Genomic DNA, 117,628 nt, shown 5'->3' on the forward strand with positions numbered 1-117,628 from the left:
AGGTTTAGGGATGCTGGGGTTGCATGAGGGAAATCTTTGTGGTGATGGAATATTGACGGATCTTGATTGCAGTGACAGTTGCAGGAATCTACATATGTGATAAAATGACATGGAATTACACACACACATCGTACCAATGTCAGTTTCTTCATTTAAATATTGGACTATCATTATATTAAAATGTAATCTTTGTGGGAAAATGACTGAAGATTACACAAGACTGCTTGGTACTGTTTTGCAACTTCCTCTTAATCTATACTTCAAAATAAAACTTAAAAATAAAAAAGTCTGAGTTCTCTGAGCTTTCAGTACTGCTCTCCTCCCCTGGGAGGATTCTTGGCTTCTTTTTTTTTTTTTTTTCCCCCCCCAACATGACCCCCGAACACCAGTCTTCACTTCCACCCCAAGCGAAGAAACCAAAGAAAGTGAGGCCGACTCCTGCCTCCAGGCCAGACGAGGCATGTGCTTCTTCAACTTTGCTGAAGGAAGAAAAAGAATAGCAAGAAGCAATTGAACATATTGATGAAGTGCAAAATAAGATAGACTTAATGAACAAACCAGTGAGGAGACTTTGAAAGTAGAATAGAAATATAACAAACTTCACCAACCATTTTTTCAAAAGAGGTCAGAATTGATGGCAAAAATCCCAAAATTTGGGGTAGGAATATTTGATAACCATCCACAAGTGCCTGCACAGCTTGGGGAGGAGGATGAAGAGGCACTACATTATTTGACAAGAGTCAAAGTGACAGAATTTGAAAACATTAAGTCAGGTTTCAGAATAGATTTTTACTTTGATGAACACCCTTACTTTGAAAACAAAATTCTCTCCAACGAATTTCATCTGAATGAGAGTGGTGACCCATCTTCAAATCCACTGAAATCAAATGGAAATCTGAAAAGGATTTGATGAAACAATCAGGTCAAACACAGAATAAAGCCAGCAGGAAGAGACAGCATCAGGAACCAGAAAGCTTCTTCATCTGCTTTACTGATCATTCTGATGCAGGTGCAGATGAGTTAGGAGAGGTCATCAAAGATGATATTTGACAAATCTATTACAGTACTACTTGGTTCCTGACATGGATGATGAGGAAAGGGAAGGAGAAGAAGACAACGATGATGAAGAGGATGAAGGATTGGAAGATACTGATGAAGAAGGGAATGAGAATGAAGGTGAAGAAGATGAGGGGGAGGAAGGAGAGGAAGATGAAGAAGATAGATGACTAATGAAAGGAACAATGATGGATTCCAACCTTTTTTTATTTTCTCCAGTCCCTGGGAGCAAGTAGCAGTCTTTTTTTTTTTTTTTTTTTTTTCCTCTCCTCTTGTCCTCAGTCGCCCTGCTTTTGCAGTCTCTTTTCCCTTTATACCATGGTTCAAAACTTATTTGGGGGGTGGGGGGGTGGGGAATACCTTGAGCAGAATTCAGTGATACTAGAAGAATACTAGATTCTTCAGTAAAGAATCTCTACCCATTTCTGTTCCAAATTCATTTTTATCCCTTCCTGTCTCAACAAAAATTTTACGGAATCAACACCACCATGCTCTGTGGGGAAAAAAGAAAAACCTTCTGCTCCCTTAGCTCTGCTGGAAACTGGAGGGTGCTAGGCCCCTGTGTAGTAGTGCATAAAATTCTAGCTTTTTTTCCTCTCTTCTCTGTATATTGGGCTCAGAGAGTACACTATGTCTCTATATGAATATGGACAGTTAACATTTACCAACATGTATCTGTCTACTTTCTCTTGTTTAAAAAAGGAAAAAATACTTTAAAAATGGGGTTTATAGAAGGTTAGCAAAGGGTGGGTTTCAGATGTTTGGATGGGTTAAGTGGGCATTTTGACAACATGGCTTCTCCTTTGGCATGTTTAATTGTGATGTTTAATGGAAATTCTTGCAGTCTAAGATGACATTTTAAAATAAAATTCTCTCCTAATGATGACTTGAGCCCTGCCGCTTGCTGGGAGAATCAGCAGAACCTGTAGGATCTTATTTGCAATCAAAATTCTCTATTGTAATTTTGCTCCTGTTTATTCTTAAACTTTTCTTTTTGTTTCACTGGAAAGGAAAGATAAAGCTCAGTTTTAAACGTTAAAAGTGTACAAGTTGCTTAGTTACAATAAAACTAAATGTGTACACAAAAATATTTTTAATCTGCTAATATATAGCAAATAAATAATTCTATTCACTCTGAACCAAGGTCCTCATACATGCAAAAAGACCAGTAAAATGAGTCTTCATGTTTGATATAGGAGATCTTCATATATCAAAACAATATAAAAACCACTTTTGAAGAGTCTTGCAGTATAAATACCAGTAATACTATGCAAATGCTTAGAAATTTCAGAGAAGTAATCATCAGGCAAAACAGGAGGAAGAAACATCCAGACCAGTGATTTCCTGTTAAGTAATGAAAAGCAGCATGCGTGTGCGCTAAGTCGCTTCAGTCATCTCCAACTCTTTGTGACCCTATGGGCCATAGCCTGCCAGGCTCCTCTGTCCACAGGATTCTCCAGGCAAGAATACTGGAGTGGATCACCATGCCCTCCTCCAGGGGATCTTCCCAACACAGCTATCAAACCCATGTCTCTTCAGTCTCCTGCTTTGGCAGGTAGATTCTTTACCACTAGCGCCACCTGGATGAGCCCCATGAAAAGCAGAAGTCACACTGGAAGCCAGAAGTCCCTCCCCCACACACAGAGAAAGATAAGACATCTTCTGTGGCTGGGCTTTCTGCTCTCTGCACCATGAGAAACAAGTATCTAAGTTTGCTTCCAGGTAAGTAGAATTATAACAGTGGAGTTAGACAACTAAAGCTGTCTGAGACTCCATCCAGTTTGAGAATTTCCTCTGTTCTTTACTTTTAAAAGCTTTTGTTTTATTTCTGGTTTTCCCACTATCTTTACAAAAGAAAGCAGGGAAGGAAATTTAAGAAGGGTATTAACTCAATTACGTTAAGTTCTCAAAGGAGAAGTTTGGTGAAACTTTTAATTAGTTGGTTAATTTATATTTTTGGTTGTGCTGGGTCTTGCTGTTGTATGTGGGCTTTCTCTGTTTGCCCTGCATGGGGGCTCCTCTTGGTTGCAGTGCAAGGGCTTCTCATTTTTTTGGCAACTCCCTCTTTTTTTTTTTAATATAAATTTATTTATATTAATTGGGGGCTAATTAGTTTACAATATTATAGTGGTTTTGCCATACATTGACATGAATCTGCCATGGGTGTACATGTGTTCCACATCCTGAACACGCCTCCCACCTCCCTCCCCATCCCATCCCTCTGGGTCATCCCAGTGCACCAGCCCCGAGCACCTTGTCTCATGCGTTGAACCTGGACTGGCGATCCATTTCACATATGATAATATACATGTTTCAAGGCCATTCTCGCAAATCATCCCACCCTCAACCTCTCCCACAGAGTCCAAAAGACTGCTCTATACATCTGTGTCTCTTCTTCTGTCTCGCATACCGGGTTATCGTTACCACCTTTCTAAATTCCATTTATATGCGTTAGTATATTGTATTGGTGTTTTTCTTTCTGACTTACTTCACTCTGTATAATAGGCTCCAGTTTCATCCACCTCATTAGAACTGATTCAAATGTATTCTTTTGAATGGCTGAGTAATACTCCATTGTGTATGTGTACCACAGTTTTCTTATCCATTCATCTGCTGATGAGCATCTAGTTTGCTTTCTTATCCTGGTTATTATAAACAGTGCTGTGATGAACATTGTGGTACATGTGTCTCTTTCAATTCTGGTTTCCTCGGTGTGTGTGCCCAGCAGTGGGATTGCTGGGTCATATGGCAGTTCTATTTCTAGTTTTTTAAGGAATCTCCACTGTTCTCCATACTAGCTGTATTAGTCTGGATTCCCACCAACAGTGTAAGAGGGTTCCCTTTTCTCTGCTCCCTCTCCAGCATTTATTGCTCATAGACTTTTGGATAGCAGCCATTCTGACTGGCATGAAATGGTACCTCATTGTGGTTTTGATTTGCATTTCTCTGATAATGAGTGATGTTGAGCATCTTCTCATGTGCTTGTTAGTCATCTGTATGTCTTCTTTGGAGAGATGTCTGTTTAGTTCTTTGGCCCATTTTTTGATTGGGTCATTTATTTTTCTGGAATTGAGCTGTAGGAGTTGCTTGCATATTTTTGAGATTAATTCTTTGTCCTGCAGAAGCTTTTAATTTTAATTAGGCCTCATTTGTTTATTTTTGCTTTTATTTCCAATATTCTGGGAGGTGGGTCATAGAGGATCCTGCTGTGATGTATGTCAGAGAGTGTTTTGCCTATGTTCTCTCTAGGAGTTGTATAGTTTCTGGTCTTACATTCATATCTTTAATCCATTTTGAGTTTATTTTTGTGTATGGTGTTAGATAGTGTTCTAGTTTCATTCTTTTACAAGTGGTTGACCAGTTTTCCCAGCACCACTTGTTAAAGAGATTGTCTTTTCTCCATTGTATATTCTTGCCTCCTTTGTCAAAGATAAGGTGTCCATATGTGTGGATTTATATCTGGGCTTTCTATTTTGTTCCATTGATCTATATTTCTGTCTTTGTGCCAATACCATTCTGTCCTGATGACTGTGGCTTTGAAGTCAGGCAAGTTGATTCCTCCAGTTCCATTCTTCTTTCTCAAGATTGCTTTGGCTATTCGAGGGTTTTTGTATTTCCATACAAATTGTGAAATTATTTGTTCTAGTTCTCTGAAAAATACTGTTGGTAGCTTGATAGGGATTGCATAGAATCTATAGATTGCTTTGAGTAATATACTCATTTTCACTATATTGATTCTTCTGATCCATTAACATGGTCTATTTCTCCATCTATTTATATCCTATTTGATTTCTTTCACCAGTGTTTTATAGTTTTCTATATATAGATCTTTTATTTGTTTAGATAGATATATGCCTAAGTATTTAGTTCTTTTTGTTGCAATAGTGAATGGAATTGTTTCCTTAATTTCTCTTTCTGTTTTCTCATTGTTAGTGTATAGGAATGCAAGGGATTTCTGTGTGTTAGTTTTATATCCTGAAAATTTACTATATTCATTGATTAGCTCTAGTAATTTTCTGGTGGCGTCTTTAGGGTTCTCTATGTAGAGGATCATGTCATCTGCAAACAGTGCGAGTTTTACTTCTTCTTTTCCAATTTGGATTCCTTCTATTTCTTTTTCTGCTCTGATTGCTGTGGCCAAAACTATCAAAACCATGTTGAATAGTAGTGGTGAGAGTGGGCACCCTTGTTGTTTTCCTGACTTTAGGGGAAATGCTTTCAATTTTTCACCATTGAGGATAATGTTTGGTGTGGGTTTGTCATATATAGCTTTTATTATGTTGAGGTATGTTCTTTCTATTCCTGTTTTCTGGAGAGTTTTTATCATAAATGGATGTTGAATTTTGTCAAAGGCTTTCTTTGCATCTATTGAGAAAATCATATGATTTTTATCTTACAATTAGTTAATGTGGTGTATTACATTCAATGATTTGCGGATATTGAAGAATCCTTGCATCCCTGGGATAAAGCCCACTTGGTCATGATGTATGATCTTTTTCATATGTTGTTGGATTCTGATTGCTAGAATTTTGTTAAGGATTTTTGCATCTATGTTCATCAGTGATATTGGCCTGTAGTTTTCTTTTTTGTGGCATCTTTGTCAAGTTTTTGTATTAGGGTGATGGTGGCCTCATAGAATGAGTTTGGAAGTGTACCTTCCCCTGCAATTTTCTGGAAGAGTTTGAGTAGGATAGGTGTTCAGTTCAGTTCAGTTCAGTCGCTCAGTCGTGTCCGACTGTGATCCCATGAATTGCAGCAAGCCAGGCCTCCCTGTCCATCACCAGCTCCTGGAGTTCACTCAAACTCACGTCCATCGAGTCGGTAATGCGATCCAGCTATCTCATCCTCTGTCGTCCCCTTCTCTTCTTGCCCCCAATCCCTCCCAACATCAGAGTCTTTTCCAATGAGTCAATTCTTTGCATGAAGTGGCCAAAGTATTTGAGTTTCAGCTTTAGCATCAGTCCTTCCAATGAACACCCAGGACTGATCTCCTTTAAAATGGACTGGTTGGATCTCCTTGCAGTCCAAGGGACTCTCAAGAGTCTTCTCCAAAACCATAGTTCAAAAGCATCAATTCTTCAGTGCTCAGCCTTCTTCACAGTCCAATTCTCACATCCATGCATGACCACTGGAAAAACCATAGCCTTGACTAGATGGACCTTTGTTGGCAAAGTAATGTCTCTGCATTTTAATATGCTATCTAGGTTGGTCATGAATTTCCTTCCAAGGAGTAAGCGTCTTTTAATTTCAAAGCTGCAATCACCATTAGCAGTGATTTTGGAGCCCAAAAACATAAAGTCTGACACTGTTTCCTCTGTTTCCCCATCTATTTGCCATGAAGTGATGGGACCAGATGCCATGATCTTCGTTTTCTGAATATTGAGCTTTAAGCCAACTCTTTCACTCCTCTTTCACTTTCATCAAGAGGCTTTTTAGTTCCTCTTCACTTTATCCCTTCTCTAAATTTTTGGTAGAATTCAGCTGTGAAGCCGTCTGGTCCTGGGCTTTTGTTTGCTGGAAGATTTCTGATTACAGTTTCAATTTCCGTGCTTGTGGTGCATCTGTTAAGATTTTTCTATTTCTTCATGTTTCAGTTTTAGAAAGTTGTGCTTTTCTAAGAATTTGTCCATTTCTTCCAAGTTTTCCATTCTATTGGCATATAGTTGCTGATAGTATTCTCTTATGATCCTTTGTATTTGTCTTGTCTGTTATGATCTCTCCATTTTCATTTCTAATTTTTTTTTTTTTAATTTTATTGTTTTCATTCTTCTCCCTTTGTTTCTTGATAAGTCTGTCTAATGGTTTGTCAATTGTATTTATCTTCTCAAAGAATCAGCTTGGCTTTGTGGATTTTTGCTGTGGTCTCCTTTGTTTCTCTTGCATTTCTTTCTGCCTTAGGTTTTAAGATCTCTTTCCTTCTACTAACCCTGGGGTTCTTCATTTCTTCCTTTTCTAGTTGCTTTAGGTGTAAAGTTAGGTTATTTGTTTGACTTTTTTCTTGTTTATTGAGGTAAGCATTATTGCTATTAACCTTCCCCTTAGCACTGCTTTTACAGTGTCCCATAGGTTTTGGGTTGTTGTGTTTTCATTTTCATTCATTTTTATCCATGTTTTGATTTCTCTTTTATTTCTTCTGTGATTTGTTGGTTGTTCAGCAGCATGTTGTTCAGCCTCCATATGTTGGAATTTTTAATAGCTTTTCCCCTGTAATTGAGATCTAATCTTACTGCATTGTGGTCAGAAAAGATGCTTGGAATTATTGAATTTTTTTAATTTACCAAGGCTAGATTTATGGCCCAGGATGTCATCTATCCTGGAGAAGGTTCCATGTGCACTTGAGAAAAAGGTGAAATTCATTGTCTTGGGGTGAAATGTCCTATAGATATCAGTTATGTCTAACTGGCTATTGTATAATTTAAAGTTTGTGTTTCCTTGTTAATTTTCAGTTTAGTTGATCTATCCATAGGTGTGAGTGGTGTATTAAAGTCTCCCACTATTATTGTGTTATTGTTAATTTCCCCCTTTTTGCATGTTAGCATTTCCCTTACATAATGTGATGCTCTTATGTTGGGTGCATATATATTTATAATTGTTATATCTTCTTCTTGGATTGATCCTTTGATCATTATGTAGTATCCTTCTCTGTCTCTTTTCACAGCCTTTATTTCAATGACTATTTTATCTGATACGAGTATTGCTGCTCCTGCTTTTTTTTTGGTCTCCAATTACATGAAATATCTTTTTTCAACCCTTCACTTTCAGTCTGTATGTTTCCCTTGTTTACAGGTGGGTATCTTGTAGACAGCATATATAGGGGTCTTATTTTTGTGTCCATTCAGCCAGTCTTTGTCTTTTGGTTGGGGCATTCAACCCATTTACATTTAAGGTAATTATTGATAAGTATGATCCCGTTGCCATTTACTTTGTTGTTTTGGGTTCGAGTTTATCCACTTTTTCTGTGTTTTCTGTCTAGAGAAGATCCTTTAACATTTGTTGGAGAGCTGGTTTGGTGGTGCTGAATTCTCTCAGCTTCTGCTTGTCTGTAAAGCTTTTGATTTCCCCTTCATATTTGAATGAGATCCTTGCTGGGTACAGTAATCTGGGTTGTAGGTTTTTCTCTTTCATCACTTTAAGTATGTCCTGCCATTCCCTTCTGGCCTGAAGAGATCCTATTGAAAGATCAGCTGTTATCCTTATGGGAATCCCCTTGTGTGTTATTTGTTGTTTTTCCCTTGCTGCTTTTAATATTTGTTCTTTGTGTTTGATCTTTGTTAATTTGATTAATATGTGTCTTGGGGTGTTTCACCTTGAGTTTATCCTGTTTGGGACTCTCTGGGGTTTTTGGACTTAGGTGATTATTTCCTTCCCCATTTTAGGGACGTTTTCAACCATTATCTCCTCAAGTATTTTCTCATGGTCTTTCTTTTCATCTTCTTCTTCTGGAACTCCTATGATTCGAATGTTGGGGCATTTAACATTGTCCCCGAGGTCTCTGAGATTGTCCTCATTTCTTTTAATTCTTTTTTCTTTTTTGCTCTCTGATTCATTTATTTCTACCACTCTATCTTCTACCTCACTTATCCTATCTTCTGCCTCTATTATTCTACTTTTGGTTCCCTCCAGAGTGTTTTTGGTCTCATTATTGCATTATTCATTATATATTGACTCTTTTTTATTTCTTCTAGGCCATTGTTAAACATTTCTTGCATCTTTTCAACCCTTGTCTCCAGGTTATTTATCTGTAACTCCATTTTGTTTTCAAGATTTTGAATCATTTTTACTATCATCATTCGGAATTCTTTATCAGGTAGATATCCTATCTCTTCCTCTTCTGTTTGGTTTGGTGGGCATTTATCCTGTTCCTTTACTTGCTGAGTATTTCTCTGCCTTTGCATCTTGTTTATATTGCTCTGTTTTGGGTGGCCTTTCCATATTCTGGCAGTTTGTGCTTCCTCTTTATTGTGGAGGTTTCTTGCTGTGGGTGGGGCTGGAAGTGTGGCTTGTCAAGGTTTCTAGGTTAGGAAATCTTGTGTCGGTGTTCTGGTGGATGGAGCTGGATTTCTTCTCTCTGGAGTGCACTGAAGTGCCCAGTAATGAGTTTTGAGATATCTATGGGTTTGGTGTGACTTTGGGCAGCCTGTATATTGAAGCTCAGGGCTATGTCCCTGTGTTGCTGGAGAGTTTGCATGGTATGTCTTGCTCTGGAACTGGTTGGCTCTTGGGTGGTGCTTGGTTTCAGTGTAGGTGGAGGCTTTTGATGAGCTCTTATCAATTAATGTTCCCTGGAGTCAGGAGTTCTCTGGTGTTCTCAGCTTTTGGACTTAAGCCTCCTGCCTCTGGTTTTCAGTCTTATTCTTACAGCAGCCTCAAGACTTCTCCATCTCTATAGCACCAATGATAAAACATCTTGGTTAATGATGAAAAGTTTCTCCACAGTGAGGGACACCCAGAGAGGTTCACAGTGTTACATGGAGAAGAGAAGAGGGAGGAGGGAGATAAAGGTGACCAGGAGAAGAAGATGGGGGATCAAAAGAGGAGAGAGCAATCTAGCTAGTAATAATTTCCCTATGTGCTCTCCACAGTCTGGACTGCTTAGAGACGTTCACGGAGTTACACAGAGAAGAGACAAGGGAGAAAGGAGACAGAGGTGGCCAGGAGGATAAAAGGAGGAATCAAAAGGAGAGAGACAGATCCAGACAATAATCAGTTCCCTAAGTGTTCTCCACAGCTTGGAACACACAAAGAGATTCACAGAGTTGGGTAGAGAAGAGAAGGGGGAGGGAAGAGATAGAGGCAACCTGGTGAAGAAAAAGGAGAGTCAAAAGGGGGAGAGATCAGTCAAGCTAGTAATCTTGCTCCCAAGTAAAACTGGGTACTAAAGATTGGGTTCTTAAAGGTACAAAATTGATAACAAATACCGAAAAGCAAAGATTAAAAATCTAGGGTAGAGGCTAGACTCTCAAAAATACAATATTAAAAAAACAGAACAAAGTCACAAAAATAATAAAATATATATGTGAAGTTTGCTTAAAAATAGGGTCTTTTTTTTTCAAGGTAATAGTAGGTTATAAAAATGAAAATTAAAGGAGTAATAGAGACTTAAAATTTTTTAACTTTTTTAATTTAAAAAATTATAATAGTAAAAATATATCTAGGAATTTCTCTGGATCTGTTGTGGACAGTGTGGGGTCAATTCATTTTCAGATAGCTCCTTGATCCAGCTTATACTTCTCAAGATCTATAGGCCCCTTCCTATGTAGTCGGTGCTAACTACAAGGTTTTAATCTTTTGCACCTGTCACTTCCAAAGTGGTTCCCTCTGTTTATTTTAGCTTCTTCTGTTTGCTGGTCTCTTCAGTGTCTAATTTCTGCCCTGACACAAGGGGGCGATGGTGGTCACTTTTTTAGGCTCACTTGTTCAGTCGTGCTATGGGGAGGGAGGAACACTGCAAACAAATATCACTGGCGTGTGTGGGGAGTGCTTGCAGTATCTCGGCCACACTGGGTTTGCCCCTGCTCACAGCGTGTGTGCTTTCACGGTCTACACTTCTCAGGCTCTAGGTTGCTCTGCCAGAACTGTCTGAGGCGGGCCCTGGATTGCGTGCACTTCCCAGGCCTAAGCCGCTCAGGTTCAGGTTCTCAGGTACTCCACAAAAGCACAGACTGGGTTGGGCCTGCATTCTGTGCCCTTCCCAGGTCCAAGCAGCTCAGGTGATCAGGTGCTTGGCAAGCAGTGTCACCCCCAGGTGGGGGGTGCGTCTCATCCCCACCGCCATCCCAGCCACTCAGTTTTCTGGGTGCACAATGGGCGCACCTTCTCAGGTGTGCCGTGTGTCTCTTCTGGGGAGCTGATCTCTGGCTATGACCCTCTCGGTGAATGTCAACCATCCAGAATCCCAAGAAGTCTTGGTTAGCAATGAAGCCTGCTTTCAGTTTGGTAGAGGATGCCTCTCTGGAACCACGATTGCCCCCTTCCAGCTCTGGCTGCTCCTGCCTGCCTGTGTCCCACAGGGGATGGGCCAGTCCACAGCTGGCTAGCTCTCCTCAGTCCTTTGTTCTGTGAACAGGCCTGGCAGTGTCTTAGGTTAGAGCTTTTCACAGGATAGTTCTCTCTCTCTCTCTCTCTCTCTCTCTCTCTCTCTCTCTCCCAGTCTGGGTTGATATCTCATGTTAGTTCCCTCAGATTGTCCTCAGGGCATTCAGGCCAGGTCCTTACCCTAAGCAATGCTGCCCTCGCCTCCCTGCCCAGCCCCCGCTTGCTAGCAGTGGATGCTAGCATCTGGGCTGCTTTTCTGCTGGAAGTTGCCATTAGGCAGGGAATCTGTGGGGTTTAAGTAGGTATTTATTTATTTTCCTTCCACTTATGTTGCCCTCTGAGATTCCAAGACTTGCCACAGACCCACAGGTGAGAGTGTTTCCTGGTGTTTGGAAACTTCTCTCTCTTTTAAGACTCCCTTCCTAGGACAGATCTCTGTCCCTACCTCTTTTGTCTCTCATATCTTTTATATTTTGTCCCATCTCTTTTCAGAGACAATGGGCTGCGTTTCTGGTGCCTAATGTTCTCTGCCAGCATTCAGAAGTTGTCTTCTGGAATTTGCTCAGTCTTCAAATGTTCTTTCCATGAATTTGTGGGGGAGAAAGTGGTCTCCCTGTCCTATTCCTCCACCATCTTAGGACCGCCCCGAACTCTCTCTTTTAAAAAACTTTGTATTACATAAGGGATAGGCTAGCTAATCCAATATTCTTGGGCTTCCATTGTGGTTCAGCTGGTAAAGAATGGCAAGCAATGTGGGAGACCTAGGTTTGATCCCTAGGTTGGGATGATTCCCAGGAGAAGGGAAAGGCTACCCACTCTACTATTCTGGCCTGAACAATTCCATGGACTGTGAGTCCATGGGGTTCAAAGAGCCGGACACAACTGAGCGACTTTCACTTTTACTTTTCATAGCTGATTGACAATGTTATGATATTTTCAGGTGGGCAGCAAAGGGACTCAGCCATACATCTATATGAACCCATTCTCCTCCAAACTCTGGTGGCTTCTCGTTCCAGAGCATGGGCTCTAGGTGTGTGGCTGTGGCTCATGGGGTTAAGTTGTTCTGCAGCATATGGGACCATCTGGACCAGGAATTGAATTTGTGTCCCCTGCATTGGCAGGCAGATTCCTGCCCATTGGACTACCAGGGAAGTCCCAAGTTGGTGAAATACATTCCTAGTGAAACTTAACTAAGATTTCTCATTTTACCACCTATATTAGCCCAGGTTCTCAAGAGGAACAGAACCAATAGGATGAATCTATAGAGATGAGAAAGGATTTTATTTAAGAAACTGATTCATGAAATTGTGGAGGTTGAAAAGCCCAAAAATCTCAAGAACCAGCAGCACACTGAAAACCCAGGATGACCTGATGTTGCATCTCACGTTCGAGGGCCTCCAGAAGCTTTTTTTTCTTTTTTCTTCAAAGAGGTCAATTTTCTTTTTCCTCTTAGGCCTTCAACTGATTGGATGAGGCTCACCTAAATTATGGAGGGTAATGTGCTTTATTCAGAGTCTACTGATGTAAATGTTAACTCAGAAACAGACTCACTGACTTAGAAAATAAGCTTATGATTACAGGGGGGAAGTGGGGGATGAGAGATAGATTGGGAGTTTGGGATTCACATGTACCCACTGCTATATTTAAAATAGATAATCAACAAGCACCTATTGCATAGCACAGGGAACTCTACTCAATATTCTGTAATAGCCTAAATTCAAAAATAATTTGTAAAAGAATAGATATATGTATATGTGTAATTTAATCACTTTGCTATACACCTGAAACTAACACAACATTGTTAATCAACTATGATCCACTATAAGATAAAGATGAAAGAAATTATTTTTCCTGCCAAACAATGCTAGTTCATGTAAAACCTTCACAGCAATATCTAGACTAGTGTGAGACCAAATATGTGGGTACAGCGGCCCAGCCACATTGCTACATAAAATTAACCATAATATCAACTAAACCTTATTAGTCTTCGGTCATCTACAACTGAAATAAAGCTCATGCTATTATGCTATTACTACCATTGCACTCATTTGATCAAACCAGTCAATTCTAAAGAAAATCAACTCTGAATATTCTTTGAAAGGGCTGATGCTGAAGCTGAAGCTCCAATAGTTAGGCTACCTGATGCAAAGAGCTGACACACTGGAAAAAAAAAACCCTGATGCTGGGAAAAATTGAGGGCATGAGGAGAAGGGGGCAATAGAAGAGGAGATGTTTGGATAGCATCATTGACTCAAAGGACATGAGTTTGAGCAAACTCTGGGAGGTAGTGGAGGACAGAGAAGCCTGATGTGCTGCAGTCTATGGGGCCACAAAGAGTTGGACACGACTTAACAACTGAAGAACAACTCATTTTGCATTGGGGAAAATGTGCTTCAAAGGACAGGTGACATTTCCAAAGACACGTGGCCACCAAGTGAAAGTTTATATGCAGACTTGGGTCTTCAAATCCATTCTCCACCAGGATCCTCTGTCACATAACAGTGTTGAAATGGCAGTACAGCCTGGAGGATGAATTCTTTTTTATCTTTGTCTAAGAAGAAAGATCCTGTAAGGCACACAGCTCTGAAAATATTTTCTTAGGGTTCAACTTCTCACTTGGATGGGATGACAGACTGGGTACTGATTGTAGGGAGACTTGATCCCTTTACACCCACAGTGGTTTCATATCACAAAGCCTACTGCTGTCAGTGATTCATTTCAGGCCTGGACTGAGATCAAGCAGAGGAGCTGTGACCTCAGTGCACTATAGAAAGGCCAGGAGCTCATCTGCAGGGAACCATAGCAGCCATGGATGCTGAACCTAGAGAGGCCACTTATCCAGGGCAGACTGGATCTACCTGCAGCTACCTTAGTTCTCATATCTACCTGTCCTCACCCTCTCCTGATTCCAGGCTTCCATGTCCTGATGACATCATCATGAGGTAGGGCTTGGACTGTATAACTCCGAACTTAGACTGCAATATCCATGCTCTTCCTATGTGTCCTGAAACATGTAACTTCAACAGGAGAAACCATCCTGGAGCGATCCAGAGAGATTTCGGCCATTGCCAGAGGACCAAGAATCTGAGTATGGGCAAAGGCACCAATCTGAGGACTTTCTTCCTCCTTCAAATACGCCCCCTCATTTGGGAGAGGTTGGGGTTTCTAAGATGTGTCCTTGTCATCAGCTCCCTGTGTATACTTTGTCCCTTTACATCTAGCACATGAAGTTCCATGAGGGCTGTGCCTGTCAGTAACTGATTCCTTGGGGAGTCCCAGGAGATGCAGGGGAAAGGCAGAGTCCTCAGTTCTGTGCAAAGCACAAGAACCTTGGGGAGGCTGCTGGAAAGTGGTAGGCAGTGGAGGCACCACCATGTCCCCAGGAGGCAGTGACCACATGGAAAGGGTTGAAATTGAAGCTCCATTTTCCTATCTTTGTCATCTCTGTCTTTCTGCCCCAGGACTCTTGGTGCTGCTGCTGTTTCCAATGGGACCTACAGCCCAGAACAGTAAAGGTGAGTCTGGGGAAAGGTGGAGAATGCATGCCAGGGTCTGGGTTCTCTGACCGACAAGGGAGAAAAGGAGACTTATTTTTCAAGTGAGGTTCAGAAATGGTTCTCTGGGAACAAGAGAAGTTGTTTCTTCTACCCAGATGCCCAGAGCGTTCTGAGCTCTTCCCCTTTGGACAGCATTGTCTCTTCCCCTTCCTCCCTCCCTTCCTCCCATTCATGCTTCCTTCCCTTCTGCCCATGGACCCCCAGATGATAGCTTTCTTTCATTCTCTGGAACTTCTGATGACGGTCTCCATCCCCACTTCTGCCCCTCACAGCCTGCGCTCTGCGATGCCCTCCAAACTCCTCATGTGTCAATGGTACTGCCTGCCGCTGTGCTTCAGGATTCATTTCTTCTTCTGGGGAGATCTTCACGGACCCCTTGGAAAGCTGTGATGGTACGAAGACTTGGGGTGGTGGCAGGACATGCAGAGAATGTGGGGTACAGCCCAGTACCCATAGGAGACATGGATATTCGATGGGTGCCTCAGGCTTTGTCCTCAGAACTGTCAAGCACAGAAAAAAGGAAAACAAAAAGATACAAAGGTGGAGAGATGAGACATGAATAATCCTGGCTTCCTGGAGAGGAGCTAGGTCTTCAGGAGTCTGGAGTCTGAGCCTCAGTTTGTCCTTTCAGGACTGAGGAGGGAGATTCAGAACTTCTACCCACTTCCCACTTCAGCACTGCCCACTGTGTTCCAATCTGGGGTGCCAGTCAGAGGGCTAGGAAGATCAGAGCTGACTGCACAAGCTTCAGGGATGGCTTGTTCCAGCTGCATCCTAGACTCAGCAGTATTGACCAAGAGTCTAAATCGTTCCAAAAAGACATGGATTACATATCAGGCCCAGTGCTGCAGAGTCAGGTAGGGGATGGGGATCTCTGTCTTGAGGGGACACACATCTTTGGGAGGTGACCCTTTGCCCTGTTGTGTTCCAGACATTAATGAGTGTGGACCACCATCACCAGTGTACTGTGGAAGTTCAGCAGACTGCCAGAACCTGGAAGGAGGCTACTACTGCACATGCAGCCCAGGATATGAGCCTGTTTCTGGGGCAATGACTTTCCGGAATGAGAGTGAGAACACATGTCGCGGTAAGAATGAGGCTGCATTTCCTGCCTCTCATTTTTGACATTTCAGGGCTGAAATGCTGAGTCATTCCTGAAGTATCCAGGGGACAGGACCTTGGTTACAGGTGTAGCACCCAGGTCTGAGTTGGGACAGTTTACAGGTGCCTGTCCCAACTGCACAGAGAGGCAGATGGTACGAGCCAGGGACCCAGGTCCCAGCTTTTTCACCTGAGAGCTGCATATGTGAAACTGGCCAGGATACTTAATCAGAAATCACTGTTAACATGGGAGATGTGATAATATTATTGTGATTTCTGTTTTCTTTTTTAAGTACCCCTATCTTGCACAAATAAAAACAAAAGCAGCTTTGCCAAGATCATTAAGTGACCTTGGACAAGTTAATTCACCTCTCTCTGTGCCCCAGCTTACCTAACTATAAAAAATGGGGGCGGGGGAATTATGGTGTTTACCTCATAGAATTGCTGGAAAGGTATATGAGGTCACAAAGCACAAAACACCGATGGCTTTTGGGCTTTTAAATTATGGTCATCATGATCTAACATACCCTCTCCATGATGGGCATCCCTGAGGGCTCTGCCCCAGGGTGGGTGCTCAGAAGCAGCTGTCCTGCCCACTCCCTCACCAGGACCAGGAGGAGCATGGCCTCCATAAATCACCAGGTTTGCCCCACTTCCAGGGGGAGCAAGCAGGTAGGGAAATGGGCAGGGGGGCAGCAGTGGGTCAGACAGGACTCCAGAGAAGGGTCCAAGAAGAGGGATAGACCTGAACACTGAGGATGGGAGGGGAGGAGAGGGAAGTTGGGAGGTGAGAAGGATGCTGAGCTCAGGGTACAGAGGACTCTAAAGAGGATTCTTTGACCCACCCTGCTACAGGGAGAAGAGCCAGTAACTGCGGGCCCAGTCCTTTCCTTCCTGCCCTGCAGACAGAGGGCAGCAGAGCTTCCTTGGTGGGAGGGAAAAGGGGACCTGCATCTGTGTGGAGTCCCTGCTAGCCCATAGCAGCCTCGGTGGGTGGCTGTTGTGCTTGAACTCATGACCTCGTCAGAAGACAGAGCCTTCAGTAAATTAGTAAAGGTCCCTCATCTCCAGGCCTACTGTGTGTTTGGGAATGGAGATTAAGTTGACTTTCCTCCCCCAATTTGCCTCATTGGCCAGACACTTTTGTGCAGTAAGCAACCTGCACAAATGCACATGGTGATCATTGATCCCACTCAGTGTGTCTGCACTAAGGGGGCTGCTCACCCATTGTTGTGAGACCCTCCAGAGACATAGATGTAGAAGACTGAAGTGGAAGGGGACCTCAACAGACCTGAAGGTGGATGACAGGGAGAGAGCCACCTGCTGGTTTGCATCAAAACCTTCTGCCTGAAGACCTAGATCTGTGACAGGCTCAGCTGGATTGTCTTACACTCCCCACCTCAGCATTCCAGCCCTCGCTGCACCCAAGTACATCTCCATCCATGTTCAGGCCATGAGGTCTGCTATGAGAAGAAGACCTGGGCTGGGTCCCTGGGCTCCTTGTTCAACTTTTCCAGGCATCAGACGGCTGTCCTGTGTGCCTATCTAGTCTCCCAACCCTCTCTGAACCCCAAGACTCAGAACCTCTGCAGAGGGTCTCTTCTGGATATTCAGAACATCCCACTGTCACATGGCCTCTTATCTTCTTAAAACAAAAGAGGAAGTGACATTCAAAATACTCAGTGTGGTCACAGCACCGTGTGTTCCTGAACACTATCTGTCCTCATTGCCATTGTTAGTGCTGCCTGGAAGAAGACCTGCCCCCACTGGGGCCTCTGAGACCCTGGGTCATGGTGGACTCTGGGGCCCCATCCAGAAATGTGAGAGGAGGAAGACTCAAGGAATGCTCCACTGTCCCCAGCCATCACTGACCCTGCCAGCAAACTGCCTGGAGAAGATGCCCCCTGGCACCCTGATACAACATCTCAACTGCTCACCTTCCATTTATTTCCCCAACCAAGGTTCCACCTGACCCTCTCCCGTAATTTCAGTTCATGGGCCTGAGGTAGCTCTGATGACTGGGGCCTGGGAGAATGTTGTGTCAGGGGTGTGGCAGGGTGACATCAACCCCCAACTCACTGGAAGAATCAGGTAAATGAAGAGGTTTTCCATCTGGTCTCAATGATAAGTTGTCACCAGGGACCATTGCCTCTGGTCTGACCCTCTACTAAGGAGATCAACCCAGACTGCACAATGACCCAGACCATGTGAGGACAGAAGGTGGAGGCTGAGCCCCACACAGCAGTGTGCACATGTCCACATATCCAGTGGGAGGCCAAGTGTCAAGATGGCAGAAACACCTGCCACCCTTCGCCTATGAGCACCTTCTCCCTGCTCCAGCCACCCAGCCCTTGCCCATCATGAGCCTTCCTCAGCTGTGGATTCTCATCACTTCCTGCCAGTCTGGGGTATGCCTTCATGGGAATCAGATAAAGGCACCTTCACAGCCCTAAAGCTGACTAGCCAGATATCAAACCCACTGTCCAGCACAGACTGCTGCCCACTGAGCTTCCCTGGTAGCTCAGAGGTTAAAGCATCTGCCTGCAATGCAGGAGACCTGGGTTCGATCCCTGGGTCAGGAAAATCCCCTGGAGAAGGAAATGGCAACCCACTCCAGTATTCTTGCCTGGAGAATCCCATGGACAGAGAAGTCTGGTGGGCTACAGTCCACGGGGTCGCAAAGAGTCAAACACGACTGAACGACTTCACTTTCACTTTCATTTTCTATGCAACTGCCCACAAGCCTCATCCTTGAGCTGCATGACTCAGGGGTGGGTCTTCGTCCATGTCCACAGAGCTGGAGTCTCAGAGTTAGCATGAATGTAAAAGCGCTGTCCTGCCATGGTCAGCAGGATCCAAGGAGAACTCAGTGGCAGCATTTGCCCTGGGGAAGTCAGGACAAAGTGCATCACTGGGAACAAAGATGGGCCCTGCTCAAGGAACAAAGCTGTACTCGGTTACCAAGAAGACCCACCCAGGCCTTTGTCCAAATCTTTAGCCTTCCACACAGGCAGCTGTGATGACCCCATCCCAGTTGGGTTCTTCCCAGGGAGGCTCACGGAGTCAGAGATAGCAGATTGGGCAACTGGGCCACTTATGGCCACTTCTAGACAACAGAACCTCCAGGTCACCATGCTCTTCCATAGCATAACTCAATATGAATGAGGAGAGGCCCCCACTCACCAAGGAAGAGAGAGCGGGCCCTTCTGGATGCTTCTGTGCTGAGAAACGTGGCTGACATCCAGACCGGAAGGCTGTCCACAGCAGCAGGTATCCATCACCCTCTCCTTCCCCTTGCAGACGTGGACGAATGTCAGCACAGACCCCGGGTCTGTAAAGGCCGCAGCGTCTGCATCAACAGCGAGGGCAACTACACCTGCCAGTGCCCACCCGGCTTGGAGTTCAGCCCAGAGGACCCGAGGCATTGCACAGGTAGACCCTCAGAAGACAGTGTGAGGCAGGCCTGGAGCTGAGGAAGGAGCTGAGGTGGTTCAGAGACCCCCAAGAATGAGGGAGACGAGACTCAGGTTCCTGTGACACCAAGGGCCTGCTGGGGCCCTGCCCAAGGATCACCTCCTCAAATGGTCCCACCACAGACCAGGGAGACAGCAGAGTCTTCTGGGCCTGGGGTTTATTTGTAGAGTTCCCTGCCCCCCAAGAACATCCCCAGACCTCACCCCTTCCACATCTGCTACATTCGAGCAGAGGGAGGTGTCACCTCTGGCTTTCAGAGGGGGAAGCTCGGTTCAGGGCTAAAGAGAATGTGAGTAAGAACATTGATGGAGGAGTCGAGCTTCCATGACTCAGTTTCTATCTTTGCCTCATTTTTCTTCTTAAAAATAGGGACAACGTCCCAGCTGGAATCATCTTAAGGGAAGCTGCCATAACAATCTTTGGCAATGAAGAGGCAGCAGCACTACGAGGAGAGCTGTGTCCTCAGCACAGTGACGAGCTGGGAGACCTGGGCTGCACAGGACTTGTCCTCTGGGTTCTGTTCTAATAAAGGCAGGGATGCAGCTCCAGATGGCAGTGGTGCCTCCCCCTCACCCACCACGTCACATGTGGGTCGTGATCAGTGCTACAACCTGCCTGGTTAGAAGCCCACAGAGCCTCCTGCACCCACAAAGTTGTGCCCTGTCCACCTTGCAAGGAGGATCTGAGCTTATGGAACTTTTACATAGAAAATGCTATCACACAGTTGTATCCCAACAGGCCAGGTAACGCAGAGAGAGGGTATCCTCAGAGAGCAGCGCTAAGAAATCTGAGAAGGGGCTTGAAGAATGGGTGCAGTGAGTGAAGGGGAGTAGCTCTGATCTTCTGGCTTTGTCCTCAGATGTGAATGAATGCACCTCTGGGAGAAACCCATGCCACAGCTCCACCCACTGCCTCAACTCCGTGGGCAGCTATGAGTGCCGCTGCCGCCCCGGCTGGAAGCCTATCCCTGGGTCCCCCAGTGACCCAAACAACACAGTCTGTGAAGGTTTGGAGCTCAGATGCTACACTCTTGGAGACCCACATTCAAAACATCTAACCACATACTCATTGGTACCCACACAAACCAAACAGAAAGATCACTGGGGGTCCCCTGCTGTGTAAGGTGTTATGCATTTTGAGGCTAAATGTGAAAAGATCTTGGAGGGGTGGGGGGTCCTAGAGAAGGACCTGGGATACCAAGCAGAAGGCTCCCAGGGACCCCAGGCAACAGCTAATTACCAACTGGAAAGAGGATATGTCAGTATTTTCACAAGCTGTACTTGCTTCATCTGCTGTCTGTCAGAACTTTACACACTCCCTATATATATTTTCACAGCATCCACTACTCAAGGATGTGCTGTCCTTGATTCTAGGAGGTGGCATCACCTCCTGGGGAACGAATATGGGAAAAAAGAGGGGCACCAGGAGGACAGGGGCCTCACAGGACTGAGGCAGAGTCTGACCCCCTCCTTCTTGCCCCCAGATGTGGATGAGTGCAGCTCCGGGTGGCATCAGTGCCACAACTCCACCGTCTGCATCAACACTGTGGGTTCATACAGGTGCCACTGCCGCCAAGGCTGGGAGCCTAAACCTGGATTCCAGGATAAGCAAAGGAACACCATCTGTAAAGGTACCTGTCCTGCCCTGATCTAAGACCCACCCACAGCAAACACAGACACTGCCACACCTAATGAGTTGCTCACCTGTCCCCTGCAGAGATCTCCTTTCCCACCTGGACTGCTCCCTCTGGAATCAAGAGCCAGGTGAGTGGCCCCAAAGGGACAGGCAGCAGGAAATCTCTCCGCAAAGCCCGTTCATTTCCCCCAAGCTTCCACACTCACATGAGGCTCTCTAACCACCTTGTCTTCTCCCCTAGGCACTCTCTCACTTCTTTAACAGAATCCAGGATCTGGGCAGAAACTTCAGTTCGGCCTCTGTCCTGAACACTGTTCGGGTAAGGGCCGGACCCAAGGGAGGCAGGCAGAAGCATCCCATAGAAGCCTTGGGAAACTTTGATCTGGAAAGGGACACCCCGACAACAATAGCGCGCTCTCCCACAGGGTGGGTGGGAAGAGTGGACATGTGTAGTGACTACTGAACACCATGGCACACCTACTAATGCCCTTTCCTTTCCCTATTTCTGGATATTGTGTTTACATCATCCTTGACACTAATGAAAAAGTTTGACCTCTGAGTGGCTGGATTGAAGGGGCAAAAATCACAGGGAATCCCATCCAGTACCACCTGTATCACCCAGACAGTCTCTTTAGTCTGTTCTCTGTGACTGGGTATAACTTCATACAGCCTCTCAGATGCATGGGCTACTGGCTTTGTGTCCCCATCCCCCCAGGACCTCGTACAGGAGATGGGTGATTTGCTGGAGACCCCCGGGGACCTGAAAACCCTGCCCTTCTCAGAGCAGCACTTTGTGGTCACTAACCTGCTCTTTGGCCTGGAAAATGTGCTGAGAGGGGTGAGCAAGGCACTGCCTAAAGGGTCATTTACCTTCAATTCATCTGCAGGCATAGGTAAGTCAGTACCTGAGTCTGACCACAGGTTCCTGCTTTGCTTGTTCCCTGCCTCCTTGCTCTTCCAATCCCACTAGAGCAAAGTGACCATGCTTATATCTCCCAGTTAATGTCATAAACAAATTAAAATAAAAGGTTAAGGGCAAAATCGTTGAGAGGGATTAATAGGTACAAACTTGTAGTTGTAAAATAAATAAAAGGATGTAAGGTACAGAATCTGGAGAAGGAAATGGCAACCTGCTCCACTATTCTTGCATGGGTAATTCCATGGACAGAAGACCCTGGAGGGCTACAGTCCAGGGGTTTGCAGAAGTCAGACACGACGTAGTGACTAAACCACCACCAACGATGTTCAGCATAGGAAATGTAGTCAATAATATATGGAAATGAGTGGTAACTAGAGTTAGTGTGGTGATCATTTTGTAATGTATGATAATATCAAATCATTGTATCATACACCTGAAACTATTATAATATTCTAGTTCAAGTGCACTTCAGTGAAAAACAGAGAGAAAAAGAGGTTAAAAAGAAATGAAAAACTAAACTTTCATTGTAAAATGAAGTATCAGCAAAGAAAATAATTATACTGAAGAATTTATGATAAAATATAAATGGCTTCAAAACAAGACTACCTGCTGTCTCAGATGGTAAAGAATCTGCCTGCAATGCAGGATACATGGGTTCGATCCCTGGGTCAGTAATATCCCCTAAAGAAGGAAGTGGCAATCCACTCCCAGTACTCCTGCCTGGAGAATTCCAAGGACAGAAGAGTCTGGTGGGCTACAGTCCATGGGATCGCGAAGAGTCAGACAAGAGTCACTAATACTTTCACTTTCTTTTCAAAAGAAAACAAGGTATTAAATTTGGAAGTGTATAAATTTACTATTACTTGCTATTTAAGTCTGATTTGTTTTATTAAGTTGAAATGCGCTTAATATAAATTCACCATTTTAACCAGAGTGTACAATTTGGAGACATGTAGTAGTGTATTCACAGAGGTGTATAACCTTCACCTCTATTTCTAAAATATTTTCATAATCGCAAAGGTATTCTCTGTCCACTAAACAGTCACAAATTTCTCCTTTCCTTCAGCCCTGGCAATCAGTTATTGGTTTTCTGTCCCTATGGATTTCCATCCTGGATAGTTCCTATAAATAGAAATAAATATATTATGTTTCCAAAAACATTTGGGTTGTTTCTACATTTTGACTGTTGTGAACAGTGTTACTGTGCATATTGATGTATAGGTATCGGCTTGAGTATCTATTTTAATTCATTTGAGTCACAAATGAATTAAAAGCTAGGAGTGGTATTGCTGAGTTATGCAGTAGTTCTATTTTCAACTTTTTGAGAAACTACCTATTTTCACAAAGCGGCTATTTTTCCATTTTCCAGTGTCAACAGCAATGTACAAGGGTTCCAGTCTCCTTATTGTCAGTGACACCTGTTGCTTCCATTTTTTTTCTGTCATTATAGCCATTCTAGTAGCTGTCAGGAGAGATTGCATCATGGTTTAATCTGCATTTCTCTATACCTAAGGATGTTTAATTTTTTTTATGTCATTGTTGAGCATTTTTGTACCTTTCTTGGAAATATATCTATCTACTCAAGTCCTTTTGCCTATTTTTTTTTCTTTTGGCCATGGCATGCAGCATGCAGGATCTTAATTCCCTGACCACAGATTGAACCCAGGTCACCACAGTGAAAGCCCAAGTTCTAACCACTAAATGGCCAGGAATTCTCCATCATAATAATTAAACAGATATACTATATAAACACATATAGTATATCTGTGTCTCATTGAAAAAGACCCTGATGCTGGGACAGATTGAAAGCAAAATGAGAAAGAGGCAGCAGAGCATGAGATGGTTAGATAGAAATCACTGACTCAATGGACATGAATTTGATCAAACTCCATGGGTTAGTGAAGCACTGGGAAGCCTGACATGAAAAGTCCGTGGGGTTGCAAAGAGTTGGACACGACTTAGCAACTGAACAGCATGGTGTTATAGTCATCAAAACAATCACAATTACTACTCTAACTCCCACAATTCATAGAACTGTCACTGGAGGTGCAGGCGCCAAGCTACAGGAATATCACCTTGATTCAGAAACAGACAAAGATGATGCTGACCTGGGATACAGTGCATGATTCTGGTGACTCAGGTAATGGCTGAGACAGCGGGTAAGTCTTCACTGTGTGTCAAGATGCCCAAGGATATGACAAATGGGATATTGAAGTTTAAAGGGAATCGTGGGGTATGGTGGGGCAAAAGGAAATAGTCCATCTGTAGAAGAAGAGGTCCTTTCGGGCACTGCAAGATGTCAACCTTAGCCTTGTCCTGCAGGTCTTGCTGTGGTGGGCCTCCTGTCCACTTCAGGGATGGACAGATTCCTGGCTGAGGCCCCTCTGGTCCTGGATGCTGAGGAACTGACAACTCTATATGAGACACACAGGGGTTTGCTGCAGGAAAACTCCCACATCCTGCTGTCGGATGTCATATCTGCCTTTATCACCAACAAGGACACTGAGAACCTCAGGTCCCCAGTCACTTTTGTCTTCCAACATGTGAGTCCAGATGGGATGGAGTGGTGGGTGTGGAACAGGCCTGAGTCCTGGGCCCAGCCTTGGGCTTCAGGGGGCTGTGCCATGGGTGCATAAACTGTTTAGGAAAGCCCTTCACAAGCTAGCTTTGGGTCAGCATTTCTGAGCAACAGCACCCTGAACTCACACCCACTTCTTCTTCCTGTTAACACAGTCAGTGACCCCTGGGCCAAGAGAGAAGGTGCACTGTGTGTATTGGGAGCATGGCCAGAATGGAAGTGGCCATTGGGACACCAGAGGCTGCTGGGTGACCAGCACCAGAGACAACAGCACCACCTGCCAGTGCAGCCACCTCAGCATCTTTGCTGTCCTCATGGCCCACTACAGTGTTCAGGTGAGAACCCTCAGACAGGCAGCATCCAAGGGCTACTGCTGTGTAACAAATTCACACACACACAGCAGCTTTAGAAACAAAGATTTATTACTATCTCATAGTTTCTTCAAGTTAGCAAATAGTCATGGTTCAGATGAGCTTTCTGTTCAGGTTCCTACAAGTCTTATAAACCTTTCATCAGAAAATTGGGGTCATCCCCTAACTCCCTGATTTATGGCAGATTTCAGTTCCTGGTGTTAGTAGGACTGAGGTAGTGTTTTCTTTATCTCTGGCAGCAGAGAACCAGGCTCAGTTCCCATGGCTGCCTGCATTCCTTCTCATCTGTTGCTGTTGTTCAGTTGCTAAGTCATGTCCCACATCTTGCAATCCCATATACTATAGCAGAACAGGTTCCCCTGTCCTTCAGTATCTCCCAGATTTTACTCAGAGTCATATCCACTGAGGCATTGATGCCACCCAACCATCTCATCCTCTGCTGTCCCGTTCTCCTTTTGCCTTCATTCTTTCCCAGCATCAGGGTCTTCTCCAATGAGTGGACTCTGTGCGCATCAGGGGCCAAAGTATTGGAGCTTCAGCTCAGTCCTTCCAATGAATATTCAGGGTTGATTTCCTTTAGGACTGACTGCTTTGATCTCTTTGCTGTCCAAGGGACTCTCAGCGGTCTTCTACAGCACCACAATTCAAAAGCATCAATTCTTCAGTGCTCAGCCTTCTTTCTGGTCCTAATTCTCCTCTGGGACCTCTTACAGTGCACCAGTGAATCTGTCTGGAGATCAGCAGCAGAAACTCCCTCATGTCAGAACTCTCTCAAACTCTGAATCATTTTCTCCAAGAGGAGCCTACCTCTTCTGAAGGCTCTTCTGGTTACAACAGGTCCAACCAGGATAAACTCTCTAAGTCAGTTGATGGAGGGCTTGGATTTCACCTGCAACACTCTCTTCACAGCAGCACCTGGGTTGGCTCTCGACTGAACATATAGCAGAAGATGGAGATGAGGGTGTGGTTGCCAAATTAAAATTCTGTTTACCCCAGGGGTCTTCACAACAGGGTGCTCAGGGGCTGCAGAAAATATGAATTTTATGCTACCACCATTGTCAAAATATAGTAGACTTCCTCCATCAAGGGTTCAGTTCTAATCTATAATCATTAGTTCCCTTCTAAGAATGGATATTTCAGGGATGGGTGAGTGGTGTGCAACCCAGGTGGTTAATACCTGGACAGAGAGTCTCAGGTACAGACTCTATCACACACCATCACATGGTGGGGATGGAGGGTGGTGCTCAGCATGAAGTTTCATGCCTCTGTGTACCTACTGTGGTAACTGGGAGGCTGAGTCATGCACAAAAGTCTACAGGAAAATAAACCCTTGTGAGTTCCAGAGTTTGTTCTTGACTAAAGATTCTCCTGTCCCTCTGTCCTTCCAGGGACAGAATTAATCATTCAAATCCCATAAAATTCTAACATTCAGAAGCTGGAGAAAGCTATCCACAAATATACCAACTCTATCTAGGTCTTCTATTCTGATTTTTCTATGTCTAAAAATAAAAATGCTGGAAGGGTCATTACCCAGAGCAGGAAAGCATAACTGTGGTCCCCTCTCTGCTGGGTCCCAGGAGGAGGATCCCACACTGACTGTGATCACCTATGTGGGGCTGAGCCTTTCTCTACTCTGCCTCCTTCTGACGGCCCTCACCTTCCTGCTGTGCAAAGCCATCCAGAACACCAGCACCTCGCTCCACCTGCAGCTCTCGCTCTGCCTCTTCCTGGCCCACCTGCTCTTCCTCACAGCCATTGACAGAACTGAGAGCAAGGTGTGTATACTTTTCCAAAATACTCCTCCCCCAGGGGTTCTGAGTACATGGAGCCACACTGCTTTGGACACTTTAGTAAAATTACTTGGGTTTCAGGTAAGGTTAAATTGGTAAATAACCAGTCTCACATTGACTGCCACGACTAGAAGACAAACACTCTGTTGACAACTCCTTCATATACATCAAAGATCTCCCTAGTGGAAAGTTACAGAAGTACCGGGGCCGTGCTCCACCCTGACAGTCCCTCCTGGTGACACCTTCCTCCTCCCGCAGGTGCTGTGCGCCATCATCGCAGGTGCCTTACACTATCTCTACCTGGCCTCCTTCACCTGGATGCTGCTGGTGGGCCTGCACCTCTTCCTCTCTGCACGCAACCTGACGGTGGTCAACTACTCCGGTATCAACAGGTTCATGAAGAAGGCCATGTTCCCTGTTGGCTACGGAGTCCCTGCTGTGATTGTGGCCATTTCTGCAGCATCCAGGCCTCATCTTTATGGGACACCCACCAGGTAAATTAACTTCCAACTGTTCTTATCTCTCCAGCACAATCATGTGTTGTAGAACAAATGTAGTATTTGACTATGACAGATCACAATATACAGACACTAAGTAATAATCCCTAGGTCATCTTTGGTAGAGGATGATAATAATTAATGAGAATGCCTTCAACCTCTGTTCATGAAATAACAAAGAGGAAATGAAAGGAAGTGCTTAGGGCATCACTTAGAAAAATATAGCCTGCTTTTTTATCCTAATTCTAGAGGATGTTTCAATTTTTCATTTGTAATAGTAGACACTGTAATTTACCCCACTTTGCAGATAAGTAAACTGAAGCACAAATAGTTTAAGTAAATGCAGAGACATGCACAGTTTAATTCAGTTTAGTAGGTAGCCAAGCTTAATTCAAATTCAGAGTCAAGATTCTTAGCTTACACTTTTATTTTCAGCTTTTAATACTAGAATTAATGCTTTTGCATTTTTGTTGACATATGCTACATATATTGTAGGGCTTCCCTTGTGGCTCAGCTGGTAAAGAACCTGCCTGAGATGTGGGAGACCTGGGTTCGATCCCTGGGTTGGGAAGAAATGCTGGAGAAGGGAAAGGCTACCACTCCAGTATTCTGGCCAGGAGAATTCCATGGATTGAATAGTCCAGGGGGTCACAAAGATTTAGACATGACTGAGCAACTATCACGCGCTCACTGAAAAATTCACCCTTTAAAAGTGTACAAATCAGTGGTTTTTAGAATAGTCACAGAGTACTGCAGCTATCATCGCAGTCTAATTTTACAACATTTTCAACGCCCCAAAGAAACCTCATACACAATAAAATTCACTTCTCATTCCTTCTACCCACTCCTCTGCCCCAACCCCTGACAAATGCTTATCTACTTTCTGTCTCTATTGGATATTTCACATAAATGCAATTATGCATGTGGTCTTTCGTGGATGTTTTTACTTAGCCTTAAGTTTTCAAGGTTCATTCATATCGTAGTATGTATCATGACCTCACTTTTTGTTGTTGTTTTTTTTGTTGCTATCATTTTGCAAATAATATTCCATTATATGGATATGTCACATTTTGTTTATCCATCCATAAGCTGATAGACAGATTATTTACCTTTTTGTAAAGCTATTATGTGAGATCACTACAAACATAAATGTACAAGTTTCATTTTTCCTGGTTATATATCTACTCTACAAGTAGAATCCTGGGATCAAATGGAAGATCTGGTTAGCCTTCTGACAAACCACCACTTGTTTTCCAAAGCTTCTGGACCATTTTACAAGCCAACTAGCAATATACGAGGGTTTCAGTTTCTCCATGTCATTATCAGTTGTAGTAGTAGTAGTAATGAGAATGGAGTCAAATTTCATTGTGGTTTCAATTTGTGATTTCTCCAATGACTATTGACCTTGAGCATCTTTTCACCTGCTTATTGACCATTTGCATATTTTCTTTGAAGAAACACATATTCAAATATTTTACCTTTTTTTGAAACTTTTGACTTTATTAATATTGGCATTGAAAATACCAGGTAATGCCTTTTCAGAAAAAAAAAATGGCATTGAATTATCATAAAATCATGACATAAATCAAACTCTCAAGGAAGAAATGTCTATAAGGTCAAGATGATACTACAAAGCAGAACAAAGCAGGATGTTATTGCAGTCAACAGGCAAAAAGTAACTTCTAGAATCCACTCCTTGGGATCCTTAGAACTATGTACATATTTCTACACATATTTGAAGAAGATAGGCACATATCCATCATCAACAGTGATACAGTCTTTGTTTTTACCTTATGGGATGCAGTCATCCATCTTAAGTGAAAATGATTTTCACTCTTCTCAGAATAAAAAGTCACATCCTTCCAAAGGGTATTATATTAATTACTGGCCTATATCAAGTATTTCATAATTTCTTTGGTTTATTTTTAAACTGAAATATAGTTGATTTACAAAGTCATGTTAATTTCTTCTGTACAACAGACTGATTCAGTTATATATGAACATATGCATATATATTCTTTTCAATATTCTTTCCAATTATGCATTTTTTTAAATTGGAGGATAATTGCTTTACAATGTTGTGTTGGTTTATGCCATACAACAGTGTGAATCAGCCATAATTACATACATATATACTGAGCCCCTTTGAGTCTCCCTCCCTTCCCCCTATCCCACCCCTCCAGGTCATCACAGAGCACCAGGCTGGGCTCCCTGTATTACACAACAACTTCTTATCAGCTATTTGTTGTACACATGGTGGTGTATATATGTCAGTGTTATTTTCTCAGTTCATCCTACCTTGTTCTTCCCTCACTGTATCCACAATTCTATTCTCCATGTCTGCATCTCCATTCCTTCCCTGCAAATAGCTCCATCAGTACTATTTTTCTAGATACTATATAACCACATTACTATATGATATTGGTTTTCTCTTTTTGACTTACTTCACTCTTGGTAAGAGTCTCTAGGTTCATCCACCGCACTACAACTAATTCAAATTCGTTCTTTTTTACAACTGAGTAAGATTCCATTATATATTTATACCACAACTTCTTTATCTATTCATCTGTCAGTGGATATCTAGGTTGCTTCCATGTCCTGGCTATTGTAAATAGCACTGCAGTGAACACTGGGGTACATGTATCCTTTTAAATTATGGTTTTCTCAGGGTAATTGCAAAGTAGTGAGATTGCTGGGTCATATGTTTGCTTTAATCCTAGATTTTTAAGGAATCTCCATACCGTTCTTCATAGTGTCTGTATCAATTTACATTCCCACCAACAGTGCAAGAAGGTTCCCTTTTCCCCACACCCTCTCCAGCATTTTTGTTTGTAGATTTTTGACGATGGCTATGAATTTAAGTAAGAAATAGATTTAAGGGCCTAGATCTGATAGATAGAGTAGCTGATGAACTATGGAATGAGGTTCGTGACATTGTACAGGAGACAGGGATCAAGACCATTCCCATGGAAAAGAAATGCAAAAAAGCAAAATGGTTGTCTGGGGAGGCCTTACGAATAGCTGTGAAAAGAAGAGAAGCGAAAAGCAAAGGAGAAAAGGAAAGATATAAACATCTGAATGCAGAGTTCCAAAGAATAGCAAGAAGAGAAAAGAAAGCCTTCTTCAGGGATCAATGCAAAGAAATAGAAGAAAACAACAGAATGCGAAAGACTAGAGATCGCTTCAAGAAAATTAGAGATACCAAAGGAACATTTCATGCAAAGATGAGCTCGATAAAGGACAGAGAAGGTATGGACCTAACAGAAGCAGGAGATATTAAGAAGAAATGGCAAGAATACACAGAAGAACTGTACAAAAAAGATCTTCACCACCCAGGTAATCACAATGGTGTGATCACTGACCTAGAGCCAGACATCCTGGAATGTGAAGTCAAGTGGGCCTTAGAAAGCATCACTATGAACAAAGCTAGTGGAGGTGATGGAATTCCAGTTGAGCTATTCCAAATCCTGAAAGATGATGCTGTGAAAGTGCTGCACTCAATATGCTAGCAAATTTGGGAAACTCAGCAGTGGCCACAGAACTGGAAAAGGTCAGTTTTCATTCCAATCCCAAAGAAAGGCAATGCCAAAGAATGCTCACACTACCGCACAATTGCACTCATCTCACACACTAGTAAAGTAATGCTCAAAATTCTCCAAGCCAGGCTTCAGCAATACATCAACCATGAGCTTCCTGATGTTCAAGCTGGTTTAAGAAAAGGCAGAGGAACCAGAGATCAAATTGCCAACATCCAATGGATCATGGAAAAAGCAAGAGAGTTCCAGAAAAACATCTATTTCTGCTTTATTGACTATGCCAAAGCCTTTGACTGTGTGGATCACAATAAACAGTGGAAAATTCTGAAAGAGATGGGAATACCAGACCACCTGAGCTGCCTCTTGAGAAATCTGTATGCAGGTCAGGAAGCAACTGGTCAGTTAGAACTGGACACGGAACAACAGACTGGTTCCAAATAGGAAAAGGAGTACGTCAAGGCTGTATACTGTCACCCTGTTTATTTAACTTATATGCAGAGTACATCATGAGAAATGCTGGACTGGATGAAGCACAAGCCGGAATCAAGATTGCTGGGAGAAATATCAATAACCTCAGATATGCAGATGTCACCACCCTTATGGCAGAAATTGAAGAGGAACTAAAAAGCCTCTTGATGAAAGGGAAAGAGGAGAGTGAAAAGGTTGGCTTAAAGCTCAACATTCAGAAAACGAAGATCATGGCATCTGGTCCCACTACTTCATGGGAAATGGATGGGGAAACAGTGGAAACAGTGTCAGACTTTATTTTTCTGGGCTCCAAAATCACTGCAGATGGTGACTGCAGCTATGAAATTAAAAGACGCTTACTCCTTGGAAGGAAAGTTATGACCAACCTAGATAGTATAGTCAAAAGCAGAGACATTACTTTGCCAACAAAGGTTTGTCTAGTCAAGGCTATGGTTTTTCCCGTGATCATGTATCATGTGATCATGTAAGAGTTGGACTGTGAAGAAGGCTGAACGCCGAAGAATTGATGCTTTTGAACAGTGGTGTTGGAGAAGACCCTTTAGAGTCCCTTGGACTGCAAAGAGATCCAACCAGTCCATTCTGAAGGAGATCAGCCCTGGGATTCCTTTGGAAGGAATGATGCTGAAGCTGAAACTCCAGTACTTTGGCCACCTCATGCGAAGAGTTGACTCATTGGAAAAGACTCTGATGCTGGGAGGGATTGGGGGCAAGAGGAGAAGGGGACGACAGAGGATGAGATGGCTGGATGGCATCAGTGACTCAAAGGACGTGAGTCTGAGTGAACTCCGGGAGTTGATGATGGACCGGGAGGCCTGGCATGCTGCGTTTCATAGGGTCGCAAAGAGTCGGACATGACTGAGCGACTGATCTGATCTGATCTGATGAATTTAACTCAGATGACCATTATATCTACTACTATGGGCAGGAATCCCTTGGAAGAAATTGAGTAGCCATCATGGTCAACAAAAGAGTTGGAAATGCAGTACTTGGATGCAATCTCAAAAACGGTAGAATGATCTCTGTTCATTTCCAAGGCAAACCATTCAATATCACAGTAATCCAAGCCTATTTCCCAACAAGTAACGCTGAAGAAGCTGAAGTTGAACACTTCTGTGAAGATCTATAAGATCTTTTAGAACTAACACCCAAAAAAGATGTCCTTTTCATTATAGGGGACTGGAATGCAAAAGTAGGAACTCAAGAAACACCTGGGGTAACGGGCAAATTTGGCCTTTGAATATGGAATGAAACAGGGAAAAGGCTAATAGAGTTTTGCCAAGAGAAAGCACTGGTCATAGCAAACACCCTCTTCCAACAACAAGAGAAGACTCTACATATGGACATTACCAGATGGTCAACACCAAAATCACATTGATTATATTCTTTGCAGCCAAAGATGGAGAAGCTCTATACAATCAGCAAAAACCAGACTGGGAGCTAACTGTGGCTCAGATCATGAACTCCTTATTGCCAAATTCAGACTTAAATTGAATAAAGTGGGGAAAACCACTAGGCCATTCAGGTATGACCTAAATCTAATCCCTTATGATTATACAGTTGAAGTGAGAAATAGATTTAAGGGCCTAGATCTGATAGATAGAGTGCCTGATGAACTAGGGACAGAGGGTCATGACACTGTACAGGAGATAGGAATCAAGACCATCCCCATGTAAAAGAAATGCAAAAAGGCAAAATGGCTGTCTGGGGAGGCCTTACAAATAGCTGTGAAAAGAAGAGAAGCGAAAAGCAAAGGAGAAAAGGAAAGGTATAAGCATCGAAATGCAGAGTTCCAAAGAATAGCAAGGAGAGACAAGACAGCCTTCCTCAGCGATCAATGCAATGAAAGAGAGTAAAAAAATAGAATGGGAAAGACTAGAGATCTCTTCAAGAAAATTAGAGATACCAAGGGAACATTTCATGTAAAGATGGTTTCAAAGATGGGCTCAAAGGACAGAAATGGTATGGACCTAACACAAGCAGAAGATATTAGGAAGAGGTGGCAAGAATACACAGAAGAACTGTACAAGAAGATCTTCATGACACAGATAATAACGATGGTGTGATCACTGACGTAGAGCCAGACATCCTGGAATGTGAAGTCAGGTGGGCCTTAGAAAGCATCACTACGAACAAAGCTAGTGGAGGTGATGGAATTCCAGTTGAGCTATTCCAAATCCTGAAAGATGATGCTGTGAAAGTGCTGCACTCAATATGCCAGCAAATTTGGGAAACTCAGCAGTGGACACAGGACTGGAAAAGGTCAGTTTTTATTCCAGTCCCAAAGAAAGGCAATACCAATACCAAAGAACGCTCAAACTACCACACAATTGCACTCATCTCACACGCTAGTAAAGTAATGCTCAAAATTCTCCAAGCCAGGCTTCAGCAATACATGACCATGAACTTCCTGATGTTCAAGCTCATTTTAGAAAAGGCAGAGGAACCAGAGGTCAAATTGCCAACATCTGCTGGATCGTCGAAAAAGCAATAGAGTTCCAGAAAAACATCTATTTCTGCTTTATTGACTATGCCAAAGCCTTTGACTGTGTGGATCACAATAAACTGTGGAAAATTCTGAAAGAGATGGGAATACCAGACCACCTGAGCTGCCTCTTGAGAAATCTGTATGCAGGTCAGGAAGCATTAGTTAAAATTAGACATGGAACAACAGACTGGTTCCAAATAGGAAACGAAGTATGTCAAGGCTGTTTATTTAACTTATATGCAGAGTACATCATGAGAAACACTGAGCTGGAGGAGCACAAGTTGGAATCAAGATTGCCGGAAGAAATATCAATAACCTCAGATATGCAGATGACACCACCCTTATGGCAGAAAGTGAAGAGGAACTAAAAAGCCTCTTGATGAAAGTGAAAGTGGAGAGTGAAAAAGTTGGCTTGAAGCTCAACATTCAGAAAACTAAGATCATGGCATCTGGTCCCATCACTTCATGGGAAATAGATGGGGAAACAGTGGCTGACTTTATTTGGGGGGCTCCAAAGTCACTGCAGATGGTGATTGCAGTCATGAAATTAAAAGACACTTACTCCTTGGAAGTAAAGTTATGACCAACCTAGAGAGCATATTCAAAAGCAGAGACATTACTTTGCCAACAAAAGTCTGTCTAGTCAAGGCTGTTTTTCCAGTGGTCGTGTATGGATGTGAGAGTTGGACTGTGAAGAAAGCTGAGCACCGAAGAATTGATGCTTTTGAACTGTGGTGTTGGAGAAGACCCTTCAGAGTCCCTTGGACTGCAAGGAGATCCAACCAGTCCATTCTAAAGGAAATCTGTCCTGGGTGTTCATTGGAAGGACTGCTGCTAAAGCTGAAACTCCAATACTTTGGCCACCTCATGCAAAGAGTTGACTCATTGGAAAAGACTCTGATGCTGGGAGGGATTGGGGGCAGGAGGAGAAAGGGACAACAGAGGATGAGATGGCTAGATGGCATCACTGACTTGATGGACATGAGTTTGAACTCCAGGAGTTGGTGATGGACAGGGAGGCCTGGCATACTGTGATTCATGGGGTTGCAAAGAGTTGGACACGACTGAGCGACTGAACTGAACTGAACTGAACTAAATTCTGACCAGTGTGAGTTGATACCTCACTGTAGTTTTGATTTTCATTTCTCTAATGAGTGATGTTGAGCATCTTTTCATGTGTTTATCAGCCATCTGCTTTATTCGATAGAATATTGAACAGAATTCTGTGTGCTACACAACAGGGCCTTGTTTATCTATTCCACATGTAATCACAACCCCCTCCCCCTTGGTAACCACAAGTCTGGCCACTACATCCACAAGTCTGTATCCGTTTCATAGATAGGTTCGTTTGTGTCATATCTTAGATTTCATAGATAAGTGATGTCATATGGTATTTATCTTTCTCTGTCTGACTGACTTCTCTAGTGTCATAATTGCTAGTTGCAGCCATGTTGCTGCTAATGGCACAGTTTCATTGTATTTGTGTCAGGATAGTATTACATTGTGTATATGTACCACATCCTCTTTATCTGTGCCTCTCAGAGACACTTCTCCTTTTTTTCCTCTGTATGTAGCATATTTTCGTGTTTCTTTGTATGTTGCTTAGAAGTAAGTCTCAGTCATGTCCATCTCTTTGCAACCCCATGGACTATAGAATCCATGGAATTCCCCAGGCCAGAATACTGGGATGAGTAGTGGTTCACTTCAGGGGATCTCCCCAACCCAGGTATCGAACCCAGGTCTCCCACATTGCAGGCAGATTCTTTACCAGCTGAGCCACCAGGGATATTATAATTATTGTTTAACACTAGATGTTTTAGATAATACATTGTAACACTCCAGTTATCAGATCCCTCTGCCTTCCAAGGTTTCCTGCTTTTAGTTTGCTGCTCTTTGTTTAATAGCTTAATTACATTCCTAGACTAGTTCTGTGTATTGATACTTGCCTGCAGTGTGTGGCCTTTGAGTTCTAGTTTAGGTTCTTGTTTTTATTTTTTAGTTCTAGGTGCCTAGGATCTCATATCTGGTTCAGTATAATCTAGTGGCCAACCAGTGTTTGGCCATATGATTTCTTTTTTTTTTTTTTATTTTAATTAGGGGTTTCCTTAAATGCCTTGCCTGTATGTTTTGCACACTTCCACAAAGGCATCTGTGTGAGAAGCCACATCTTCAGACTTCAGGAAGATTATGTAACAGTGTGGGCTTTCACGCCCTGACTGCACAAGCCTCAAGATCAGCCAGAGATGAGAGACTGTTGTCTTCTTTCTCAGGTCTTCACTGAGCATGGGCATATCCTTGTGCATCCATGGATTTCTAGGAATATTTCAGAGCTTTTCAAAGTTCCCCATGTCCCTGATTTTCTCCAGTACTCCTTTTTAAATTCACAATCTAGTTGACTCCACCTGAGATCATATCTTTGGGAAACTGGAGATGTGACAGTAATTTGTATTATTTTGGTAATGTCCTAAAGGTGGGCTTTTGTAATGTCCCTCACTAAGATGAGCTGTCACCCAAATCAAAAAACCACCAAATTTGGAGACTAAAGAGTTCTCAGGGAGCCAAAATTGAAAAAAATAAATGTACCCCAATGTTCATTGCAGCACTATTTACAATAGCTAGAACATGGAAGCAATCTAGATGTCCATCGACAGATGAATGGACAAAGAAGCTGTGGTACATGTACACGGTGGAATATTACTCAGTCATGATAAGGAATGTATTTGAGTCCGTGCTAGTGAGGTGGATGAACCTAGAACCCAGTATACAGACTGAAGTAAGTCAGAGGAAACAAAAATCATATATTAACACATATACATGGAATCTAGAAAGCTGGTACCGCTGAACCTATTTTCAGGGCACCAATGGCTTCCCATAATCTGCCTACCAATAAAGGGGACACAGGTTCAATCCCTGAGTCAGGAAGATCCCCCAGAGAAGGTAACTGCAACCCTTTCCAGTATTCTTGCCCTCTGAATTGCATGGACAGAGGAGCCTGGCGGGCTACAGTCCAGAGCATCACAAACAGTCAGACATGACTGAGTGACTAAACAGCAGTCAGGACACAGATACAGAGAACAGACTTATGGGTGGTGTTGGGGGGAAGGAGGTGAGGATGGAATGTATGTAGAGTGCAACATGGAAACATATACATTACCATATGTAAAATAAATACTCAGTGGGAATTGGCTGTGTGGCTCAGGGATCTCAAATTGGGACTCTGTAACAACCTAGAGGGGTGGGATGGGGTGGGAGAGAGGTTCAAGAGGGAAGGGTCATAGGTATACCTATGGCTGTGTCAACTACAAATCGGAACTTACCAAGAGCATTGCTAATGACTGAACAACAAAGGCATTTGCCATCTGCCTCTATGGAGATGGAACCCCATGCTGCTATAGTGTTGACCTTCAACAATCCCTGAGGGAGTTTAAGGTGGAGTGAGGCACTCTGTGCTCCAGGGAATCTGGTGGGACAGGTCTTTAGATAGTTGGATGTTTTTAGGAACAGATTTTATTATCTCAATCCTTGCATCTCCTCATTTAGGGCTTCTCATCTAGAGAAGCACTAAATCCCTTCATGATGACATCCTCATGACTAACAAAAGCCTTTTGTAAAATGAGTGCTTCATGGCATTGAACTCCCCCTTCACCAAAACCTTATATATTGACTTTCCCCCACTTCTGCTTTGGAGCAGTCTCTCAGAGCTGTCTGAGATGCTGCCCCTCCCCGGGCTGCAGTCCTCATTTTGCCCCAAATAAAACTAAATTCACAACTCTCAAGTTAAACACCCTTTTTTTTTAGTCGACAGCTGATTCATGTTGATATATGACAAAAACTGCTGGTGCACTGGGACGACCGAGAGGGAGGGTATGGGGAGGGAAGAGGGAGGAGGGTTCAGGATGGGGAACACAGGTATACCGGTGGTGGATTCATTTCGATATTTGGCAAAACTAATACAATATTGTAAAGTTTTAAAATAAAATAAAATTTTAAAAAATAAAAAATAAATAAATAAAAATAAATTTAGTTATTTTAAAAAAGAGTTCCCAGGGAGTTAAAGGGTCAGAAAAAAGATATTGACTGTGCTCTGGGTATAATATGATGCTTTTAATGAAGATCCAAAAACAGTCACACATCTTTACTGACTGCAATGCTATTAGCTTTTGGCTGCTACACCACTTAGCTGGGGAGAGATGGAATGGAAATAGTTCAAAGGGAAATATTGCAGACTTTTTTCGCCCATCTTATTGAGGTTCCACAGTTTCTCTTGGATCAACGACTTTTGGTTTGTTCTGTCGCCTTGGATAACTGCCAGTTTTGAAATGGTTGGTTTTAGTTGTTTTGCTTGTATTTTGGTTGTTTTAGGAGGAGTTCAAGTTTACCAAGGTCTTCAGTCTCCTGTTCAGGAAGTCAATCTCCCAGAACATGCACACTTAACCATACCATGCTGCTAAAGTTGATGTTTATCTGTGTCAACTGAGCTCTCTCCAGGAATACTTGAACACTTCCGTTTTCTCAAGCTTAATGCAGTGAAGTGTACTTCATTCTTCTCAGTGGCTGCTATATTTTCCTGAAATTTCCCACCATGCTCTCTGTTGTTCTAGAATGTCTCACTCTCTAGTTTACAGTAATGTAAGACTTAAAAGACGCTTACTCCTTGGAAGGAAAGTTATGACCAACCTAGATAGCATATTCAAAAGCAGAGACATTACTTTGCCAACAAAGGTTCGTCTAGTCAAGGCTATGGTTTTTCCTGTGGTCATGTATGGATATGAGAGTTGGACTGTGAAGAAGGCTGAGTGCCGAAGAATTGATGCTTTTGAACTGTGGTGTTGGAGAAGACTCCTGAGAGTCCCTTGGACTGCAAGGAGATCTAACCGGTCCATTCTGAAGGAGATAAGCCCTGGGTTTTCTTTGAAAGGAATGAAGCTAAACCTGAAACTCCAGTACTTTGGCCACCTCATGCAAAGAGTTGACTCATTGGAAAAGACTCTGATGCTGGGAGGGATTGGGGGCAGAAGGAGAAGGGGACGACAGAGGATGAGATGGCTGGATGGCATCACTGATTCGATGGACATGAGTCTGAGTGAACTCCGGGAGTTGGTGATGGACAGGGAGGCCTGGAGTGCTGCGATTCATGGGGTGGCAAAGAGTCAGACACGACTGAGCGACTGAACTGAACTGAACTGAACTGAAGACCAACAGTGATTTCTATCTGTAAAACCTTGAGCAATAGACTTCAGTTCTCTATGCTTCAGTTTCTAATCAGTTACTCGATAAGAGAACTTCTGCTTTTCACTGTTGTTAAAATTAAATTGAAAAACAAGAAAAGACAAATGACTTAATTTAACAATGGACACAGCCTTTGGGAGTTGGAAGAGGAGAAAGTCCTAAGACCTCATAAGACCCTCCCCTGCCAAGTCATGACTGTCCACCCACGTTCACCACACAAACTATCCCAGGATGGGTTCACTCTCCAGGCTCATAGTGGGAACAGCCTCTCGCTCCAGACTTGACAGTGCTGGATCCTGAGACAAATTAACCCATTAGTCTCTGTGGACATGATCATTTTTTTTTATTTATTTATTTTAAATGAAACAAATATTAATATTTTAATGATAAAAGGTACAATTCACAAAGACAATAGACATCATAAACCATTAAACACTTTATCAACAAAGAACAAAGACACATAAAGCAAGAATCAAAAGAAATATGAAGAAAAAGAAAAAATATATATAGTGAGGCATATTAATATTTCTCAGAATATTTTATCAATTGCTTAAAAAATAATAGAGGAGCATCTTGAATGATGTCTTAATAATTTAAATAATTTCATAATTTGTATGAAAACACAAAAAACCTTGAATAGCCAAAGCTATCTTGAGAAAGAAGAATGGAACTAGAGGAATACAACCTGCCTGACTTCAGGCTCTACTACAAAGCCACAGTCATCAAGACAGTATGGTACTGGCACAAAGACAGAAATACAGATCAATGGAACAAAATAGAAAGCCCAGAGATAAACCCACGCACATACGGACACCTTATCTTTGACAAAGGAGGCAAGAATAGACAATGGATTAAAGACAATCTCTTTAACAAGTGATGCTGGGAAATCTGGTCAACCACTTGTAAAAGAATGAAACTAGAGCACTTTCTAACACCATACACAAAAATAAACTCAAACTGGATTAAATATCTAAACGTAAGACCAGAAACTATACAACTCCTAGAGGAGAACATAGGCAAAAACTCTCCGACATATAATGCAGCAGGATCCTCTATGACCCACCTCCCAGAATATTGGAAATAAAAGCAAAAATAAACAAATGGGACCTAATTAAACTTAAAAGCTTCTGCACAACAAAGGAAACTATAAGCAAGGTGAAAAGACAGCCTTCAGAATGGGAGAAAATAATAGCAAATGAAGCAACTGACAAACAACTAATCTCAAAAATATACAAGCAACTCCTACAGCTCAACTCCAGAAAAATAAATGACCCAATCAAAAAATGGGCCAAAGAACTAAATAGACATTTCTCCAAAGAAGACATACAGATGGCTAACAAACACATGAAAAGATGCTCAACATCACTCATTATCAGAGAAATGCAAATCAAAACCACTATGAGGTACCGTTTCACGCCAGTCAGAATGGCTGCGATCCAAAAGTCTACAAACAATAAATGCTGGGGAGGATGTGGAGAAAAGGGAATCCTCTTACACTGTTGGTGGGAATGCAAACTAGTACAGCCACTATGGAGAACAGTCTGGAGATTCCTTAAAAAACTGGAAATAGAACTGCCTTATGACTCAGCAATCCCACTGCTGTGCATACACACCAAGGAAACCAGAATTGAAAGACATGTGTACCCCAATGTTCATCGCAGCACTGTTTATAATAGCCAGGACATGGAAGCAACCTAGATGTCCATCAGCAGATGCATGGATAAGAAAGCAGTGGTACATATACACAATGGAGTATTACTCAGCCGTTAAAAAGAATACATTTGAATCAGTTCTAATGAGGTGGATGAAACTGGAGCCCATTATACAGAGTGAAGTAAGCCAGAAAGAAAAACACCAATACAGTATACTAACACATATATATGGAATTTAGAAAGATGGTAACAATAACCCTGTATACGAGACAGCAAAAGAGACACTGATGTATAGAACAGTCTTTTGGACTCTGTGGGAGAGGGCGAGGGTGGGATGATTTGGGAGAATGGCATTGAAACATGTATAATACCATGTATGAAACGAGTCGCCAGTCCAGGTTCAATGCACGATACTGGATGCTTGGGGCTGGTGCACTGGGATGACTCAGAGGGATGGTATGGGGAGGGAGGAGGGAGGTGGGTTCAGGATGGGGAACACATGTATACCTGTGGCAGATTAATTTTGATATATTGCAAAACCAATACATTTAAATAGTTCAGTTCAGTTCAGTCGCTCAGTCGTGTCTGAGTCTTTGAGACCCCATGAACCACAGCACGCTAGGCCTCCCTGTCCATCACCAGCTCCCAGAGTCCACCCAAACCCATGGCCATCAAGTCGATGATGCCATCCAACCATCTCATCCTCTGTCGTCCCCTTCTCCTCCTGCCCTCAATCTTCCCCAGCATCAGGGTCTTTTCCAATGAGTCAGCTCTTCGCATCACGTGGCCAAAGTATTGGAGTTTGAGCTTCAACATCAGTCCTTCCAATGAATACCCAGGACTCATCTCCTTTAGAATGGACTGGTTGGATCTCCTTACAGTCCAGGTGACTCTCAAGAGTCTTCTCCAACACCACAGTTCAAAAGCATCAATTCTTCGGTGCTCCAAAGTTTTCTTTATAGTCCAACTCTCATATCCATACATGACCACTGGAAAAACCATAGCCTTGACTAGATGGACCTTTGTTGGCAAAGTATGTCTCTGCTTTTGAATATGCTATCTAGGTTGGTCATAACTTTCCTTCCAAGGAGTAAGCGTCTTTTAATTTCATTGCTGCAATCACCATCTGCAGTGATTTTGAAGCCCCAAAAAATAAAGTCTGACATTGTTTCCACTGTTTCCCCATCTATCTACCATGAAGTGATGGGACCAGAGGCCATGATCTTCGTTTTCTGAATGTTGAGCTTTAAGCCAACTTTTTCACTCTCCTCTTTCACTTTCATCAAGAGGCTCTTTAGTTCCTCTTCACTTTCTGCCATAAGGGTGGTATCATCTGCATATCATAGGTTATTGATATTTCTCCCAACAATCTTGATTCCAGCTTGTGCTCCCTCCAGCCCAGCGTTTCTCATGATGTACGCTGCATATAAGTTAAATAAGCAGTATAACAATATACAGCCTTGATGTACTCCTTTTCATATTTGGAACCAGTCTCTTGTTCCATGTCGAGTTCTAACTGTTGCTTACTAACCTATACAGGTTTCTCAAGAGGCAGGTCAGGTAGTCTGGTATTCCCATCTCTTTCAGAATTTTCCACAGTTTCCTATGGTCCACACAGTCGAAGACATTGGTGTAGTCAATAAAGCAGAAATAGATGTTTTTCTGCAACTCTCTTGCTTTTTCCATAATCCAGCAGATGTTGGCAATTTGGTCTCTGGTTCCTCTGCCTTTTCTTAAACCAGCTTGAACATCTTGAAGTTCACAGTTCACATATTGCTGAAGCCTGGCTTGGAGAATTTTGAGCATTACTTTACTAGTGTGTGAGATGAGTGCAATTGTGTGGTAGTGTGAGCATTCTTTGGCACTGCCTTTCTTTGGGATTGGAATGAAAACGGACCTTTTCCAGTCCTGTGACCACTGCTGAGTTTTCCAAATTTGCTGGCATATTGAGTGCAGCACTTTCATAGCATCATCTTTCAGGATTTGAAATAGCTCAACTGGAATTCCATCACCTCCACTGGCTTTGTTCGTAGTGATGCTTTCTAAGGCCCACTTGACTTCACAATCCAGAATATCTAGCTCTAGGTGAGTGATCACACCATCGTGACTATCTTGGTCATGAAGATCTTTTTTGTCCAGTTCCTCTGTGTATTCTTGCCACCTCTTCTTAATATCTTCTGCTTCTGTTAGGTCCATACCATTTCTGTCCTTTATTGAGCCCATCTTTGCATGAAATATTCCCTTGGTATCTCTAATTTTCTTGAAGAAATATCTAGTCTTTCCCATTCTATTGTTTTCCTCTATTTCTTTTCATTGATCACTGAGGAAGGCTTTCTTATCTCTCCTTGCTATTCTTTGGAAATCTGGATTCAGATTCTTATACCTTTCCTTTTCTCCTTTGCTTTTCACTTCCCGTCTTTTCACAGCTATTTATAAGGCCTCTTCAGGCAGCCATTTTGCTTTTTTGCATTTCTTTTTCTTGGGTATGGTCTTGATTCCCGTCTCCTGTACAATGTCACGAACCTACGTCCATGTTCATCAGGCACTCTATCTATCAGATCTAGTCCCTTAAATCTATTTCTCACTTCCACTGTATAGTCATAAGGGATTTGATTTAGGTCATACCTGAATGGTCTAGTGGTTTTCTTCACTTTCTTCAATTTCAGTCTGAATTTGGCAATAAGGAGTTCATGATCCCAGCCATAGGCAGCTCCCAGTCTTGTTTTTGCTGACTGTATAGAGCTTCCCCATCTTTGGCTGCAACGAATATAATCAATCTGATTTCAGTGTCGACCTTCATATTTAATTCATTTATATTAATCATATGCTACACAAATATATTTATAAGTTTGAATCTTATATGCTGTTCTTAGATGTCCATAGGACATTTAGAAAAACTGGCAAAAGGATAAACATTACTAAATTTCAAAAGTAGAATTCATTTTTGTGTGTGTGATTCAGTTATACATGTACACATATAATATTTTTTAATTATTTTCTGTTATAAGTCATTATACAAAATATTGACTACAGTTCCCTGTGCTATACAGTAAACCTTTGTTTCTCGTTGCATATCCATTTTTTAATTAGAAATGTAGCATTCTATTCATACTAAGTCAAGCAAGTGGAATCAAAATGTCATAAAATTTTTAGTTAGGCAAAAATTAATATTTTTGAAAATATATATTACACATATTATTTATATGTATGTATACTAAACCTTTTGAACTACACTTGATAAAGGCTTGAGAAAGAATGTCAAAAAAATAAGAGATGAAGAAATTGGAAAACATAAACTAAATGAAATGGGAGCCATGAATATGAAATAGAAAAAGTGAAACAAACTAGATAAAAGTAAAAGGTCCAGGTGTTTTTAAATGTGGCTGCTCATTAGAAACATATTTGGAGCCCTGGAAAAAAAAAAAAGAAATGCAATACCTGGGCATTTGTATTTTCCAAATACTCCAAGATGATTCTGATATATATATGGACTTTAAAATGTGTATGTCCATATGTATATCAGAATCATCTTGGAATATTTGGAAAATACAAGGATGGGGAACACATGTATACCCATGGCAGATTCATGCTGATGTATGGCAAAACCAATACAATATTGTAAATTTAAAAAATAAAATAAAATAAGTTAACATTTTTTTAAAAAGTGATTACAGATTTTCTAATAAATGCTAGTTTGGGTGATATCGAATTCTATAATTTTTTTGTTGACCAATCATGATACAATAATACTAAGTAAGTAATAGTTCAGTTCAGTTCATTCGCTCAGTCATGACTGACTCTGCACAACTTCAGGCTTCCTGTCCATCATCAACTCCTGGAGCTTGCTCAAATTCATGTCCATTGAGTCAGTGATGCCATTCAACTGTCTCATCCTCTGTCTTCCCCTTCTCTTCTTGCCTTCAATCTTTCCAAGCATCAGGGTCTTGGAAAGACACCAATGAGTCAGTTTTTCACATCAGGTGGCCAAAGTATTGGAGTTTCAGCTTGAGCATCAGTCCTTCCAATGACTATTCAGCACTGATTTCCTTTAGGATGGACTCGTTGGATCTCCTTGCTGTCCAAGGGACTCTCAAGAGTCTTCTCCAACATCACAGTACAAAAGCATCAGTTCTTTAGGGCTCAGCTTTCTTTATGGTCCAACACTCACATCTATACATGACTACTGGAAAAAGAATAGCTTTGACTAGAGGGACCTTTGTTGGCAAAATAATGTCTCTGTTTTTTAATATGCTCTCTAGGTTGGTCATAGCTTTTCTTCCAAGGAGCAAGTGTCTTTTAATTTCATGGGTGCAGTCACATTCGGCAGTGATTTTTGAACCCTAGAAAATAAAGTCTGTCACTGTATCCACTGTTTTCCCACCTATTTGCAGTGAAGTGCTGGAACCAGATGCCATGATCTTAGTTTTTGAATGTTGTGTTTTAAGTCAGCTTTTCTCTCTCCTTTTTCACTTTCATCAAGAGGCTCTTTAGCTCCCCTTTGCCTTCTGCCTAAGAGTGGTGTCACCTGCATATCTGAGGTTAATGATAATTTTCCCTGCAGTCTTGAATCCATCTTGTGTTTCATCCTGCCTGGCATTTCACTAGATGTATTCTGCATACAAGTTAAATAAGCAAGGTGACAATGTTCAGCCTTAAAATACTCCTTTCCCAACTTGGAACCAGTCAGTTGTACCATGTCTGGTTCTAACTGCTGCTTCTTGACCTGCATACAGATTTTTCAGGAAGCAGGTAAGGTGGTCTGATAATCCCCTCCCTCTCTTTAAGAATTTTCCACAGTTTGTGTTGATCCACACAGTCAAAGCTTTAGTGTAGTTAATGAAACAGAAGTAGATGTTTCTCTGGAATTCTCTTGCTTTTTGTATGATCCAACAGGTGTTGGCAATTTAATAGTTACAGAATCACAGAATGGATGCTCATCAGTTTTCACAATTGATAGCCAGACAAAAAATAAAAGATGATTATAATTGCAAACCATAATGGGAACATGATTAATCTAACAATATAAAATAATTACATACAATTTGGGGAGTCAAGCAGAGTGATGTGGTAAGTGGAAGTATATACCTTGGCATGTTTTCATCTGCTCAGCCAGTCTATATCTTTTGGTTGGTGCATTTAATTCATTTACATTTAAGATAATTATTGATATATATGATCCTATTACCATTTTCGTAATTGTTTTGGGTGCATTTTCTCTAGGTAGGGCTTTTCCTTTTCTGTTAACTGCCTTTACCATTTGTTGTATAGCTGGTTTAGTGGTACTAAATTCTTTTAACTTTAGTTGTCTGGAAAGCATTTGACTTCATCAAATCTGAAGGAGAGTCTTGCTGGATAGAGTATTCTTGGTTATAGATTTCTCTCTTTCATCACTCTGAATACATCATACCATTTGCTTCTGGCTTGTAGAGTTTCTGTTGAGAAATCAGCTGATAGCCTGATGGGAGTTCCCTTGTATGTCATTTGCCATTTTTCCCTTGTTGCTTTTAATATTTTATCTCTGTCTTTAATTTTTGCCAATTTGATTACCACATGTCTCAGCTCAGTGTGTTCCTCCTCGGGTTTATCCTGCCTGGGACTCAATGTGCTTCTTGGACTTGGTACTTTCTCAGGTTGCTTATCTCTCTCTTCTCCTTCTGGGACCCCTATAATGTGAATGTTCGTGCGTTTAATGTCCCAGAGGTCTCTTAGGCTGCCTGCATTTCTTTTCATTCTTTCTTCTATATTCTGTTCTATGGCAGTGATTTCTACCATTCTGTCCTCCAGGTCATTTATCCGTGCTTCTGCCTCAGTTATTCTGTTATGGATTCCTTCTAGGGTATTATTCATCTCTGCTTCTTTGTTCTTTAGTTCTTGTAGGTCTTTGGTAAACATTTCTTGTATCTTCTCAATCTTTGCCTCTATACTTTTCCCAAAATCCTGAATCATATTCATTATCATTATTCTGAACCCTTTTGGTGGAATGTTGCCTTCATCCACATCATTTAGCTGTTTTTCTGGGGGTTTACAGTTTCCCTTCATCTGAGATGTAACTTTCTGCTTTTTCATGCTGATTAACTTTCTGTGGTGTGGTTTTGTTATGGTTGCTGTAGGATTGTGGTTCTTCTTGCGTCTTCTCTTTGTGTAAGCTTCCTAATGGCAGGGACTGGTGGTGGGAAAACCTGTGTCGTGCTTTGGTGGGCAGGGCCTTACTCAATAAAGCTTTAATCCAATTATCTGCTGATGGATGGGGTTGCACTTCCTCTCTGGTAGTTTTTTGGCCTAGATGACCCAACCCTCAGGTCTATGGGCTCTGTGGTCAGGTTAATTTCCCCAAGAGGGTTTACACCAAAGGAGACATTCCCAGATAGCTGCTGCCAGTCCCCTCTGTCCCTGTGATGAGCCCCTGCTGACCCACACCTCCTCAGGATACCCTCCAACATTGCAGGTAGTTTTGGTTCAGTTTCCTGTGGAGTCACTGCCCGTTTCATTTCAGTCTTGGTGCATGCAAGGTTTTGTTTGTGCCCTCCAAGAGTAGAGTCTCTGTTTCCCCCAGTTCTGTGGAAGTCTTGTAATCAAATCCCACTAGCCTTCCCAGTCAGATTCCCTGAGGATTCCCAGCTCCTTTGTTGGGCCCCCAGGCTAGAAGCCTGACGTGCGGTTCCAAACCTTCACAATGGTGGGTGATCTTTTGTATTATTGTTCTCCAGGTTGTGGGTTACCCACCCGGTGGGTATAGGATTTGATTTTATCGTGATTGTGCCCCTCCTACCATCTCCTGCCATTTCTTCTTTATCTTTGGGCGTGGAGTATCTTTCTTTGGTAGATTCCAGCGTCCTCCTGTCTGTGGTTGTTCAACAGCTAGTTGTGATTTTGGTGCTTTTGCAGGACGAGATGAGCAGAATCCTTCTACTCCTCCATCTTGAACCAGAAGCCCTGGACATGCTCCCTTTCAGTTGTAGGTCTCTTCTTGGTTGTGACTCAGAAAGGCCAAGTCCTCTTTCCGTTTGACTCCAGGTCTGTCTCTTCAATTTTTATGCCTGTTTGATAGTTATGACCCTCTCCTCAATCTGGTTAAGTATTCCTGTCAAGTATTGTTCTTCTGAAAACAGAATTTCTGTCTCTAATACCAAGTTCAACAGTGATTCCTTGCCTGCTTGCTTAGTCACTAAGATGTATCCAACTCTTTGCAACCCCATGGACTGTAGCCTTCCAGGCTCCTCTGTCCATAGATTTCCCAGGCAAGAATACTGGAATGGGTTGGCATACCCAGGGAATCTGCCTGACCCTGGGTCAAACCTGAGTCGCTTGCATCTCCTGCATTGGAAAGCAGATTCTTTACCACTCGCCACCATTCCCCAAAAAAGGACACTAATTTTGAATAAAGATTTCTCCAAAGATAAGTAAATGACAGTAAGTGCATGAAAAGATGTTCAACATCATTAGTCATTAGGAAAATACAAATCAAAACCCACAAAAGGACACATCACTTCATACTCATTCACTTAAATGATTAAAGGAAATAAAGACTGACAATTACAAAAATGAAAAGTTATGGACCAATTAGAACCCTCATACATTGCTTGCTGAAATGAAATTAGTGCAACCACTTGTAGAAAACAATTTCTCAAAAGTTTTGATATGTAGGTACCAAATGACCCAGCAATTCCACTCTTGGGTATATATCCTAAACATATGAAAACCCACACAAAAAATTACATCAGTGTTCATTGCAGCATATTCAGAATACCCAAAGCCTGAGAATGACATAAATGTCCATCAGCTGATGAAGGCATACCAAAATGTAGCATAGCCACATAATAGAATATTATTCAGCTATGAAGAAAAACTAAAAATGAGTTTTCAGCCATAAAACCATGTTGCAACATGAATGAACCTTGAAAACATTAAGCGAAAGAATCTAGTCACAGAAGACCACATATTGTATGATTCCATTTATGTGAGTATCATGAACAGGCAGATCCATAATGACAGAAAGTTGATTAATTGTACTCGGGGGCTAGGATCAGGGTTGGGATGCATGGAAATGGGAAGGAGGATTTCCTCATGCTATTGTGAATGCAGTTTCTTTTTGAGGAGTTGAAAGTATTCTGAAGTTAGACTGTGGTGGTGGTTGCACAACTCTGTGACCATCCAGAGATCACTCAACTGTACAGTTTTAATGGGTAAATTTCATTGGATGTTAAATCATATCTCAATAAAACCATAATTTTAAAAAAAAAAGTAGTGGATGAGTTTTACAGCAGATAAAAAATTAAATTGAATAATGCAAGAAAGGCTCTTAAAACTATGTTAGGTTCAGAGGACTCTCAAAAACTAACACATTTACAGACTTCCCTGCTTCAACCCTGATTATCTCAGGAACATCTACTCATCGGTCTTGTTTCTACTGAAACATGATTTCTTTGGGAATCTTCCTTAACCATTCTATTTCCTTAGACCCAAAACTGAGCATTACATTCAAAGATACATTGTCATAACCTCCCTTTTTTTATCATTAAATTGTGTATCTCCTGCCAATATGGGATTTACATGTATAGTCTCTTCACCACTTTATTGTCAGAGACAATCACAGAATCTGTCAAAAAAGAGACACAATACTTCTTGAATAATGAGTGAATTATATAATTATTATAGATCCCTAAGGATAAATGCATTTTTTTAATTTTTTAAGGGAGTCACTTTTTAAATATCTGTTTTTTACTTTCTTTATTATTTTTTATATATTTTATTTTATTTTATAACTTTACAATATTGTATTGGTTTTGCCATATATCAACATGAATCCGCCACAGGTATACACATGTTCCCCATCCTGAACCCTCCTCCCTCCTCCCTCTCCATACCATCCCTCTGGGTCGTCCCAGAGCACCAGCCCCAAACATCCAGTGTCATGCATCAAACCTGGACTGGCGACTGGCTCCATATATGATATTATACATGTTTCAATGCCATTCTCCCAATTCATCCCACATTCTCCCTCTCCCACAGAGTCCAAAAGACGGTTCTATACATCTGTGTCTCTTTTGCTGTCTCGTATACAGGGCTATTGTTACCATCTTTCTAAATTCCATATATATGTGTTAGTATACTGTATTGGTGTTTTTCTTTCTGGCTTACTTCACTCTGTATAATAGGCTCCAGTTTCATCCACCTAGTTAGAACTGATTCAAATGTATTCTTTTTAATGGCTGAGTAATACTCCATTGTGTATATGTACCACTGCTTTCTTATCCATGCATCTGCTGATGGACATCTAGGTTGCTTCCATGTCCTGGCTATTATAAACAGTGCTGCGATGAACATTGGGGTACACGTGTCTTTCAATTCTGGTTTCCTTGGTGTCTATGCCCAGCAGTGGGATTGCTGGGTTATAAGGCAGTTCTGTTTGCAGTTTTTTAAGGAATCTCCAGACTGTTCTCCATAGTGGCTGTACTAGTTTGCATTCCCACCAACAGTGTAAGAGGGTTCCCTTTTCTCCACACCCTCCCCAGCATTTATTGCTTGTAGACTTTTGGATCGCAGCCATTCTGACTGGCATGAAATGGTACCTGATTGTGGTTTTGATTTGCATTTCTCTGATTATGAGTGATGTTGAGCATCTTTTCATGTGTTTGTTAGCCATCTGTATGTCTTCTTTGGAGAAATGTCTATTTAGTTCTTTGGCCCATTTTTTGATTGGGTCATTTATTTTTCTGGAATTGAGCTGTAGGAGTTGCTTGTATATTTTTGAGATTAGTTGTTTGTCAGTTGCTTCATTTGCTATTATTTTCTCCCATTCTGAAGGCTGTCTTTTCACCTTGCTTATAGTTTCCTTTGTTGTGCAGACGCTTTTAAGTTTAATTATGTCCCATTTGTTTATTTTTGCTTTTATTTCCAATATTCTGGGAGGTGGGTCATAGAGGATCCTGCTGCATTATATGTCGGAGAGTGTTTTGCCTATGTTCTCCTCTAGGAGTTGTATAGTTTCTGGGCTTACGTTTAGATCTTTAATCCATTTTGAGTTTATTTTTGTGTATGGTGTTAGAAAGTGTTCTAGTTTCATTTTTTTACAAGTTAAAGATCATACACCATGGCCAAGTGGGCTTTATTCCAGGGATGCAGGATTCTTCAATATCCACAAATCAATCAATGTAATACACCACATTAACAAATTGAAATATAAAAACCATATGATTATCTCAATAGATGCAAAGAAAGGCTTTGACAAAATTCAACATCCATTTATGATACAAACTCTCCAGAAAGCAGGAATAGAAGGAACATACCTCAACATAATAAAAGCTATATATAACAAAGCCACACCAAACATTATTCTCAATGGTGAAAAATTGAAAGCATTTCCTCTAAAGTCAGAAACAAGACAAGGGTGCCCACTCTCACCATTACTATTCAACATAAGTTTTGGAAGTTTGGGCCACAGCAATCAGAGCAGAAAAAGAAATAAAAGAAATCCAAATTGGAAAAGAAGAAGTAAAACTCTCACTGTTTGCAGATGACATAACCCTCTACATAGAAAACCCTAAAGACTCCACCAGAAAATTACTAGAACTAATCAATGAATATAGTAAAATTTCAGGATATAAAATCAACAGACAGAAATCTCTTGCATTGCTATACACTAATAATGAGAAAATAGAAAGAGAAATTAAGGAAACAATTCCATTCACCATTGCAACGAAAAGAATAAAATACTTAGGAATATATCTATCTAAAGAAACTAAAGGCCTATATATATAAAACTATAAAACACTCGGAGAAGGCAATGGCACCCCACTCCAGTACTCTGGCCTGGAATATCCCATGGATGGAGGAGCCTGGTGGGCCGCAGTCCATGGGGTCGCTAAGAGTCGGACAAGACTCAGCGACTTCACTTTCACTTTTCACTTTCATGCACTGGAGAAGGAAATGGCAACCTACTCCAGTGTTCTTGCCTGGAGAATCCCAGGGATAGGGGAGCCTCGTGGGCTGCCGTCTATGGGGTCGCACAGAGTCGGACATGACTGAAGGGACTTAGCAGTAGCAGCAGCATAAAACACTGGTGAAAGAAATCAAAGAGGACACTAATAGATGGAGAAATATACCATGTTCATGGATTGGAAGAATCAATATTGTGAAAATGAGTATACTACCCAAAGCAATTTATAGATTCAATGCAATCCCTATCAAGTGACCAATGGTATTCTTCACAGAGCTAGAATAAATAATTTCACAATTTGTATGGAAATACAAAAAACCTCAAATAGCCAAAGCAATCTTGAGAAAGAAGAATGGAACTGGAAGAATCAACCCGCCTGACTTCAGGCTCTACTACAAAGCCACAGTCTTCAAGACAGTATGGTACTGGCACAAAGACAGAAATATAGATCAATGGAACAAAATAGAAAGCCCAGAGATAAATCCACGCACCTAGGGACACCTTATCTTTGACAAAGGAGGCAAGAATATACAATGGATTAAAGACAATCTCTTTAACAAGTGGTGCTGGGAAAACTGGTCAACCACTTGTTAAAAAAAATGAAACTAAATATCTGTTTTTAATTGGAGGATAATTGCCTTGCAGTGTCTTATTTGTTTCTGCCGTACAACAATGTGAATCACCCGTAAATATGCATATATTTCCCCTTCTTGATACTCCCTCCCACCTACCCCCATCCCATGCCTCTTGGTTGTCACAGGGCATTGGGTTGAGTTCCCTGTGTTATACAACAACTTCCCACTAACTGTTTTACACATGGTAATGTATACGTTTCAATGCTGCTCTCTCAATTCACCCCACATTCTCCCCTCATTGTGTCCGCAAGTCTGTTCTCTATGTCTGTGTCTCTATTCCTGATCTACAAATAAATTCACCAGTACCATTTTCCTAGATCCCATATATATGCACTAATATGCAATATAAATTCATTTTTAAATTAATTTTCATTGGAATATAGTTGATTTACAGTGTTGTGTTAGTTTTTGCTATACAGCAAAGTGAGTCAATTATCCATATACATATATTCAGCCCCTTTTCAGATTCTTTTTGCATATAGGTCATTACAAAGTATTGAGTACAGTACCCTGAGCTCTATAGTAGGTCCTTATTAGTTATCTGTTTTAAATATAGTAGCGTGTATATGTCAATCCCAGTCACCCAATTTATTCCCCCCTTTCCCCCTTGGTAAGTATAAGCTTGTTTTCTACATCTGCGACTTTATTTCTGTTTTGTAAATAGGCTCATTTATATACTTTTTTTAAGATACTACATATAAGCAATATCATATATTTGTCTTTCTCTATCTGACTTACTTCACTCAGTATGACAATCTCTAGGTCCATTCATGTAACTGCAGATGGCATTATTTAGTTCTTTCTGACTGAGTAATATTCCATTGTAAATATGTACCACATCTTCTTGATCACAAATGCATTTTTTATTCTCTCCCTTCTCAGCTGCTGGCTCCATTCAGAAAAGGGATTTAAATGGGGTTTCCTTGGACCAGTCTGTGCCATCTTCTCTGTGAGTGATGACATCAAAGCATCTTTAATACTCAGCTAAGCATCATTTAAAGAGAACTAAAAGTGGGGGGCATGGGTTGGTGACAGAGGTGACAAGAACAGGAGTGTTCCTGGGTTATCATGGGTTTGGTTGCATTTTCTAAGACCATTCTTAAAACTTAACACACTAATATGGTTAAAAATAGAAACTACCTACGTGTGGAAATGATGTTGGACAGGCTGGACAAGGGACTGAAATTGTACTCAAAAAATCTTTTCTGGTTTCCTGAAGGTCAATTTAGCCTTCTTTCTGATGACCCTTTGGATTTTGAAAAGCAAACTCTGTTCCCTCAATAGTGAGGTGTCCACCCTCCAGAACACGAGGTAAGATGGAGAAGAGACTGACAGCCCTAGAGATGTGTGGTTGCAAAAGTGAAGGCATGTGCCTGAACAGTTCCTTGTGTCCATTCTCAGGTTTTCTAAAGAAAGCCAGAGTAAAATGAACGGAGGTGTCCTAAGGCAGCAAGTTCAGACCAGTGGTGTTCTCTATCCATCTCTAATTCCAGTTTGTGACCTTGTGACTCCCTCAGCAACATTCTCTGGACTTTGTCAGCAGTCCTATGACAAATGTGCAGAGAACAATTATGTTCCCATGAAGCACTTAGACGAATATGTGACCACTTCCACAGTCTAGTACACTTTCACACCCCACATTTCAAGCTCGTTCTCACCTCTCTCCCACTCCTCTTCCTGGTAAAAATCCCAGTGAACATTAAATCTTCTAAGAGGTTTAGGCAGACCTTTGTTCCAGGAACTCTTGTGCATATCTGAGGCTCTTTCTTTTGCACTTCTACCATTATCTTTTCTAAATTATGCATCTTACTGTTTTGTTGTATTAGTCATTTGAGTAGATCATGAGCTTTATGAAAATAGATATCTCGCCTTTGTGATGTTTAATGCCCAGGACCCAACACAGAGTGTGATGCATGGTACTTCCTCAGGAACATTGGTTGAATGAAATTGGGTATCTCCACAGACGATCATAAAGATTTTGCAACTTATGAAGTGTCACTTCCCTTTCCATCCAAATCAAAATGTCATTCTAGACCTCAGTGGCATTTCTATTGTGGAGCATCATTGACAGCAAAGAATAAAACCAATCACAACCCAGTCTGAGAAGTCATTACCAACAGAGAAAGGAAGGAGCATCCATGAGTGAAGATGAGAATGGCTCTGCTTGTATCAGGAACTTACTTTCTCCTCCTACTCAGGATGCTGACATTTAAAGCCACAGCTCAGCTCTTCATCTTGGGATGCACGTGGTTTCTGGGAATCCTGCAGGTGGGACCGGCTGCCCGCGTCATGGCCTACCTCTTCACCATCATCAACAGCCTGCAGGGCGTCTTCATCTTCCTGGTGTACTGCCTTCTCAGCCAGCAGGTACCACTGTCTTGACTCCCTCTCAGGACTCATCCCATCCTCACTCCACTCAGGTGAGCTGACTCAGAGCATGCTTTGCAGGTCCGTGAGCAATACAGGAAGTGGTTGAAAAGAATCAGGAAAACCAAAGCCGAGTCTGAGAACTACACACTCTCCAGCAGGACCATGTCTGATGGTTGCAAACACAGTGAGGTAAGATCATGCACTGCCCCCAGAGCACTTCACTAACCAATTAATTGATCCGCACATGCCTAGCACACTGGACAACTGCATATGAGCTGTTGCTGTCTTAGGATGGCTTACCCTTTGTTTACTGTTTGACTCATTCTCAAGTGGCATTGGTGGTAAAGAATCTGCCTGTCAATGCAGGAGATGCCAGATACCTGGGTTTGAACCCTGAGTCAGGAAGATCCCCTAGGTAGAAAATGGCAATGAACTCCAGTATTCTTGCCTGGAAAATTCCATGCACAAAGAGCCTGGCAGGTACAGTCCATTGGGTTGCACACAATCGGACACTACTGAGCATGCACACGTGTGCACACACACACACACACACACACACACACACACACTAACCATTAGCAGTGGTCTCAGTTTGTTTACAAAATGTATTTCACTTGTATTCCTTTGGGGAACTGTGTCCATCTTGACTCATATCAGTATTCTTATTGAAAACTTACTATGTGCCGTGCATGGTCAACTAAATAAGCAACTATCAATGATCTGAAATGGTGATGTACATTCTATTCAGAGTCACATTATCTTACCATTTTGCTGTACACCTGTCTCTGTGTAACACTCAGCAGCACCCCTCAAAAATGCAGAAAATGGGGGGAGATTATGTACTTATCTGTGCACTAAAGAGAAAGGTGTTAGCTGGAATTTTAGACTTTCTTAACAAGACTGCCTGATATTGGGGCACTCTCTGTGCTATGCTGTGCTATGCTGTGCTGTGCTGTGCTGTGCTGTGCCCCATCGCTTCAGTCGTGTCTGATTCCGTGCTTTCCTATGGACTGTAGCACGCCAGGGTCCTCTGTCCATGGGATTCTCCAGCAAGAATACTGGGGTGGGTTGCCATGCACTCCTCCAGGGGATCTTCCCAATCCAGGGATCAAATGCAGGTCTCCTGCACTGCAGACAGATTCTTTACCCCTGAGACACTGGGAAAGCCCCTTGGTTCCCTCTACCCACCACAAAACCGAAAAAGATAAGCAGTAGTGACACAATAATTCATGACAGTGATGATCAAGAAACAACACTTACTGGTTTAGGCTTACAAACTTATTTTCCTTATATTTTCTGACCTCTTCCATCTTCTATTTAATGCCTTCAATCTTCCATCTCACTGAAAGGAAACTACTATTTGCCTGGAAGCCCTTCTGCATTTCTTACATTATGAGTCCCCCCAACTTCCATAAGCACTGATTCCACCATTGAATCTTCTACCACTTTGCCCTTTCTCAACAAATGTTCTCAGCACTTATTTCACAAAGAAAATCAACCTTGTCATGATGATACTTTGTGAACTCTATGCCATAAAAAATATCAGTGTGCATCCTCTTGTATCATTGAGACAATGAACCTTCTCGTCTCTGAAGACAATTATTCCACCTATGCTTTGAATACCATTATTAATGCTTATCAATTTCCCTTATATTCTTTTTCACACATATTCTCTCATTCTCTCTTCCCCTTACCCTTCTTCCCTCACTCTTTCCTCTCATTTTCAACAGTATTTTCCCCATAGCCGTGGATACATGTTTGGTTCTCTTCTGTCTTACCAATATGTACTACTTGGCCATCTTCTAGCTACCAGCCAAGAGTTGACATTTCTGTCTTTATTTCCCTGCCTTAAACTCATGCCTTCAGCCTACCGGGGTCCAGCCCTGGTTGGATCCAAGGATTCCCTCGGGAGGACAGCATTGGCGAAAGAATAGCAAAAGGGGAGAGACAAAGGCTTGATCTAACTGGTTTACCCAGAAAGCCAATAAAACCTGTGACATCAGGTTTGCACTGACCACGGAGGCCACAGGCGCCCTCTCAAATCGTGGAAAGTGCCCACCTTAGGCACCTTCTCGAGTGAGTCTTAGAAGCCCGGGCAAATAAATGGTCTCAGAGGGGCCCCATGCTCCAAATTAGTCATCCTGAAGGAAGAACAGAGAAGAAAACAAGAAAAGAGGAAACAAGAAAGAACGACACAGGGAGACCAAGCCTGATGAGCAAGGCCCACAACTTTATTTTCCAAAGTAGCTTTTATACCTTAAGTTGTGCATAGAGGATAATAGGGGGTAGAGAGTCATACAAGGTCAGCAGTCCTTTACCCTTATCGAAGCCAGGCTTTCTTTCTGCAAACTTATCATATGGCTTTAGGTGATTTACATCATCTTCTGGCCAGGAGGCCTGTTAACATTTTATGACCCTTTCTTCTGAATAACGGTTAGTCAATCAGAAAACTTATTTTCTCTAAAGGTGATTATTCTAAAGTCAGGCGCCACCCTCCGAAAGCATTAAAGTTGCATTCCTATAAGGCAAAAGTGTGGTGGGCTATAACAATAAAAGAATTAACTCAAGGGTCCAAGGTTATTAACACCAAGGTTACTACTTATTTTCCCTATATACCAACTATATCAATTAATATACTCCCAAGGACACAATACAGGGGATGTGGAAACTTGGCAGCAAGTATTGGCTCAACAATAAAACACTCCACCAGTGCTATTCTAATAATTTCTTAACTCTCCGAGAAGCTTGGCATTGTTAGAATATCTTAAGCTTCCCGTGCCTCTCGTGGTTGGGAGGCTGTGAACAATCACTTGTGTAGCTGCAGGAATCTGAACAAACCTGTCAGGCAAGCTAAAAAGTCATCAGAGGGGTTTGAATTGGAACACACCTATTATACCTTGGAGACTTATTAGCTAGAGCTCTAAGTTGATTTTCTTCAGAGAAAGGTGGTTGGGGATAGCCCCCACGTTAATGTCAGAAAAGTTGGTGAAAGTCGTGAAATAGTAAAATAGACAGATTTTGGTTTTGGGGTAGATGCTCGGGCAGGTCCAGGCGGCCTCTCGAGTCCTGATTAGCCTTTGCATGTCAGGTCCTCTCTGCATGACCTTTGTCATGGGTTGGGAACTCCCGTGCTGGCTCCCATGTAAATTATAGTTTCTTTCACCTATATTTCACCAAAACAAATATCTCTTAGATTTACAATGATCTCCATCTCCCAGAAAGTCTTTCACAATTTCTGATGATTCTCTGCTGTTTTCTCATAAAACATTCCATCCTTATCCTCACTAGATTCTACCTATACATTCCCCTTTGTCTTTCTTCCATTCTCTCTTGCTAATCTCTGTCTCCTTTGTAGTTCCATACAAGTGATTGGTTCCAGAAAAACTTTAATTCCTGTTTTATTCTTTTCTCCTAGACAACATTTATTCCTTAGATTCAGTCACAATAGCTGCAAATGGTGACCATTAGTTTCTTTATCTCTTACTTCTCCTCTGAAATCTAAAGGAGTATGGAGTATTTGACATTTTTGGTATCTCAAAGTCTTCATCAACTCAGCTTTCCAATTTAAGCTTGCAATCTTTACCCTAATCCAGTTCTTTCTCATGGTGTCCTTCTCAATCTTCATGATACCACATTCATCCTTTGGCACAAGTTTGGATCCTGAAAGTTACTCTCAACAGCTATCTTATTATCATCACAACATACTACCTTTGATCTTTTTGTTCTTATCTTTTCAATATGTCCACAATCTCTCCTGCTATCTCAACTTCCATCACCTCCTCCTTAGCCAGGCTGCCAGCTTGCCTAAACACCTGCTATGCTCACCTCACTGATTATTCTTTCCATCCTTGTCACCTCCCAATACATCCTTTACCCAGAAATCAGAAAGATCTTTTCAAAACACAAATAAAATCATTGCACTCTTTGGTAAAAACATTACATATAGGGTCAAAACCAAGAGCCATACATCAGTGAGAATTTGTTTGATTCATCTCCTGCTTTCCTCTCCAGCTTCATATACCATGTACTCACCATTATTCCGGCCACATCAAATTTCTTTCAATTTTGAAAATTCAATGTGCCTCTTTGGGACAGAGGCTTTGCACATATTCCTTCTCTTTAAAACACTCTTTTTTATTCCTTGACTCAAAACTATGTACTCCTTCAGACATATCTCTATATGTCGATTCCTCCATGAAGCCTGTACCTGCTCAGGTTAGATCAGATTCTTCCATGTTTCTCTCCAATAGCCCCTAGAGAGTTTTGTCAGCGTCACTTTGCTCTTGATTTTCTGTATTTGATTAATATCTGTCTTCTTCTAGATTTACCATCTGCAGGCACCATTTGCTTTTCCTGTCTGTTATATCTTCACTATTTCACACAGTGCCAGACATGTAGAACTACTCAATGCATAACCGCTACATGATTGGTTAAATTAATGAGTGAATAATCTGCACCTGAAAGAAGGGACAGAAACTGTCTTATTCATCAATCTCTCTCTCCAGTGTTTAACATTTTCCAAATGATCAGAAATTACTTACTAAACAAAAATGAATGAATGAATAACTGATCATTAAGGGGGTAAAATATCAGACAAAATTATTGATTATTTTATGGTGCCTCTTTCCTTTAGAAATATCAAAGTAATTCTCTCTCCTACTACATTTTTTTTTATTATTAACCATACTGTCTACCAATTAAACCCAAGTATTTCCTTATGATCCCAGAGCATTGTGTAGATCCTAGTTCCCAGGCTGAAACAAATCTGGAATGAAATATTAGCTCAACCAAGTGTTTGCTCTGTGAGCTAGGTCAAATTGCTTTTCAAATTGTTTCAAAATTGTGAAACATTTTCAACTCTCAGTTGCCTCATTTGTCTCCTCCCTCCAAATTAAGACCATTTTCTTAGATTAACTCAATCAGGACTAACCACATGCTTCCCTTTGCAGACTCTAAGTGGGTCAAGTCTTGGTGGGAGGGGCTGAACATCCTCCTCACACTAAATTCTGATTCAGCCAAGGTTGCAGAGTATAACCTAGCGGAAGTTAATGTGGCTTCCCTCATACAATTGATGCTGTCCACATGGGGAGGACCCCAAGATCTAAGAGAGTCAATGACTTGCTCTACCGCAGCCCTGTCATACTCATGGATTACACTCATTCAGAGAGAATAGAACAAATAACTCCTGAGTCTCTGCTTAAGGGAATGCTAATGGTGTGTGACTCTCCATGTTCTTGAGTCAACTCAGCCTCAGCAAGGGCATAACCCTGTCCCTGGGAGACACAGAACAGAATCTGAGCTTCCCTCACTTTAGAATCCAAGAAAACTTGCACTTCCATAGTGTAGTTTCCTACCGTTGCTGTAACAGGTTACCACACACTTGCTGCTAAAAACAAACAAATTTATCCTACAGATCTAGAGGTAAAAAGTTCAAAATGGATCTTATGGAACTAAAATCAAAATGTCTGTATCCCTTCTGGAGACTTTAGGGAAATACACATTTCTTCACCTTTTTTTAACTTCTTGGTGCTGCCTGCATTCCATGGTTAGTGGCCTCGTAATTCACTCAATCTTCAAAGTCTGTTTAGTGTAGCTTTTCAGGTCAATCGGCTCACCTCTATCTTCCTCCTCCTTCTTCCCCTTCTTCTTCTCCTCCTCTTTCATCTCTCTCTCTCTCTCTCTCCTCCTCACCTCCATCATTATATCTTTTCCTGCATCTTACTCTCTTACTTCCCACTCTCCTTTATGAAGACCCAGATCATTACATTGGCTCATCAAGGTAATCCAGGATAAATTTTCCACCTCAAGATCATAAAAATTCATTTTCCCATGTAAGCTCATATATTTGCAGCTTCCAGAGTTAAGATGTTGACATCTTTGTGGGATCATTATTCTGCTAGCACATCTGTTGTATGTGGGTTTGATTTATAGTTCAGTTCAGTTGCTCAGTCATGTTCAGCTCTTTGCAGTCCCATGGACTGCAGCACGCCAGACCTCCCTGTCCATCACCAACTCCTGGAGTTTACTCAAACTCATCTCCATTGAGTCAGTGATGCCATCCAACCATCTCATCCTCTGTCGTCCCCTTCTCCTCCTGCCTTCAATCTTTCCCAGCATCAGGGTCTTTTCCAATGAGTCAGCTCCTCGCATCAGGTGGCCAAAGTACTGGAGTTTTGACTTCAACATCAGTCCCTCCGATAAACACTCAGGACTGATCTCCATTAGGATGGACTAGTTGGATCTCCTTGCTGTCCAACGGACTCTCAAGAGTCTTCTCCAACACCACACTTCAAAAGCATCAATTCTTTGGCGCTCAGCTTTGTTTATAGTCCAACTCTCGCATGCATACATGACTACTGCAAAAACCATAGCTTTGACTAGATGGACCTTTGTTGGCAAAGTAATGTCTCTGCTTTTTAATATGCTGTCTAGGTAAGTTGTAACTTTCCTTCCAAGGAGTAAGCATCTTTTAATTTCATGATTTATAGTAGAAACACTGAAATCTTCTTCATATTTTATATATATATATGAATAAATATTTGCCACTGTCCCCTACTTCCTGCAGAGATGATATACATGGTGAAGAAACGAAATATACTTTCTCTATAGAGAAACACAGTAAGGGCATCAGATAGCCATTGAAGGATTCTAAACTTCAAGTAATCTGGTCAGCTATTTCTACTATCTATGGGCAAAGGACTAAACAAATCCATGGCTTAATGTAATTACATCTTCTACTGTCTCCTAAAATTTGGTGTCTCTTGTGCTTAAAAGTTAGGGATATCTTTCATCCTGGAATTTCTTCTATGGCTTCCTGTCATCTTGTGCAACAAAAACAAAATAATTTATCTGTGTTCCATTGTGCATAATTTCCTGGAGCACAATATTTGAAACCTTCTTGAGTGAAGTTGCCCATCCCAAACACCAGAATTTTCCCTGAGCTTTCTATAGACCTAGGAATAAATAACTCATACTGGGGATGGTAAGGATTGTCCAAAAGGACTTCAGTGATTTTTCCTTTACATCTCAGGCAATTAACAACAGATAACATTTCTAGACTTTTATCAATTTTCAAACTGCCATTTTATAACTCCATGAAGAAAACATTTCCCAAACTCTGATTAGAGGAATCAAGACATACATTTAGAAACAGATAGTTTTTGGGGGTTTTTTTGTTTTTTGTTTTTTTTTTTTGGAAGGACATTTAACTGTTATTATATTCTATAACTTCAGGGTTAGGAAACATAGGGAGATAGGACTTCTGAGAAAGGCCAGGCTCAACCAAATTTCATCCAGTCTGATAGGCATTTTGATCTTATCCTGACAAGTCCATCTGACAAGGAGATTTTTTTAACTGAAGGCTTCTTAAATTTCTTTCCTTTTTTTCAAAGAAAATATTTATCTTTCCACGGTCTTATGTATCATTTCTAAAATATTACCTTTCCAAGTTACTTTAAAAGATCTTTGATTTTTCACAGAGCTAGGACAAATAATTTCACAATTTGTATGGAAACATAACAAACTTTAAGTAGCAAAAATAATCTTGAGAAAGAAGAATGGAACTGGAGGAATCAACCTTCCTGACTTCAGACTATGCTACAAAGCTACAGTCATCAACACAGTATGGTACTGGCACAAAGACAGAAATATAGATCAATAGAATAAAATAGAAAGCCCAGAGATAAATCCATTCACCTATGGGTACCTTATCTTTGACTAAGGAGGCAAAAATATATAATGGAGAAAAGACAATCTCTTTAACAAGTGGTGTTGGGAAAACTGGCTGACCACCCATACAACAATGAAACTAGAGCACTTTCTAACACCGTGCACAAAAATAAACTCAAAATGGTTTAAAGATCTAAACATAAGACCAGAAACTATAAAACTCTTAGAAGAAAACAATGGTAGAACAGTCTCTGACATAAATCACAGCAGGATCCTCTATGACCCACCTCCCAGAGTAAAGGAAATAAAAACAAAATAAACAAATCAGGCCTAATTAAACTTAAAAGCTTTCACACAATGAAGGACACTATAAACAAGGTGAAAAGGCAGCCTTCAGAATGCAAGAAAATAATAGCAAATGAAGCAACTGACAGCAAAGAATTCAACTCCAAAATATACAAACAGCTCATGCAGCTCAATACCAGAAAAACAAATGACCCAATCAAAAACTGGGCCAAAGAACTAAACAGACGTTTCTCCAAAGAAGACCTATAGATGGTTAACAAACACAGGAAAAGATACTCAACATTGCTCATTATCAGAAAATGCTAATCAAAACCTCAATGAGACACCATCTCACACCTTTCAGCATGGCTGCCATCAAAAAGTCTACAAACAATAAGTGCTGGAGAGGGTGTGGAGAAAAGGGAACCCTCTTATACTGTTGGTGGAAATGCAAACTAGTATGGCCACTGTTCTCTATGGAGAACAGTGTGGAGATTCCTTAAAAAGCTGGAAATAGAACTGCCATATGACCCAGCAATCCCACTGCTGGGCATACACACCAAAAAACCAGAATTGAAAGAAACACGTGTACCCCAGTATTCATTGCTGCCCTGTTTACAATAGCTAGGACATGGATGGACATAGATGTCCATCAGCAGATGAATGGATAAGGAAGTTGTGGTACATATACTGAATGGAATATTACTCAGCTATTAAAAAGAATGCATTTGTGTCAGTTCTAATGAGGGGGATGAAGCTGGAGCCTATTATATAGAGTGAAATAAGTCAGAAAGAGAAACACCAATACAGGATATTAATGCATATATATAGAATGTAGAAAGATGGTAATGATGACCCTATTTGCAAGACAGCTAAAGAGAGGCAGAGATAAAGAACAGACTTTTGGACTATGTGGGAGGTGAAAGTGGGATGATTTGAGAGACTAGCATTGAAACATGTATATTACACACGTAAAACAGATAACCAGTACAAGTCTGATGCATGAAACAGGGCACTCAGAACCAGTGCTCTGGGACAACCCAGAGGGATGCGGAAGGGAGAGAGATGGGAGTGGGGTTCAGGATGGGGGGGGGGGACCTATGTACACCCATGGCTGATTCATGTTAACGTATGGCAAAAGCCACCCCAATACTGCAAAGTAATTAGCCTCCAATTAAAATGAATTAATTAATTTTAAAAAGATCTTTGGAGGGATTCCCTGGCAGTCCGGTGGTTAAGACTTGGCACTTTCACTGCTTTGCGCCCAGCTTCAGTCCCTGCTCAGGAAATTAAGATCCCTCAAGCTGTGCAGAGTGGCAGAAAAAAATCATTTGAACTGTATCTTCTTATTGCATGGAAAACCTGAAGTGTTATTCTTTGAGCCATTAAGTGAGAACAAAAGATACTTAGTTGTGTGTGTTTCAAGAAATTCATCATGTCATCAGTGTGAAAGAAGTCATGGTGGTGGACTTATTGGTTACTCAATTCCTGCAAATCTGGAATTATACTGTGTCCCAAGGACTGATGTTGAAGCTGAAACTCCAATACTTTGAGCACCTGATGCGAAGAGCTGACTCATTTGAAAAGACCCTGATTCTGGGAAAGATTGAGAGCAGGAGAAAAAGGGGACGACAGAGGATAAGATGGTTGGATGGCATCACCGACTCAATGGACATGGGTTTAGGTGGACTCTGGGAGTTGGTGATGGACAAGGAGGCCTGGCGTACTGCAGTTCATGGGGTCGCAAAGAGTCGGACATGACTGAGCAACTGAACTGAACTGAACAGTGCATTCAAAAAAACTGTAAACACTTAAGATAAATCATAATGGAAAATAATATTAAAAGAATGTATATATGTGCATAACTGAGTCACCTTGCTGTATCTAATTATTAGAGAAACCTTGCCCCACTAAGAGCAGCCTCTTGCGGCCACTAACCAAGAAACAAAAATAAAGTTTAAAAGGAATTGCGGGTTATGATGGGGCTACAAAGAAAGTCCATCTAAAAGAGGGGTCATCTTGGGCACTCCCAGATGTCAATCTTCTCCTTGTCCTGCAGGTCCTATAGTGGTAGGGCTTATCTCCACACCTGGGATGGGAAAGTTGCTGGATAAAGTCCCCCTGGTCCTGGATACAGAGGAACAGGCAATTGCACATGAGACACACGGGGATTTGCTGTGGGAAGTCTCCCTCATACTGATCTCAGATGGCGTATCCACCTTTATCAGCAACAATAACACCCAGAACCTCAGCTCCCCTGTCACCTTGGTCTTCCAACATGTGAGTCCTGCTGGGATGGAGCTGTGGATGTGGAAGAGTCCTGAGTCCTGGGCAGAGCCTTGGGTTTCAGGAGGCTCCCCCACAAGTGCATCATATCCCCAGGAAAGCCCAACATAAGCTAGCTTTGGGTCAGCATTTCTGAGCAATAGACCCTCCAGCTCACACCTACTTCCTGTCCCTATAGTCAGTGATCCTTGGGCCAAAGAAGAAGGCATACTGCATCTTCTGGGAGTGTGGCCAGAATGTAAGTGGTCACCAGACCACCAGAGGCTGCAAGATGGTGGGAACCACCTGCCAGTGCACCCAACTCAGCAACTTTGCTGTCCTCATGGCCCACTATGATGTGCAGAGGAGAACCCTCAGAGTGGCTACATTCAATGTGTGCTGCTGGGTAACAAATTCCCACCCATGTAAAACAAGAAAAAAATTAAATCTTGCATAGTACAACTGGGATGGCTGCTCAGATTTTTACAATGCTGAAATCATTCTGTCCACCTGGACTGCATTCTTATTGAGGCTCAGAGTCCTCATCCAACCCTCTGACTTCTGGCAAGGTTCAGTTCCTTATGGTTGTTGGACTGAGGTCTCATTGTCTTCCTATCTGTCAGCAAGGGAGCTGATATAGCTCTCAGGGCCTATATGTGTTCCTTCTCAGGTGGCCTCTCCTGGAACCTCTCACAGTGTCTCTATCTGGAGGCCACCAGGAGAAGCTCCCTTACATGAAAACTCTCTAAACTTTGAATGTTTTCTCCAAAAAAAAAGAAAGCTCAGTTTGTGTTTTTGCTTTTTTTTTGTAGAGGAAGTTCTTTTTTTGTTTTTGTTTTTGTTTTTCTCAAACTGGAGGATAATTGCTTTACAATGTTGTTTTGGTTTCAGTGATAAAACGATGTGAATTAGCCATGGTGGTTTAGTCTCTAAGTCATCTCCAACTCTTACAACCCAATAGGCTGTAGCCCCCCAGACTGCTTTTCCATGGACTTTCCCAGGAAAGAATACTGCAGTGGGTAGCCATTCTCTTCTCCATGGGATCTTCCCAACCCAGGGATGAAACCTGTGTCTCATGTCTCCTGTGTTCTTTACTGCATTCTTTATCACCACCTTGGAAGCCCACCCAGATTCGCATTTGACTTCAAACCTGGAAGTGGTTATGTATACCACAGGGGACAGTGATATGGTTGTCAGTAGAATTCTCAATACCATGAGAGTCTTCTGGAATCGAGTGCACAGGGGCTGTAGAAAAAAAGATTTGATGATGGCAGAGGTCAGAGGGGACCAGAGGAACCAGTGAGTACAGGTGAGTCAGGAGAAATCTTTGCCTCTTCACCTGACCAAATGAGCTGCTTACTTTCTCTGGTTCATCAAAACCAACACTCTCTGGCAACCTGAAAGAATGGGGAATTTACTGAAATAAAAGTGGCACTGAAATTAAAGTAAGCATGAAACGACTGTAGCACAAAATGCTTAAGAGTCACAGGAGCCCGCAGAAGTTTGAACAACAATCCAAGGCCATGTTTCCTACAGCCATGTGACTAGCTGTCAAAATATCCATACTTAATACACCATTTTACATTTACTGAAGAGTTAAAATATTGGGGCTTTGAATGCCAAAACAATAAGAAAGGAACCATCTCCATCTCACATCGAACCCCAGACACTGAGTTCCTCTTGGTCCAAAAACCAAATTTGGCTTCTCCTGCACGTGTCAATAGATGTTTTACACAGTAAATACAATCTGTGTATTTCTTATTTGTTCCTTCTTTTTTCACACATCTGATAGATTATTCTCTTGAGTCTACAAAGAGATTCTCCATTATTTTTTGACCATGTGGTGTTCTGTTGGATAAATTACATATCAAGGCTCTTATAGTGAGTGTTTTTGTTAGATCATTTGCTAGTACAAATAACGTTGCAACTGTTTACACTTACTTCATTTATCTCTTTTTTGATTATGCAGTTAGGTTGGATACTGCATCAAATTCACAACTGCATGTTTGTAGATACTTCCATATTTCAACATCTTGAGGTCACTCCGTCGACCCTGACAACAGTAGTATGTGTGTGTGTGCTCACTTTTGGTGAACTCTGTTGTGATTCCATGTACTGTAGCCTGCAAGCTCCTCTATCCATGGGATTTTCTGGGCAAGAATACTAGAGTGCATTGCCATGTCCACTTCCAGGATCTTGCCAACCTAGGGGTCAAACTCACATCTCTTGCATTTCTTGCATTGGCAGGCAGATTTTTTTATCCTGAGCCACATGTTTCCCTACAGGTTCTTATCCAATTTTGTACTTTTACCCATCTGAGAGGAAAATAGCATATCTAGGGAAAGATGTGTATCTTTGTATCCTTTTTATTATTAGTGAAAGGGAACATCTTTCTTTATGAGTCAGTAATATTTCAATGTCTGGAAACAATTTGTTCATATCCTTGGTATATTTTTCTATTAGCTTGTAGTACTTTTCTTATGGGTTGGGGGACACTCTTTAGATATGCTGTTGGTGAAACTAAGGACTCTCAAGTCTTACAATACATCAAAAATCATCTGGAGGGCTTGTTATTTATTTGATATTTTACTGATAAATGTCATACCTAACCTAGGACCCAGCATACCAATTCATGCCCATATCTTTATTCATGAACTTCCCACTACCCTCATCCACACTACTATACCTGGTGAAATCAGGTTCACTGATTTCCACTTATCACATCTTTTAAGAAGCCAGGGAGGTCCGTTGTTTTCTTTTCATTAGCACATAGAAAATCATCTGGACGGAGAATGCTCTAGGTCATTTCACGGAGAGGAAAAAGATAGGGACATCATTGGAGGGACCAGGCCAGAGGGACCTCCCATTTCACAAATATAATTGACCATTTGTATTTGTCTTCCCACTAGATGGTAAGGTTTGTGAAATCAGAAATCTTGCCTGTGTTATTTTTAATGCACAGGGTCAGCACAAAGCCATGTGCACAAAACATCCACAGTAATATCAGTTGATTGAAACTGGGGATATTTATTCAACATCATAAGGTTACTGAGATGTTGATAAGGATTGCATTGAATCTATAGGTCAATTTGCTGCAATGCTACCATTTTAACAGTATTGTCTTCTGATCCATAAATGTGGCATGTTGATCCATTTCTTTGGGTCTTCTTTGACTTCTTTTGACAATCTTCTTTAGTTTTCAGTATAAAAGTTTTGCAGTTTCTAACGAAGTGTCATTTTTACATATTCCTTCTCAGGAGACTTAAATTAACGGCTAAATCAGGTGATCTTGTATCCTGTTCGGCAAGGAAAATTCTGAACTGTCATCTTTGGGCAAAACTTTTAAAATATGTTTTCATGTTTGTTACAGAAACTCTTCACAGAACCATTGTGTAAGGAAGTATGATGGGAATTCTTGATATTTAGATTGCTGGGAGAATTTTGCTTTTCTACTCCATATGGTATGCTCTCAGCATAGTCAAAGGGCTCTGATGTAATTCCCCAGTTGCCTTAGATTAAATCACCTGCTTCAACCTTTTTCTACAAAGTTCCTCAAGTTTATAGGTATATGAAGATATTTGAAGGTATATGACAAGGAAAATGAGCTTCAGAAAACTGACTTAAAATACCATAAGACAGGAAAGTAAGGTTCAAATACATACATGGAGGGTAAACAATTGCTATGGTGTCCCAAATTTTTCCTGGATTATGTCCTAAAAACACTTGAGTTACAAGCAAGCAGGACAGTTGGTTTCAATACATACATGCTTCAACTTCTTCACCCTCAAACTTATGCATGAGAAAAATATATTTTACTACTCACCATATGTGTGGGTGTTTGTAAGTCATTCAGTAGTGTCTGACTCTTTGTGACCCCATAGTCCATAGCCCACCAGGCTCTTCTGTCCATGGAATTCTCCAGGCAAGAATACTGGAGTGGATAGCTATTCCTTTCTTCAGGGGATCTTCCTGACCCACGGATTGAAGTCAGGCCTCCTGCATTGCAGGCAGATTCTTTACCATCTGAGCCACCATGAAAGCTCGGTACACACCATGTACTGCACTAAATTAAGAGATCTAGTTTCTAATTTCACAGAGCTTACATGTTAAAGAAAAGGCTTTGTTAAGAGTAAAATCAGAATCCTGTAAATAAATAAAATCTCTACATCCTTACAATTGTAAGATGTGCTGGGTTAGAAAGAGTATATTGCTACTGAACATTTTTTAAGTTTTACTTACATGTATAACAAACTATTTCATTCTCAGAATGTGATCTTGGCAAGATCCAAGTCCAGTGGGACATAGAAATGTCCCATGGACATCCACTGACCAGATTTGTATCAATTTAAACCAAATGGAAAATGACTTTAAACGATCATAACATGTTAAATTTAAAATATCCATAAGTACATAGTGATACTTAACATATTTGAAAATAAGTGTAGAAGATATGACAGAAGTAGATAATGACAATTTTTCAGTATCCAGTAAATCACCATTAAAAGCACTGGGGGAAATCTTGTTGAAAAACTGGCCAATCTCACAATGCTAAAGAATTCTCTTAAGTGATTATTGATTTATTACAAGGACCAAAGTGTATTTTTGTAATGTTAGATCAGATAGGCACCAAATGAACTTAATGATCAATCTTAACATCAATAATATCAGTCTGATGTTATATATTTCCTGATAAGACATGAACTGAAACCATTTGTGCTAAAGGTTTGTGTCCATATCACAAGTGTGTGTGTGTGTGTGCTGTCGCTTCAGTCGTGTCCAGCCCTCCAGGCTCCTCTGTCCATGGCATTCTCCAGGCAAGAATACAAGAGTGGGTTGCCTCTAGTATTGATCTCTTCCAGGGCATCTTTCTAATTGAGGGATCGAACCCTCATCTGCCTGTGTCTTCCTGCATTGCACGCAGATTCTTTACCCACTAAGCCATCGGAGACGCTCAGTCAATTTAACCTATATCTAATCTAACCTTTAGACCAAGGCTTAGCAAATCCAGGAAGCTGCCTGTCTTGAGTGCTTGTGAAACAGTCTGCATTGCAGGCAGATTCTTTACCCACTAAGCCATCGGAGAAGCCCAATTTAACCTATATCTAATCTAACCTTTAGACTGAGGCTTAGCAAATCCAGGAAACTGCCTGTCTTGAGTGCTTGTGAAACAGTCTGCACTGCAGGCAGATTCTTTACCCACTAAGCCATCGGCTGCTGCTGCTGCTAAGTCGCTTCAGTCGTGTCCGACTCTGTGCGACCCCAGAGACAGCAGCCCACCAGGCTTCCCCGTCCCTGGGATTCTCCAGGCAAGAACACTGGAGTGGGTTGCCATTTTCTTCTCCAATGCATGAAAGTGAAAAGTGAAAGTGAAGTCACTCAGTCGTTCCCGACACTTAGCGACCCCATGGACTGCAGCCTATCAGGCTCCTCTGTCCATGGATTTTCCAGGCAAGAGTACTGGAGTGGGGTGCCATTGCCTTCTCCAAAGCCATCGGAGAAGCCCAATCAATTTAACCTATATCTAATCTTACCTTTAGACCGAGGCTTAGCAAATCCAGGAAGCTGCCTGTCTTTGCAAATAAACTCTTACTGGTTCAGAACCACACTATTCACTGGTTTATTGTCCATAGTTGCTTTCAGGCTACAGTGTGAAGTTGAGTGCTTGTGAAACAGTCTGCAAGACCACAAAGCCAAAATTTTTTACCATCTGGCCCTTTCTAGAAAAACCTTCTGGTACCTGTTCTAAACACAAGGGAAAGGCACACAAGTTAAATAACCATGATGAAGCAGTCAGGCAAATACAAAACAGGAAATTTTTCTAATGTCAGTATCATTGTAAAAGGTGCATAAGGCTATCTACATAAAAGTGATGAAAGTGACATGGCAATCAAATTCACTGTCAACTTTAGTAGTGAGAGGGTAACAGGCAAGAAGGCCAGGGGTCTCCAAACAGAGGAAATAGACTGCAAGTGTCAGACATTTTTTATCTCTTTCTTAAGTGACAGGAGGAAACAAACAAGTGCTAGATTTTTTCCCCTTCTCTATATAAATTTTAAGAGTTTTTTCTTAAAATTCTGTGTTGCCATGACACCTGGCTCCACCTGAACTTAACTTTTCTCAAACTTTGAGCTAACCAATCAACGCGTTTTTCTTATGGAAATGTTTGTCTTAAGCTATGTTAATGAACTATGTATTTACCCTAGACTCTTTCTTCAAGTCGGTTTGCTTAAGACTCAGAACCAATGAGGGCTCAACAAACCTGTATGTTTTACTCATACATTGTTCTCCTAATCTATGTTAAAGAAACTATATATTTACTTGAAAACCTGCCTTTCTTCACGATTCATGTCAATCGTTTTATGGCCTGGGATGACTCACCTGGTGCTAAATGTTATCTCAAAATGCATGTTGTGGGTGATGGGCCTGGTGCCACTCTGAGTTTTGAGACACCTCCTTTCTCTAATTAACAGCTTGCTGATAAGTATATAGCATGCAGCCAAAGGCTAGCAGATTTCCCTGGTGGTTCAGACGGTAAACCATCTGTCTACAATGCGGGAGACCCGGATTTGATCCCTGGATTGGGAAGATCCCCTGGAGAAGGAAATGGCAATCCACTCCAGCACTCTTGCCTGGAAAATCCCAGGGACGGAGGAGCCTGATAGGCTACAGTCCATGGGGTCGCAAAGAGTCGGACACTTTCACTTTCACTTTCAAAGGCTAGCAGGGGGCACTCTTTCTGCCCCCTTCGGTGTCTATGTCAGAAGCTTTCTCTATCTCTTTTATACTTTAATAAAACTTTATTGCACAATAGCTCTGAGAGATCAAGCCTCGTCACTGGCCCCAGGTTGAACTTCTCTCCTCCAGAGGCCAAGAATCCTGGCGTCTTTCACGGCTCAGCAACAGGCTTTCAGTAGGACTCTGATTTGGATATATGCTATAAAAATATTTTGGAAATGATTGAGATAAATTGAATATGTATGAGATATTTAAAGTTATTATGAAATTATTTTCTTGGATATAATAGCATTATAATCATGTAGAGCATATCCTATAAATTCTTCAATATTTGATGAAGATATATTAAAGAAAAAAGTGTTACAGTATGTTCGCTGAAAATCATGTATTAGCAGGAAAATATATGTATGTGTAAATACATTGTGAAAGATTTTTAATATGGCATTATGTGAATAACTGTGGTCTCAAGGTAGAGTATATATAATTTTGTGTGTCATTACACAAAATTCTCTCTGTTTAAACTTATAAATAAAATCTATCATAAAAATAAATGCTTAATTATTAATTCCTAAAATATATATACTAATGAATTTCTAGGTGTACGAAGCTAGCTTTGTAAATAGATATCTTATAAATATATGATTTTTATTGCTATATGGCAATGATACAAAATCTAAAAATTAAAAAAAACATTACTATAATACAGAAGGAATAGAGGGTATTTCTACTTCTGCTTAGGAAATAGAAAATGGCAACCAGTAACAGCAAACTCATAAGAACTATCCAGATAAACTACAAAGTCATTCATTTTCTTGGACTCAGAGAGAGCTGATATACAGCAAAGTAACCTGAACTCTAAGAAAAGACCGTATCATCCATGGAGAGACCATCAGGAAGGAACACTGATACACATATGCAAAGCCCAAAAAACAATGATCTAGCTGTCACAGATGATTAGGAGGAATTCATTTCAATTTTTAATCAGAGAAAATGCTTTCAGCTTGTCATTGTTCAGTATGATGTTAATTGTGGGTTTTTCTTATATGGCCTTTTCCACAAAACTAGAACAAAAAAATTTTAATGTGTATGGAATTGCAAAAGCAACCTTGAGAAAGAAAAACAGAACTAAAGGAATCAAGCTCTCTAATTTCAGACTACACTACAAACTATAATTATCAAAACTGCATGGTATTGACACACACAAACAGAGAAACAGAAATACAGAACAATGGAATAGGATAGAAATTCCAGAGATAAATTCATGCACCTATGGTCACCTGATCTATGACAAAAGAAGGAAAAATATACAATGGAGAAAAGGCAGTGTCTTCAATAAGTGGTGCTATGAGAACTGGACAACTACATATAAAAGATTGACATTAGAACACTTTTAAACACCATACAAAAAAAAAGAGAAAATCAAAATGGATTAAAGACCTAAATGTAAGACTAGATACGGTAAAACTCTTGGAGGAAAACAAAGGCACAACACCCTTTGACAGAAATCACAGCAGTATCTTTTGGGGTTCATCTCCTAGAGTAATGGAAATAAAAATAAAAACAAACAAATGAGACCTCATTAAAATCAAAAGTTTTTGCACAGCAAAGGAAACTATAAATGAAATAAAAAGACAACATACAGAGTGGGAGAAGATACTTGCAAATGATGCAACAAACAAGGAGTTAATTTGCAAAATAACAAACAGCTCATAGAACTCCATATAAAAAAAGAAAAAACCCAACTGTGTGGACACAGTTGGAGAAGGACAGGGTGGGACAAATTGGGAAGGTAGCATTGAAACATAAACTTTGCATGTGTGCATACTAAGTCGCTTCAGTTATGTTTGACTCTGTGTGACCGTATGGACTGTAGACCCCCTGCTCCAGGCTCCTCTGTCCATGGGGATTCTCCAGGCAAGAATACTGGAGTGGGTTATGATACCCTCCTCCAGGGGACCTTCCCAGCCCAGGAATCGAAACCACATCTCTTTTGTCTCCTGTGTTGGTGGGCAGGTTCTTTACCACTAGTGCCACCTGGGAAGCCCCAAAACAAATACTTTACCATATGTAAAATGGATAGCCAGTGGGAACTTGCTGTATAATACAAATCCAGTGCTCTGTGACAATCTAGAGATGTTGCATGGGGTGCGAGGTGGGAGAAAGGTTCAAGATGGAGGAGCTGTGTGTATACCTATGGCTGATTCATGTTGATGTATGGCAGAAACTAACACAATATTGTAAAGCAATTATCCTCTAATTAAAAAATAAAATTAAAAAGAGACTAGTTGAAGCAACTAGACACCAATAAAATGGACTACCTAGAAGAAATTAATAAATTCTTAGAAAGGCATAACCTTCTAAGACTGAGCCAGGAAGAAATAGAAAACATGAATAGACTCATCACAAGTATTGAACTTTAAACTGTGATTAAAAATCTTCCAACAAACAAAAGTCCAGGACCAGATGGCTTCACAGGAAAATTCTATCAAGTGTTTGGAGAAGAGTTAACACCTATCCTTCTCAAACTATTCCAAAATTTCAGAGGGAGGAACACTCATAAGCTCATCCTATGAGGATACCATTATCCTGATAACAAATCCAGACCAAGGTATCATCAGGCCAATATCCTTAAAGGCTCAAATATCCTCAAAAAATACTAGCAAACAAAAATCCAACAGCACATTTAAAGGATCATATACCATGATCAAGTGTGATCTATCCCAGGGATACAAGGATTCTTCAGGAAACACAAATCAATCAATGTGATACACCATATTAACAAATTGAAGAATAAAAACCATATGATCATCTTAATGGATGCAAAAAAAGCTTTTGACAAAATTCAACATCCGTTTATGATAAAAATTCTCCAGAAAGTGGGCACAAAGGGAATCTATCTCAATACGATAAAGGCCATATAAGACAAACCCACAGCAAATATTATTCTCAATGGTGAAAAACTGAAAGTATTTCCTCTGGGATCAGGAACAAGACAAGGATGTCCAATCTCACCACTATTATTCAACGTAGTTTTCAAAGTCCTAGACATGTCAGTCAGAGAAGAAAAAGAAATAAAATGATTGAAATTGAAAAAGAAGCTAAACTGTCACTGATTACAGATGACATGATACTGTGTATAGAAAATCCTAAATATGCTATGAGAAAACTGTTAATACTAGATCTAAACAATGAATTTGGTAAAAGTGCAGGATATGAAATTAATAGGCAGAAATCTCTTGCTTTTCTATATACAAAAATCAAAATATTAGAAAGAGAAATTAAAGAAATAATTTCATGTTCCAACAACAACCCAATCAAAAAATGCATTGAAGATCTATATAGACATTACTCCAAAGAGGATATACAAATGGCCAAAAAGTACACAAAAAGATGCTCAGCATCACTAAATATTAGGGACATACAAATCAAAATTCTCATGAGGTATCACCGCACACTGGTCACAGTGGCCATCATCAAATAATCTACAAACAACAAATGCTGGAGAGGGTGTGGAGAAAAGGGAACCTTTCTACACTGTTGATGGGAAAGTAAACTGGTGCAGCCACTATGGAGAACAATATGCAAACTGTGGGGTGTCTGTAGGATCAGGGAGCAGAAGCACTTCCATAAAGGGACAGAGGCCAAGGGAAGAGTGAAGGGAATAGGGCACTGGTGTTGTCATGTCCAAGAGATGGAAAATAAGAGCTCAACCTTTAGAACTAGAGGACACCAGTGATCACTGTCTTTCCACATAGAGAAGAAAGGGTGCAGTGAGATAAGGATGCAGTGAGATGAGGGCCAGGTACAAGTCGAGAGAGCACTTTCACCAGAAACCCACCCTGCCTACACTTGATCTTGGACATCCAGGCCCCTAAACTATGACAAAATAAATTTCTGCTGTTTGAGACACTCAGTCTATATTCTGTTGTGGCAGCTCTAGCAGAACTGATGATCATGGTCACATAGAAAACAGTAAAGGTGCAAAATGCAAACAAGGAAAATTTTCATAATTCCATCACACAGACTACTAGAAAATTTGAGGGATATGTTTTTCTCATCTTTAAAAACATATCAGGAATATTTTCTTTTGTCATCAAATATGAATCTCAGACTATGTTGAGCTTTGTTGAAGAATAAAATCCTTAGTTTTAGGCCTGCCAAGGTTTAGGGATGCTGGGGTGGCATGAGGGAAATCTTTGTGGTGATGGAATATTGACGGATCTTGATTGCAGTGGCAGTTGCAGGAATCTACATATGTGATAAGACGACACGGAATTAAACACACACATAGTAGCAATGTCAGTTTCTTCATTTAAATATTGGACTATCATTATATAAAAATGTAATCTTTGTGGGGAAATGACTGAAGATTACACAGGACTGCTTGGTTCTGTTTTGCAACTTACTCTTAATTTATATTCCAAAATAAAACTAAATATTTCAAAATCAAAATAAAAAAGTCTGAGTTCTATGAGCTTCCAGTACCTCTCTCCTCCCCTGGGAGGATTCTTGGCTTTTCTTTTCCCAGCATGGCCCCCAAACACCAGTCTTCACTTCCAACCCAAGAGAAGAAAACAAGAAAGCGAGGCCAACTCCTGCCTCCAGGCCAGAGGAGGCATCTGCTTCTTCAAACTTGCTGAAGGAAGAAAAAGAATAGCAAGAAGCAATTGAACATATTGATAAAGTGCAAAATGAAAGAAACAGATTTAATGAACACACCAATGAGGTGATTTTGCAAAGTAGAACAGAAATATAACAAACTCCACCAACCATCATCCCCATGGAAAAGAAATGCAAAAAAGCAAAATGGCTGTCTGGGGAGGCCTTACAAATAGCTGTGAAAAGAAGAGAAGCAAAAACCAAAGGAGAAAAGAAAAGGTATACCCATTTGAATGCAGATTTCCAAAAATAGAAAGGAGAGATAAGAAAGCCTTCTTCAGTGATCAATGCAAAGAAATAGAGAACAACAGAATGGGAAAGACTAGAGATCTCTTGAAGAAAATTAGAGATACCAAGGGAACATTTCATGTAAAGATGGGCTCGATAAAGGACAGAAATGGTATGGAACTAACAGAAGCAGCAGAAGATATTAAGAAGAGATGACAAGAATAACCAGAAGAACTGTACGAAAAAGATCTTCACGACCAAGAGAATCACGATGGTGTGATCACTGGCCTAGAACCAGACATCCTGGAATGTGAAGTCAAGTGGGCCTTAGAAAGCATAACTAAGAACAAAGCTAGTGGAGGTGATGGAATTCCAGTTGAGCTATTTCAAATCCTGAAAGATGATGCTGTGAAAGTGCTGCACTCAATATGCCAGCAAATTTGGAAAACTCAGCAGTGGCCACAGGACTGGAAAAGGTCAGTTTTCATTCCAATCCCAAAGAAAGGCAATGCCAAAGAATGCTCACACTACCGCACAATTGCGCTCATCCCACACGCTAGTAAAGTAATGCTTAAAATTCTTCAAGTCAGGCTCCAATTCAGCAGTACATGAACCGTGAACTTCCAGATGTTCAACCTGGTTTTAGAAAAGGCAGAGGAACCAGAGGTCAAATTGCCAACATCCGCTGGATCATCGAAAAAGCAAGAGAGTTCCAGAAAAATATCCATCTCTGCTTTACTGAATATGCCAAAGCCTTTGACTGTGTGGATCACAATGAACTGTGGAAAATTCTGAAAGAGATGGGAATACCAGACCACCTGACCTGCCTCTTGAGAAACCTATATGCAGGTCAGGAAGCAACAGTTAGAACTGGACATGGAACAACAGACTGGTTCCAAATAGGAAAAGGAGTACGTCAAGGCTGTATATTGTCACCCTGCTTATTTAACTTCTATGCAGAGTACATCATGAGAAACGCTGGGCTGGAAGAAGCACAAGCTGGAATCAAGATTGCCAGGATAAATATCAATAACCTCAGATATGCAGATGACACTACCCTTATGGCAGAAAGTGAAGAGGAACGAAAAAGCCTTTTGATGAAAGTGAAAGAGGAGAGTGAAAAAGTGGGCTTAAAGCTCAACATTCAGAAAACTAAGATCATGGCATCTGGTCCTATCACTTCCTGGCAAATAGATGGGGAAACAGTGGAAACAGTGTCAGAGTTTGTTTTTTGGGGCTCCAAAATCACTGCAGATGGTAACTGCAGCCATGAAATTAAAAGACCCTTACTCCTTGGAAGGAAAGTTATGACCAACCTAGATAGCATATTGAAAAGCAGAGATATTACTTTCCCAACAAAGGTCTGTCTAGTCAAGGCTATGGTTTTTCCTGTGGTCATGAATGGATGTGAGAGTTGGGCTGTGAAGAGAGCTGAGCACCAAAGAATTAATGCTTTTGAACTGTGGTTTTGGAGAAGACTCTTGAGAGTCCCTTGGAGTGCAAGGAAAGCCATTCTAAAGGAGATCAGTCCTGGGTGTTCTTTGGAAGGTATGATGCTAAAGCTGAAATTCCAGTACTTTGGCCACCTCATGTGAAGAGTTGATTCATTGGAAAAGACTCTGATGCTGTGAGGGATTGGGGGTAGGAGGAGAAGGGGATGACAGAGGATGAGATGGCTGGATCGCATCACCGACTTGATGGACATGAGTTTGAGTGAACTCCGGGAGATGGTGACGGACAGGGAGGCCTGGCATACTGCAATTCATGGGGTCGCAAAGAGTCGGACACAACTGAGCGACAGAACTGAACTGCCAACCATTTTTATGGAAGAGGTCAGAACTGATGGCAAAAATCCCAAAATTTTGGGTAACAGCATTTGATAACCATCCACAAGTGTCTGCACTGCTTGGGGAGGAGGGTGAAGAGTCGCTGCATTATTTGACAAGAGTTGAATTGACAGAATTTGAAGATATTAAATCAGGTTACAGAATAGATTTTTATTTTGATGAAAACCCTTATTTTGAAAACAAAATTCTCTCCAAAGAATTTCACCTGAATGAGAGTGGTGATCCATCTTCAAAGTCCACTGAAATCAAATGGAAAACTGGACAGGATTAGATGAAACAATCAAGTCAAACACAGAATAAAGCCAGCAGGAAAAGACAGCATCAGGAACCAGAAAGCTTCTTCACCTAGTTTACTGATCATTCTGATGCAGGTACAGATGAGTTAGGAGAGGTCATCAAAGATGATATTTGACAAATCCATTACAGTACTACTTGGTTCCTGACATGGATGATGAGGAAGGGGAAGGAGAAGACAACGATGATGAAGAGGATGAAGGATTGGAAGATACTGATGAAGAAGGGAATGAGAATGAAGGTGAAGAAGATGAGGGGGAGGAAGGAGAGGAAGATGAAGAAGATGACTAATGGAAGGAACACATTGATTCCAACTTTTTTGATTTCCTCCAGTCCCTGGGAACAAGTTGCAGTCTTTTTTTTTTTTTTTTTTTTTTTTTTTTTTTTCTCCTCTTGTGTTCATTCGCCCTGTTTTTGAGGTCTCATTTCTGCTTTATACCATGGTTCACAACTTATTTGGTGGGGGTGGGGGGGATACCTTGAGCAGAATTCAGTGGGAAACAATCTCTACCCACTTCTGTTCCAAATTCATTTTTATCTCTTTCTATCTCAACAAAAATTTTATGGAATCAACACCACCATGCTCTGTGAGAAAAAAAGAAAAACTTTCTGCTCCCTTAGCTCTGCTGGAAACTGGAGGGTGCTAGGCCCTGTTAGTAGTGCATACAATTCTAGCTTTTTTCCTCCCTTCTTTGTATATTGGGCTCAGAGATCACACAGTGTCTCTATATGAATATGGACAGTTAGCATTTACCAACATGTATCTGTCTACTTTCTCTTGTTTAAAAAAAGAAAAAAAAACTTTAAAAACAGGGTTATAAAAGGTCAGCAAAGGTGGATTTGAGATGTTTGGGTGGGTTAAGTGGGCGTTTTGACAACATGGCTTCTCCTTTGGCATGTTTAATTATGAGGTTTAATGGAAATCCTTGCAGTTTAAGATGACACTTTTAAAATAAAATTCTCTCCTAATGATGACTTGAGCCCTGCCACTTGATGAGAGAATTAGCAGAACCTGTAAGATCTTATTTGCAATTGAAATTCTCTATTGTAATTTTGCTCCTGTTTATTTTTAAATTTTTCTTTTTGTTTCTCTGGAAAGGAAAGATGATGTTCAGTTTTAAACGTTAAAAGTGTACAAGTTGCTTGGTTACAATAAAACTAAATGTGTACACACAAAAAAAATTTTTTAATCTGTTAATATATAGCAAATAAACAATTCTATTCACTCTGAACCAAGATCCTCATACATGCAAAAAGACCAATAAAATGAGTCTTCATGTTTGATATAGGAGATCTTCATATATCAAAAAGACATGAAAACCACTTTTGAAGAGTCTTGCAGTACAAATACCAGTAATGCTACGCAAATACTTAGAAATTTCAGAGAAGTAATCATCAGGCAAAACAGGAGGAAGAAACATCCAGACCAGTGGTTTCCTGTTAGGTAATGAAAAGCAGCATGCATGTGTGCTAAGTCGCTTCAGTCATGTCTGACTCTTTGTGACCCTATGGGCCATAGCCCGCCAGGCTCCTCTGTCCACAGAACTCTCCCGGTAAGAATATTGGAGTGGGTTGCCATGCCCTCCTTCAGGGAATCGTCCCAACACAGCTATTGAACCCATGTCTCTTCAGTCTCCTGTATTGGCAGGTAGGTGCTTTACCACTAGCACCACCTAGATGAGCCCCATGAAAAGCAGAAGTCATACTGAAAACCAGAAGTCCCTCCCCCACACACAGAGAAAGATAAGACATCTTCTGTGGCTGGGCTTGCTGGTCTCTGCACCATGAGAAACAGGTATCTAAGTTTGCTTCCAGGTAAGTAAAATTACCAGGAGGAGCCTGGTAGGCTGCAGTCCATGGGGTCGCGAAGAGTCGGACACGACTGAGCGACTTCACTTTCACTTTTAACTTACATGCATTGGAGAAGGAAATGTTTTGTTTGTTTCCTTTCCAGTGAAACAAAAAGAAAAATTTAAAAATAAACAGGAGCAAAATTACAATAGAGAATTTCAGTTGCAAATAAGATCTTACAGGCAACCCACCCCAGTGTTCTTGCCTGGAGAATCCCAGGGACGGGGGAGCCTGGTGGGCTGCCGTCTATGGAGTTGCACAGAGTCGGACACGACTGAAGCGACTTAGCAGCAGTAGCAGCAGAAGCAGAATTATAACGATGGAGTTAGACAATTAAAGCTGTCTGAGACTCTTTATCCAGTTTGAGAATTTTCTGTTCTTTACTTTTAAAAGCTTTTGCTTTATTTCTGGTTTTCCCACTATGTCTACAAAGGAAAACAGGAAAAGAAATTTCAGTTCAGTTCAGTTCCTCAGTAGTGTCCAACTCTTTGCGACCCCATGAACTGCCACACGCCAGGCCTCCCTGTCCATCACCAGCTCCCAAAGTTCACCCAAACCCATGGCCATTGAGTCGGTGATGCCATCCAACCATCTCATCCTCTGTCATCCTCTTCTCCTCCTTCCCTCAATCTTTCCCAGCATCAGGGTCTTTCCAGTGAGTCAGCTCTTCGCATCAGGTGGCCAAAGTATTGGAGTTTCAGCTTCAACATCAATCCTTCCAATGAATATTCAGGACTGACTTCCTTTAGGATGGACTGGTTGGATCTCCTTGCAGCCCAAGGGACTCTCAAGAGTCTTCTCCAACACCACAGTTCAAAAGCATCAATTCTTCAGTGCTCAGCTTTCTTTATAGTCCAACTCTCATATCCATACATGACCACTGGAAAAACCATAGCCTTGACTAGACAGACCTTTGTTGACAAAGTAATGTCTCTGGTTTTCGATATGCTGTCTAGGATGGTCATAACTTTTCTGCCAAGGAGTAAGCGTCTTTTAATTTCATGGCTGCAATCACCATCTGCAGTGATTTTGGAGCCCAGAAAAATAAAGCCTGGCACTGTTTCCACTGTTTCCCCATCTATTTGCCATGAAGTGATGGGACCAGATGCCATGATCTTAGTTTTCTGAATGTTGAGCTTTAAGTCAACATTTTCACTCTCCACTTTCACTTTCATCAAGAGGCTCTTTAGTTCTTCTTCACTTTCTGCCATAAGGGTAGTGTCATCTGCATATCTGAGGTTATTGATATTTCTCCCGGCAAACTTGATTCCAGCCTGTGCTTCTTCCAGCCTAGTGTTTCTCATGATCTACTCTGCATATAAGTTAAATAAGCAGGGTGACAATATGCTGCCTTGACATACTTTCAGAGAAGGAATCATCAGGCAAAGCAGGAGGAAGAAACATCCAGACCAGTGGTTTCCTGTTAGGTAATGTTCCTGTTAGGCACATGCAGCTGGCATGTGCGCTAAGTCACTTCAGTCATGTCTGACTCTTTGTGACCCTATGGGCCATAGCCTGCCAGGGTCCTCTGTCCACAGGACAGAACCAGTCTGTTGTTCCATGTCCAGTTCTAACTGTTGCTTCCTGACCTGCATATAGGTTTCTCAAGAGGCAGGTCAGGCGGTCTGGTATCCCATCTCTTTCAGAATTTTCCACAGTTTATTGTGATCCACACAGTCAGAGGCTTTGGCATAGTCAATAAAGCAGGAATAGATGTTTTTCTAGAGCTCTCTTGCTTTTTTGATGATCCATCAGATGTTGGCAATTTGATCTCTGGTTCCTCTGCCTGTTCTAAAACCAGCTTGAACATCTGGAAGTTCATGGCTCACATATTGCTGATGCCTGGCTTGGAGAATTTTAAGGATTATTTTACTAGCGTGTGAGATGAGTGCAATTGTGCAGTAGTTTGAGCATTTTTTGCTACTGCCTTTCTTTGGGATTGGAATGAAAACTGAAATTAAGAAGCGTATTTTTGTGTATGGTGTAAGAAAGTGTTCTAGTTTCATTCTTTTACAAGTGGTTGACCAGTTTTCCCAGCACCACTTGTTAAAGAGATTGTCTTTAAAGTTAAAAAATAAAAAAAATTTAAAATTTAAAAAAAAATTTAAAAAGAAGGGTATTAACTCAATTATGTTAAGTTCTCAAAAGAGAAATTGGTGATATTTTTAACTAGTTAATTAATTTATATTTTTGGTTGTGCTGGGTCTTTGCTGTTGAATGTGTGCTTTCTCTGTTTGCCATGCATGGGGGCTCTCCTTAGTCGCAGTCCATGGGCTTCTCATTTTTGTGACAACTCTCTCTTTTAAAAATTTTTTTATTTTATATTGGCATATAGCCGATTAACAATGTTATGATAGTTTCAGGTGGACAGCAAAGGAACTCAGCCATACATCTATATGTACCTCCAAACTCTGGTGGCTCCTGTTGTTGCAGAGGTTGGGCTCTAGGTGTGTGGGCTTCAGTAGCTGTGGCCCATGGGGTTAAGTTGTTCTGCACCATGTGGGACCTTCCTGGGCCAGGAATCAAACCTGTGTCCCTTGCATTGGCAAGCAGATTCTTGCCCACTGGACTACCAGGGAAGTCCCAAGTTGTGAAATGCATTCCTAAGGAAACTTAACAAAGATTTTCCATTTTACTACCTGTATTAGCCCATGTTCTCAATAGCAACAGAATCAATAGGATGAATCTATAGAGGTGAGAAAGGATTTTATTTAAGAAACTGATTCATGAGATTGTGGAGGTTGAAAAGTCCAAAAATCCTGAGGACCAGGGGCAAGCTGGAAACCCAGGATGACCAGATGTTGCATCTCAAGTTCGAGGGCCTTCAGATGCAAAGTTTTTTTTTGTTTTTCAAGAAGATCAATTTTTTTTCCCCTCTTAGGCCTTCAGTTGATTGGATGAGGTTCACCCAGATTGTGGAGGGTAATGTGTTTTATTCAGTGTCTACTGATTTAAATGTTAACTCAGAAACACACTCACTGACTTAGAAAATGAGTTTATGATTACTGGGCTTTTCGTTTGGGGAGATTTTGATTTCTCACTCAGTCTTCTTACTAGTTACAGGTTTGTTCAGATTTTCTGCTTCTTCTTCAGTTACTTTTGTAGTTTATGTGTCCATAGGAATGTTTGTTTCATCCAAGTTGTTTTTTGTGCTGGTCTCAGCCTATTCATAATCACTGTTATAGTTGGACTGGTTCTTGGGTTCTGTTATCTAACCAAATTTGGATCCCCTCCTCCTCTTGGAGTAAAGCCAATCTACTGAAACCGGATTGTGGTGAAGGAAAATGCAGTGTTTATGCGGTGGCCGGGAGGAGTAACCCACGCCCGAGGCCAGGGGCAGCGATGAGAGGAGTTACCCCGCTTCGGAGGTCAGGGGCGGTGGCCGGGAGGAGATAGCCCACGCCCCAAGCCCGAGGCCAGGGGCGACGGGCGGGAGGAGCTACCCCACGTCCAAGGAGCCGTGGCTGCGTGGGCGCAGGAGGGCCTAGAGGAGCTATCCCACATTGAAGGTCAAGAAGGGCGGCGGTGAGGAGATACCCCTCGTCCAAGGTAAGGAGCAATGGCTGCGCTTTGCTGGAGCAGCCGTGAAGAGATACCCCATGCCCAAGGTAAGAGAAACCCAAGTAAGACGGTAGGTGTTGCAAGAGGGTATCAGAGGGCAAACACACTGAAACCATACTCACAGAAAACTAGTCAATCTAATCACATTAGGACCACAGCCTTATCTAACTCCATGAAACTAAGCCATGCCCGTGGGGCAACCCAAGATGGGCGGGTCATGGTGGAGAGATTTGACAGAATGTGGTCCACTGGAGAAGGGAATGGCAAACCACTTCAGTATTCTTGCCTTGAGAACCCCATGAACAGTATGAAAAGGCAAAATGATAGGATACTGAAAGAGAAACTCCCCAGGTCAGTAGGTGCCCAATATGCTACTGCAGATCAGTGGAGAAATAACTCCAGAAAGAATGAAGGGATGGAGCCAAAGCAAAAACAAGACCCAGCTGTGGATGTGACTGGTGATAGAAGCAAGGTCCGATGCTGTAAAGAGCAATATTGCATAGGAACCTGGAATGTCAGGTCCATGAATCAAGGCAAATTGGAAGTGGTCAAACAAGAGATGGCAAGAGTGAATGTCGATATTTTAGGAATCAGGGAACTGAAATGGACTGGAATGGCTGAATTTAACTCAGATGACCATTATATCTACTACTGTGGGCAGGAATCCCTCAGAAGAAATGGAGTAGCCTTCATGGTGAACTAAAGAGTCCAAAATGCAGTACTTGGATGCAATCTCAAAAACAACAGAATGATCTCTGTTTGTTTCCAAAGCAAACCATTCAATATCACAGTAATCCAAGTCTATGCCCCAACCAGTAAAGCTGAAGAAGCTGAAGTTGAACGGTTCTATGAAGACCTACAAGACCTTTTAGAACTAACACCCAAAAAAGATGTCCTTTTCATTATAGGGGACTGGAATGCAAAAGTAGGAAGTCAAGAAACACCTGGAGTAACAGGCAAATTTGGCCTTGTAGTATGGAATGAAGCAGGGCAAAGACTAATAGAGTTTTGCCAAGAAAATGCACTGGTCATAACAAACACCCTCTTCCAACAACACAAGAGAAGACTCTACACATGGACATCACCAGATGGTCAACACCAAAATCAGATTGATTATATTCTTTGCAGCCAAAGATGGAGAAGCTCTATACAGTCAGCAAAAACAAGACCAGGAGCTGACTGTGGCTCAGACCATGAACTCCTTATTGCCAAATTCAGACTTAAATTGAAGAAAGTAGGGAAAACCACTAGACCATTCAGGTATGACCTAAATCAAATCCCTTATGATTATACAGTGGAAGTGAGAAATACATTTAAGGGCCTAGATCTGGTAGATAGAGTACCTGATGAACTATGGAATGAGGTTCGTGACACTGTACAGGAGACAGGGATCAAGACCATTTCCATGGAAAAGAAATGAAAAAAAGCAAAATGGCTGACTGGAGAGGCCTTACAAATAGCTGTGAAAAGAAGAGAAGCGAAAAGCAAAGGAGAAAAGGAGTGATATAAACATCTGAATGCAGAGTTCCAAAGAATAGCAAGAAGAGATAAGAAAGCCTTCTTCAGTGATCAATGCAAAGAAATAGAGGAAAACAACAGAATGGGAAAGACTAGGGATCTCTTCAAGAAAATCAGAGATACCAAAGGAACATTTCATGCAAAGATGGGCTCGATAAAGGACAGAAATGGTATGGACCTAACAGAAGCAGAAGATATTAAGAAGAGATGGCAAGAATACACAAAAGAACTGTACAAAAAAGATCTTCAAGACCAAGATAATCACGATGGTGTGATCACTGGCCTAGAGCCAGACATCCTGGAATGTGAAGTCAAGTGGGCCTTAGAAAGCATCACTACGAACAAAGCTAGTGGAGGTGATGGAATTCCAGTTCAGCTATTTCAAATCCTGAAAGATGATGCTGTGAAAGTGCTGCACTCAATATGCCAGCAAATTTGGAAAACTCAGCAGTGGCCACAGGACTGGAAAAGGTCAGTTTTCATTCCAATCCCAAAGAAAGGCAATGCCAAAGAATGCTCAAACTACTGCACAATTGCACTCATCTCACCCTCCAGTAAAGTAATGCTCAAAATTCACCAAGCCAGGCTTCAGCAATATGTGAACCGTGAACTTCCTGATGTTCAAGCTGGTTTTAGAAAAGGCAGAGGAACCAGAGATCAAATTGCCAACATCCAATGGATCATCAAAAAAAGCAAGAGAGTTCCAGAAAAACATCTATTTCTCATTTATTGGCTATGCCAAAGCCTTTGACTGTGTGGATCACAATAAACTGTGGAAAATTCTGAAAGAGATGGGAATACCAGACCACTTGACCTGCCTCTTGAGAAATTTGTATGCAGGTCAGGAAGCAACAGTTAGAACTGGACTTGGAACAACAGACTGGTTCCAAATAGGAAAAGGAGTTCGTCAAGGCTGTATATTGTCACCCTGTTTATTTAACTTATATGCAGAGTACATCATGAGAAATGCTGGACTGGGAGAAACACAAGCTGGAATCAAGATTGCCGGGAGAAATATCAATAACCTCAGATGTGCAGATGACACTACCCTTATGGCAGAAAGTGAAGAGGAACTAAACAGCCTTTTGAGGAAAGTGAAAGAGGAGAGTGAAAAAGTTGGCTTAAAGCTCAACATTCAGAAAATGAAGATCATGGCATCTGGTCCCACCACTTCATGGGAAATAGATGGGGAAACAGTGGAAACAGTGTCAGACTTTATTTTTCTGGGCTCCAAAATCAATACAGATGGTGACTGCAGCCATGAAATTAAAAGACACTTGCTCCTTGGAAGGAAAGTTATGACCAACCTAGATAGCATATTCAAAAGCAGAGTCATTACTTTGCCAACAAAGATTTGTCTAGTCAAGGCTATGGTTTTTCCTGTGGTCATGTATGGATGTGAGAGTTGGACTGTGAAGAAGGCTGAGCACAGAAGAATTAATGCTTTTGAACTGTGGTGTTGGATAAGACTCTTGAGAGTCCCTTGGACTGCAAGGAGATCCAACCAGTCCATTCTGAAGGAGATCAGCCCTGGGATTTCTTTGGAAGGAATGATGCTAAAGCTGAAATTCTGGTACTTTGGCCACCTCATGCGAAGAGTTGACTCATTGGAAAAGACTCTGATGCTGGGAGGGATTGGAGGCAGGAGGAGAAGGGGATGACAGAGGATGAGATGGCTGGATGGCATCACTGACTCGATGGACATGAGTCTGGGTGAACTCCGGGAGTTGGTGATGGACAGGGAGGCCTGGCGTGCTGCAATTCATGGGGTCGCAAAGTCGGACACGACTGAGCGACTGATCTGATCTGATCTGATATGATTGTTAAGTACCATACAAGGAGTCCAGGGCATTTAATGCTCAAAGCACTTAAACTCCCCAGTGGGCTTCAGGGACCATTTTTAAAGCCAAAGTGAGGGAAGAGATTCTCAAGTTATGTGACCAACTCATACACAATTCTCTGATTGGTTGATGGTGAAATTACAGGGCAATTGTTGTATCACTCCTCAAACTCCTGCAGGCCTGGAGGCTATGTGCTCATGGTCACCAAGAGGTTAGCTTCTTCCATTTGGAAAAACTAATACAATTATGTAAAGTTTAAAAATAAAATAAAATTTTAAAAAAAAAAACTGAAACAGAAAACCAAGATCTTGTTCGCAGAGCCGAAAATTTAATTTTACAAACTCAGTCACACAGGCAAAGTTTATGTTGAAGTGTTGGGGGAGTTTGTAGTTTCCTCAGTTCTGTCTCACCACAGCAAAAATTTGAAATGGTGGACCAGTGTTACAGCTTGATTACAGCTTTGAGTTTTATTCTCAAGCAAAGGCAATTACACCCTCAAGGCATGAGGGCAGGCCGACCCCAAAGGAAAGGCCTCAATCTGTCTTGGCTTCCTCGTTTTATACATTTGTTCCCTCCTCCCTGAGCCTGCCCTATACAAATTGGGCTGGCCAAGAAGGGGGCATGTTTGTTTCACCTGAAATTTTCACTTCAATCCACACATTTGTTTCATTTTCGCAGGCTTTTCTCTATCTTTGTCTTTTAGCTACCACCATTTTGGACACCTTTTTCCTATTCTAACTACCTAATATTCACCCCTCAAGAGATAGGAGGCCCAATTCTTTGGGAATAGTGGCATCAAGGTCTTGCTGGTTAGTTCCTGCTGAGCTGGGATGACGAGGGGCATTGAGCCTCCCCGTCTTGCTAGTCTCAAGTCTCAGAGTCCTTATAGTGGTGTCCACCCAAGGGTGAGTGACATTTTCCGTGGTCAGGTGTAGTTTTATACATCCTTGTTGAATTAGCACTGCGTGTTGTAGCTTGTTGACCTGGGCAGAGACAAAATGGGTTAGACAATTGATAATACATGGAGCAATCATAAGTAGCATCAATATGGTGATAACAGGATTAGTTGGGGCACTAGCCAACTCCAAATCCCCTCTCACCAAGAGAATTATCCCCCAAAGAGAGATTGTAGCTACCCCAAGAACTCTCCAGCTCATTCTTTGAGATCCCATAGGATCTGAATGTTTTTCTTGAGGCCTGTGAGATTTTCTTCAACTTAGCTGGAGGTATTTACCCAGAAAAAAACACATCTCATTCAAGATGGCTCAAGTCCCTCCTTGTTCAGAGATCAGGAGGTCTATCTCCTATCTATTTTGGAATACAACCTCTGCCAAGCTGTGTTGGCTCTTTAGAGCTATCCTGAGAAATCTTATCCTCAGAAACTTAATTTTGGGGGTGTTCATTAGAATGGCACTCATTTGTAGTCCTGAACAGGTATCTGCTGTCTCCCAGGGGCTCACAGGTGTATTGAGTGTCCTCTTCTGTTTTCTTCCATGGCTTGATTCATGAGTAGTGAATCCAGGAGTCATGTCCTGGTACCTTGACTGTTGTGAAGGTAGAAAGTATTACAGGATAGGGACCCTTCCATGTGGGCTGGAGTTGAGCCTTTGGGGACCCATCTTTCCACACTTAAGTTAGGACTTGAGTCCCTGGATCATATAATGGTGGCTCTTTAGAATCTTTTGGGTCCTGGTTGACACCCCACAAGCGTATATCTTGTTGGAATTACCCAATGGCCATTGTATAAGATTGGAGGGTCTGAGCCTCTGGATCTAGGAAGAGGTCATTGACATAAACAAAAGGTCTCCCATATAGCATCTCATAAGGACTAAGACCAACCTGTTCCTTAGGGGCAATACCAGTGTGGAGGAGAGCTATTGGTAAGGCTTCCTTCCATCCCATGGATGTCTCCTGGGTTATATTTTTTTTTATCACTTTAAGAATCTCTTTCTACTTTTCCTGAAGACTGAGGCCTCCAGGCACAATGGAGATAATAAGTAATGCCTAATGCTTTACTTAGGCATTTACTTAAGGACCCCTCGGGTGACCTTAGAAGTAAAAGATGTCCCATTGTCACTTTGTAATGACCCAGGCAGACCAAATCTCAGAACAATTTCATGGAGCAGTTTTTTTTACCACCTCCTCAGCCTTCTCAGTCCAGGTGGGAAAGCCTTCAATCCATCCTGTGAATGTATCTATCATGACTAGTAGGTATTTTTACCCTTGAGAAACTGGCATCTGGGTCAATTTCATCTGCCAGTCCTCTCCTGGGTAGGCCCCACGTGGTTGGATGGGCTGGGCCAGCTGGGGTCTTCGAGCTCCTTGGGGGTTGTTTAATTGGCAAGTGGGACAAGAGGAGACCACTTGCCTTATAGTCCTTTGGAGGCCTGTTCCTCTGAAAGACCTTTCTAGTAATCTTTGGAGGGCCTTTTCCCCTAAATGAGTGGTAGGTAGCATGTAAGGAGTTAACCAACTTCCATTGGAGGTTCCTAGGCAGAAAAAGGAGTCCCCCCTTTTGGAACCACCCCATATGATCTTCTTGAAAGCCCTTACTTTTAGCTTTAAGAGTCTCACCTTCAGTATATGAAGGAGTTTCTGGCAAATTATTCTGTGGAACTAAGGTGGCAACCCCTATTAGGTCATTGTTCTGTAATGCTGCTCTCTTAGCTGCCTGATCAGCTGCTTGGTTCCCTCATGCCACTTACGTGCTCCCTTTTTGGTGTCCTTTACAATGGGAGACTGAAACCTCAGTGGGTATATGGACTGCCTCCAAGAGTCTAAGAATCTGATCACCATATTTGATTGGGGACCCTCGGGTGGTCAAGTGGCCGCTTTCTTTCCAAATAGCATTATGTGCAGGTAGCACCAGAAAGGCATACTTGGAGTCAGTGTAAATGGCTCCTCTTTTTCCTTTTCCCAGCTCTAAAGCTCAAATCAGGGTTATGAGTTCAGCCAATTGGGCTGAAGTACGTGGTGGCAAAGGTTTAGCTTCTATGGTCTCAAAATTGGAGACTACTGCATATCTGCCTCCTTTTTTCCACCTAAGACAAAGCTGCTTCCATCAGCATACCAGATTTCCTCAGAATTGGTCAGAGGATCTTCCGACAACCCCTCTCGGGGTTTTGCCCAGTGGTCCAAGGTTTCTAGGCAAGAGTGAAAGGGGAGAGAGCCATTGTCGGTAGGCAGGAGGGTGGCTGGGTTAAGAACCTCACAAGGGGATATAGTGAGGCCTGTATTTTCTATCAGCACTACTTGATATCTGAGGATTCTTTGATCTGACATCCATAAATGGGCTCTCCCATTCAGGAGTTGTTTCACTTGGTGGCTGGTAAAAATAGTTTGCCCCCAAGAGAGAATTTTAAAGCATCTTCTATCAGGACTGCAGTAGCTGCAAGATTTAGAAGGCAGGGAGAGATCTCTTTCCAATAAGGGAGCATGACACTCAGGTACCACCAGAAACTGGTGGGAAAATATTTGCCATCCCAAATTGTTGCATCTTCATTTGCAACAAAGAAATGCTCAGGTGAATTTTTGTAATTATTTTTCCTGTATCACCCAAAATGGTACAGGTTTGGGAGGAGAAGGCTCCGGAGTAGGAGGTCAGGACAGAGTAGGTAGCCCCTGTGTCAACCAAGAAATTCTTGGACCTACCTGCCACATCCAGTTGCACCCTTGGCTCCAGCCCCGTGATGATTATCTGTGACAGGTGGGCTGGCTGAAGCGGGCACTTCAGTCCTGTTGAACCATTGTGAGGGAAGCCTTGGCGCTTGACCTTGATGTTCTTGGGTCCCCAGGGCAAAGTGCTGCCCAATGTCCCAATTGATGGCATTTGTAGCAAGCCACTTTAGGAGACTTCCCATGGTTTGGACACTCTGGCCCAATGTCCCACCTGTCTACAGATTAGGCATTTGTCTCATGCCTTGTCCTTCAAGGACTCGAGGTTTGCCATAAGGCTTCCCTGGAGGGTGGCCAGCATCTGGGCATGCCTTGTCTCTTTCCTTTTCTTCCTTTCTTGGGCTTTGGCCTCCCTCTCCTGTTCTGTTATAAAAGGTATTGGTGACTGGACCATCTCATCTAAAGAGCCATCAGGGTCCTGCTGCTGTACCTGTTGTAACTTTATCCTGATGTATAATGCACACTGGGTCCAGAATTTGTCCTTTAAAATCACCTGTCCCTTGTAAGAGTCTAAGTCCAGATTGGTAAACTTTTAGAGGGCCTCTTTTAGACTTTCTCAATGGACTCTTGAGTTATGGCTGAGACAGGGTACAGTCCCACAACTAATAAGTTTTTTTTTATTTCCCTGGGTGGACTTCCTTAGGGATGAGTCTTTCTGAAGTTTATTCTGTCCAGTACTGTTGCAACCTGAGAATCGGGCATCCTCGGGTCAGGGTGCAGATCCCCAGGCAAGTTGAGGCATGACAACCTCCTGAAGATCAAATTCCCAGGCAGGTCGAGGCCCAGTATGATGTGCTGGTGAGAACCCTCAGAGGGATGACATTCAAAGGCGACTGCTGTGTAGCAAGTTCCCAAAGTAGTCAGCTTTAAAAACATAAATTTATTATTATCTCACAGTTTCTTCATGTTAACAAATAGTCGTGCTGCAGATGAGCTTTCTGTTCAGGGTCCTACAATGGTCCTTTTATCAGAGGATTGGGGTCCTTCCCTAACTCCCTGATTTCTGGAAGATTTCAATTCCTCATAGTAGCAGGACTGAGATCTTGTTTTCTTCTCTCTGACAGCTGAGAACCAGGCTCAGTTCCAGAGCTGCCTGTATTCCTTCTCATCTAGTGTTGCTGTTGTTCAGTTGCTAAGTCGGGTCAGACTCCTTGTGACCCCATGTACTACAGCATGACAGGCTCCCCTGTCCTTCACTGTCTCCCAAAGTTTGCTCAGATTCATGTCCATTGAAGTGGTGATGCCACCCAACCATTTCATCCTCTGCTGTCCCCTTCTCCTTTTGCCTTCATTCTTTCCCAGCATCGGGGTCTTCTCCAATGAGTGGATTCTGCACATCAGGGGCCAAAGTATTGGAGCTTCAGCTTCAGTCCTTCCAATGAATATTCAGGGTTGATTTCCTTTTGAATAAACTAGTTGGAACTCCTTGCTGTCCACGGCACTCTCAGGAGTCTTCTCCAGCACCACAGTTCAAAAGCATCAATTCTTTGGCAATCCGCCGTCTTTCTGGTCTCCTCTGTGCCCTCTCACAGTGCACCACTAAATCTATCCAGAGATCAGCACAAGAAACTCCCTCCTGTCAAAACTCTCTCAAACTCTGAAATTTTTTTCTCCAAGTACAGTCCAACTCTTCTGAGGGTTAGAGCAGGTCCGACCAGGGTAAACTCTCTAAGTCAATTGATGGAGGACTTGAATTCTACCCGCAAGAATCTCTTCACAGAAACACCTGGATTGGCTTTTTATTGAACACCTGGAAGAATATAGGGATAAGGGTGAGGCTGCCAGGGTGCTCAGGGGCTGCTGCTGATATGCTCAGTCGTGGCCAACTCTGCAACCCTGTGAACTGTAGCCCGCCAGGTTCTGCTGTCTGTGGAATTTTCCAGGCAAGAATACTGAAGTCAATTGCTATTTCCTTCTCCAAGCTGAGGGGCTGCAGAAAATATGGATTTTATGCTACCACCATTGTCAAAATATAGTAGTTTTCCACCATCAAGTATCCGTTCTAATTTGTAAAAATTAGTTCCCATCTAAGAATGGACATTGCAGAGATGGGTGAGTGGCATCCAAGGCAGGTGGTTAATACCTGGGCAGAGAGTCTCAGATACAGATTCTGTCACACACCATCACATGGTGGGGATGGAGGGTGGTGCTCAGCATGAAGTTTCATGCCTCTGTGTACCTACTGTGGTAACTGGGAGGCTGAATCATGCACAGAAGTTTACAAGAAAATAAACCCTTGGAGTTCCAGAGTTTGTTCTTGACTAAAGATTCTCCTGTCCCTCTGTCCTTCCAGGGACAGAATTAATCATTCAGATCCCAAAAAATTCTAACATTCAGAACCTGGAGAAAACTATCCACAAATAAACCAACTCTATCTGTGTCCTCTATTCAGATTTTTCTATGTCTAAAAATAAAAATGGTGGAAGGGTCATTACCCAGAGCAGGAAAGCGTGACTGTGGTCCCCTCTCTGCTGGGTCCCAGGAGGAGGATCCCGCACTGACTGTGATCACCTACGTGGGGCTGAGCCTCTCTCTGCTCTGCCTCCTCCTGGCGGCCCTCACCTTCCTGCTGTGCAAAGCCATCCAGAACACCAGTACCTCGCTCCACCTGCAGCTCTCGCTCTGCCTCTTCCTGGCCCACCTGCTCTTCCTCACAGCCATCGACAGAACTGAGAGCAAGTTACGTCTACTGTCCCAGAATATCCCTGTCACAGGGGATGCTGAGTTCATGGAGCCATGCTGCTTTGGACACTTTAATAAAATGACTTGGGTTCCAGGCAAGGTTAGATTGGTAAATAATCAATTTCACATTGACTGCCGCAATGGCACCCCACTCCAGTACTCTTGCCTGGAAATCCCATGGATGGGGGAGCCTGGTGGGCTGCAGTCCATGGGGTCGCTAAGAGTCGGACACGACTGAGCGACTTCACTTTCACTTTTCACTTTCATCCATTGGAGAAGGAAATGGTAACCCACTCCAGTGTTCTTGCCTGGAGAATCCCAGGGATGGGGGAGCCTGGTGGGCTGCCGTCTATGGGGTCACACAGAGTTGGACACGACTGAAGCGACTTAGCAGTAGCAGCAGCAGCAGCCACAACTAGAAGACAAACACTCTGTTGACAACTTCTTCATATACATTAAAGTTCTCCCTAGTGGCAGGTTATAGAAGTACCGGGGTATGCTCCACTCTGACCAACCCTCCTGGTGACATTTGACAAGCCAACTTCCTCCTCCCGCAGGTGCTGTGCGCCATCATCGCAGGTGCCTTACACTATCTCTACCTGGCCTCCTTCACTGGATGTTGCTGGTGGGCCTGCACCTTTTCCTCTCTGCACGCAACCTGACAGTTGTCAGCTGTTCCAGTGTCAACAAGTTCATGAAGAAGGCCATGTTCCCTGTGGGCTACAGAGTCCCAGCTGTGATTGTGGCCATTTCTGCAGCATCCAGGCATCATCTTTCTGGGACTTCCACCAGGTGAGATAAATTCTCATTTTTTATCTCTCCAGTGCAACCATGTGTGGAGATTTGTTCACAATCATAGAACAAATGTAGCAATTATGGCAGATCATAATATATACACACTATAGGTGTGATCACTCACCTAGAGCCAGACATCCTGGAATGTGAAGTCAAGTGGGCCTTAGAAAGCATCACTATGAACAAAACTACTGAAGATGATGGAATTCCAGTTGAGCTATTTCAAATCCTGAAAGATGATGCTGTGAAAGTGCTGCACTCAATATGCCAGCAAGTTTGGAAAACTCAGCAGTGGCCACAGGACTGGAAAAGGTCAGTTTTCATTCCAATCCCAAAGAAAGGCAATGCCAAAGAATGCTCACACTACCACACAACTGTACTCATCTCACACGTTAGTAAAGTAATGCTCAAAATTCTCCAAGCCAGGCTTCAGCAATATGTGAACCGTGAACTTCCAGATGTTCAACCTGGTTTTAGAATAGGCAGAGGCCACCAGAGATTAAATTGCCAACATCCAGTGGGTCATCAAAAAAGCAAGGGAGTCCCAGAAAAACATCTATTTCTGCTTTATTGACTATGCCAAAGCCTTTGCCTGTGTGGATCACAATAAACTGTGGAAAATTCTGAAAGAGATGGGAATACCAGACCACCTGACCTGCCTCTTGAGAAACCTATATGCAGGTCAGGAAGCAACAGTTAGAACTGGACATGGAACAACAGACTGGTTCCAAATAGGAAAAGGAGTACATCAAGGCTGTATATTGTCACCCTGCTTATTCAACTTCTATGCAGAGTACATCATGAGAAATGCTAGGCTGGAAGAAGCACAAGCTGGAATCAAGACTGCTGGGAGAAATATCAATAACCTCAGATATGCACATGACACTACCCTGATGGCAGAAAGTGAAGAGGAACTAAACAGCCTCTTGAGGAAAGTGAAAATGGAGAGTGAAAAAGTTGGCTTAAAGCTCAACATTCAGAAAACGAAGATCATGGCATCTGGTCCCATCACTTCATGGGAAATAGATGGGGAAACAGTGGAAACAGTGTCAGACTTTACTTTTCTGGGCTCCAAAATCACTGCAGATGGTGATTGCAGCCATGAAATTAAAAGACACTTACTCCTTGAAAGGAGGGTTATGACCAACCTAGATAGCATATTAAAAAGCAGAGACATTATTTTGCCAACAAAGATCCGTCTAGTCAAGGCTATGGTTTTTCCAGTAGTCATGTATGGATGTGAGAGTTGGACTGTGAAGAAAGCTGAGCGCTGAAGAATTGATTTTTGAACTGTGGTGTTGGAGAAGACTCTTGAGAGTCCCTTGGACTGCAAGGAGATCCAACCAGTCCATTTTAAAGGAGATCAGTCCTGGGATTTCTTTGGAAGGAATGATGCTAAAGCTGAAACTCCAGTACTTTGGCCACCTCATGTGAAGAGTTGACTCATTGGAAAAGACCCTGATGCTGGACGGGATTGGGGGCAGGAGGAGAAGGGGACAACAGAGGATGAGATGGCTGGATGGCATCACCGACTCGATGGGCATGAGTTTGAGTGAACTCCGGGAGTTGGTGATGGACAGGGAGGCCCGGTGTGCTGCAATTCATGGAGTTGCAAAGAGTCGGACATGACTGATCGACTGAACTGAACTGAACTGAATAATCCCTAGGTCATCTTTCTAGTGAAGGATGATAATAATTAAGCAGGATGCCCTCAACCTCTCTTCATGAAATAACAAAGAGGAAATCAAAGGAAGTGCTTAGGGCATCATTTAGAAAAATATAGCCTGCTTTTTTATCCTAATTCTATTGGATGTATCAATTTTTCATTTGTAATAGTAGAACTGATATAAACAATCAAAACAATAAACTGTATCATAATTAAGCACTTACAAGGTGCTTACTTTGTGCCAAGGCATTTTTCTAACCATGTTAATGTACATTAATTCAATTAATCCTGATATCAATACTATGAAGTAGATACTGTCATTCACCCCACTTTACAGATAAGAAAACTGAGGCACAAATAGCTTAAGTAACCAAAGGTGCACAGTTTAATTCAGTTTACTAGGTAGCCAAGCTTAATTCAAATTCAGAGAGTCAGCCTCCTTAGATTGCACTCTTAATTCAGCTTTTAATACTAGGTTTAATGTTTTTACATTTTTACTGAAGTATACTACATATACAACAAAAATCACCCTTTAAAAGTATACAGGATAGTATGGGGAGGGAGGTGGGAGGGGAGTTCAGAATTGGGAACACGTGTACACCTGTGGCAGATTCATGTTGATGTATGGCAAAACCAATACAATATTGTAAAGTAATTAACCTCTAATTAAAATAAATAAATTTAAATTTTAAAAAAAGTATACAGATCAGTGGCTTTTAGAATAGTCACATAGTGCTGCTATCACCACAGTCTAATTTTAGAACATTTTCAACTCCCCCAGAGAAACTTCATACACAGTAACATTCACTTCTCATTTCTGTTACCCACTTCTCTGTCCCAACCCTTGACAACTGCTTACCTACCTTCTGTCTCTATTGGATATTTCATATGAATGCAATCATGCATGTGGTCTTTTGTGATGGGGTGTTTTTACTTAGCCCAATGTTTTCAAGGTTCATTCATGTTGTAGCATGTATCATGACCTCACTCTTTGTTGTTGTTTTTGTTGCCAATGTTTTGCAAATAATCTTCTACTACATGTTTCTCCATTGACACAGAGTCCTCCTAGTTGACCTAGAGGGAGAGAATGGGGACAGAAAAGGGAGGGAGGTTCAAGAGGGAAGGGACATATGTATACCTATGGCTGATTCATGTTGATGTTTGACAGAAAACAACAAAATTCTGTAAACCAAAATCCTTCAATTAAAAAATAAACAAATTTAAAAATATAAATTTCATTATATGGATGTGCCACATTTTGTTTTTCCATCGATCAGTTGATAGACATTTAGGTTATTCACCTTTTTGTAAAGCTATTACAAATAATGCCACTATGAATACATATGTACATGTTCATTTTTCCTGGTTATATATCTACTTTACAAGGAGAATTTCTGGGGTCAAATGGAAAATCTGTTTAGCATTCTGAAAACCACCACCTGTTTTCCAAAGCTTCTGAACCATTTTATATCCCCATTAGCAATATACAAGGGTTTCAATTTCTCCACATCATTATCAATATTTATGTTCTACATTTTAAAATTTGGCTATCCTAATGAGGGGGAAGTGAAATTTCATTGTGGTTTTAATTTGTGATTTCACCAGTGACTAATAATGTTGAGCATCTTTCCACAGGCTTATTGACCATTTGCATATTTTCTTTGGAGAAACACATATTCAAATCTTTTGCCTGGTTTTTTTTAAACTTTTGATGTTATGAGTATTGGCATTGAAAATACTATCTAATATCTTTTCATAAAAAATATGCAGTTGGATTAAAATAAGCAAAGCCTAACATAAAGCCGTTTGTCAAAGAAGACATGCCTATAAGGTCAAGATGAAGTACTACAAAGCAGAACAAAGAAGGGTGTTACTGCACATAAGAGGCAAAAAGTTAATAACTGGTACAATCCACTTCTTTCACTTCTAGAAGAACTATGGACAGAGGTTCATGATGCTGTACAGGAGGCAGTGATCAAGACCATCCCCAAGAAAAAGAAATGCAGGAAGGCAAAATGGCTGTGTGAGGAGGCCTTACAAATAGCTGAGAAAAGAAGAGAAGCTAAAGGCAAAGGAGAAAAGGAAAGCTATACCCATCTGAATGCAGAGTTCCAAAGAATAGCAAGGAGAGATAAGAAAGACTTCCTCAGCGATCAATGCAAAGAAATAGAGGGAAACAGTAGAATGGGAAAGACTAGAAATCTCTTCAAGAAAATTAGAGATACCAAGGGAACATTTCATGCAAAGATGGGCTCGATAAAGGACAGAAATGGTATGAACCTAACACAAGCAGAAGATATTAAGAAGAGGTGGCAAGAATGCACAGAAGGACTATACAAAAAAGATCTTCATGACCCAGATAACCACGACAGTGTGATCACTCACCTAGAGCCAGACATCCTGGAATGTGAAGTCAAGTGGGCCTTAGGAAGCATCACCATGAACAAAGCTAGTGGAAGGGATGGAATTCCAGTTGAGTTATTTCAAATCCTAAAAGATGATGCTGTGAGAGTGTTGCACTCAATATGAGAGCAAACTTGAAAAACTCAGGAGTGGCCACAGGACTGGAAAAGGTAAGTTTTCATTCCAATCCCAAAGAAAGGCAATGCCAAAAAGTGCTCAAACTACCACACAGTTGCACATATCTCACATGCTAGCAAAGTGATGCTCAAAATTTTCCAAGCCAGGCTTCAACAGTACATGAACAAAGAACTTCCCGATGTTCAAGCTGGATTTAGGAGGAAAAAAAAAAAAAAACAGAGAAACCAGAGATCAAATTCCCAACATCTGTTGGAAAATCAAAAAAAAAAAAGAGAGAGAGAGTTCCAGAAAAACATCTGCTGCTGCTGCTAAGTCGCTTCAGTCGTGTCCGACTCTGTGCAACCCCATAGACGAAAGCCCACCAGGCTCCCCCATCCCTGGGATTCTCCAGGCAAGAACACTGGAGTGGGTTGCCATTTCCTTCTCCAATGCATAAAAGTGAAAAATGAAAGGGAAGTCGCTCAGTCATGTCTGACTCTTAGCGACCCCATGGACTGCAGCCCACCAGGCTCCTCCGCCCTGCTTTATTGACTACATCAAAGTCTTTGACTGTGTGGATCACAGGAAACTGTGGAAAATTCTTCAAGAGATGGGAATACCACCACCTTACCTGCCTCCTGAGAAATCTGTATGCAGGTCAAGAAACAACAGTCAGAACCAGATATGAAACAATGGATTGGTTCTAAATTGGGAAAGAAGTGTGTCAAGGCTGTATACTATCACCCTGCTTATTTAACTTATATGCAGAGTACATCATGCAAAATGCCAGACTGGATGAAGCACAAGCTGGAATCGAGATTTCTGGGAGAAATATCAATAACCTCAGATATGCAGATGGCACCACCCTTATGGCAGAAAGTGAAGAAGAACTAAAGAGCCTCTTGATGAACGCGAAAGAGGAGAATGAAAGAGCTAACTTAAAACTAAACATTCAAAAAACTAAGATCATGGCCTCTTTCCCATCACTTCATGGCAAATGGATGGGGAAACAATGGAAACAGTGACAGACTTTATTTTCTTGGGCTCCAAAATCACTGCAGATGGTGACAGCAGCCTCGAAATTAAAAGACACTTGCTCCTTGGAAGAAAAGTTATGACCAACCTAGACATCATATTCAAAAATAGAGACATTACTTTGCCTACAAAGGTCCCTCTAGTCAAAGTTATGATTTTTCCAGAAGTCATGTATGGATGTGAGAGTTGGACTGTGAAGAAAGCTGAGCACCAAAAAATTGATGCTTTTAAACTGTGGTGTTGGAGAAGACTCTTGAGAGTCCCTTGGACTGCAGGGAGATCAAACCAGTCCATCCTAAAGGAAAGCGGTCCTGAATATTCACTGGAAGGACTCATGATGAAGCTGAAACTCCAATACTTTGGCCACCTGATGCGAAGAACTGACTCATTGGAAAAGGCCCTGATGCTGGGAAAGATTGAAGGCAGGAGAAGGGGACCACAGAGGATGAGACGTTTGGATGGCATCACTGAATCAATAGACATGAGTATGAGCAAACTGGAGGAGTTGATGATGGACAGGGAAGCCTGGCGTGCTAGTCCATGGGTCACAGTTTTGGACATGACTGAGTGACTGCACCGAACTAAACAATCAACCCCTTTGACTTTTTAGAACCAGGTACATATTTCTACACATATTTGAACATATCAATATATCCATCAGGATATATATTCCCTTATAGCTCAGTTGGTAAAGAATCTGCCTGCAATACAAGGGACCCTGGTTCGATTCCTGGCTCAGGAAGATCCCCTGGAGAAGGGAAAGGCTACCCACTCCAGTATTCTGCCCGGAAGAATTCTATGGACTGTATACTCCATGGGGTCACAAGGAGTCGGACACAGCTGAGCAACTTTCGCTTTCATATATCCATCATCAACAATACACTCTACGTTTCTACCTTATAGATACAGTCATCCATCTGTAAGTGAAGATGATTTTACCTTCCCAGAGAAAAAAAGCCACATCCTGCCAATATCAATTATTTCATAATTTCTTTATTTTTAAATTTAAGTATAATTGATTTACAAGGTTGTATTAATTTCTTCTGTACAGCAGAATGATTCAGTTATATATGTACATATACATATATAGTCTTTTTTAAATATCCATTCTATTTCACGTTTTTTTAAATTTGAAGGATAATTGCTTTACAATATTGTATTACTTTATGCCACACAACAGCATGAATCAGTCATAATTACATACATATATCCTGCCCCCATTGAGCCTTCCTCCCTTTCCCCCATCCCACCCCTCCAGGTCATCACAGAGCACCAGGCTGGGCTCCCTGCATTATAAAACAACTTCTCATCAGCTATCATTCAACTAACAACTTCTCACCATTACACATGGTGGTGTATATACGTCAGCGCTGCTTTCTCAATTCATCCTACCCTGTTCTTCCCTCCCTGTGTCCACAAGTCCTTTCTCCATGTCAACATCTCCATTCCTTCCCTGCAAATAGCCCCATCAGTACTATTTTTCTAGATTCAATATAACCGCATTACTATATTTGTTTCCTCTTTCTGACTTACTTCACTCTGTGTAGCAGTTTCTAGGTTCACCCACCTCACAACTAATACAAATTCATTCTTTTTTACAGCTGAGTAAGATTCCATTGTATATATGTACCATAACTTCTTTATCTATTCATCTGTCAGTGGATATCTAGGGTGCTTCCATGTCCTGGCTATTGTAAATAGCACTGCAGTGAACACTGGGGTGCATATGTCTTTTTGAACTATGGTTTTTTCAGGATGTATGCATAGTAGTGACTCATATGTTTCTTTTAATCCTAGATTTTTTTTAATTTTATTTTATTTTTAAACTTTACATAATTGTATTAGTTTTGCCAAATATCAAAATGAATCCACCACAGGTATACATGTGTTCCCCATCCTGAACCCTCCTCCCTCCTCCCTCCCCATTCCATCCCTCTGGATCATCCCAGTGCACCAGCCCCAAGCATCCAGTATCGTGCATCGAACCTGGACTGGCAAAGGAATCTCCATACCATTCTCCATAGTGTCTGTATCAATTTACATTCCCACCAACAGTGCAAGAAGGTTCCCTTTTCCCCACACCCTCTCCAAGCATTTATTGTTTGTAGAATTTTTGATGACGGCCATTCTGACCAATGTGAGGTGATATCTCATTATAGTTTTGATTTGCATTTCTTTAATAATGAGCAAAGTTGAGTATCTTTTCCTGTGTTTATTGGCCACCTGCTTTATCACAGGATGTTGAATAGATTTCTCTGTGCTATGCAACAGGGCCTTGCTGTTTATCCATTCCGCGTGTAATCACTTACATCTGCTAACCTGGACCTCCCACTGCATCCCTCCCCCAACCCACTCTCCCTTGGCAACCACAAGTCTGATCACTATCTCTATGAGTCTATTTCGGTTTCATACATAGGTTCATTTGTGTCATATTTTAGATTCCACATATAAGTCATATCATATGGTGTTTATCTTTCTCTGTCTGACTGACTTCTCTTAGTGTGATAATCACTGCTGCTGCTGCTGCTGCTAAGTTGCTTCAGTCGTGTCCGACTCTGTGTGACCCCATAGACAGCAGCCCACCAGGCTCCCCCATCCCTGGGATTCTCCAGGCAAGAACACTGGAGTGGGTTGCCATTTCCTTCTCCAATGGATGAAAGTGAAAAGTGAAAGTGAAGTCGCTCAGTCCTGTCTGACTCTTAGCGACCCCATGGACTGCAGCCCTCCAGGCTCCTCCGTCCATGGGATTTGCCAGGCAAGAGTACTGGAGTGGGGTGCCATTGCCTTCTCCCGTGATAATCACTAGTTGCAGCAAATGGTACAGTTTCATTATTTTTATGGCAGAGTAGTACTCCATTTTATTTATGTGCCACATCTTCTTTATCTGTGCCTATCAGAGACACTTGCTTTTGATTGTTTATTTTTTATTCCTCTGTATGTTGCATACTTTCTTGTTTCTTTGTATGAGACATAGAAGTAGTGAAAGGCTCTCAGTCATTTCCAACTCTTTGCAACCCCATGGACTATAGAGTCCATGGACTTCTCCAGGCCAGAATACTGGAGTGGGTAGCTGTTCCCTTCTCCAGGGGATCTCCCCAACACAGGGATCGAACCCCAGTCTCCCACATTGCAGGTGGAATCTTTACCAGCTGAGCCACAAAGGATATCATAATTATTGTTTAAAACTAGATGTCTTAGATAGTACATTATAACACTCCAGTTATCACATTCCTCTGCCCTCCCAGGTTTGTTGTTTTCAGTTTGTTGCTGTTTGTCTAATAGTTTAGTGATGTTCCTAAATTAATTCTGTGTATTGATAATTTCCTGCAGTGGGTGGCCTTTGAGTTCTAGTTTCCTCTACCCTCCAAGGTTTGTTGTTTCTAGTTTGGTGCTGATTGTTTATTAGTTTAATTTTGTGTGTTGATAATTCCCTGCAGTGTGTGGCCTTTGAGTTCTAGTTTAGGTTCTTGTTTTTATTTTTATTTCTAGGTGCCTAGGGGCTCATATCTGGTTCAGTATGATCTAATGGCCACCCAGTGTTTGGTCATAAGATTTCCTTAAATGCCTTTTCCAATGAATTGGCTCTTTGCATCGAGAAGATGATCCTCTTGTCAACTAAATGCTTGTGCTGAGTTCTTCTGTATCAACTTGATTAACAAGCTTTTAAGAATCACCTTTCCTCTTGTCGTAAGAGAAGCTAGTATGCAATTTAACAGGCAGAAGTGAAGTAACAATAATTGCTTTCTGAAGGTCTTTGACATTCGATGAGTTGACAGATTCAGGTGTGCCAGTGAATTTTAGTTTGAGAGAGAGAATTCTGCTCTGCTCGGCTCTTCTTCCCAACTAATGTTCCTGACGATCAAAAGTGACTTCAAGCCTATCAACAGACATTTGGCTGCAGAGCCAAAGACATGACAGATTTGCAAATACTTTATCACAAAATCAAACTTGGCAATCTCTCTTCAGCAGGTGGACATTCTCTTACCAACTGCTTGGTGGTTATTTTGAAAATCAAAACTCCTTCTTTCAGATTTTCCACTCCAAGCTGTTTCCTCAAATGGGTAAGCTCTAATTCCTATAATAAATCCATTATCCCTAATTTCGTAGTAGACTTGGTTCCATGATTGAATTCTAACTTTTACAATTATTGGTTCTAGAAGTGTGGAACTCTAGAGCTGGGCATCTGAAATTGGTTCTGTGTTCTGTTTAGATTTAACCAGATTAATTATTCTATATTGTGTGTGTGTATTTAAAAAGACAACAATATTTCACAGCATGCTGTGGCAAAAATGTAATTAAATTAACCTTATACAATTCTTTGTAGATAACTATAGATAAATGCCTGTAGAAAGGAAAGCACTGAGTACCCAAGTATTTGCTGTCTTACAGCTTTTTAGTGAAAGAAGTGCAATGGGTTGGTGGATTGCTTCTAAAGGCACAGGAGAACATGGAGAAGGAAATACTGAACTCAGGACTTGAAATGCTTTAATTTCCAGTTCAAGTTTTAGGCAAGGAAAAGCAACAGAGTGTTACCAGAAGTATTTCAGAAATTCGTTCTACTCTCAAGTGCTTATAAGGTGCAGAGGGATTGATTCTCTTCTGTACTGTGCTAATTCAATAGACAGATAAGGCAGAGAGTGATGTCAGCAACATGGTGGAGTGCAAAGCTGCCTTTGTCTTTCCCCATCAATCTACAACCAGTAAAACAAACACACTTCAGCAAATGTGCTCCAGTATACCAAGATGCTGGATTATTACATGCATCTGTACATCTAAAGGTGGATAGACTGAAATATATAGAGGAGGTGAAACTGAGGGAATGATGGAGGCACTGCCTGCAACCCAAGCACCTGTATGTGATAGCTGAACCTGCAGCCCCAGAGAACCTGGTAGGATTTAGGGGACATGGAACACAAGACTCTGTCCTCCCAGCCACAAGGACACTTGTGGCCATTGATAACTGAGTGGCAGTGGGCCCTGGGATCCTGTTCTTCAAACCAGTGAGGTGCCCATGACCGTGGACCTCCATCCCCACCTTGCAACAGTGGAGCTCATGAACCTTAAAACACTAGGCATAGCAAGGGCACCTGCATGACCCCAGCTCCCCTGGGGTAGTAGTACCTGCAAATCATGCCATCCTGGATATGAGGGACGAACTCAACATCAGAGTGAACCAGGCAGCAATAAATGGTAGCAGCAAGGCACCAGCAACCTCAGAGACACAACAAATGATAATGAAGGCACAGAGCCACACCTTGCAGGCAGCATATAGTTGGGTCTTATTTTTAATCCATCTAACTCCTTGACAGAAGTAGTGCAGGATGGAAAGTGCCATTTCTCAAATATAACCACAGGCAGCTCAGGTAAAAGAAATAAACAAAATGCTATATTGCCACCTACTGAAAACAAAAGAGAGGTCTTAAATGTCTGATGCACTGAATCATTAGAAACAAGCAGAAAGGTGTTTCATACTTCAAATGTGCAGAAGTACAACTCATCACCACCCTTATGGCAGAAAGTGAATAAGAACTAAAGAGCCTCTTGATGAAAGAGGAGAGTTAAAAAGTTGGCTTAAAGCTCAACATACAGAATATTGTAAAGTTAAAAATAATAATAATAATAAAATTAAAAAATTAAAAAAATAAAATTCTGCAACTTAAAAAAAAAAGAAAGAAAACTAAGATCATGGCATCCGGTCCCATCACTTCATGGCAAATAGATGGGGAAACAGTGGCTGACTTTATTTTTCGGGCTCCAAAATCTCTGCAGATGGTGATTGCAGCCATGAAATTAAAAGATGCTTACTCCTTGGAAGGAAAGTTATGACCAACCTAGATAGCATATTAAAAAGCAGAGACATTACTTTGCCAACAAAGGTCCATCTAGTCAAGGCTATGGTTTTTCCAGTGGTCATGTATGGATGTGACAGTTGGACTATAAAGAAAGCTGAGCACCGAAGAATTGATGCTTTTGAACTGTGGTGTTGGAGAAGACTCTTGAGAGTCCCTTGAATTGCAAGGAGATTCAACCAGTCCAACCTAAAGGAGATCAGTCCTGAGTATTCATTGGTAGGACTGATTTTGAAGCTGAAAATCCAATATTTTGGCCACCTGATGTGAAGAGCTGACTCATTTGAAAAGACCCTGATGCTGGGCAAGATTGAGGGCAGGAGGAAAAGGGGATGACAGAGAATGAGATGGTTGGATGGCATCACCGACTCAATGGACGTGGGTTTGGGTGGACTCTGGGAGTTGATGATGGACAGGGAGGCCTGGCGTGAGGCAGTTCATGGGGTTGCAAAGAGTCGGACATGACCAAGAGACTGAACTGAACTGACAACTCATCAAGCACTATGAAGAACCAGAATAATGCTATCACAGAAAGAAAATGATAATCCTCTAGAAACCAAGCTTAAAGTCACAGAGTATAGAGACTGAACTGACAGAGATTCAAACAGCTGCCATGAAGAAACTCAACCAGCTATGAGAAAATTCAAAAAAGTAGTTTGATGAGCTCAGAAATAAAATTAATGAACAAAAAGAATACTTCAAAAAAGATTGAACCTCTAAAAAAGACCCAAACAGAAATTTTGGAGCTTAGGAACTCAATAAACAAGGTAAAGAATGCACTGGACAGCATTGGAGATTGAGCAAGTTGATAAACACAGAATTAGGAAATTGCAACTCTTTATCAGAATAGGTTTATAACAATTTAATACAGCATAAAGTCTAAAGGGGCAAATAAAGCAGAAAAATAACCATAGTTACCTCAACTTTTTAATAAATTCACAATATAAAATCAGATGATTTGAGACAACAAGAACACAAAATAAAAAAGATGGAATCCATGTAGGTAGGTGTAGATAAGATGTTAGCAATAGAAAAAAGGACTATTTAATCTGAGACAACGTATACAAATCCCATGGCAACCACAAAACATAAATCTAAGTCAGAGAAGCAAAACATTAAAAAAGAGGAAACTGAGAAAACATCTAAGAAAATCACCAAACCAAAATTGGCAGACAGAAGTACTTGGGGAAAGGAACAATGAATATATAGAACAACCAGAAAACAAAAGATAAACTGGCACTGCTAATTCTTTTATCTACCAATAATCATCCTGAATGTAAATGGATTGAATTCATCCAAAAAACAGAGTAGCTAGATGGATTAAAAACAAGACGAGGGGATGGGGGGGCGGCCCTAAGATGGCGGAGGAATAGGACAAGGAGACCACTTTCTCCCCCACAAATTCATCGAAAGAACATTGGAATACTGAGCAAATCCCACAAAACAACTTCTGAATGCTGGCAGAGGACATCAGGAACCCAGAAAGGCAGCCCATTGTCTTCAAAAGGAGGTAGGAGAAAATATAAAAGATAAAAAGAGAGACAAAAGAGGTAGGGACGGAGATCTGTCCCAGGAAGGGAGTCTTAAAAAAGAGAGAAGTTTCCAAACACCAGGAAACACTCTCACCGGCGGGTCTGTGGTGAGTCTTGGAATCTCAGAGGGCAACATAACCGGGAGGGAAAATAATTAATTAATTAAAACCCATAGATTGCGTGCCTAACGGCAACTTCCAGCGGAGAAGCAGCGCAGACGCTTGTATCTGCAACCAGCAAGCGGGGGCTGGACAGGGAGGCGCAGGCTGCATTGCTTAGGGTAAGGACCTGGCCTGAATGCCCCGAGGGCAATCTGAGGGAACTAACTTGAGATAGCAACCCAGACTGTGGAAGAGCTATCCCGCGAAAAGCCCTAACCTAAGCCAGTACTCTTGCCTGGAAAATCCCATGGATGGAGGAGCCAGGTGGGCTGCAGTCCATGGGGTCGCTAAGAGTCAGACACGACTGAGCGACTTCACTTTCACTTTTCACTTTCATGCATTGGAGAAGGAAATGGCAACCCGCTCCAGTGTTCTTGCCTGGAGAATCCCAGGGACGGGGGAGCCTGTTGGGCTGCTGTCTATGGGGTCGCACAGAGTCGGACACGACTGAAGCGACTTAGCGGCAGCAGCAAAACACTGCCAGGCCCACTCACAGAACGAAGTAATGAGCAGAGCTAGCCAGCTGCGGACCAGCCCATCCCCCACCAGAGACAGGGAGGTGAAGGCAGCCAGAGCTGGAAGCGGGCAATTGCGGCCCCAGAGAGGCATCCTCTACCAAACTGCAAGAAGGCTTCATTGCTAACCAAGACTTCTTGGGATTCTGGACAGTTGACATCCACCGGGAGGGTCGCAGCCAGAGATCAGCTCCCCAGAAGAGACACACGGCACACCTGAGAAGATGCGCCCCTTGTACACCCAGAAAACTGAGCGGCAGGGATGGGGGAGGCAATAAGACGCACCCACCAACTTGGGGTGACTACACTCGCCAAGCCTGGTCACCTCAGCTGCTTGGACCTGGGAAGGGCACAAAACGCAGGCCCAACCAAGTCTGCGCCTTTGTGGAGTACCCGAGTACCTGAACCTGAGCAGCTTAGACCTGGGAAGTGCATGCAACCTAGGGCCCACCTCAGACAGTTCCCAGTAGAGCAACCTAGAGCCTGAGAAGTGTAGACCATGAAAGCACACACACCGTGAGTGGGGGCAAACCCAGTGTGGCCGAGACACTGTGAGCACTCCCCACACACGCCAGTGATATTTGTTTGCAGTGTTCCTCCCTCCCCACAGCATGACTGAACAGCTGAGCATAAAAAAAGTGACCACCCAATATCGCCCCCTTGTGTCAGGGTGGAAATTAGACACTGAAGAGACCAGCAAACAGAAGAAGCTAAAATAAACAGTGGGAACCGCTTTGGAAGTGACAGGTGCAATAGATTAAAACCCTATATTAGCAGCGACTACAGACACCACCCTTATGGAGAAAGTGAAGAGGAACTAAAAAGCCTCTTGAGGAAAGTGAAAGAGAAGAGTGAAAAAGTTGGCTTAAAGCTCAACATTCAGAAAACAAAGATCATGGCATCTGGTCCCATAACTTCATGGCAGGTAGATGGGGAAACAGTGGAAACGGTGTCAGACTTTATTTTGGGGGGCTCCAAAATCACTGCAAATGGTGATTGCAGCCATGAAATTAAAAGATGCTTACTCCTTGGAAGCAAAGTTATGACCAACCTAGACAGCATATTCAGAAGCAGAGACATTACTTTGCCAACAAAGGTCCAACTAGTCAAGGCTATGGTTTTCCCAGTGGTCACATATGGATGTGAGAGTTGGACTGTGAAGAAGGCTGAGCAATGAAGAATTGATGCTTTTGAACTGTGGTGTTGGAGAAGACTCTTGAGAGTCCCTTGGACTGCAAGGAGATCCAACCAGTCCATTCTAAAGGAGATCAGTCCTGGGTGTTCATTGGAAGGACTGATGCTAAAGCTGAAACTCCAATACTTTGGCCACCTCATGCAAAGAGTTGACTCATTGGAAAAAGACTCTCATGCTGGGAGGGATTGGGGGCAGGAAGAGAAGGAGACGACAGAGGATGAAATGGCTGGATGGCATCACCGACTCTATGGACATGAGTTTGAGTAAACTCTGGCAGTTGATGATGGACAGAGAGGCCTGGTGTGCTGCCATTCATGTGGTCACAAAGAGTCGGACACGACTAAGTGAGTGAAATAAACTGAACTGAACAGGAGAAAAACTATCTAAAATTCCAACATATGGAGGCTGAACAACATGCTGCTGAATAACCAACAAATCACAGGATAAATCAAAAAAGAAATCAAAATATGCATAGAAACAAATGAAAATGAAAACACAACAACCCAAAACTTATGGGACACTGTAAAAGCAGTGCTAAGGGGAAGGTTCATAGCAATACAGGCTTACCTTAAGAAATAAGAAAACAGTCAAATAAATAACCTAACTCTACACCTAAAGCAACTATAAAAGGAAGAAATGAAGAATCCCAGGGTTAGTAGAAGAAAAGAAATATTTAAAAATTAGGGTAGAAATAAATGTAAAGGAAATAAAAGAGACCATAGCAAAAATCAACAAAGCCAAAGCTGGTTCTTTGAGAAGATAAATAAAATTGAGAAACCATTAGCCAAACTCACCAAGAAACAAAGGGAAAAGAATCAAATCAACAAAATTAGAAATGAAACTGGAGAAATCACAACAGACAACACAGAAATGCAAAGGATCATAAGAGACGACTATCAGCAACTATATGCCAATAAAATGGATAACTTGGAAGAAATGGACAAATTCTTGGAAATCTACAACTTTCCAAAACTGAACCAGGAAGAAATAGAAAATCTTAACAGACCCATCACAAGCACGGAAATTGAAACTGTAATCAGAAATCTTCCAGGAAACAAAAGCCCAGGACCAGAGGGCTTCACAGCTGAATTCTACCAAAAATTTAGAGAAGAGCTATCACCTATCCTACTCAAACTCATCCAGAAAATTGCAGAGGAAGGTAAACTTCCAAACTCATTCTACAAAGCCACCATCACCCTAATACCAAAACCAGACAAAGATGCCACAAAAAAAGAAAACTACAGGCCAATATCACTGATGAACATAGAGGCAAAAATCCTTAACAAAATTCTAGCAAACAGAATCCAACAACATATTAAAAAGATCATACATCATGACTAAGTGGGCTTTATCCCAGAGATGCAAGGATTCTTCAATATGTGCAAATCAATCAGCGTAATACACCACATTAACAAATAGAAAGATAAAAACCATATGATTATCTCAATAGATGCAGAGAAAGCCTTTGAAAAATTCAACACCCATATATGATTAAAAAAAAAAAAAAAAAACGCTCCAGAAAGCAGGAATAGAAGGAACATGCCTCAACATCAGTCTATCAGTTCAGTCGCTCAGTCGTGCCAGACAATTTATGACCCCATGAATCGCAGCACACCAGGCCTCCCTGTCCATCACCATCTCCTGGAGTTTACTCCAACTCATGTTCATCGAGTTGGTGATGCCATCCAGCCATCTGATCCTCCGTCATCCCCTTTTCCTCCTCCCCTCAATCCCTCCCAGCATCACGGTCTTTTCCAATGAGTCAATTCTTCACATCAGGTGGCCAAAGTACTGGAGTTTCAGCTTTAGCATCAGTCCTTCCAATGAACACTCAGGACTGATCTTCTTTAGAATGGACTGATTGGGTCTCCTTGCAGTCCAAGGGACTCTCAAGAGTCTTCTCCAACACCACAGTTCAAAAGCATCAGTTCTTCGGCACTCAGCTTTCTTCACAGTCCAACTCTCACATCCATGCATGACCACTGGAAAAATCATAGCCTTGACTATCTGGACATTTGTTGGCAAAGTAATATCTCTATTTTTCAATATGATATCTAGGTTGGTCATAACTTTCCTTCCAAGGAGTAAGCGTCTTTTAATTTCAAGGCTGCAGTCACCATCTGCAGTGATTTTGGAGCCTAAAAAAATGAAGTCTGACACTGTTTCCACTGTTTCCCCATCTATCTGCCATGAAGTGATGGGACCAAATGCCATGATCTTCATTTTCTGAATGTTGAGCTTTAAGCCAACTTTTTCACTCTCCTCTTTCACTTTCCTCAAGAGGCTTTTTAGTTCCTCTTCACTTTCTGCCATAAGGGTGGTGTCATCTGCATATCTGAGGTTATTGATATTTCTCCTGGCAATCTTGATTCCAGCTTGTGCTTCCTCAAGCCCAGCGTTTCTCATGATGTACTCTGCATAGAGTTGAATAAGCAGGGTGACAATATACAGCTTTGACGTACTCCTTTTCCTATTTGGAACCAGTCTGTTGTTCCATGTCCAGTTCTAACTGTTGCTTCCTGACCTGCAAACAGATTTCTCAAGAGGCAGGTCAGGTGGTCTGGTATTCCCATCTCTTTCAGAATTTTCCACAGTTCATTGTGATCCACACAGTCAAAGGCTATGGCATAGTCAAGAAAGCAGAAATAGATGTTTTTATGGAACTCTCTTGCTTTTTTGATGATCCATTGGATGTTGGCAATTTGATCTCTGGTTCCTCTGCCTTTTCTAAAACCAGCTTGAACATCTGGAAGTTCACAGTTCACATATTGCTGAAGCCTGGCTTGGAGAATTTTGAGCATTACTTTACTAGCGTGTGAGATGAGTGCAATTGTGCGGTAGTTTGAGCATTCTTTGGCATTGCCTTTCTTTGGGATTGGAATGAAGACACCTTTTCCAGTCTTGTGGCCACTGCTGAGTTTTCCAAATTTGCTGGCATATTGACTGCAGCACTTTCACAGCGTCATCTTTCTGGATTTGGAATAGCTCAACTGGAATTCCATCACCTCCACTAGCTTTGTTCATAGTGATGCTTTCTAAGGCCCACTTGACTTCACATTCCAGGATGTCTGGCTCTAGGTGAGTGATCACACCATCGTGATTGTCTGGGCCATGAAGATCTTTTTTTGTACAGTTTTTCTGTGTATTCTTGCCACCTCTTCTTGATATCTTCTGCTTCTGCTAGTTCCATACCATTTCTGTCCTTTATCAAGCCCATCTTTGCATGAAATGTTCCCTTGGTATCTCTAATTTTCTTGAAGAGATCTCTAGTCTTTCCCATTCTGTTGTTTTCCTCTATTTCTTTGCATTGATCGCTGAAGAAGGCTTTCTTATCTCTCCTTGCTATTCTTTGGAACTCAGCATTCAGATGCATATATCTTTCCTTTTCTCCTTTGCTTTTCACTTCTCTTCTTTTCACAGCTATTTGTAAGGCCTCCTCAAACAGCCATTTTGCTTTTTTGCATTTCTTTTCCATAGGATTGGTCTTGTTCCCTGTCTCCTGTACAATGTCATGAACCTCTGTCCATAGTTCATCAGGCACTCTATCAGATCTAGTCCTTTAAATCTATTTCCCACTTCCACTGTATAATCATAATGGATTTGATTTAGGTCATACCTCAATGGTCTAGTGGTTTTCCCTACTTTCTTCAATTTAAGTTTGAATTTGGAAAGAAGGAGTTCATGATCTGAGCCACAGTCAGCTCCCGGTCTTGTTTTTGCTGACTGTATAGAGCTTCTCCATCTTTGGCTGCAAAGAATATAATCAATTTGATTTCGGTGTTGACCATCTGGTGATGTCCATGTGTTGAGTCTTCTCTTGTGTTGTTGGAAGAGGGTGTTTGCTATGACCAGTGCGTTCTCTTGGCAAAACTCTATTAGCCTTTGCCCTGCTTCATTCCATACTCCAAGGCCAAATTTGCCTGTTACTCCAGGTGTTTCTTGACTTCCTACTTTTGCATTCCAGTCCCCTATAATGAAAAGGACATCTTTTTGAGGTGTTAGTTCTAAAAGGTCTTGTAGATCTTCATAGAACCGTTCAACTTCAGCTTCTTCAGTGTTACTGGTTGGGGCATAGACTTGGATTACCGTGATACTGAATGGAAATGAACAGAGATCATTCTGTTGTTTTTGAGATTGCATCCAAGTACTGCATTTCAGACTCTTTTGTTGACCATTATGGCTTCTCCATTTCTTCTAAGGGATTCCTGCCCACAGTAGTAGATATAATGGTCATCTGAGTTAAACTCACCCATTCTAGTCCATTTTAGTTCGCTGATTCCTACAATGTCGACGTTCACTCTTGCCTTCTCTTATTTGACCACTTCCAATTTGCCTTGATTCATGGACCTAACATTCCAGGTTCCTGTGCAATATTGCTCTTTACAGCATCGGACCTTGCTTCTATTACCAGTCACATCCACAACTGGGTATTGTTTTTGCTTTGGCCCCATCCCTTCATTCTTTTTGGAGTTATTTCTCCACTGATCTGCAGTAGCATATGGGGCACTTACCAACCTGGGGAGTTCCTCTTTCAGTTTCCTAACATTTTGCCTGTTCATACTGTTCATGGGGTTCTCAAGGCAAGAATACTGAAATGGTTTGCCACTCCCTTCTCCAGTGGACCACATTCTGTCAGACCTCTCCACCATGACCCGGCCATCTTTGGTGGCCCCACATGGCATGGCTTAGTTTCATTGAGTTAGACAAGACTGTGGTTACCACACTCCCAAGGTCAGGAGTGGCGGCCCAGAGGAGCAACCCCATGTCCAAGGAGCAGCAGCTGCACAGGCGCAGGAGGGCCGAGAGGAGCAACTCCACGTTCAAAGTCAGGAGGGGCGGCCCTGAGCAGATACCCCTCGTCCAAGGTAAGGAGCAGTGGCTGTGCTTTGCTGGAGCAGCCATGAAGAGATACCCCACGACCAAGGTAAGAGAAACCCAAGTAAGATGGTAGGTGTTGCAAGAGGGCATCAGAGGGCAGACACACTGAAACCATAATCACAGAAAACTAGCAAATCTGATCACATGGATCACAGCCTTGTCTATCTCAATATAATAAAAGATATATATGACAAACCCACACCAAACATTATCCTCAATGGTGAAAAATTGAAAGCATTTTTCCTAAAGTCAGGAACAAGATAAGGGTGCCCACTCTCACCACTACTAATCAACATAATTTTGGAAGTTTTGGCCATGGCAATCAGAGCAGAAAAAGAAATAAAAGGAATACAAATTGGAAAAGAAGTAAAACTCTCACTGTTTGCAGAAAACATGATCCTCTACGTAGAAAACCCTAAAGACTCCACCAGAAAATTATTAGAGCTAATCAATGAATATAGTAAAGTTGCAGGATATAAAATCAACACACAGAAATCCCTTGCATTCCTATACACTAACAATGAGAAAACAGAAAGAGAAATTAAGGAAACAATTCCATTCACCATTGCAACAAAAAGAATAAATACTTAGGAATATATCTACCTAAAGAAACTAAAGACCTATATATAGAAAACTATAAAACACTGATGAAAGAAATCAAACAGGACACAAATAGATGGAGAAATATACCATGTTCATGGATTGGAAGAATCAATATAGTGAAAATGAGTATACTACCCAAAGCAATCTATAGATTCAATACAATCCCTATCAAGCTACCAATGGTATTTTTCACAGAACTAGCACAAATAATTTCACAATTTGTATGGAAATACAAAAAACCTCGAATAGCCAAAGCAATCTTGAGAAAGAAGAATGGAACTGGAGGAATTAACCTGCGTGACTTCAGGCTCTACTACAAAGCTACAGTCATCAAGACAGTATGGTACTGGCACAAAGACAGAAATATAGATCAATGGAACAAAACAGAAAGCCCAGAGATAAATCCACACACCTATGGACACCTTATCTTCAACAAAGGAGGCAAGAATATACAACGGAGAAGAGACAATCTCTTTAACAAGTGGTGCTGGGAAATCTGGTCAACCACTTGTAAAAGAATGAAACTAGAACACTTTCTAATACCATACACAAAAATAAACTCTAAATGGATTAAACATCTAAGACCAGAAACTATAAAACTCCTAGAGGAAAACATAGGAAAAACACTCTCCGACATAAATCACAGCAGGATCCTCTATGACCCACCTCCAAGAATATTGGAAATAAAAGCAAAAATTAACAAATGGGACCTAATTAAAATTAAAAGCTTTTGCACAACAAAGGAAACTATAAGCAAGGCGGAAAGACAGCCTTCAGAATGGGAGAAAATAATAGCAAATGAAGCAATTGACAAAGAATTAATCTCAAACATATACAAGCAACTCCTGAAGCTCAATTCCAGAAAAATAAACGACCCAATTAAAAAAATGGGCCAAAGAACTAAACAGACATTTCTCCCAAGAAGACATACAGATGGCTAACAAACACATGAAAAGATGCTCAACATCACTCATTATCAGAGAAATGCAAATCAAAGCCACAGTGAGGTACCATTTCATGCCAGTTAGAATGGCTGTGATCCAAAAGTCTACAAGCAATAAATGCTGGAGAGGGTGTGGAGAAAAGGGAACCCTCTTCCACTGTTGGTGGGAATGCAAACTAGTACAGCCACTATGGAGAACAGTGTGGAGATTCCTTTAAAAACTGGAAATAGAACTGCCATATGACCCAGCAATCCCACTGCTGGGCATACACACTGAGGAAACCAGAAGGGAAAGAGACACGTGTACCCCAATGTTCATCGCAGCACTGTTTATGATAGCCAGGACATGGAAGCAACCTAGATGTCCATCAGCAGACGAATGGATAAGAAAGCTGTGGTACATATACATAATGGAATATTACTCAGCCATTAAAAAGAATACATTTGAATCAGTTCTAATGAGGTGGATGAAACTGGAGCCTATTATACAGAGTGAAGTAAGCCAGAAAGAAAAACACCAATACAGTATACTAACGCATATATATGGAATTTAGAAAGATGGTAACGATAACCCTATATGTGAGACAGCAAAAGAGACACAGATGTATAGAACAGTCTTTTGGACTCTGTGGGAGAGGGCGAGGGTGGGATGATTTGGGAGAATGGCATTGAAACATGTATATTATCATATGTGAAATGGATCGCCAGTCCAGGTTCAATGAATGAGACAGGGTGCTCGGAGCTAGTGCATTGGGATGACCCAGAGGGATGGGATGGGGAGGGAAGTGGGAGGGGGGTTCAGGATGGGGAACACATGTACACCCATGGCGGATCCATGTCAATGTATGGCAAAACCACTACAATATTGTAAAGTAATTAGCCTCCAATTAAAATAAATAAATTTATATTAAAAAAATAAAACCAAGACCCAACTATATGCTGCCTGTAGGAGACTACCTCAGTTCTAAAGGACAACATAGACTCAAAGTCAAGGGATAGGAGATGATACTTCAAGCAAAGGATAGCCAAAAAAATGTGTGTGTAGCCATACTTATATCACACAAAATATACTTCAAGCCAAAAAAGTAACAAGAGATAAATACAGACAGTATATAATGATAAAGAGGACAATTCATCAAGAAGACATGATAGTTATTAATATTTACAGACCTAATGTACAGGCACCAAAATATATTAAGCAATTATTCAGTTCAGTTCAGTTCAGTCGCTCAGTCGTGTCCAACTCTTTGTGACCCCCATGAACTGCCGCACGCCAGGCCTCCCTGTCCATCACCAACTTCCGGAGTCCATCCATGTCCATTGAGTCAGTGATGCCATCCAACCATCTCATCCTCTGTTGTCCCCTTCTCCTCCTGCCCTCAATCCTTCCCAGCATCAGGGTCTTTTCAAATGAGTCAGCTCTTTGCATCAGGTGGCCAAAGTATTGGAGTTTCAGCTTCAGCATCAGTTCTACCAATGAACACCCAGGACTGATCTCCTTTAGGATGGACCGGTTGAATCTCCTTGAAGTCCAAGCAATTATTAAGAGCCCTCAAGAGAGAAAATGCCCTTTTTGCCACTCTTTTTTTATTTCTTCAATTTTTGAAATTATGAAATTATGATAACACATTTACAGGAGATTTGGAAAATACAGAACAAACTTATATATAGTTCCACTGTATATTACAATTATTTTTAAGTAGATAAATTAAAATTTTTAGCACTATGAGCCAATTCAACATAATTAAGATTTATACAATTTTCACACAACAGCAAGATACAAATTCTATTCAAGTTCCCATAGACTATAAGCCAGTAGACAATGGAACATTTCCAGGGACACAAAACAAAGTGTAAAAATTTCATGGTCCAAAGATATCAAAATCATACAGAGTCTGTTCTGTTATCACTGGAATAATGTTAGAAATCAATATCAAAATATATTTGAAAATAATGCACATATTTTCAAGTGCTATGTGACATTTACCAAGAGATATTTGATTTGAATTTTATTTGAATCATTGAAACCCTCAATAAAGACTGAAAAAACACAGAGGATGATTGCAGAGAAGAAAGTATATAAATGAGAAAATTAGTATCACAGGTACTTAAAAAAACCACATGTATTTGGAAATTAAATGTCCACTTTTAAATGATAGGTGTATCTAAGAAGCCATAACAAGGAAAATTAGAAAATATTTATAACAGAATAAAAGTGAAAAGAGAATATATCAAAATTTGTTGCAGTTAGCTGAAGTTACTCAGTGCAACCCAATACAATATGAAAATCTTGAATAAGGTATGAAAACAAATAATGGATGCAACACTAGCAAAAAATACTGTGAAATTTGATCAAAATCTGTACTTTAGTCAATAATACTGGTTCACATATTAATTTCCTGGGTTTTTTTTTTTTACAGCCTAGCTTCTCTTTATATTCTCAGAAGTGAATCAGAAATTGCAAGCATCATCAAATTTCTTT

At 41.6% G+C, this 117,628-nt stretch overlaps 1 protein-coding gene and 2 pseudogenes across 1 annotated transcript; all 3 read left to right on the plus strand.

Annotated features, from left to right (window-relative positions):
• Positions 1 to 371: 371 nt before the first annotated feature.
• LOC129621878 (protein SET-like) lies at positions 372 to 1,226 on the plus strand (annotated as a pseudogene).
• Positions 1,227 to 2,747: 1,521 nt separating this feature from the next.
• LOC129621918 (adhesion G protein-coupled receptor E2-like) lies at positions 2,748 to 67,969 on the plus strand. The gene is made up of 22 exons (XM_055538958.1): positions 2,748 to 2,778; positions 14,553 to 14,606; positions 14,921 to 15,040; positions 15,580 to 15,735; positions 19,050 to 19,181; positions 20,083 to 20,229; positions 20,707 to 20,853; positions 20,919 to 20,986; positions 21,100 to 21,177; positions 21,574 to 21,751; positions 23,810 to 23,917; positions 24,100 to 24,320; positions 24,511 to 24,690; positions 26,304 to 26,501; positions 26,775 to 27,010; positions 52,858 to 52,924; positions 53,195 to 53,286; positions 54,174 to 54,342; positions 54,424 to 54,529; positions 64,358 to 64,578; positions 64,763 to 64,969; positions 67,934 to 67,969. The coding sequence occupies exons 1-22, from the start codon at positions 2,748 to 2,750 to the stop codon at positions 67,967 to 67,969; spliced, it is 2,952 nt and encodes a 983-aa protein (XP_055394933.1).
• Positions 67,970 to 75,827: 7,858 nt separating this feature from the next.
• Positions 75,828 to 78,617, plus strand: LOC129641989 (protein SET-like; annotated as a pseudogene).
• The last annotated feature ends 39,011 nt before the right edge of the window (positions 78,618 to 117,628 follow it).

This window comes from Bubalus kerabau, chromosome 1 (assembly GCF_029407905.1).
Source record: "Bubalus kerabau isolate K-KA32 ecotype Philippines breed swamp buffalo chromosome 1, PCC_UOA_SB_1v2, whole genome shotgun sequence".
NCBI lineage: Eukaryota > Metazoa > Chordata > Mammalia > Artiodactyla > Bovidae > Bubalus > Bubalus kerabau.

Coding starts and splice junctions, on each gene's coding strand:
- LOC129621918 (XM_055538958.1), top strand. CDS start 2,748: ATGAGAAACAAGTATCTAAGTTTGCTTCCAG. Junction 15,041..15,579: donor CCCCTTGGAAAGCTGTGATG/GTACGAAGACTT, acceptor GTTGTGTTCCAG/ACATTAATGAGTGTGGACCA. Junction 21,178..21,573: donor CTGTCCTGAACACTGTTCGG/GTAAGGGCCGGA, acceptor CCATCCCCCCAG/GACCTCGTACAGGAGATGGG.